The sequence below is a fragment of the Coenobita brevimanus genome, chromosome 30 (assembly GCF_032717465.1).
Source record: "Coenobita brevimanus isolate Jiangsu-jjx chromosome 30, ASM3271746v2, whole genome shotgun sequence".
NCBI lineage: Eukaryota > Metazoa > Arthropoda > Malacostraca > Decapoda > Coenobitidae > Coenobita > Coenobita brevimanus.
In genome coordinates this window covers 44,487,948-44,632,126 of record NC_136983.1, presented here as the reverse complement: position 1 = coordinate 44,632,126, position 144,179 = coordinate 44,487,948, and the positions used below count along the sequence as shown (strand labels likewise).

Genomic DNA, 144,179 nt, shown 5'->3' with positions numbered 1-144,179 from the left:
GTGTGACCGACTTTGCCTACGGATGCCTGGTGCACACCAATGTTGCCACACGCAACAAGCGCCAATCAGAATTATAGCGTGAGTTACAAGCTGAAACTTCCTTATATTCTTTGTTATGCAAGGAAGAAGGAACCAAAGGCCAGAAGCCTGTAAGACTGTTCCCTCCAAGAAAAAACAAAAAACAAAAACAAGATAACAGTGAGCCAAATTCAAGATCCCTTCATTTCGAGATGCCTGGACACACTGCCTTTGAAAGACTGGAGATCATAGGCAACAGGAAATAGAGAGAAACAGTTCCTGAGTTGACCTGTTGCATACATGGACTGAGAGTAACGGTTAACTCTGGCATTAGAGAGTTGGACAGAAAAAGGGTGAAAGTTTTTAGCTAGATGGGTGCTCCGCGCCTGCTGTAGGGGTGTAGGGATGCATGCAGACAGTTCAGAGGAGCAGTGACCATTGAAGTAGCGACAGAAAAGAGACAAAGATGCAACAGTGCGGCGAAGAGATAGAGGTTGAAGGGAGCCAGTAAGAGGAGGAGAGTTAATGAGACGAAAAGCCTTTGACTCCACCCTACTGAGAGGAGCTGTATGTGAAAAGCCTCCCCACACATGAGAGTTGTACACTACTATACACAAGGGCGAATAAAACCCGTGTATAAAGTCAACAACTGTGCAGGGGTAAAGAAGGTACGGAGTTGGTTTAGCACACCTAATCTCTTGGAAGCAGATCTGACAAGAGAAGTAATATGATCTTTTCAAGATACCATAAATCCTTATATACAGAGAAAGCAAACAACAAAACGAAAGTCACTTCAACCAAAGCAACAGTTGAAAATATAGTGGAAAATGGTAAGTTTGAATACCATCTGTGCTTAATATAGTTTTCCTCAACAGCTGTTCGGTTCGAACACGTTCCATACTTTGGTGTGGACACCTTTTCCCTAGTTTCTATTTTCTTTCTTTCTTTCTTTTTTCTGCAGGAACACAGATATATAAATCAGAATAAACATCCCAAGAGAGAGACAGAGTCATCAAATCACTGAGGTGGGGTGAGGAGGGGGTAGGGAGGGTACGGGTACCAGCCACACCCTTCACGCACCACGCCCTCCCCCACAAAAACCAGGAATGCGGGAATCTGGCGGGTTTTTACAAGACTCACCACGTCCTTCACGACCCCAGGGAGTGGATTCACGTGGAATCCCCCTCAGTCCGATGACGCAGTTCTCATTTTAACCCACTCATTCCCGGGACGTTGAGTCCGTGCTGGCAGTCAATGCTGATAAAGTCGGCGTTGACAGAGTCAACACTGATAGAGTCGGTGTTGACAAAGATGATAAAGTCGGAGTTGACAGAGTCGGCGCTGACAGTCAACAATGATAGGGTCGACGTTGACAAAGTCAACGTTTACAGAGTCGGCGTTGACAGCTTCAGCGCTGATAGAGTGTGAAGGCTTGACGCTTCCAGGAAGGGAGGAAGGGTGTAGAGTACGTCAATGGGAGGCGCTTAAACTATTCATGATAAAACCAAATGTCTAACCTAATAGAAGTAGTAGAGGGAAAATAAAGGCTGGAAGAAACAAGGCAATATCAGGAAGAGAGGTGGCACAGAAGAGGACAGTAAGGGAGAGAAAGACTGGAGACAAAAAGGCCCCTTATAGTCGCCTCTTATGACAAGCAGGGATACTGGGGAGGTGTTCTTGCCCCCCTCCTCCTCCCCATGGGAATTAAACTTTGGAAATGTCTCTCGCACTGACAGGCTTAATCAAGGCTATGGTCCGAATTCTCATCGGATAAGGAAGCTCCCTAACACCTCTTCCTTAGCGATTTATTTTAGGATATGGATGATTAATATCCGTGTGTACGTTATTTATGCAGAGTTTGATGACACTGGAAAGATTTATATAACACTGAATAAAACAGTAAGGTATAATAAACAAAATAAATGGCTCTGGAAGGGGTGCTAGGGAGCCTCCTTACCCTACGTGAATACCGGCCTAAGTCCTTGAATATGATGACTTTACTATTTTTTTCTACCTCTAAACGATTTCATTTAAATTAAATTAATCTCTTGGTTTTGGGTTGTATTCTAACTGGTTTGGAGATTTCGCAACATTTCTTCCTTAGCGATTTAGTCTGTACGGTAAAACGTATTAAATAAAATACAAAGGAGTGTTAACGCATATTAATCAGCTAAATTGCCTAGAAAGAGGTGCTAAGAGGCTTACTGCAGGGAGTTACACCGAAATTTCCTTAACCCATTCACTACGAGGATTTCCCTAACCCGTATAAATGAATAAATAAACATACCAATAAATAAACAAATAAATGAATGAACAAATAAGTAAATAAATCACCCCTTCAGTACGAGGTGTCTTATGCTTGTCAACTCGCCTGGCGGTAGTGAAAAGGTTAAGGAAGTTCCCTAACACCTTTTTCTATGCGATTTCTTTGGTTTACTACACCTTATTGTCATCTTATGTGTTATAATTTATATATCCTTCAAGTATCGTCATACTCTGCATAAATAATGTACAAAGGGATATTAACCAGCCATACAGAAAATTAAATCGCTAAGGAAGAGGTGCTAGGTAGCTTCCTTACTCGACGAGAATACTGGCCCTTGTCCCAGGCTCGTATACTCGTCAGGTAAAGATGTTCCCTATTACCTTTTCCTTAGCGATTTATTTTTGAGTATGGTTGGTTAACATCCTTTTGTACTGTTCGTTGTTTATGCATAGGAGGCCGATATTCGATGGCGCTACGTAAACAGAATAGCACAGTGGGGTGTAATAAGCAAAATAAATCGCTTAGGAGCAGGTGTTAGGGAGCTTCCTCAACCGACGAGAATACGGGCTCCAGTAACCAGAGCTCGTCTTCTTGGCGGTGAAGGAAGCTCCCTAATACCACTTCTTTACCTATTTATTTTGGGATACAGCAAGCTAATACCGTTTTGCACGTTATGCAGAACATGGATTTATTAGGATGGTGTTATAAGGAAAATAAATACCTTAAGAAGAGGTGTCAGGGAAGAGAGAGAGAGAGAGAGAGAGAGAGAGAGAGAGAGAGAGCACACCGGAATTAATAACAGGCTTGGCAACATTGCAATAAATACTGGACTCAATTACACTTCGATTAAATGAGCAAACTTAGCTACACTATACTCATTTTACTTAAACTTGGCCTAATATTGCTATCTCTCCTTTGATCCTCAGTTGCAGTAGCTGATAACACTTGAATATGATGCTAGTCACGAAGAGGTGTTGTGGAAAGGGTGTAGAGTAGTGGTAATGTCTTCATCTTTCACTGGACTTCATGAAATAAGGTGCAAAAGGACGAAAATCTTGACCAAGTTACAGCTAAAAAAAATAATAATAAATAACACAAGTGTAGTACGGTAACCTATAATAATCTTGGCATTTAGAGCATGGAATTATAAACATGACTTTTTTTTCTTTGCATGGAAGAAAGAACTAAAGGCCCGAAGTCTGCAAGACTTCCCTCCAAGAAAAACAAAATACCCTGAGAGCGCATACCTCTACCAATGCCACTGCTATTACAATGGATCCGGATCCGACCCAAATTTCATCAGTTCTTCCTTGGCTCGTGGCTCACCCTTTCACAAAATTTCAATGAAATTCACAGAGAACTTTTAGAGATATCGTGTGGACAAACAAACAAACACAGGAGAATACATAACCACATCCAACTTCGCTGGCGGAGGTCATCAACACAACAATAATTATTGCATTTGACAAGCCTGGAGTGAATAAGGATAAATTAAAAGGATTATAGCTGGTTTGTTTTTGCCTGACGAGGATCCTAACTCTTATCAGCTGATGGCTAAGTGTGGTCTGCTGGGGGGGCTGACTTGACTAGTACCGTAACCAATTTTTGTATAGGAGACTCGCTACTATCTTATAACCAGTGCTCACAGAATTTCACGCAACCACGACTTAATATTCAAGCTGTGGCAGTGGCCCAGTTCAGTAAGATGAAAACAAACTGGCTAGTATGCCGTCCATCAGATCCCCATCCACAGTGAAAGTCCAATTCAAGTTTCGTACTACGGTTAATGTTATAATTTGCGACAACTACTTATATTGAAAAAAAGTGTAAAATGGAACCTATACGGCGTCAAAAGGAAATTTCCCAAATCCATGGCTACTGGAAAAAGTAAATTGTCCCGCTGTGTGTCGTCCGGCTACCATACAAAGCATCGGTGAAACTCAAAACAAAGAACTCAAAATTCCAATAACAGACACACGTAGCAACTAGAGGCGTAGTAAATAAATAAATAAACGGGAATGAGTGTAGTTAAATTGCTATAAATGAGAATCAGAGGCATTCAGACAGCAGTCAAAGGCCAATGGATTGAGTTAAAAAGGTTAGTTTGCTTAGGCCTACGAAAAGATTGAATGAAAGGTGGTTTTTAGTCATTTACGGAAAAATAATTGCTCTCAGAGTTTGCACTTACCGTAAGATGATCAGGAGATATTGAAGAGTCCTTGGGTAATACTTAGTTTCTCAAACGATTCGGAAAAGCACAACACACACAAAAAAGTAGTAAACACAGTACCGTACCACCACCCCTTTTGAGCGGCGGCCATCTTCATTGTGGTAGGTCATCGACTTCCTCTTCATAGCTTGAACCTAGGTCAAGAGAATATTCTCTTGACCTAGGCTTGAACTGTATCATTCACGCGTAAATTTAGGTCAGTGGATGAATGGATGAGCAAGAATAAATTTTAAAAGCATGAGCACAAAACAATAAGCGTAGTCAGGTAATACTGGAAAAATACAAGGACATTCTCTATGCACTCGGTTGAGCAAAATTATACTTGCAGTCCTGGCATGAATAACAGTATAATAAATTAACCTTAAAAAAGATGTTAATAAGAGGGTATGGCCTTGTACCATTTTCTATGATACCTGTTTTCCCCAATGGTTTTCTATAATTGCAAAACATTACGCGATAACTTAGTAAGATTTCCGATTTCAACTACGCCTCTTTGTACACATGTACTGTTTACAGTCATAATGTAACAAGGTAAATTCTTGAATAGTGTACTTGAGTAAATTTTCAGGGAATCTACTTTCTAATAAGTACAGATGCTTATTATCACTTTTAGGGTTATACTGTTAATTCTCATAAATGCTAAAACAATATATATATATATATATATATATATATATATATATATATATATATATCTATATACATATATAGATATATATATAGATACACTGACCCCGTAAAAATACCTATAAATCAGGGGGGGAAATGTTTCAATATACTTTACAGCCTTGTTGCTAAAATGCCCGCCGTGCCCACCGCCGGACCTCCCACCTCACCACCACTCACACCGCCACCGGGCCGCCACCGCACCACCACCCCAGGAGGACACACCGGTGATTTTAGTGACCCCAGTCAAGAGGGTCATCAGGACATTACGGTCCTGGGTCCTTGTTCCCCGCAATTGTCCCAACCCCAGGTGATCAGGGGAAGTAGACTACATTGCGGGCGGAGCAAAGATCGCCTGAATAGGGGTGGGACTGAACCAGATTCAGTCCCAGGTAACACCGTATTGACGGCTTTGTTACACCCTCTAGGGCAGGAGGCCCAAGGGCAAGAGGCCCAAGGCTACGGCCTTATAAAGTGTGTGAAGGGGAAGGCGACCCCAGGCTCCGGCCTTAGTACACCTGAGAGAGAGAGAGTTGCCCCAGCGCATCACTCTCTTGCTATTCTCCCCTTCAGGAGCAACACCCCGTCGTCGGTCCTGAGCCGCGGCGCGAGGACGGCCCCGTACGTCCGGCAGTTGTTCCTGATCGGATAGATCAGCTTCCGGCTACGGCCAGAGTAAGGACCAGGGTAAAGAGCCCCTGCTACCGTACGTGTAGCCCTTCCCTATTACGGGAGCAACACCCCGTCATCGGTCCTGAGCCGCGGCGCAAGGACGGCCCCGTACGTCCTGCAGTTGTTTTCCCTACGGGTAGGCACTCGGCTCCGGCCGGGGCACGTACAGTCATGGGCAAAGAAACCTGGACACTCAGGGGCTGAGCTGATAGTTTCTTTTTCCTTTTCGATTTTTCCACTAAATCTTCGTCCATATGAACCGTACCCCCCCATCCCCTTCCTTCCCTCACCTCCTCTCCGTCCTAGCCATATGACCCGGGAAGGCTGGTCATTCCCAGGGGACACGTGGACACTTCTCACCTCTCTCTCTCTCTCTAACAACCCCTGCTATATATATATATATATATATATATATATAAATATATATATATATATATATATATATATATATATATATATATATATATATATATATATATGTGTGTGTGTGTGTGTGTGTGTGTGTGTGTGTGCAATTATTATCATGACTTTCATGACTATTGGCATGATCTGAATCAGAAAGCTAAGATGAGGAGAAACATAGTGGAGACTTTGGCGAAAATGGTGGCATCTCTCTCTCTCTCTCTCTCTCTCTCTCTCTCTCTCTCTCTCTCAAACTAAACACTTGCTTCCATCCTTTCTTCCCCTCCTTCCTCCCCCATCTACCATCTCTCTGTCTGTCTGTCTTATATATATATATATATATATATATATATATATATATATATATATATATATATATATATATATATATGTGTGTGTGTGTGTGTGTGTGTGTGTGTGTGTGTGTGTGTGTGTGTGTTTGTGCAATTATTATCATAACAAATGGCATGCTCTGAATTGGAAAGTAAAGATGAGGAGAATTGGCGAAAATTGTGGCAGAAGGGAGTAGGCAGCATGATGGTGAACGTTAATTGACCCGCAGGGAAATAATGACAGTTCCACATGCTGACGTCTCGAGAGGATTTCCTGCAGCTGTTTCCTCTAAATATGTTCCAGTGTTTTAATTTGTAATGCTTATATTACAGTAAAGGCATGCTTTGCACTGACATTATTATTCACTCCTACAGATTATTGAAAGAGAGAGGGACAAGTGGTCACTCCTCACTTCTCTCTCTCTCTCTCTCTCGTATGCAGATCCAAAATCAGGAGGAGATGCCTCGCATGGGCCAACCAGCCTACTGCAGTTGTTTTCTTTAAATATATTCCTAAGTTTTATTTTATAATACTTATATCACAATAATAATGGCATACTTTGCACTGACATTACTATTTACTCCTACGGAATCTTGAAAAAGAGAGAGAGAGAGAGAGAGAGAGAGCAGCTGCGTATACGAAGAATGAAGATGAGCTTCTCATGTGTGTGTGTAATTCACCGAGTCGGTCAGGATCACTAGATGGTCGTGATCGTCAGCTTTTACCCTCCCGGAAGGGAGCTGAGAGCTCATATAGTCCAATCTAAGGGCAAGGCTGTGACCTTCACACACGCACACACCCGTCCCCTTGCTCAAGGGGAACAGTAACCACCCACTTCGTCAGTGAAACTTTTCGCAACCTGAGCGAGGCGCGAACTCCCGTCCACCAGATGGCAAGCGAGAACGTTACCATTGCACCAGCGAGCGGTGTGTGTGTGTGTGTGTGTGTGTGTGTGTGTGTGTGTGTTTGTGTTAGCAGAGTAGCCGTAGGGAAGAGGGAGGGATGGGTTGTGATCGGAAAAATGTAGGGAGTTGCTTGTGTCAAGGATGCACACACACACACACACACACACACACACACACACACAGTTCAAGGTAGGCGGATTAGCAAACTGGCGTGTATGGGGGCAGGGAAGGGGGGATGGGGAGGGCAGCCTGGCAGGTGCTAATGAAGAGAGGGTAAACGGGATGGGGGGTGGGGAGATGGGGGAAAGGAGTCGTGAACGAAGAGTGACGGACAAGCCGGGGGAAAAGAGAAAATATGACATTTGCCTCGCCTCACCTGTCCAGGTTTCTCTGTCCATGACTGTACCAGGGTAGAGAAGCCCCTGAAGGTAGACTCAATCTGTATTGGAGAGAGTGTGGCCTCTGTGCCCCTCACTCCGGCTTGTCTCCTACTACGGGAGCAACACCACGCCGGCGGTCCCAAGCCGCGGCGAAAGGACGGCCCCGTCCGCCCTACAGGTGTTCCCCGTACGCCGGGCAAGTCCACGGCTACAGCCAGAGTACGTGACAGGGGAAGGCGACCCCAGGCTCCGGCCTCCAGACGTACTCGAGAGGACACGAGTAACGTGAGTCCTCCTCCAGCCTCTTTCCCTTGTGGGAGCCCTTCGTCACCACCCGGGAATATAGCCCCGGAGGAGACGCTAGAGTGTTGGCAAGGCCCGATATCGGGCTTACCGCCTACACCCGGGAGTTCCTTGTTCCTGTCCGAGCCCCGTAGGAGACGCTGCCGCAGCCCAGTCCTGACGGCGCTTCTCCCCCTTGGTGCCCGCAGTCCCAGGACGCCCAGGCCAGACTCTCCAGCTCCTGACGAAGGCGATCCGGGCTCCCTCACTCCCCGGAGTCAGAAACGGCAGGCCCGATTACTCTGGCTGTTTGGTCCCAGTCCCGAGGGCCACCTTTCAGGTCGAGGCCCCCAGACCAAAGGGCCTCCCTGCACCCCACCGGCGCGGCCCTAGTAAGAGGGCCGCCTCCCAGGTCGAGGCCCCCAGACGGGAGAGCCTCCCTGCACCCCACCTACGAGTGCGACCCAGAGTGACTATTACCCAGGAAACAGGAAAACAGTGATTCACCCTCCCTCTTTGTGTCAAGGACAATTGGGGAAAAAAAGAACAGTGCACAGTGACTCCGTAAGAAACAGAGTAGTCAATAGCGGCCTATCAGAACTCAGTGTTGACAGGGCAGAAAGTGAACTTTGTGTAATTATCCCAGTCCCCCCCATGTAAGAGAGTCAGGAAGTTTTCTGTGAACACCTGACGTAAGGACGCGCGGACCAGTAAAAGCGTAAGTGTGTCTCCGTGACAAGGTGACAGCGTCGAGTGTCGCTATCCGCACCCTACCTCATTTATAGTAATATTCCCCATACAGACTCCTAACCTTGTTTATTCCTTATGTGAACAATTCTATTTATATCCTGCCTCCAAGTGACGTATAAGCAATATTGTAGATAATTCACGATCTCCCTGTATGAACATTGTAGTGTGTATTCAGTATAACTTTATAGTGCTAAGTGTTAACTCTGTGTCTCTGTGTCCCTGTATCTCAAATATCACTCTACGTGTATTGTTACGGTTAGAATTAAGGTAATAGATGTGTTAAGGTATACTGCCTGGTTTTTATGTCCTGTTCCTTTGTTGGTGCTTTACTTCCGGTCTAGAAAGAGGACCCCGCTTCAGTAGCTAGTGTTTTTACGACGAGAAGTCGCCTTAAAAACACAGCATAACAGTTGCAAATAGCAAAATAATCGTAAATGGAGAATTCAAAAACTGGGAATCTTACCAAGTTATCCTTTAATGTTTTGAGAGCCGGAATAAACGTTGAACAGAAAACAGCAAATCAGCTAATTAAATGAATTTTGAACACTTACCAAGAGCCTCTCATTAACATCTTAATACGGTTGTTAATGTATTATACGCACTGTTATCTATGCCAGAAACAGCAACAATCCTGCAAGCATAATCATTTGCTCAATGAAGTGGCTAGAGAATTTCTTTTCTCATTTTTCCAGCACTTCCTGACTTATACAACGCTTATTATTTTTTTATGCTTTTAAAATTTATTCCTGCCCAATCACTTATCCACTGACCTAATTTACGCATGCATGATACAGTACTTGTTCAAAAGAACCGATGGAACTGCCTGCTAGGATGGCCGACGCTGGGAGTGGTTTGTGATGTCGGAACTTTTTATTTGGTGTGTGTTGCGATTTTCTGAACCTTTCGAGGAACGAAGAGTCGCCCAAGGACTCTCCAATATCACTTGCTTATCCTGTGGTAAGTGCAGACCTTGAAAGCAGCTATTTCTTCCTTAAATATAGCCACCTAACCAGCCTTTTAAATCCATTGGCATTCAGAGCTATTTAACTTCATTTATACGCGTTTTTATTTATTTACAACGGCTTTATAGTAGCTATCTGTGTCTGTTATTTAGCTGATTGTATTTTGGGCTTCACTGGCTTATGTATAGGGTGACGAGGCAGCTGGAAGTTCGCTTTGTACTTAGGGCGCATGCGTCAGCTGGTACACATGCCCATTGCCCAGTAGCATCGCTTGGGAAGCCATTGAAGATCAAGGTAACCGCTTATAATATTCAGAAATTTTCCCATTCATCAGTCATTGTATTTGTTAGGGAGATTGTTGGATGCTTTATCAACCATTAGGAAACAACCACGTGGAAGCAGGTAGGTGGAAATGGGTAAATGTGTCTCATTGCAAGTGATGTAATTTCAGTTCCAATGACGCCTAAGTCGAGTGAAGTAATTAGCAAAATTGCGTACTGTGACACATTTATGCGTCATACTTCTTTGTCAGAAAGCTGATCAGTTGTTATACCAGCCTTAAACAATGTATAACATTGAAGCCTGTGACGGCAAACATGTAAATTTGTGTGATTACAATTGGACATTATTTTGGTCTCTGAACTCACATTTTCCTTCAGTTCTGAGCTGTATCATTGACTACAATGGCTGCATGAGGCCTGTTGTATTAAAAGTGTACGGTTTTAATCAATTCAGTTTTCCTCAAGTGCTATCCAGAAGAAAGATGTATAAACATCTATTCCTAACTAATTTTTATCTGCTTAGTAATAAGGTGGGAAGAGGGGGTAGATACCAGCTCTATCACAGTCTGTTATTTAAGCAATTGACTAGCACACCTAACCTAATTAATCAACCAGCCTGACCTAACCCAGCCTAACCAAGCCTAATTTGGATTTTTTTTTTTTTTTTTTTTTTTTTTTTTTTTCATGATGGTGAAGATTTCAGGTGAAAGATTTATGTGTGTTTCTAATATTTGTCATGGCCATTTTTTCAGGAATTGCCTTTTTTGTCATTTTCACCACCCTCCCCATACACAATGAAAAACAAGCATTTTGCAACAAAATTAACCATAAAATATCAGTAAAAATCTTGAAAATATTTCATTATAACCCCTCCCCCCCCCAAAAAAAAAATGGGTAAATAACTGGGGGCTTTGCCCCCTCATAACTTTAACCATCCTGACCACCACTAAACTGAACCCTGAAAGCCACCAAAAACTGCACTAGCCACCGACCTCAGACACTTGTGTTGTCAGTTTCATTGAGGTCGTCTGCATTAACTGGACAGGGACAGCAGCCTGACGTGCACGTGGTTTGGTTCCGACTATGGTGGACAGAGTTTAGCAGGCTCAGTTATGAAGCGGCGAAATTCTTTCAAGAAGTATCAAGCCAGGAATTCCTGCAAATATTTTGCCAGGGTACCTGGCCATTTCACCCACTCTGTAATGACCCTCCACAATTGTTCAATTGTCTATTTGTGGATTTGCCTTGTAGGTAGGGGCCACGAAACTCAATTATGATTAACACGTGCTCATTTCCCTCCTCACTTAGTGTCCTGTAAGCCCCTAACAGTTATTATAAACTATTGCTTCAGGATGAATATTTCTTTCGTTCATTCATTCATTGCCAGATGCCATGTATCCCAAACAGGGTGGCCAAGGGCTTAGAGTTAATTGTTTTATAGGGAGGGGCACTAATCCTCCACCAACCCCACTTGACACATAGGATGGATATGTTTCTAAATAAGGTGGAATCGGTGTGGCCAGGTTGTGCTGCTTTCCCTCAGGGTCCATAAGGGGTACAATGAAGTGGTGACCTGACCCGCGCTGTGGCCAAATAGCCACATGCGATACACTGATTGTCCCACATTCCGTGTACAGCATACTAGCAGCTACCCTCTTCTTGTATTAAGAACATCAATGCGAGGCACAGATATTGGGACCCAGCAGGGTTAAGAACCATTCAGGCACCTCTCTTTTTAAGACACTTCTGGGATGCCACCCACCTTAGTTTGTTGTCTCCTCCAGGGTGTGAGTTGATCCTCACTCAGTAACTTTCTCTTCCTTATGCATTTCCAGTTCTTTTAGCTAGTGGCAGTTTTGTGACAACTTGACCATACTGTATATAGAAAATGACCACTTGCTTATTTTAGTATAACTACTGAACTTTGCTGTGCAGGAAGCCCAGTGTTTGCATCACAGATTGCATTTCAAGGAGGGTGGATGGCCAGCCTAGCAAAAAAAAAAAAAAAAAAAAAAAAAAAAAAATGCAATAAAAAGATGTTGTTTTGCAAAAATAAACAAGTAGAAAAAACTTTTTTTTTTTTTTTTTAAATAGGCTGTGTAAGTGCTTCTGATGACATGGAAATAAGTGACAAGGGCAGTGACAAAGCAGGTGAAGAGTATCTGTCTATCTGTCGCCAGACGCCATAATCCCGTAAGAGGTGGCCATTTGACTCTGAGTTATTTGTTTTACAGGGAGGGGCACTAACCCTCCACCAACCCACTTGTTGACACGTAGGGAGCACGTATGGTTTGGTTATATGGTTACCACCCAGCATTGTAAATGGTTTCTTGGCTTACAGGAAACCATTTGGCTTGTCACTCAATGTAAAGCCACCTGTAATGGAAAGAAAAGCAATAAGAAGTGACAGGAAAGATGGGAGAAATAGGAAGAGAGGAGGGCAGGCACAGAAAAAGAATGATAAAGGCTAAGGGAGAAGTAGGCAGGACTACATCAAGTGAGTGGATGATAGTTGCCACCACCTACCACTAAGGTGAAGACTTTAATGATAATTAGGATGAAATCTGCTACAGATGAGTGCGGAAGCTCAGAGTATTTGGAATTAAAGAGGCAAAGCTCAAGATATTCAGTTGTATCGGAGCTCTAGAATTGATTTTTTTTTTTTTTCTGCTTGTCAAAAGTTAATCAGCCAAACAAGTACTGCAAAAGCTCGATTAACTGGAATGCTTGGGGATTCATCCATTCTGGATATGGAATTTCCCGGAGAACCGAATGTTACACTTTAAAAATTTTCTGGAAGGTCAAACAAATGAAATAGGACCAGACTTGGGACTTTATTTCATAAAGTACATTATTCAGTATTAGATACAGTACAGGTACACTACAATGCACAAAGAAGACAGCAAGACAAATTGTACAGGACTGAACACGAACCAGCAAGCATTACCAAAGATTATTTAAAGAAAAATTTAGCATATGTTACAGGCCAAAATAATTTTGAAATCTTAGCTGCATACACTACTTTGTCCTGTGGTGTACAGAACTAATCAAGAATTATAGGGGATCATCAGGATCATGAGATGAGCATCCAGACAGTGGAAGGAACTGGGTCAGGAGCTGAAGAAATGGATGGAACTGGGTCAGGACCTGAAGAAGTGGAAGGAACAGGCTCAGGATGGCGGAGTGTGGGCAATTTGAATCGGTGACGACCGGTATCCGGAATATTTTCGACCCCATGCCGGAACAAATTTGCATTCTGGTTATACAGATGTGCCGATGTATCAGATGCCAGTTAATCGAGCTTTTACTGTATTTTAATTTATGTACCTTTTCTTGTCCTTGTTAATCTGGTGCTTATTATCCTGAAAACAAAATAAAGGTAAAATACTGAGATTGTTGTAGCTCCCTACTCTATCTTTGTTACATTATGAATAATAAAGATCTTGTTTACAATTGTTGTACTTACTGTAGAGGTGCTTTGTACAAAAATTGATACAGCTTGAGCCTTGGGTTGAAGCAGTATTATCAAATAATTACAGACATGAGAACAAGAATTAAGAAAGTAAAGAAATTTCACTGTGGTTATAAAGTTTAAGGCAGTCAGTTATCACGCCTGAAGGTCAGACTCGTCAGAGGTTCTAGTCCTGACTCCTAGCCCTGCTACCTCCTGTAATGTGGAGTAGGAAACTTGATTAATTTCTTGGCGACGTTGGGTCTGGTTAGTACTTGGATGGGTGACCACCTGGGAACACCAGATGCTGTTAGCATCCCTACGTGTCAAGTGGGGTTGGTGGAGGATTAGTGCCCCTCCCTGTAAAACAATTAACTCTAAGCCCTTGGCCACCCCGTTTGGGATACATGGCGTCTGGCAATGAATGAATGAATGAAAATTGTGGAATACATAAACACCTTGTCAACAGAGTTCAAACAGGTTACAGGGGAAATATTTATTGTATTTTTATTCTTTCCAGGTCCGTCAGAATGTTTGACTAATGTCTGACCCAAAAAATATGAACTTTTAGAATATAATCAAATATTCGTACCGGGAAATTAGGGGGAAAAAAACAAAAAATTATGAAAAACAAAAAAAACATGAACCAATTTTTTTTTTTTCTTCATCACTAGGCCAGCCTTCCAAGATGGCTCACAAACTGAAGGTTTTGCGTGGATGTATCCCTGATGAAGCTGCCTTAACACCTTCCTGTCTTTTGAGGGTAGGCTAGTCGGCCTTCAGGATGACTAAACCCTCTTTGGGCAGGGTTAGAGTACTATGGTGTTTGGAGGAATGCAAGCAGTCTTTCAAGGTCCATCACCAAGACTGGAAGGAATGGTGAGACAGTCCATGTGATGCTTTCAAGAAACAGCTTTAGAAAGTGGATGCATTGTGTACCAAGACTCTGTCCTCGGCACTCAGGAATATCTGGTCATTGTTTTGTTCTTCCCTCAAGTTTTCTGGGTCTTGTGCCCATGCTTGGGACTTTGTTGAGGATGAAGGGTCAGCCAGTACCTCTCTCCTCCACACTTTCCGCAAATGGGATGATGGTCAGTGGTTCACAGGATCAAGCAGACTGCACGTTTTGAGTGCAGATTCATTACCTCCATCTCATTACCATTTCATCAGCAATTGGAGGCATCATTTGCCCAGGATATTCATGTACCAGCTCCTCCTGGATTGGGTGACCCTTTAACTTGGCTGGGACTCTCCCATGCCCTGTCTGCACTGCCCATGGTTAAAGTCCTTGGGCTGTACAGTGTTGGGTACGAGTTCCTCTTTTAGGTACCTTTCTCAACTGATGGGGCATTGCTATAGCTGTACAACAGTCGCTGGGCTGCATCTTATATACCACCAATTGAACAGCCTCCTCCTCTTCCATTTCTGAAGCCTGGGAAGGACCCGGCATTGCCATCGTCCCGCTGTGGCATCCATCTTTTATCGTGTGCTGAGAAGTTTTTTGAGATGGTGTGCAGGAGGCTTATGTGGTGGCTTGAGATGTGTGGTCTTCATCTTGAGGAGTTAGGTGGCTTTCGGCCAGGATGTTGAACTATTGACTATTCCGGATGGAATTCCCATTCCATGATTTAGGAAAAAGTGGGTTCTTGTGGCTGCATTTATTGATACTGTGAATGCCTTTGATTCTCATTCAGCCATTCTGTACAGATTAGGCAAATTGGGGATGACTGGTAATGTCCTGCCCTGGGTGAGGAGCTTATTGGGGGAGGCAATAGAGAGGTGGCCTGCAGTCCTACCGGACCCATGTTTAAATCCCCGCTGGGGCAGGGTACAGTTTAAGGATTTGATTTTCATGAAAATCAGACTTTACTGATCTACCAGAAGGCCCGCTGACATGTAATAAAAATAGCCCCGTTAATACCAACACACCAGACGTGTATGAGACAGCCCTAGCATGTATTCAATATGGACAGTGGGTGGTAGCACTGAAGTGGTAACATGTAGAGGTGCATGGTATGTAGGAGGATTTCTGGGCCTTGGGAGGAGGCTGTGAAGTCTATGCCCAGAGTTGGACTCATTAAAAAAAAAAAAAAAATGAAAAAATTGCACTTTTGCAATTTCAGTGGATACTTCTCTATTGTTACCAGTGGCCGCCTGATGTGGTGTGCTACAGGGCTTCTTGTTGAACCCCCTGCCATTCTGTCTTGTTGTCTGATTCCGAAGTCCTCATATGTGAATGTGCTAGTACAGTTTATGCTGATTACATGACTCTTGTGTGCTCTGCTGACTCACACATCTGGCACAGACTTGTAACCAGGCTGTCGTTGATGACTTTCATGCCTGACGCTCCATCACAGTGCCAAAAAGAGTGCACTTATATGTTCTACTTATAAGATTGGACTTAACAGGCATCCCAGCAACTATAGTGAGAATGGAGCAGCTCCCTTTTCGGACTCGCCGTGTCTTTTTTGGACTGCATGTCAATGGCAGAGCCCTTACCTAGTCAGAACCCATGGGTTACCTTTGAACATCTTGTTGTCTTTGTCTTTTTTTCATCTATCCATCCATCCATTATCCAATCCTACGTTGCCCCATGAGGAGCATAGGAGCCCGGAGCTAGGCAAGTTGGTCCTGACATTTAAGATGAGAGTGACCAGCCTCACTCATCCATGAGTGGCATTATGTGAGCAATAAACCAAAACCATCCCTTGGATATAAACCTTCACCGGCTCAATCCGATTGAAGTGCTGTAATTACCCGCTAAACCAGCAGGCGCCAAAATTTGGTTATATGGTTACCACCCAGCGTAGTAAATGGTTTCCTACTGTACAGGAAACCATTTGGCTTGTCACTTAGTGTACAGTCACCCACAGGCAGAAGGAAGAGGAAAGACTGAAGAAAAGAAAGACAGAAGAGGGAGCGTAAAGGCACCCATAGACAGAAGGATTTTCTTAGTGCAGAGAAGGAACCAAAGACTAGAAACCCTTGAAGTAAGTTTCCAGAATGCATCCAAATGCCATTGTTAATAATTTTGACCCTGCAGTCCACTACATCACCCCTATAGCCACATTCCAATCACCAGAATGCTTCCCAACACAAATTTCACCCTGCACACCCATCACTTGTAGTTTTTTTTTTTTTTTTTCCCGGTATGAATGAAAGAACTTTTGGAAAATTAATGCTGTAGTTGATTTTCTTTGAACTTCAAGGCCAAAGTCTCCCTTTTTCCCCTTCAGTCCACTACATTACCCCAACAGCCACTCTTCAGGGTGTCACTAAAATGCTTCCCCATCTTTAGGTGGGAAAAATGAGATCAGGATGGTGATGATTTATTTATTTTTATTTTTTAAACCAACCTGACCCTGTGAGGTCAGGATGGTGATAATAGTGCTTCTTCTTGTTTTTTTCTTGTTTTCTGGACACAGTCACTTCCCATCTTTGGTTAGGAAAAAGCAGTTAAAAGATGATGATGATGAGGAGGAGGAGGGTAGTAGTTCTATCTTGTTTTTCTCTATTGCTCTCTGAATGCTGCCTCTCTCCATCTTTAGTTGTGAAAAAGCAGTTAAAATAGTGATGATGACGATGAATGTTTAATACTAAAACATCTACCTTAACCCACAGAGCAGACCAGCAGCAGCCTTGCTCCATCACCAAAAGGGATTGGTTCAGAAGATAATGAACCAGGTGATGTTGTCCCAGAAGGAATTGGTCCAGCAGATATACCAGCTTCTCATCCAGAATCCATTTTCTTAAGTTTATTATTCAGTAAGTTTACTTTTTTGTATAAATGTATATATTTTTAATATTTTTTTTCTGCCTCACCTAATTTTGAAGCAGGAAGGTATGGATGGTCTGAAGGAGGTCTGGATGATGGTGATGATGATGATGGTGGTGGTGGTGGTGATGGTTATGAAGATGATGGTGATTATTAACGTCCAATACCAGTACTTCAGCCTTAACTCACAGGGCAGACTAGAAGCAGTGTTGTCCTTTCACCAAAAGAGCTACCGGTAGTTGCAGAAGATAATGAATGAGAAGGAGTTGGTCCAGCAGATGTCCAATTTCTCATTCAGAATCCTCTTTGCTAAGTTATTATATAATTCAGTTAGTTGCCTTTTTATGTGTTTGTATATTTTTAGTATTTCACTGTTTTTTTCCTGGCTCTCTGGACCCAGTCTCACCTCACCTTGGGGTGGGAAGGGGTGTGTGGATTGTGGTGGTGGTGGTTCATCAGCACACAAACCTGGTGGACTACAAGGTGAAGTTAACCCACTCCTGCAGTCAACCATCCTCCTTTTAGGGGATATGGAGGGAATAGCGGGAGGTGAAAAGAGTAAGACAGGGTGGAAGTGAAGTTAGCAGGGGAGTGAAAGATAAAAATGGTAGATTAGTAGTGGAGAAGGGAGAAAAAGTGAGCAGATGGAGAGAACACTTTAAGGAATTGTTGAACATAGAGGATGGAAGCAATGTGAGTATAAGTGGCTGGGGAATGGCTGGGAGAAGGAGGGAGGTGAGAAGACAGGAAGAAATCAGTAGGATAGAAGTTGTGGAAGCAATGAAGAAAGTTAAATCGGGGAAAGCCCCAGGAATTGATGGAGTGTGTGGTGAAATGCTGAAGTATGGGGGAGAGATAGTAGTAGAATGGATGTGGAAAATATGCAGATTGGCCTGGGAGGAAGGTAGAGTCCCGGAGGATTGGAAGTCAGGTATAATTATTCCCTTGTACAAAGGAAAAGGGGAAAAAGAAGTGTGTGGTAATCATAGGGGCATCTGTCTTCTTAGTATAATAGGAAAAGTGTATGGTAGGATACTTATTGACAAAGTTAGAGAAAGAACAGAGGAATTAGTGGGAGAAGAACAGGGAGGCTTTAGGAAGGGAAGAGGTTGTGTAGATCAGATATTCATTCTTAGATCTTTAGTGGAAAAGTTTCTATAGAAGGGAAAGAAGTTGTATGCGGATTTCATGGATTTGGAGAAGGCATATGACAGGGTGGATAGACAAGGATTGTGGAAAGTATTGAGAATATGTGGAGTAGATGGGAAGTTGTTGAATGCTGTGAAGAATATGTATGATGGTGCTAAGGCTGCAGTGCATGTGGATGGTGAACTGAGTGAATTTTTCTCTTTGAAGGTTGGGTTGAAACAGGGATGTGTCATGTCTCCTTGGTTGTTCAGTCTGTACATGATAGGGTAATAAAAGAGGTACAAGGTAGGGCAGTGGATGTTGGGTGGCCCTGGTGAGAGAGGGTAGTGTTTGGAAACTCCCTGTACTGTTGTTTGCTGATGATACTGTGTTGTTGAGTGAAGACGAAGGAGAGCTGCAAGGCTTGGTGGATGAGTTTGGGAAAGTGTGTAAGAAACGGAATCTAAAGGTGAAAGTAGGGAAGAGTAAAGTGGTGGTCTTTGAGAGAGGTGAAGTCAGTGAATGTACAGCAAGGTTGGATGGTGAGGAATTGGAAAATGTGAGTACGTTTAAGTACTTGGGTAGTGTGATGAGTAAGGATGGAGGTTTGGAGGGTGAAGTGCTTGAAAGGGAAGAAAGGTTGCTGGTTCCTTGAAAGCAGTGATAAGAAAGGGAAGTGAGCATGGAAGTGAAAAAGTTACGACATGACAGTATTGTGATACCACCTCAAACGTATGGAAGTGAAGCTTGGACGTTGTTGGAAGGACACAAGTCAAGAGTGAGAGCAGTGGAAATGAGTTATTTAAGAGGAGCCTGTGGAGTCACATGGAGAGACAGGCTGACAAATGAGGATATAAAAGAGCGTTGTGGTGTGGATGTGGATGTGTTAGGAATACACTGAGGTGGTTTGGCCATGTGGAGAGGATGGAGGGTGAAAGACTGACAGAGAGAGTGTATGTGAGTGAGGTGGAGGGGGGAAGAGGGAGGGGGAGGCCGAGGATGAGATGGAGGGATGGGGTGGAGAGGTATATGAGAGAGGCGGGTGTGAGTTGGGAGTGGGGCAGTGAAATGGAGGGGGACAGGGCGACGTGGCGGCGATTTGTTTGTGGCCAGCCCGAACGGAATTGAGGCGTCTGGCAATAGATAGAAAGATAGAGGGATATTTATGATAGTGCTGCCACATGTAGGCTTCTCTCTCAAACACTTAATCTTTAGCAATTCATATCATCATGATCATGGCCTCATTTCCCACTTAAGGATGGGCTGAGGTGGGGTCCAGAGATCCAGGGTGAAAAGGAGGATGGGGGAGAAATGAGCCCGAAGTCTTCTAGATCATCATTATTGTCATTGTCATCATCCAGACTCGGCTGAATGGGCCACACATCCATTTACTTATCATTATTTGCCCCATCAGGAACATATGGGCCCAGGGCTAGGCTACTCACTCACAACATTTAAAACAAGAGTGACCAGCACCACTTATCCCTGAGTGGCATTATATGACTTGTAAACCTCACCCACCCCACAGAGATACATCTTGACAGGCTTATCCAGTTGAAGTGCCCTAACCCACTAGACCACCAGGCATCATTTGGTTATGTAGTTACCCACCAATGTGGTAAATGGTATCCTGAGTTACAAAAACTATTCATTTGTTGCTCAATGTAGTGTAATTTTAAGGCTACACTGTGTGAGTGGATGGTAAGTGCTCCTACCCTTACCTCTACACTTCAATAATTGACCATTAAAAAAATATATATAAATGAATGAATATATAAATGCAAAATTAAGGGCTTTCTCACACAGTACAGTAGTCTAGTGGTGGTAGTCATTGTAAACCCAGGCTCATTGGAATGTGAACCCAATGGACTGAAGTTGACCTTCTCTAGTAGTCACAATATTCCTTTTAGGGGGAAAGGGATAATTGAGGTACATTTGTATAACAAGACAGTTGAGTTGAAGGGTTATATCAGTGCCACCACATTCAGGCATCCCTCTCTAGTCCCCCCCCCCCAAAAGGAAATATAGGCTATGGTTAATACTATAGTTATGCTTGTGAGGTGAAGACATGATTCCAGAGGGCATTACTGAATGAGTGTGTGGCCCAGTTCACTTACCATGCTTTTGATGTCAATTGTTTTCATAAGAAGGAACTGGGCCATTCCTGTATCTTGGATACTTCCTGGTGGTTGCATGAAATTCAGAGTCCTAGCTGTGCTGTAGGAATGAGTTTCCTTGGCTATTATAGTTACTTTGTTCTCATCCTACCTCAACCATCTTTTTAGGTGAAAATAATGGTTGGGATGATGATAATGATTTTTTTCTTTGCAGGTTGATTGCAATGACATGTTGAAGTACCTGTAATAGACAAGACATAAGCCAGTAGGTCCCAGATGATGATGACGGTGGTGGTGATGGTGATGGGGAAACATTCACCTGCATTCCTGCACTGGTAGGTTGTGATGTGGGTAGCTTCAGAATCCAGGTTCATGCTGCCCCAAAATAGCTGCAGGACAGGATGGTTGGACTCCTCTGTCAGCAGTAGGCCAGGCAAGCTTGGATTCACCATCAGGCTGTCCCTCCTTCAAACACTGGTAGTCAAACCAGGAGCTAAGTGAAGTTTAGTTAAGGATGATGAGAAATGTTCAATTGTGATTTCCTTTTGAAGAACTGGTCCTTACGAGGAACAAAAAAGGCCAGATTATTATTGTTCGGGTTTGGATTCACCATCAGTCTGTCCTCTCTCCAAACACTTGCAAGTTGGGTTTGGTGAAGGACAGCATACAATTTGCTAGTGATGGTGGATACCTGTGGAGGAGGTGGTTACCTTTAAAAAAAAAAAAAAAAAAAAAAAAAAAAAAAAAAAATGCTCCAGGTATCCCTGAAGGGCTAAGGCATTGCCTCTGGGTAGAGGACTTTTGGATTGGAGCGTGTAGCATTTTATGACCGGATGCCCTTCCTGATGTCTACCAATGACCCTTGGGTGGATTCGATCCTCTGACTCTTCGGTCAAAGTGGAGCACTCTAACCCACAGAGCCACAGCTGCTACAAGGAAGTGGTACCTATGAGAAACAAAAAGGCCTGGCAAATCCAAACCCAAATACAGTAATACATGTGGGTTCGGATTTGCCTGTGTTCTTTCTCCAAACACGTGCAGCCATACCCAGACCTGAGTTAAGTTTGGCTGAGGACAGCAGAATAATCTTGAGTGCTAGTGCATTCCTGTGGCAGAGGCGAAGCTTTTGAGAAACAGAAGTTGGATTATTATTATTGCCACAGTATGATCTCCCAAATCCAATAATCCAGTTTTAATAACCCCTCCATTTTCCAGAATATTTTTTCGTGCAATAAGAATAGGTAATATCACTGGTCCATACCGTTAGTGAATATTTGAGACATATATTTTTATTATGTTCTGTACTTCTGTAAGAAGTAAAAAACAGTGGTTCTGTAGCTAGTTATTTATTATTGGCACATGCTTTTCTCATTATTCATTATTATGATGACTCATTCCAATATACAGCATTCCCTAACAGTGTTCCATTTTTCATAAAGCCTTTGGACCCAAGCATTTTGGATTTGAGAGGTTGTACTGTATTGTTATTATTGTTATTGCAATAGGTAGTAGGCTGTCACTGCAGCCGGTTAGAACAGTACTCCCGAGGAGGATGGTAAAGCTGGCGATAGGGAGAGCTAGAGCTTCCATTTCACCAGCCCTTAGGGCTAGGGGCATAGGAGGCTTCTTAACACCTCTTCCTAAGTGGTTTGTTTTGGACAGTACACCTTGACATCTGCATGTATGCTATGTACAGGCTAACTGTATTATATGATGGGTTATGTTCTTGGAAAATTCATAGTACTGTATATCAAACATGGGGATTTTATCAATTCTGTAAGTGAAATTGTTTATATATATATATATATATATATATATATATATATATATATACACACACACACACAATAGATGCTCATTTTAATGAACTAATTCAGCCAACCACCAATACGTTATCTTGAATTTTCTGCTAAATCAAGTTCCGTAACCAGGGCTCAATATAAAGAAAAGTTTTCTGGTATTTCAAGCTGTTTTCTGCCAAATTTTTTAAGACAGTCTAAACCCAGCAAACTATGCTAACTTTCAGTGCTACACACAGCAGTCTGAACCCATAATTAACATCGCCAGAAATGTATTACTGTGTACAGAATTTCTTTAATGTAATTATTCTCAGTTTAACGGAAATTTTCTGTTAAATAGGTCAAAAATACCGGAAAAAAATAATTCTGTTATCTCGGTCTTCCACTACATCGGAGTTCGGTAAATCGAGCATTTGCTGTATATACTGGTACCTGTGTGTGTATAAATATATATATATATATATATATATATATATACTGTATATATATATACACACACACACACACACAGTGTATGATAATTTTTTTCATATTAACATTGTACCAGTAGCATACAAGAGGGTATTTAGGTGTAATGTGCAGAAATAAGGCAGTAATGAATAGGTGTTAGGAAATCTAAAAGACCACATAGAATGCAACTACAAGCTCCTGACCATCCTCCTTTGTTGACCTTTTTCAGTGTCACTAACATAGAGAGTAGGCCAGCATACTCTGCCAAAGTTCTCTAGCTAGATACACTACCCTACATGCACTTTACACACCACACACACTGCACTAACAAGGGCATGCAGCCAGAAGATTTTGCCCTTGCTACCAGTAATTTTATTTTATTTTTATTTTATTTTTTAATGGAACTAGACCATCCCCAAAAGTTGAAAACTGGTGGTTGGATGGGAGGCCTTAGTTGTGAAGTAGGATTGAAGCTCCATGCTTACTCGTGGAATCAGCTCCCCACTGTGACTTCTACATCAACTGAGCTGAGAGTTTTTTTTTTTTTTTTTTTTTTTTTTTTTTCTCCATCAAATCAGTTACAGTAAGATAGCTTATGCTGGGTGGTGTAGTGGTTAGGGTGCGCTGGTCAGAGGGTTGGGCGAGCATAGGTTCTATCCCCAAGTAAGTGTAGGTTTTTTATCATGTAATGCCACCAAGGGAAGTAGGCTGGTCATCTACCCTTACTAAACTACCCTAGCCTAGCCACAGGACCCAACACCTTATTTTTTATGGTCATGGATAGACTTGTAAATTATTTGTATCCAAGAATTACAGTAGGAGTAGTAGTAGTATACCATTTTTAATTCACTTGGCCTAATATCTATCTTATCATGATTACTGAGCTGTAATAGATTAACACATGAGTATAAAGAGGCCATGAAGAAGTGCTGTAGAAAAGATGAAGAGCCATATTTTTTTTTCTTTCCACTGAACTCTATGTAAGTTTCAATAGGACAAAGATCTGGGCCAAGTAGAGGTGAAAAGCAAGAGTAGTAGTAATAGCAACCCTAGGCTCATTGGAATGTTAACTGAATGGACTGCTGACCAAAACAGGCCCTTCACAGTCCATTGGAATGTTAACTTAATGGACTGCTGACCAAAACAGGCACTTTGCAGTCCACCTTCCTTCTTTTGGGGGATAGGGAGGGGAAGGAGGGAAACCAGGCTATTGATCCACATGGTCATGTCAATGCCACCACATGAGGGCATCTCTCAACAGCATCACATTTACAGTAGAAATCCCCTTTAGGGCAGATGTGTTAAGGAGACCAATTAGAGATAGACAGACATTTGCAAAGTTACTAAACACATATCTCTGGTAGTATCTAAACAAGTAAAGATAAGACATTTGCAAAGTTACTAAACACAGAGCTAAGTGAGACACCAAACACTGCCCAAAGAACACATGATGGAGCACTGTGCAGCACATGGCACACTATTACACAAACACAACATAACACAAATAATGGAACCCTACACAGCACATGCCATACTAATACACAATCATAACACACAATGGAGCACTGCACAGCACATGCCACACTGACAAACACAGCATAATGCACACAATGAAGCACTGCACAGCACATGCCACACTAACACAAACACAGCATAATGCAGACAATGAAGCACTGCACAGCACATACCACACTAACACAAATACAACGTAATACATAAATGGAGCACTGCACAGCACATGCCACACTGACATACAGACACAACATAACACACAATGCAGCAGTGCACAGCATATGCCACACTGACAGACACAACATCAATGGTGTTGGGAATCTGTGGGACAACCCCATTGTGAACTGTTGCTTACCTGTGGTCAGTGGAACTGCTGGGACAAGTATCTACTACCACTGCTACTGCTATTACTACCTTTTTTATTATTATTATTATTATTATCATGTACATTGACTTCGTTTATGTAATTTCATTTATACAGTTATCCTAATGTGCACAAAGATGATTTTAGTTATATATCACGTATTTTCATGATGCAGTGTGCACAGATTTTATTATAATATAGGGTTTATTATTTTTTGTATGGAAATTGTGTAGATTATCAGTTTATATAGATATAGTTTATACAAGATGGATTTTAATAGATTTATATATTGTACAGTAGGGGGAGGTGGTGGCTGAATCGGTAGACAGGTGGTCTGCTGTCCCAGTGGGCATGGATTTGAATTCTGGCTGGGGCAGGGAACAGATTAAGTACTGTATTTGAATTTTATTTCAACAGACTGTAATGATCTATCATAAAACCCTCTGACAGGTAAAAACACCTGTGTTAGTATGAATACGTCAGTCTTGAATGAGACAGGTCTGGCATGTATTTGACATATATGGTGGGTGTTAGAGTGGTGACGTATGGAGATGTATGCCAAGTGGAAAGACTGGTGGGCCACAAGAAATATGCTCTTTAAGCCTATGCCCAGAATCATACTCATAAGAAAAAAAAAATGTAGCCCGTAAAGATCACTTCATTAGAAACACCTGATATTATCTGTTGTGTTGTGGGGATGGCTCAGTCTGCCAGTATGGGTGTGGATATAGTAATGGGAATAAGAAATTAAAAAATTATGCAAGTTACTGATACCCTTTAAGCTATCCCCACAGCACATCAGAGAGCAGCAGGCGGAGTGGAAATAGAGCTGTGTATAATGTCTTAATGGAAAGTAGCTACATGAAAGCACAGTGAACATGAAAATAAGCAGAACTTAGCCTGTCATCTCAGGATGGTTGGTATACCTGATTTTTTAATAGTGCAACTAATAAAAGTGTATGAGAAGGTAGGATGGTGTTGCATGAACTGTTTGTGATTGCAGTATGAAGCACAGAGAGAAAAAAAAGAAATGCTATGAAAAGGAAGGATAGAAGTGTTTATGTGATCGCAGTATGAAGCACACAGAAAAGAAAGTGAAAGGAAAGTGTTTATGTGATAGTAATATCAAGCACACAGAAAAAAAAAAGTTTAAAAAGGAAGGATAGAAGTGTTTGTGATCGTAATATGAGGCACACACACAAAAAAAAAAGTTTGCAAAGGAAGGATAGAAGTGTTTGTGATAGTAATATAAAGTACACACACACAAAAAAAAAAGGGTGAAAAGGAAGGATAGAAGTGTTTATGTGATAGTAATATGAAGCACATAAAAAAAAAAAAAAGTGAAAAGAAAGAAGTGTTTATGTGATAGCAATATGAAGCACATAGGAAAAAAAAAAATTTTTAAAAGGAAGGATACTTCCTAATAGTTTGGGGAGGAGTGAGAAATCTTCAAGGTGCTCAGAGAAATATTTTTATCTGAAAGCAGTGTGAAACACACAGAAAAAGAGCATGAGAAGGTTGGATATCTGTTATTTAGTGAAGAATGAAAAATATGGAAGTTGTTTCTTCAACTGCGTGTGTGATAGCAATATGAGGCACACACCAATTTGAGAAGGAAGGATGCTTTGTCCTTCAGGGGGGAGTGAGATTGTGGAAGGTATTCCATGATTTTTATTTTTTTTTTAATGGGGGAAAAAAAAAAAAAAAAAAAAAAAAAAAAAAAAAAACAGGAAATATGAAAAGGGCTCCATGAACTGTTTTGATGTGATAGCAATATGAAACACAGAAAAAATAGAATGAGAAGGAAGGATACTGAGCATTTGTGGAGGCGTGGGAAATATGGAGAGCAGAACACGATGCCACCAGGGAAGTATCATTAAACTTTGCTCATAACGACAGCTGCAGACATTAATATTGATACACAGTGTACTTAATGTGAAACTCTTGCAGTATACTGGGAAGGTTTTTGAGTTGCAAAAATAACAGTATTAGATACAGTAATTTCCTACTTCATTCATTCAGCATTCTACAGTTTGTCTCTATCATCTTCCTCTTTCAGGTGATAAGTTCATACCAGACTTTTTTTTTAAATAATTATTTAATATTACTTATCTTAATATAGTGATTAACAACAGTAATTACATCTACTACTGTACACTTAATCAAAAATCTTTAAGATACAGTGGTTCATCTTTGGATACAGTGGATCATTGTCTCTCTCTCTCTCTCTCTCTCAAGTGATTCCCAGACCTTTCTGTTCACCATTTAGTATTATTTGCATCTCATTGATCTTTTCCATAATACTGTATTCTGTCTCATATTTTCTTACCTCATTGTTTTGGATCCAATTTCCTACGTTTATTGTTCCATTTATTTATTTCAGCAGTCCCCCTGTTTTAACTCAGATTTTAATGAAACCAGACCATTAATATTTTTCAATGCAATATCGTCTCGTATTTTCCTACCTTGTTGATTTTCTTGGCTTGTAATTTTTTTTTTTTTCCCATTTGGTCATCCTTGTAGCCATTTTGAATATGCTGTTTTATCATCATTTCTCTCTCTCTCTCTCTCTCTCTCTCTCTCTCTCTCTCAGTTCAGATAGCTTGTCTTGATTGTCTTTTAGCCCCATGTTTTATTTTATTTATTTTTTTCTGTGTCAAATCCTCATAAACTTGCCATACAGTATCCAGTACTTTGTAACGTCTTTGATACGTGGTATGAGAAGTTTGTTACTCAATTTATTTCATTTGGCATATTATAACTGATGTAAAAACATAATTATATGACAAGGCAGAGGCAGCATTACAGTACAATATGCTCTCTTTTATCTGAAGTTGTGCCAGATAGTGAGAGATGAAGTAGTGAGAGGTATAGTATATATGTATTTATTTATTGTAGGTGGAGGGATGGGGTGGCGAGGCATATGTGAGAGAGAGAGAGAGAGAATGAGAGTTGGACATTGGACACCTCATGTCAGAGGACAGGGTGACGTGGAGGTGATTTGTTTGTAGCCCCTGTTTTTGGAACTAAGGCATTTAGTGATAGGTATGTAGACTAAAATAGAAAAATAATGAATACCTTTAGGTACATAGAGTGGAAATGAGTTACCTGAGCAGTATGTGGAGTCATATGGAGGGACAGACAAATGAGGAAATTTGGGAACATTTTGGGTGGGTAAAGTTATCTGGGTTGCATTAGGTTAAGTTTGGTTATTTTGATTCTCAACAGGTCTAGAGATTAACTTTTATTTAGTTAGGGGAGCATATGGGGTTATGTGGAGAGAGAGACAGATAAAGGAGAATGATGAGAATGTTGTGGTGTTGGTAATGTATGTTGTGGCATTGATGTGGAACACGTTGAGTTACATAGACAAGCAGACCAATGAGAAAGTGCAGTGTTGTGTTGATGTGGCAGCAGAGCATTTGGAGTTACTTGGAGAAACACACACAAATGAATAAGTTAAGAATGTGTTGTGGTGATGATGTGGATATGTGCTTGTATGTAAGTTGATGTAAGTGTATGTACAGTATGTTTGTTTTCATGCAGATGCTTGTGGAGAGGCAGACAAATGAGGTGAAGAGAGTGTTGATGTAGATATGTCTGTGCTTGTATTAAAGGTTTTTGTAAGTTTATGTATGTTTTCAAGTTGTGGTGAACAGAAACTGACAAATGAAGAAGTGAAGAGTGTTGCGGTGTTGATGTGAATGTGGATTTGCATGTAGGCTATGTAAGTGTATTTATGTAAGCTTTCATGTGGCATTACATGGAATGACAGTCATACAAATGAGAAGATTAAAGGAGTGATGTGGTGATGAAGTGGATATAGGGTTAGTGGAGAGAAGAGACTCACATTGTCACAGATCATATTATACATTCAATTTTTTTTTTTTCTTGGTCCTCTGAAAAAGTCATATGCTGCCCTAATAAGTGTAATATATGTATGTATATGTATATGTATATGCATGTGTGTATGTGTATTTCCAGCAGCAGTTTCGAAATTATCAGCTGGTTTTGACACTTGGTTTAGTGTCCAGTTCATAGGGGGGAAAAGCCGTACCATGGCCAACCTCAGTGTGTGTATGCATATATATCTCTTGGAAATGTTTGCATTTATGTATATTGCCAGGAGCGTATGAAGTAATTAGCAGTTTTTGACATTTGCTTCTGCTGCCAGTTCATGGGGAAGGGGGAGGGGGAGAAAGCATCATCTCTAAAATGATCATCCTCAGTCTGGGGATTCCGTACAAGGAAACTTGTATTTATTTTACAGTACCGGTATTTAATTTTACTTGTAGGTTAATGATAAAGCTAGACTTGATACAGGCAAAGGGTGAGGACAGCTTGTTGTTTTTATGGCCCCAAACTTAACCAAAACTCAGTTAACTGGAAGTTGAAATTGTCCCTCTCCTGCAGTCCAGCAGCCTCATTTTGGGGAACAGTGGTAGGTTAGGGACATGTGCATCCATGTGTATTGGTTCAGCCATATGAAGACTTCCCTATCCAGGGGAGAACAGGTACAGTGCAGTAGATACTGTCAGTGTATTTATTTGTAGATACTGGACTTAGAGATATTGCCATACTCTGTTCACTTTAAGTACTGTAGGCATAAAATTACAATCTCTCCATCTTGAATGTTGAGCCCTAAGATGAGATGAAAATGATGGTGCTAGTCATGAAGAAGTGCTATGGAAAGGACACAGAGCCATAGTGAATGAAAATATGTACCAGTTTGAATGAGTGGAAAAAAAAAAAAAAAAAAAATAGGTTAAAGTGAATGAAAAAATCTATCAGGTTTAAAGTGAATGAAGGAATGAATAACTCTGCCAACGTAAAGTGAATGGAGTACAGATTTCTTCGACTGTAGACATTGCACTTAGAGGCACTGCACAGTAGAGTATTGTGTAGTCTGTTTTCATTGGACGGAACTGGACTACTGCAGCGTAATGTATGGTGTCGAAGATGAGCCTCAGTAGGAATGAGTCTCCTTGGTTACTAGTCAGGTAAGACCAAATCCCATGCTTAACTGTTATATTATTTTGTCTCCCTGTTCTCACCCTTTGCCACCCCAGTGATAAAAACAACTTGCTTACTTGTAGTGGATGGTCCCAAGATGATGACGACGACGATGATGATGATGGTTTTGTGTGTGTATGTGTGAAAGTGTGTAATGAATGTGTGTTGGGGGGGGTGGATATAAAGTGGTTAAGTGTAGATGTTTGTAGATGTGAGCTGAAGTCAGGATTCCAGAGGCTTGAATGGTGAGTGAATCAGTGTGTGATACCCATTTGTTTGGACAGATTTTTTAATAGTTTCTCTCTCTCTCTCTCTCTCTCTCTCTCAAGGAAAAAAAAGAGGTCTAGATGATGATTGATTGTAGGGGAGAATAGGGACTGAGAGACTGACTATATGTGAGTGAGGATGGGATGGAGAGAATGAAGGTGGTGTGAGGTGGAGGGATGGCATACAGAATGACATGGAGGCAATCTTTTCATGGCCACCCACTGTTGGATTAAGGCATGCGGCTAAAGATAGATAAGTAGGTAGGTAAATAGATAGACACATAGAAAGACAAACAGGTGATATAAATGGATAGATTCCTAAGTAATGAAAATTTTGGACACTCGTATAGCAGTTTAAAGAGTAATACTGTAGTGTCAGTGTTTTGCCTTGGTGTATTATTTCTGTTAATATTTCTGTCCATTGTAAAGCGTAGTCTCCTCTGTCTCTCTCTCTCTCTCTCTCTCTCTCATTGATTTATATTATTTTTTGTTGTGGCCTGCTGTGGACTGCAGGCTTGAAGTTCCCTACTGCAGTCCCTCATCCTCCTTTTGGGGGATAGGGAGAGAGTAGGAGATGTTTGAGAAACCAGACAGTGGATCTGCCCTATCATAACAGTGCCACCACACAAAGGCTTATATAGTACCAGTTTATTTTAGATTTAATATTGATGTACAAGAGGGCATTAAGGGGCAAGAGGCAGAATAAATTGCCAACGAACATTAAGGCATCTCCCTGATACTTGATTTATGCCGTGAAAATCAAGAAAATGTTGAAAAGTACGAGATTCGGCTTCTCGATTTAATTACTGCTTTTATTATTATTATTATTATTTATTATTATTATTATTATTATTATTATTTCATCCTTTTCTGCCATTTCGAAATCTTTGTATAGCATCCTTCTTAACTTTTAGTGCCTGGTGGTAGATGGTGGCAATCATCATCCACACATTTTCTAAATCTTTGTATAGCATCCTTCTTAACTTTTAGTGCCTGGTGGTAGATGGTGGCAATCATCATCCACACATTTTCTGTCGTGCTGCCTGCTTCTTCCTTCACTTTTATCATGCTGCCTTCTTCTTCCTTCACCTTTATCATGCTGTTTTCTTCTTCCTTCACTTTTATCATGCTGCCTTCTTCTTCCTTCACCTTTATCATGCTGCCTGCTTCTTCCTTCACCTTTTATCATGCTGCCTGCTTCTTCCTTCACCTTTATCATGCTGCCTGCTACTTCCGTCACATTTATCATGCTGCCTTCTTCTTTCTTCACCTTTATCATGCTGCTTGCTTCCTCCTTCGTCTTTATCGTTCTAGTCTGTGTCTACCCTCCTCTTTTCCTATTTTCCCATCCAAACTGGTAGTTTTCATTACTGTATGCTTCTTTTCCCTTCAGGTGACTACACTGAGTGACAAGCCTAATGGCTTGAAATGCTCACAGTGTTCTGATAAGTTTTTTGAACTTCTTAACCCACATTACTGTTATTGTTTTAAAAATCATTGTTTGCCAGTTTTGCCAGAGGAATGTGTATTGGTATTAATGTCTGCTGTATATATATGGCTTACCCTGATAGGTGGTGGTGGTGATGCTGTAATTTGTAATCAGAACAGAAGCACAGATAGGGTGTATACGCTTGATTGCCCCCCTGTTATAGAACTCTGTGTCAAATCTAGAAAAACTGATGATTATGTTCTGTACTGTAGTTGAGATCTGTTTGTGGCCACTGCAGATAGATATATAGACAGGTAAATAGATAGATAGATATTTTATGATGTATGTACAATGTGTGTGCGTAGCATACAAGAATGAACAATGTAATGGTCCTAGATATAACTGCTTGTTGGCTCATGTAACAGCCAGCTAATTCATAGGACAGAAACTACTTTACCTTTGGGGAAGTGACCTGCCCCCACCCAGAGCATGTACAAAGAAGGAAGGCTTTTGGGCCCTCATTTTCTTTAAGTTGAGGAAGCTCCCTGACACCACTTCCTAAATGATTTCTTTGCTTATTACACCTTACTGACCACTTTGGTGTTACATAAGTCCTTCAAACATTGCCATACTGTGCATAAATTATTTACGGTACAAAAGTATATTATCCAGCTGTGCTTAAGAATAAATTGCTGACGAAGAGGTGTGAAGGAGATTCCTTATCTGACAGGTATATGAACCTTGAGATGTAGCCTAGGGTGAGATTTTAATAATGTACTTAAGGTTCCAATATTACTCTACACTGTGCACTTTAAGTAGGCATAATATTGCCATCTTGAATGCTGAGATGTAACAAAAATTGAATTTGGTGATGATGGCAAAGAAGTGTCATGGAAGGGATGTGGAGCCATAAGATTGTCCTTTTCTGCCACAAAGGACAAAAATCTCTTCCTAGTTAAAGTGAATTCCTAGTTAAAGTGAATGAGCTGTTGGCTTTATATGAGGCTTCTTAGTTCCTCCTTCTTAGTGATTTATTTTTCATATTACTGGGTTCCCCTGGGGAGGGGGGGAAAGAATACTTCCCCAGTATCCCTGCTTGTCGTAAGAGGCGACTAAAAGGGGCCTTTTTGTCTCTGGTCTTCGTCTCCACAATGTCTTCTTCTGCTGTCCTATCCTGCCTCTCTTCTTGATGTTTTCGTGTTTCTTCCGGCCTTTTTTACCCTCTACTCTTTCAGGTCCACATAGCCATATCACAGGTTGCAGTAAATTCATCATTTTTCCTTCCTTCCATATTACCAATACACCTCAACTTTGTCCTGTTTGGAATGTGTGATTTTAAAATCCACAATGTGTGTATATGGGACTCAAGAGGGATTGCTAGAGATTGAGCGGCATGGAGAGCCGCCATTAGGTGACCATGTCTATTGCATGGAAGAATATGGAGTCTTTATAATCATATAGGAGGAGGTTAAGGTGTAATGAATAAAATAAGTTGCCAAAGAGGAGTTGTTAGGAATCTTCAAAGTTAGTGAGGAGTACTGTACCCTAGAAACTGACCAGGAGGTATGTGTTGTGGGGATGGTTCATTCTGCTGGTGTGGGTGTGGCTGTGGGTGCAGGAAATGAAGCTGCACAAGAGACACTGGTAACACACAGTGAGCCGTCCCCGCAACACACAAGAAACCATCCAGCCAAGTGTACGAGGTTATAAATAGACCACCAAATGTTTTGCTAATGCAATAAACTCTCAGTTATCCGTTGTCGCAATATCCAGCCCAGTGCAGTATCTGGCGCTGCTGGCTTGGCTCGGTTAATGCAATATCCGGCGCCGAAACGGGACGTAACCTGTGGTTCTATGTCATACCCGGCATCGAAGTGTATCAGCCGGCTTGTAAATGGTAGCCAACTACCGCTGTATTACTGTATTTTATCATTATTGTATTTTGGATGGATAATTTTCATCTTTTACTCATGGAAAAGTGTTTAGGATAGAAAGTTGAGACAGACGGTAATGCAATATCCGTCTCAGTGCTGAATATTGAGCCATTGGGGGGGTACTATGCAATATCTGGTGTTTTGCACTATCTGGCGTAGGGCTTGACAGAATTACACCAGATAATTGTTTACTGTATCGTCCCCAGTTCAGTATATACGTATGAATAGCTTATGTGGTAATTATAGCCTGTTTTCATCTGATGGAACTGGGCAACCTGTGAACAATCCATAAGGTGTATTAATATATAAAGTCAGCTGATTTGTTGTGCATAATATTGAATGTCTTAGCTGGTAATTACTGTTGTGAGGAATATTTGTGCGTTAACCCCTCAAGGATTTTTTTATTATCATTATTATTATTATTTATTATTGTTTTCCGAGAGGTTTGTCATTAGTGAAGACTACATATATATATATATATATATATATATATATATATATATATATATTTTTCTCTCTCTCTCTCTCTCTCTCTCTCTTCCTGCTGCAACACTGTATTTTATTCAGTGAAGTAATGGGGACTTTATTGGAGGCTCTAACATCAGTTTTTATTTATTTTTATTTTTTTATTGCAACCAAATTATTGAGCTTGGGGGAATATTCTAGAAGTGAAGAAGGTAATGAAGGCTGTAGTTAACCCATCTAGGTGGTATGTGTTAGTAAGTTAGGTTTGTGTGTAGCAGGTGGAGAATGAGAGACTGACTAGGAGAATGTATGTCAGTGAGGTTATGGGGAGAGGGGAGGAGGTGACCAAGGATGAGGTGGAGAGTTGGGTTGGAGAGGATGGAGAATAAGACTGAATAGGAGAGTAAGGGAGAGGGGGAGACCAAGGATGAGATGGAAAGATGGAGTGAAGAGGTTGCAGGATGAGAAACTGACTAGGAGAGTGAGTAAGGGGAAGAGGAGTCATGTTCAGTGCTGTGAGGTGGAGCTAAGATTCTGGTGGTGTGAATGACCCTGGTTGCTGCCAGTCATATATTTTTATTCGTCTTAAAACAGTAGGAAGACGTTGATAGTGTACTAGTCGTTGTTTTAGCTTAACCCCAGTCCGTCTGGCCGAGCAGACCCATCAGCCACAGGTAAGCATCTGCTTCTGTGGGGCTGCCCTACAGGTACAGCATGGTACATGAGCCACGTAGGGATCCAGTGCCCCTTTAAGGTGGACACCACCTCACCAGGGTCAGACCAGGGTCCTTCTCATGGTAAGGTGTAGCTCATGGGTGGATGCTGCAGCTGCTCCACCCAGGAATCACAATGCCACCACATGCAGGCTCCTTATCAGTGTACACTAACTAATGTTCCTAGTAATGTTTATCAGTTGTGGGGTGGATTTAGGATACTCAGGCTGTGAATCATTATCCTCTCAGTGGGCATGCTGTTAACTTAGCCTATATGTTTTCATTAGATGGAACTGGGTGCTGTGTGTTGTTATGGCATTTTTATTATTTTTTTTGTATTGTGAGGTGGAGGTAGGATTGCATGGGCCTGAATGAGTCTTACTTCACAGGACATGCTGTTGATAAAGCCTGGATGTATTCATAACATAACTCAGCCACTCCCCTAATTTAACCCCTTAACCGCGGGTGTCATTCCAGAATGACATTGCAAAAACTGGACCAAACCACGGGTGTCATTCTGGAATGTTTGTGAATATTTTGAATACCACGCGTTTTTTCCACGCACCAATTGTTTCAAGGGAGAGTAGCTATTAACCCTTTAATCGCGGGCATTGTTTTGCCCCGACTGGCCTCTCCTGCGGGGGTTCTATCCAAAATGTAAACAAACTTTAAACCTTTATAACTCTGCACAGAATAAATCTAGAGTGAAAAATAAGGTACCATTAGAAAGTACTAACCTTCGGCTTTGCAATGATGTAGGTTTCATGATTTCGTTGACTATCACTGGATGGGAAGTGCCATTAGAAGTGAGCGATCTAAAATCACTATATTTCGCTCACACACCATTACCAAATGCCAACCTCATTTTGATAATAATACTATAAACATACATGAACACTGCACCTACGATAAACACCCACTCTGTGTTCACTGAGGCAGGTAAAAGGCACTGTAATTGCCCGTACTTCACTGCCACATCAACAGTGTTGTCACTCACACAGCTGGACAGATACTGATGCGTGTTTGGTCAGGGGTGGGGTGGGGAGCCTGGGGGGTGGGAGGTGGGGGCCCTGGGGATGGGAGGAGGGAGGTGGGGGTCAGCTGGAGTGAAAGAACTTAATAGCTACTCTCCCTTGAAACAATTGGCGCACGGAAAAAATGCGTGGTATTCAAAATATTCACAAACATTCGAGAATGACGCGCGGTTTGGTACAGTTTTAGCAATGTCATTCTGGGATGACACCCGCGGTTAAAGGGTTAAGTTCTTTCACTCCAGCCGACCCCCACCTCCCTCCTCCCACCCCCCGGGCCCTCACCTCCCACCCCCCAGGCTCCCCCCTCACCCCTGCCCAAACACGCATCAGTATCTGTCCAGCTTTGTGAGTGACAATGGCGCTGATGTGACAGTGAAGTGCAGGCAGTTACACTTTTACCTGCCTCAGTGAACACAGAGTGGGTGTTTATCGTATGTGCAGTGTTCATATATGTTTATAGTATTATTATCAGAGTGTGGTTGGCATTTGGTAATGGTGTGTGGGGCAAAAAATAGTGATTTTAGATCGCTCACTTCTAATGGCACTGCCTGTCCAGTGATAGTCAACGAAATCATGGAACCTACATCATTGCAAAGCTGAAGGTTAGTACTTTCTATTGGTACCTTATTTTTCGCTCTAGCTTTATTCTGTGCAGAGTTATAAAGGTTTAAAGTTTGTTTACATTTTGGCTGGAACCCCCGCGGGGGGGGGCCAGTCGGGTCAAAACAATGCCCGTGGTTAAAGGGTTAAATACAGCATCAAGGTTGAGAGAAATTTAGTACCGAGAGTCTTATGGGCAAGGTTGGACTGAATCTCCTTGGTTACTAGTCAAATCAACCCTCCAGTCAGACTGCACTTTCCTGGTACCAGAGTTGGAAAAATAAAAATACCATCAAAAAGTGAGAGCATACACATTCAGACTCCTTGGTTACTAGTCAAAGAGCCCTCAGATCAGACCCTCATCATTTGAGTTCAAAGAGGTCAGGGAGTTTTGCCAAGTTAGAGTAAATGAACTATAGTTTGCCATTAATAAGTGAAAATGACTTATATGTGCAGTCTCCTTGGTTACTAGTTGTAATGGCCAGGGTCTTCAAATCATTATGTAATGCTGTTGATAATTTTTTCTTCCATATTTTACTGTTTCTAAATCCTACCTCACCTTATCTCTCTGGTGGTGGTGGTGGTGGTGGTGGTGATGATGATGATGATGATGATGATGATGATCATGATCATGATCCTCTCTCACCCTATATCTTATGTGGAAATTAGGGTTGGGATGATTATTTATTTATTTATTTTTTTTAGGTGGTTTTGTGTGATTTTTTTTATAAGGGAAATGTGATGCCAGTAACTTAGAGAATGATGTAGAAACACCAATTAGATGATGATGATGATGATTGTGTGTGTGTTAGAGAGAGAACAGTAATAACAAATAGGGGGGATAAAAATACAGTAATTCAAAGGGAAAGCTGCATCCAGGTCATTATTCTTCCCTTAACCCTTCACTGCACATTGGTTCGCCCTTCAAAATTAGTACATAAATTTTCTCCTTGAACAATGTCAGGAGTTAAATATCTAATGTATTCTATTGATGTATTAGAACTGGGAATTCTTTTTTAATCCAGTGCAAATTATTCCCTGAAGTAGAAAGAATTGAGATTGCATTTTAGTCCTCGTACAAATAAAGTTGTTTGGAAATTAGAATATACTTGTTTAGAAATTAACTGGAAGAAAAGTAAGTCAATTATACCATTTTTGTTTCAGAATTTAAATTGAATGTTTAGTAAAAAATTTCACCTGGGGGGGGGGAATCAGGAAGTACTAGAAGAAAACTAAATCATTATATACCATGGCAGTGAAAGATTATTTTTTGTTTTTCCATAACCTAGCACTGTATTTTATCTTTCCATCCAGTTCAATCAAAAGTTGTTCAGAAGTTAATACCAAGTTCAGCCATTGCAGTATCAGGATTTTTATCATTATTATTATAATTATTGTCTTTAAACATATACCAGCACAGTATAACCGGTCCGAAGCGCCAAATTTTTCCAGTAAATGAAGAAATCTGTAGAAAGTTCACCCAAGAATTAATACCAAGTTGAGCCACTGATATATAAGATTTCCTGATTTTTTATATACTTCTTTAGCCCTGTCAACACCTGAATGAATATTTTTTCAGAATTTAACGAGAACCAAATGTACAGTGAGGGGTTGGGGGGGGGAGGGAAGAATGTACCTGGATGTGGTTGCATTAAAACACCTCATGAGATGTTTAGCAATATTAAGTAATGTTTAAGTAATGTTTGTACAGTCAAAACCATGTTATTACAACTGAGAGTGCAAATTTGTCAAAACCTCTAATTTCTTATATGTGATTAAGGGGACATGAGTTGGAGAGAGGGCAGCTGCATGAAGGACAAGTTGACATGGTGATACGTTGCTTGCCACTCATGGGATTAAAGCACCTGGTGATAGATAGATAGATAAATGGAACACCTGTAAATTTTAAATGTGATTAGCATGCATCCCACATTGCATGGCACAGTTAGTAATAATATAGAAAGATGGGCATGTTCTGGTGCTATCACATTATAGACTGTGTTAATTTATTGTTAGATTAAATTAGCTTGCATCCCACATCATGGCATGCAGTCAGCAGGGATGAGGGAAGGTCTGGTGTGTTCCATCATTTTGACATACTTTGGAAATTACTGTATAAATTACTGTATTTGCACTCTCAGTTAAAATATTTTGGCCATTAGTCCTTTGTATAAGTCAGGGATGTGTTGGAAAAAATAATAATAAAATAGTAGTAGTAAGTAATAATAATAATAATAATAATAATAATAATGATGCTAATGATGGCAGTGAATCATCTTTGAAACAGACATGCTTAAAGACTGAGTTAAAAAAGAAAATCATGCATTCTTTTAGTGCTCCTTCGGAAGTACGGGAGCCGTAGTTTTGGTTATACATTAAAATTTATGATATTTTTAATTTAAAGACATCATTTGATTATATACAAAAAGGTTATGGTATTTTGAAAGAGTCATATAGAAAGTTACGGTATTTTGGAAGAGTCGGTGGGAACATTTACGATATTATTGAGCATCCCTGACTTATACGAGGACTAACTAAATGTATGTTGTAAAGATGTGTATTGTGGACTAGTATTTAAATTCACAGGCACACTTACGATCAATTTCCTGCCGTAGCTGTGATAACTTGGCAGGCTGGACAACGGATGGAGAGAAGCGGATTCTACCCCGCACCTCTTAGTTACGAGAGGAGATAGATCGTAACCCTGTTTGTGAATCCCTCGTAAGATTTTAACCCTTAACTCCTTGCACCCCAAAGAGAATTAAAAATAAGTTGGAATAGGTTAAATCTATTGGATTAAATCTAGTAGGTTAAATCCAATAGATTACCACTCTGAGTCAGAAGATCGGATCGGTCAACCATCGGCTTTGAGACTTAACCCCTTCAGTGTGAGAGTGCCATCATACTAAAGGGGTTAAATAAATAAATAATAGACTAGATAACTCATTCCCTGAGGCCCAGTTGCCCATTCATATGTCTCACCTTCACTTATCTGACATGCTTAAAGTTCAAGTGAGAAAACTAATTTATAATGTGTAGGGAATGTTATTTATTTGTGGATAACTTACTTTATTTGCAGACAGATTTTCTACCCAAGACTTTCAGAATTATAGAAAATCATATAAATATACTGCAATGGAGCAATGTAGAATTGGATATTGGATGGATTTATAGAGAATCCATGTTATTGTCATATTACTGATGTCAAAATTCAGTCCTGTTTACCTATTATTTTGTGTGATTAATTTGGCTGTTCTGACTCAACACCCAAGCTAGAGAGATGGCAGATTTACACCAAGTTATAGTGATTAGAGTATAATTACATAGACAAGTAATCAAAAACCTCATATTTACACAGAGCAGTAAATCAGAAGCACATGTGATTATGTAGAGCAAGAAATCAGAATCGTTTACCTTAAAGCTTTTTTTGGTTTATTTGGCCTGGCTCCCAAAGTGAAGGGGTTAAGGGTTAAATCTTACGTAAACATTTCATGTGTTAGCCTTTGTATTATAAAAATTGCTGTTCTGAGTGCATGGTGAGTGAAACAGTAATAGAGGGTGTGATAAAGAATTTGGAGAGAGAGACCAAGGACAGAGTGTTTGAAAACAAATTTGGAGAGAGAGAGAGCGATCTTATATTAAAAAAAATATATATGTATATGTATCATCATCATCCTGATCTAATTGTAGTAGTAGCCACAGCTTCATCCTGACATGAACCTGATAGACTGGAGGCTGAAATTGTCATGCTGCAGTCCATGTCCTATCTCTTGGAGGACAGGGAGAAAATGGAGGGACAGAGAGAGAGGAGACTGGGAGAACTGTGGGAGAGAGAGGGAGCTAAGAGCAGAGAGAATTGAGGGACTTGTGCATAACTGGCAGGTCCACTGTTGGTGCTGCTGGATGAAGGCATCCCTCTATAGTACCCTAATTTTCACAGGCAAAGGGTAAGGTAGGGTTATGAATGAAGGGTTTTAAAAACATAATACAGTAAAAACTTTCAACAGTATTTCCAGTTAAATGGGCCACACATCATTTAAGCCCAAGGAATCCCCAGTTAGTAAAGCATGAATTTTGGAGAATTATTGACTTTAATAGTGAAATTGGCAACTCGGATACCCATACATAATTCTAGATATAATGACTGATTTTGACTTCACCCATGGTAACTGGGCAACACTGATAGTGTGTAACCTGCCCAAGTTGATTTCATCTTATTGTGCACTCTGCATCATTGGATGCATCATCATTAACATCATCACCATCCTTTTTCCACTTAAAGTTGGAGTGAGGTAGGATCCAGAAACAGGGCATAACAAGTGACTTACCAACAGCATGAAATGGGTCACACACACACACACACACACACACACACACACACACACACACACACACACGCACGCACGCACGCGCACGCACGCACGCACACGCACACGCACACACACACACACACACACACACACACACACACACACACACACACGTACCATTCAGGCCCATGGAATCCTTAATTGAAGTAAAATGGAGAAAGTATTAAAGTGGGAGGTCTGTCAGGATAATGCTTAGTGTAGTAGGCCACAAATGAAGTAGGAATGAGTCTCCTTGGTTACTAGTCATCTATGTAGTATTTAATGTTTAGTGCAATAGGTTATAAATGAGATGGGAATGAGTCTCCCTGGTTGCTAGTCTTCATCTGTGCAGTCTTGGTTGTGTGCAATTCAGTGAGCCTTGAGGTAGGAATGAGTCTCCTTGGTTACTAGCCAAATCAACCCTCCAGTATGACTACACTAGCTATTAACTTTATCCAAAAGGTGTTAGGAATGTCAGGTTAGGGCAGGCATGAGTCTCCATGGTTATTAGTCAAATCAGTCCTCCAGTCTAACTACACTTGTCCCTGAACTCTGCATAAAAGAGTAAGGGATCTTTGTTAGGTTAGAGTAAGGCATGAGTGTGGTTACTAGTCAAATCAACCCTCCATTTTGACACTTGGCCATTAACTGAGCTAGAGGGGTTAGGAATGTTTTAAGAATAAATGCTTTGTAGGCAGTTTTAATTACCATAGGAATAGCACCCAAGTCATAGTAGTTGTGACTCGGTTCATCTGAATGTGAACCCAGTGGACCACAGGCTTAACTCTACTGCAGCCCACCATCTTTTGGGGGAACAGGGATTTGAGGGTCGTTTATAACCAGGCAGTGAAGCTACCTACAGTTAGGTCAGTGCCACCACATGAAGGCATCCCTCTCCTACACCCGAAGTGTTAGTAACAATAAGATAGATACTGCTCAGAGGTGCCGTCTTGTGGTGGCACTCATGGGTGGACAACTCCCCTGTCTGGTTCCTCACTTACATTCCTTCCTATCCCCCCAAAAGAGAAGGTGGACTGCAGAAAGGGCCAAGTTCAGCCTGCAGTCCACTGGGTTCAATTTAAAAAATGCATCAGTTAGAGGTTAAACTTCTTATTGCTTCTACCTTGAGACAACATGGGAGAGAATGTACATGCTGGAGGGGTAACATACAGCTGTCATTATTCGTTCTTGCCACCTTTAAATGATGTTATTCAGCTTTGGAGGCTTTACAAACAGGAGAGGTTTCGTGTATCTTTTATTATTCATCCCTAAAACATTTAAATGATGTAATTCAACATGGGAGAGACCTAAAACATAGAGCCATCATCAAGTTGTTCAGTAGGAGAGATCTGTAAGCTGAATAAAAGGCAGCAGGAATATTATGATAAAAGACCTCACCATATTGAAGGGGTTAAATTTGCATGGTAGTGTGTCTCAATCTCAATAAGAGCTTAAGAATCAGAGTACAGTGAATTTTCAGTTATCTGGCATAATTCAGCCAACATCCATGCCGGATATTGCATAGTACCCCCCTCTCCATCGGCTCAGCATTCAGTGTCAAGCTGGATATTGTAACTCTCCATATTGACCCTTTATCCTAAAAACTTTCCCATGAGTAAACGATGATAACTAAGCATAAAATGCATTAGTAGTAATACAGTATATAGTGTACTACTGTATATACTCATGTTGATGGAAGGTAGAGTTGTACACCGGGCAGTACAGCACAGTGCACTTTTTCCCATGTGGTGTAGTTGCGAATGGCTCCCACAGAGATTAATCACAATAAAGCACGAGGGGATGAAGCATGAAGAGGCCATAAGCTTTCCAATAACAGCGAGCATGGCACATGTCACAGAGTAAGTCACAGCACTAGGGTTTTCGTTAGAGCAGAGCGCACAGACATGTCTTTATTACATGAGAGCCACAAGAGAGAAAGAGTGTGTGATGGTATGCTCGGCACCCCAGGTGAGCCATTACCGCAACCGATTCTGATTGGCTGGCATACTGTATGTTTCCCAGGTGCCAGTTGGTTACAGTATACGAGCCAGTTGATACGTCCCTATGCCGGATGTTGCGGAGAACTTCCAGTTACTTTCTGTTCCAGCACCAGATATCATATAATTTTGCCAGATATTGCTTTAGTAGAACCGAGCCAAAAGTGCCGGATATTGCATTGGTATAAGAGCGTATTTCATTTATTGTAAGAGTATCTCAAAGACTGCATTTCATGTATTGTGTATCTAAAAACTTGAATGAAACTGTAAGTTCAAGATCATGAAGTAAGCTCGTACGTTCACAGTTTTTATCGTTTTCATATATAATTTTCACAATGATTATTTCATTACATGACATTAACTAATACTTAATATGTAATTATTATTGGTCTACCATAATTTGGCAGATTTTCATCCTTTTGCAGTTTATTTCATGTATCTCAGTGGCAGAATAATGCTTCCATAGCTCCACATCCTTCACATAGCACTTCTTTGTGACTAGCACCATATTCTAATGTTAATCTGTAGGCCAAGTTAAAGTGGACAATGTAGTTTAATCATGTTGATTGAAGACAGTTACTTGCCTTCTCCAGTTCAAATTCACTAGAGATGAAATTGACAAATATTCCAACCTCCTCAGTTTGAGTAAGTTCTTGGAATGTATAATTACTCAATTGTGGCTTCCTTTGCTTGTGTATATTATATAGTTATATCATTTAGTTAGAGCTAATTAAAATTTTTTTTTAACATTTTTTTTGGCTTATACATTTCATTGTTTTATGTTTTACAGGTTTATTTTTATACCAGGGTGACATGTGAAGCTAAGTTAATCTAAGTCCTGCCTATAGATTAACTTCTGTAATTTCTGTATGTCGAGGATCTTAAGTACTGTACTTAGTATGGGCTCGTATCAGTGGCATTATTATTTATATACTAGTACTGTACTACTTGTCTTCATCTTTTTCTTTCAGAGCTATACTTTCATCTCATTCACTTCCTCTTCCTGTCACTGTTTCTCCCACTGTATATTCATCTTTGTGTCTCCCTGTCCTCTGTCACTACCTCTCCTCTCTGTTTCCTTCTCCTCCTCTTCTCTCTGTCCCTCTCCTCTTTCAGTGTTTCTCTCTCTCCCTCTCCTCTTTCAGTGTTTCTCTCTCTCCCTCTCCTCTTTCAGTGTTTCTCTCTCTCCCTCTCCTCTTTCAGTGTTTCTCTCTCTCCCTCTCCTCTTTCAGTGTTTCTCTCTCTCCCTCTCCTCTTTCAGTGTTTCTCTCTCTCCCTCTCCTCTTTCAGTGTTTCTCTCTCTCCCTCTCCTCTTTCAGTGTTTCTCTCCCTCTCCTCTCTCAGTGCTTCTGCCTTTCCCTCTCCTCTCTGTGCTTCTGCCTCTCCCTCTCCTCTCTCTGTGGCCCTCTCTCCCTCACCTCTCCTCTCTCTGTGGCCCTCTCTCCCTCTCCTCTCCTCTCTCTGTCTGTCTCTCCCTCTCTGTCTGTCTCTCCCTCTCCTCTCCTCTCTCTGTCTGTCTCTCCCTCTCCTCTCCTCTCTCTGTCTGTCTCTCTCCCTCTCCTTTCCTCTCTGTCTCTTTCTCCCTCTCCCTTTCTCTGTCTCTCTCTCTCCCTCTCCCTTTCTCTATGTCTCTCTCTCCCTCTCCTTTCTCTATGTATCTCTCTCCCTCTCCTTTCTCTATGTATCTCTCTCCCTCTCCTTTCTCTATGTATCTCTCTCCCTCTCCTTTCTCTATGTATCTCTCTCCTCTCTCTGTGCCTCTCCCTCCCCTCTCTATGCCTGTCTCTCCCTCTGCTTTGGGTGAAGTTAAAGCCTAAGTTCAGTCTATACTTTTATTACACAAATTCATGTGTACATGTACAATATGTGCTCACATACAATGGAAAGGATATACAGGTGTAAAGTATAATTATTTAATTACCTTTTTTGAAGTCCTTTTAATGTAGAATCTGTAATAAAACGAAAGAAACCTGTAAAGAAAGATATATTACTCAACCTGGAATAAAAGAGAAGATATATTAATAATAGAAAGAAGACTCATTCACACTGATGTGCAGGGGTGGAGTAACCTGGCCAGCTCCAGCTACACCTCCACCAGGGTGTCTAGCCCAATCACTCACCCCAGGCATCATGGTGAAGCCCGGTGAGTGAAGGGTGTGGCAGCAGCAGCCACCACACCCTCCACTCACCAAGTCCACCAGAGCACTGAGGGTGGTGGTGGCGGTAGGGTGCAGTGTGTGTGTGGGGTTAAGACCTAAGTCTCCACACACACTGCACCCCTACCAGCACCATCACCACCACCAGCCACTGATGGTGGTGGCGGTGCTGGTGGTGGGAGTGTGTTGTGTATGTATGCATGTATGTGTGTGGCAGAACTAAGTCTCCACACACATGCATACATACGGAACACACACACTCCCAGCACCAGCAACACCACCACCACCATCTTGGCTGGGGTGAGTGACTGAGTCAGATCACTCCTGATGGAGGAGCTTTGGGTGGGGGGGGAAACCCACTGGAGCTGGCCAGGTGGGGGAAGGGAAAGGTGGTAAAGCTGGGAGGAGGAGAGAGAAACAATGAGTTGGGGCCGAGATGGGGAAACAGATTGCCCCGCCGGCAGGCCAACCCCGTATAATCCCGTTAGGGATTGGGTAATCTGGCCCTATCTAAACCCCTGCCCACCCCTCCCCTCACCCCCTCCCAGCCCTTCCCCTTCCCCCACCACCCCTGCACATCATGGCTCATATTCTCACTGGTTAAGGAAACTCCCTACCACCTCAGCCTTGCTAGATTATTTGTACATATTGACACCTAAGTATGTCAAGGTATAATATGCAAAATAAATCATTTGGGTAGAGGTGTTAGTGAGCCCCTAAACCAATGAGAATACAAGTCACACTGACACACACACACACACACACACACACACACACACACACAGAAAGAGAGAAGACAGAGAGGAAGTCGATACCTGGGTAGCCGCTTCAGGATGCAGTGTCGGCCCACAGGTGGAGGGAAGGAGGGTGGCTAGGACAAAGGATAGGGAAAGACTGAAGGAAAGGATAGTCTGCAGCCACCTGGAAAGAAAAGAGAAACTATCAGTACCAAAGTTGCAAATGTGGAGGATGAATCTACAACTAGCAAAAATATCAGTCCTATATAGTTACCCCTTAAGTCTTAGTGTGTTGTTTTCTTTATATTCCTGAGATGGAGAGAGAGAGTGTGTGCGTGTTTTTGTTAGTTTGTTAGTTTGTGTGTGTGTGTGTGTGTGTGTAATTCACCGGGTCGGTCAGGATCACTTGATGGTCGTGATTGTCAGCTTTTACCCTCCCGGAAGGGGGCTGAGAGCTCATATAGTCCGATCTAAGGGCAAGGCTGTGACCTTCACACATGCACACACCCGTCCCCTTGCTCCAGGGGGACAGTAACCACCCACTTCGTCAGTGAAACTTTTCGCAACCTGAGCGAGGCGCGAACTCCCGTCCACCACTTGGCAAGCGGGAACGTTACCACTGCACCAGCGAGTGTGTGTGTGTGTGTGTGTGTGTGTGTGTGAACTATTGCTGGTATATTTTCATCTAAAGGAACTGTGGCACTCCTACAATCTTAGAAGTTGTGAAATAACAAGGAAAGTTATGCCCGTAATCTTGAAACTGAGGGCAGGGGTTACTCTGTCCACACCCTGCCTGAAGTGGAAGCTTACACCCTCAGCGTAATTGGTAATCTTGAAAGCATGACAACTTTATGTAACCTTGAATATTCAAACTCTCTCTCCTGTGCTTCATAAGACTTCCTAGTGACAGCAACAATAAAACAAAAAATAATCTTTGGTTGAAAAGTTAAAAATCAATCTATCTATCTATCTATTGCCAGACGCCTCAATCCTGTTCGTGGTGGCCACAAACAAATCACCTCCACGTCCCCCTGTCCACCATTTCACTGCCCCGCTCCCAACTCACACCCCCCTCTCTAATATACTTCTCCACCCCATCCCTCCATCTCATCCTCGGCCTCCCCCTCCCTCTTCCCCCCTCCACCTCACTCACATATACTCTCTTCGTCAGTCTTTCACCCTCCATCCTCTCCACATGGCCAAACCACCTCAGTGTGTTCCTCATAATGCTTCCTATCACATCCACATCCACACCACAATGCTCCTTCATATCCTCATTTGTCACCCTGTCTCTCCATGTGACTCCGCAGGCTCCTCTTAAATAACTCATTTCCACTGCTCTCACTCTCATGACTTGTGTCCTTCAAGCAACGTCCAAGCTTCACTTCCATACGTTAGAGTTGGTATCACAATACTGTCATGTAGTAACTTTTTCACTTCCATGCTCACTTCCCTGCTTCTTATCACTGCTTTCAAGGAACCAGCAACCTTTCTTCCCTGCTGTACCCTTTCAAGCACTTCACCCTCCAAACCTCCATCCTTACTCATCACACTACCCAAGTACTTAAACGTACTCACATTTTCCAATACCTCACCATCCAACCTCACTGTACATTCACTGACTTATTAAAAATAAATAAATAAATGAATAACAGAATGGCTCTTTTCTCTACACAAATGGCACAGTTTGAGTGAATGATTATACAGCCTACTCGTGGGATGCTACACTTCTGATGGAGCAGTGAAGAAGTGAATAATGAAAGAAATGCAGGAACAAAACGAATTACATAAAATAACACCTCAAGCTGAATAAGTTAATGGCCATCCCTTATACATGAGCAGCAGGACATGGATGATTATATAAAAAATATTAAACAACAAAAATGAAAACCAGATCTACTGTATAGTTAAAACAAGAATCCTACACTACCTAATGATTCTTATAGATCATGGATGCTCAACCACAGAAAGGCTAAACTATTACATATTTAAGTGCAGAAACAAGAATCCTTCACTGCCTCATGATCTAGTGCTAAAAAAAGAATCCTCCAGAACCTAATGATTCGTTAAAGCTAGTGCATGATTGACTTCTAAACAGGACCAAACTTTGTATCTGCCCTTCTGATTCTATATGACAGGGAAAACAATGAGCCACACATCCATTCACCCACCAACCAAGCCCCTGGAATCCTGACTTGTGACAGGAAAAACAATAAGCCACACATCCATTCACTGAACATTCAAGCCCCCAGAAACCTGACTCATGATAGGTCAAACACAATGAGCCACACACCCATTTACTCTCCATTCAAGCCCCTGGAATCCTAACTTGACATGATAAACCAAAAAACTTAATGACTAAACAGAAAAGGAGAATTGCTTACCTGTATATCCTTTGAACATTGTGTGAGCACATATCGTTTGCGTACTATAATTAATATATAAGAAATTGACAAGGCTAATTACTGTAGTCTTGAGAGCAAAAAATTATGATGCAAAAAGTGAATTAAACTCAAAATTAAATGCACAGTCAAAGATTAGGCTAACTCTTGGTTGTTCGTGCTGCGTTGTCGTGGAGGGAAGGACCTTGTACAGAGGATGGTGTAGATTCATTCTCTTGGTGATTATATGTTCCTTGTGTCTGCCTGTAAAGATAAAAAATAGTGTTAGAACTATATCATCATCATCATCATCATTATCATCATCACCACCACCTTCATCATCATCATCATCACCAAATCAACATCATCACCACCACCACCTTTCTCATATCATCATCATTATTACCACCACCATCACCACCACCTTCTTCATCATCATTATAATCACCACAACCATAATCACCATCACTACCACCACCACCACCACCACCTTCATCATCGTCATCCTTATCGGGTGTAATGTTAGAAATGCCTCATCCTCATCACCACCACTACCACCATCACCATTACCCCCACCACCACACCATCACCACCACCACCACCATCATTCTCATAGGTAAACACACAACACAGCTATTACAGAAAAATTGTTTATCAATTCCTACAACTGCAAAGAAAAACTCTACTTGCTTATACTGTATATTGCCAGACTTAAACTTTTAAATCCCAAGATAAGTGACAACAAAGTGCTTCCACAGACCCTATCCTCCGTCATCTGTCCGCCCTTTCTCCGGCTCACACCCCTCTCTCATATATCTCACCATCCCAAACTTCTACCTTATTCTTCATCTCCCCCTCCTCTTCTCCCCCTTCCCCTCTCTCACATAAACTCCTCTAGTCAGTTTCTCATTCTCCATCCTCTCCATCCCATCCCGTCATCCCATCCCTGGTCTCCCCCTCCCTCTCCCCCTTCCCAACACAATAAATGGTTTCCTGCACTGTCATGTGAAGGTATAACTACATCATGTGAGTGGATGGTAGGCACTCTCACTTACTATGCACATAGATAATACTATGCAGTTATTAAATTGAATCTTACCTTTAAACTGTCCATGTGAGGCTGATGTGAGCTAGTGACACTGTGGAACCAGCTCTCTCTCTATAAACGGTATCTTGTGTTTGGATTTTTCTTCTTTCTCTCCCACACTCTCCTGAAAGAAAAGAAAAAACAGCACTTAACATTTTACTCAGAGGTGACATTCCTATGCTAAATAATAAATAAGTAAATAAATAACACTGAAGCAAAACTGAAATAAATACCCCCCCATCTCTCTCCTTATGTCGATACCAAGAATCCATATTTTTCTCCATTTCTCTTACATTGCAGTGTAATAATCATCTATCTACTGTAAGGCAACTCAATCCTGTACGAGGTGGGCACAAATATACTGCTTCCATGTCGCCCTATCCTCTGCCATCTGCATACCCTTTCTCCAACTCACACACCCTACCCTTACACATCTCTCCACTCCATTCCTCAATATCCTCAGTCTTTATATGTGCCTTCCTCAGTCTCACTCCTCACCCTTCCTCTCTATTATCAATATTTCAAAACTTACTTCCCTTCCTAACTCTGCTTGTAAACTTCCCCATTCCAACAGGCAAGCAACACCCACCTAGTTACACATGCATACCTATAATTACTCTAACTTGGCCTAAAACTGCCAACTTTTCATCTTAATGCTGGCTTGTAACACTAAATAAACACTAGAATATGATGCTAGTCACAATGAAGTGTGATGGAAAGGATGTAGTACCACAGCAATCCTTTTCTGCCAGAGTTACATGAAATATGCTGCAAAATGATGAAAATCGGGGCCAGATTAAGTTGAAAAGGGTATAAATCTTAGCAGTGAGGCTGGAGAACCAATCTGACTACTGTATACTCTTTTTATGATACTCTAACTTGGCCAAAATATTACTGCATCATCTCTCCACCTTGAATGCTGAGTTGTAACAATAGAGTAGCACTAGAATATTGTGCTAGTCATGAAGAAGTGCTGTGGAAATAATGAACAGCTTTAGTAGTGGGTTTTTCTGCCACTGATCTATGTAAAATAAGCTGCAAAGGGACAGAAATCTGGGCCAAGTTGAAGTAAAAACAGTACAGTAATCAAGTAGATTCAGACCCACCTCAACTATGGCTCAACAATTTAATGTAGCTAATCTGACTAATAACCAAGAAGATTTAGTCTACCTCAAAACTAGGCTCATCATGTCTTATGTAACCAATTTTACTAGTAATGAAGGAGATTCAGTCGTGCTTCAGCTACGGCTCGTCAAATTTCATGTAACCAGTCTGACTACTCTGTTTTTTTAATCGAGGCGAAGATGCACTGGTGATGATTGGCTGAATGCAACGTTACTTCCTAATCTCTTTACTCGTTAGCATCATTAACTGACAACATATACCTGAGGGGGAAAGTTGGGTTAGGTAATGTTATTCGGACATGTTGCATGCAGCCGATCATCACCCACCTGTTAAGTGCATCTTTGCCTCAATAAAAAAAACTGAGTATAGTAACCTATCTATCTATTGCCAGATGCCATAATCCCATAAGGGGTGGCCACAAACAAATTGCCTCCACGTCGTCCTGTCCCCTGACATTTCACTGCCCTGCTCCAAGCTCACACTCCCCTCTCTCATATACCTCTCCACACCATCCCTCCATCTCATCCTTGGCCTCCCCCTCCATCTCACTCACATACACTCTCCTCATCAGTCTCTCACTCTCAATCCTCTCCACATGATTAAGTCCTACCTCACAGCACTCACTGAATTTTAAGTAACCAATATGACTAGTAACCAAGGAGATTCAATCCTACCTCACAACTTAACGCCTATTGGATTTTATGTACCGTAATCAATCTGACTAGTAACCAGGGAGATTCAATCCTATCTCACACCTGTGGCTTATTGAATTTTATGCAGCTAACCAATTTGAGTAGTAACCAAGGAGATATGGTCTACCTCAAAACTGGGCTCATCAAATTTTATGTAACCAATTTGACTAGTAACCAAGGAGATTCTAGTCTACCTGAAAACTAGGCTCATCAAATTATATGTAACCAATTTTACTAGTAACCAAGGAGATTTGGTCTACCTCAAAACTAGGCTCATCAAATTTTATGTAATCTGACTAGTAACCAAGGAGATTCAGTCCTACCTCCAACCAGGGCTCAGTGAATGTTATGCAACCTCAACACAGAATTGAAGCTGTGAGATTTGCCCAGTTCTGTCAAATAAAAACCTATTAGAATGCATCTACTCTGACCCCTTTTAGCTCAGTTAATGGTGATGTTGATTTGTCTAGTAACCAAGGAGACTCCCATTCCTATCTCATAACCAAGGCTTGCTGAATTTCAAACTTTCACAACTTAATATTCAAGCTGTGAGTGACCCAGTTCTGTCAGAGGAAAACACACTGACACTAATAGCAAGATTAATTTATACCTAGACTTGGCCAGAACAAGACATGTGGCTCTACACTGTACATAGCACTTCTTTGTGACTAGCATCATATTCTACTGTTAATCCATTGCTAAAACTCTGCATTCAAGATAAAGAGATGGCAATTTTAGGCCAAGTTAGAGTGAGACTGGTAGTTAATGGTCCAGTTCCTTTGGGTGAAAACTAAACGATACAACTACTTACTGTGATACTGATCCTATGAGGTGGAGAAATTCTGAGGTTTGTGGTTGTTCTGTTTCTGCTGCTATTTTTGCCGTTTCTGTCTGTCTAATCTCCTCCATGATCGTCCATATTTCATTTTGCCTCTTCTTGCACCTGGCAATCTTGAAAAATAATAAAACAGCATTTAGTATTTCCATCTCAAATGCCATCATCATCATCATCACCACCACCACTATAATCACCATCATCATCATCACTGTCACCATCCTCCTCATCATCCAGACCTCCTTTCCCATCTAAAGATGGGGTCCAGAGGGAAAGTGAGAGAGGAAAAAAAAAAAAAAAGGAAAAGAAAAAGAAACTAACAAAATGTCTGCAGAGTTATAATGGGCCACACATTCGTTCATTCACCATTCAAGCCCCTGAAATCCTGACTCCAACCACAGGAAAAAAAAAAAAAAAAAAAAAAAAAAAAAAAAAAAAAACAAACTGACATACATACAAAACCTGTCAACATAATGAACAAGCAAAACTGTTTCTAGTACTGTAATGGCCACAGCCCCTGGTTCATTTAAAATGTGAACCCAGTGGACTGCAGGGTGCCATTATCCTACAGCCCACCACCCTCTTTGTAAGGGATAGGGAGATGATGGACATTTGTATAACCAGGCAGTGAAGCCACCTGCTTCTATCTGTGCCACCACATGAAGGCATCCTTCCCCAGTGGGTGAGGGGTGGGCAGGAACCATTACAAAATATATACAGTATACAACACTTCGCCGATTATCCAGTGCCACATAACCAACAAACATCATTATCTGACACAAAAATCTGGCTGAAAGCAATGTCCATTTTTTTCGGCATTAACCAACAGTGCACTGCCAACCACATGAGAATAATCAACAAAATTTTTTACATCACGTCCTCCTTATTATCAACAGGGTTTATGTTCCTAGGATGCCATCAATACACAAATCTCATCAATACCAACTTTTCAATGGTCATCTTTACAGAATCATTATATAATTCTTACACAACCACTCATATGTCAAGGTGATTTTTAATGATTAGCTGCAAACGCATATCCTTTATACATAACATTCCATCATGGTGCTGTCTCATTTGCATGGAATACAGGTGGGTGCCGTTATACGAGCATCCGCTATAATCCGAAGATATGACAATGGGCAATTTAGATCCACATTCAGTGATGCCAGCAGGGTCAGTTAACCTAATCATATTTTTCCCTAAAGTTACACACTGCATTATACGAGTTTTGTGATACTTTTTTCTCATATATGAGTTTCCACTATCCAAGCAATTCTCCATTAACATATCCCATTCGTATAGGCCTATGGGGACCCGCCTGTACTTGTTCTGCTATAAGCACAAAGAATACTGCTTTTTACTGAAGATAAGATAGGTGCACAGATGGAATGAGCATAACTGAAAGCAGCTGACTACCTATGTATGTACAGTATCAAAGAAGGCAGGCCAGCACCACCTGGTGCATATTTATGTAAAGGGAGCTACAGATACTAAGAGTGATTTGTTATTTATGAAAAGTGAAGGTGAAATGTGTAGATGGCAATGGGTAAAGCCCAAAACAGATGACTGGCACATGGCAAGAAGACACTGCCATTGCCTGCCTTGGAAATAATTTAAAAATAATTCCTGACTGAAAAGAACAAAAAAAAGTTTTTATTTTTTTTCTGTTGGTGGAATCCTGTCAATAATGAGGGACTGAGTACTACAGTATGGTGGGTACAGTATAGAACTGTTATATACCAGTATTTTACTGTAAAATACTGAGCTGTTTATCAGGAAAACTCTATTAGGGGTTGTTCTTTCCAAGTTTGAATGAGTACACAGTATAATACAGTATATATACAGTTTTTGTTGGGGTTATGCCCCCCTGTAGTGGAATTGGGGGGGGGGGTTAATATGGCATTATCTGACAAATTATTTGACATAGGTATGGCTGTTTTATGACATAATTAGAGATTGCTGTATTCTGTTGATAAACTAGTCTCCTTCTACTCTAATTTGGGCAATAACTGCAATCATTCCATCATGAATGCTACTGGCTTATTCTGCCCCTGAGCTGCATTCTTTTCCTTTATAAGACACCTAACCTTCAAAATTTATAATAATCTCAAATTACTTCATGAAAGGCATACCATAAAAAAGGTAAATTTTAATTACTACTATCTAGCAGAAGCAAAAAAGTTTAAAATATTCATAGGGTGGTTTTGTAACCTAAAATCTAACATTGCCTGCTTCCTGCAGTCCATCATCTTCCTTTCAGGGGATAGGGAGGGAACTGAGGGACATTTATATCACCAGGCAGCTCCAGCACCCGTCCACATCAATGCCACTACGTGAAAGAGCCACATCCAGCACGAGCTTCCATTTAAGCAAGGATTTTGGATTCCTTAGTCCAGCCTCTCCTTACACCATCAGTCATTACCACTCTATCCCAAAGTTTTTGCATACTCTCACATATTTCAGTTAATCTTGCTAATATATCAAAAACTTATCAATACTCACTTTCAAGATCAATGGCTTCAGAGTCTAGAAAAACTCAAACAAATTTCGGAAAAATAACTTCCACCGTCTCCAGCTCGCCACCTTGACTCACGTGCGCGTTCAATATCAATTTTTTTTTTCTATTGGCTCTTAATAAAATGTGCTATATAAATATTGTTTATTTTTTATTGTTATAATAAAAGGATCAGTATGCTTTACTGCATTAAAAATTATTATTATTTTGGGTCGTTTTATCTTTGACTTTGTAAACCGGAGTTAAATAGTCGTTTGAGGATTCATCATTATATAAGCCGTATCTGCATTAATTTGTTTACAATGTTTTCGTATATAGAGTTAATATAAATACCTTTTTGGATTTATGGAGTCGATTTTTTTTTTAGGTCATATTCACTAGAATTTCAGAGAGAGAGAGTCTTTCCTTCTGTCCCTCCCTTCCTCCTTTACTCCCTCCCTTCTTCCTTCCTTCTTTACCCCCCCTTCCATCCTCCTCTACACACCTTCCCCTTACTTCTGTCTTTCCTTCCTTACTTCTCTTCATAGCCTTCCCTCATTTTCTTCCTTCCTTCACTTAATCACTCCTTCCCTTTCTTCCTTCACTCCCTCCCTCCCTCCTTCCTCCTCTTCATATCATTTCCTCATTTTCTTCCTACTTTCCTTAATTCATTCCCTCTCTCCTTTCTTCCATCACCCTCTCCTCCTTCCTTCCTCCTCTTCATACCCTTCCCTCATTTTCACATTTCTTTCATTCCTTTCCTCTATCCTTTCCTTCATTCCTTCACGCCCTCCCTCCTTCCTCCTCTTCATACCCTTCCCTCATTTTCATTCCTCTTTCACTTCCTTCTTCTATCCTTTCCTTCATTCCTTCACTCCCCCCTCTTTCCTGGTACCTTCCTTAACTCCCTCTTTTCCTCCCTTTTTTCACTCCCCCCTCCTTCCGTATGAACCCATAATCAATCGATTCTCACCTGGGAAAGATGCCTAGCCCCTTTCAGCTCAGACTAGTAACCAAGGAGACTCAACTCACCGTTGACTAGTAACCATGGAGACTCATCTCCCTTGACTTGTAACCAAGGTGACTCATTCCCATGTTGGACTACAAAAACCAAGGAGACTCATTCCCACCTATGACTGAGACATTCACTCATCCCTACCATTGATTAGCAACCAATGACTCATTCCTACCTTTGACTATATAGCAACTAAGGACTCATTCCCACCTTTGACTAGTAACCAGGGAGACTCATTCTTCCCTAAGTTTGAAAAGTAATTGAGGAAACTCATTCCCACCTTTTAGTGACCAAAGACTCTCCTGTTTCACTAGTAACCAAGGACTCATTCCCATCTCATAATTAAGATATCAATTTTCATACAGCCACGACTTAGAATTAAAATTCATTAGCCTAGTTCCATCAGATGAAAATAAAACAGCTACCCGTCATACTCCTATTTTTCCGTTATATAAGCATGTTTCGACTCCCTCTTTATCCCTTGAAAGGAAGATGGTGGACTGCAGGAAGAGGGCAACATCCTTTCCACAGCACTTCTTTGTGACTGTCATTGTATTCTAGTGTCTATTGCTACAAATCAGCATTCAGGATGACAATTTTAGACCAAGTTAGAGTGAAAAGAGTATATGAGATATTCAAGCTGCTGGAGAGGGATGCCTTCATGTGGTGGCATCAATTTAACCAAGCAACTACACTGCCCAGCCATACAAACTTCCCTGTTTCCTACCTATCTTTCAAATGGAAGATGGTGGTCTGAAGGAGGGAATTTTAGCTTGTAGTCCACTGGGTTCACATCAAGTATAATTACATAAAAAAGTACTGAGCATGCATTTTATTATACAAGACATTCATCATTTATGTAATTTTATATTTTTTGAAAAGAAAAATAATTGGTCCCCATAAAGAAAATTACTTATTAATTTCAAGATGCCCATATAAAAAAAATACCACCACCACCACAAATATCACCAGCACCACAATCATCACCACCATTATCTTCATTATATAATCACCTCTTTTGGGTGCAGCAGGGTTCAAAAAGCAAGGAAAAACAGTTTAGTTTTTGCCCCTCCTGACACAGAGACAGTTCTCCCTCGGTGCTAAGGAGTCCTTGTATGCAAGATGTGTTAGGAGTATAATGCTGTTAGAAGTTAGAAGTGTAATGCTTGAACAGTTGTCTCAAGAGTGTAATGTATGGTGGTGAGACTTGGGCTGTATTTATGGGCTCAAATGTACAAATTTTGTGAGAGGTTTGTAAACTACATACAAAAGTAAAGAGGTGGGAAAGGACTGACCTTGCTAGAGAGACTCTTGAGTGTGTGGAGGAGTTCTGTTATTTGGGGGACATGATATATGCTGAAGAGGTGGGGCTGGAGCTAGCCCTGTGGCTAGGGTAAGGAGTGGATGGAGGGAGCTTAAGCTGTTGCCTCGCCTGACATTGAGAGGGTTCTCCATGTTACAGAGTCCTTGTGTGCAAATTGTGTCCTTGATTGACAGGCCTGGGGGAGGCATTAGGATTGTGAATGAAGAGTTATAAAGTAGGGATGGGACTTGAACATATTAATGCTGTGAAAATGAAGGGGCAGATTGACATGGTTTGGGCATGTGGAGAGGACAGAGGATGACAAATGGGTGCAGAGGGTGAGGTGTGAACATTGACAGTAGAGTTACATGAGACAAACCGAAAAAGACCTGGGACGACACAATGTGACCTCAGGGATAAGGGAATGAATAAAGACATGCTGGAGGATGAGCAACACAGACAGCTACCGTCAGGTGACCAAGGCTGACACATGCAAGCAATTTGGACCCTTTATAACCAGAAACGATAGTTATGTTCTTTCAGAGACATGATGTCGCAGAATGTACAATGAGGCTGAATGGTGAGGATGTGAAAAGAAAGTAAGTACATTCAAATACAGTACTTAGGTAGTGCGATGAGCAAGGATGGAAAGTCTGGAGGAAGAAGTGCATAAAACGGTACAGTATCGAGTAAAAGTTGCTGGGTCCCTGAAGGCAGTGGTAAAGGACTGGGAAGTGAGCAGGGAAGTAGAAGGGTCACTCCACAACAGTGCAGAATTGTGATACCCACTCCAATGTTGGTGTTGTTGAGTAACCTTAGTCTGCCTGACTAAGCTGACTCAACAACAGCAGGGATGCAACAGTCCCTGCAAGGCCGTCCCACGCAGTGAACCGATGTTCCCTTGCAGCAGATAGTGCCTCATCCCAGTAAGGTATGGGTGGAGGTCTGGTTCCTAGATGGATGCCACATTTACATTTCTCCACTCAGTTGACAGGGGCACTATAGTAGGTTCCATATCACCTCATTATTTGGCTATATGGTTAACATGCTGCACTGTAAATTGCTTCCTGTATTACAGGAAATCATAAGGCTTGTCATTCAGTGTACAACTACCTAAAGTGGAAAGAAGAGTAATACAAGTGACAGGAAGAATGGGAGAAATGAGAAAACAGGAGGGCAGACAGAAGAGAAAAGTACAACGAAGGAATTATGGGCAACAATACATCAAGTGAGTGGATGATGGCCACCACCAACTACCACTGCCCACTTGATCTAATGTACAGAAGCAAAGTTTGAACCCTGTTCGATGGAGACGTCACAAAAGAGAGCAGTGGAAATGAGTTCTTTGAGGGGAGCAAGTGAAGCTGCATGGAGGATCAGACAGACAAATGAAAAAGTACGGGAACATTATGCTATTGATGTGGACGTGACTGAAAGCATTAAAAAAATACTTCGAGAAGGTTTGGTCATGTAGAGGATGAAGAATGAGAGACCGACTGGAAGAGTGCATGTGGGTAAGGTGGAAGGAGAGAGGGAGATCAAGGATGAGTTGGAAGATGGAGTGGAAAGATATATGAGAGTAAGGAGTTAACTTAAAGGTGGGCAGCCAAATGGCAGAGGACAGGGAGACATGGAGGCAATCTGTCTGTGGCCACACCCCTTAAGGGATTATGGCATCTATAGATAGATAAATAGATTATGTGGAAAAGAAAGCTTTTTCACTATCATCTAAAAAGTAAAATCATCATGTAGTATTAGCTGGAACAGAATGTTTTTTGTCATTAAAAAAAAAAAAAAAAAAAAAAAAAAAAAAAAAGTTTTTCACACAAAGAAAAATCAAACACTAGCTGGAAAATAATACTTTTTCATTCACCTAAAATACACCATCTACCACTGGTTAGAATAGAAATTTTTTTCACCTTCATCTAAAAACTAAAAAATCATCCAGTGCTGGTTGGAAAATGCCTTTTCACTCTTCTGAAAAAAAGATAAGTAAAAAAGTTGGAACAGAATGCTAAAGATGTTTCAACAATGACAGTTAATATACTGCATATGTTTAATATTTAGATTTAATAACTTTTTTTTGAAATTTCATAATTATACCTAGAAATTATGTTGTATAAAGTACAGTAATGATGCCATTCAATGGATCCTGGAAGAGTATTTTATGTTTTTAAAGATGTACCCTATAACAATCCATCAATCCATCCATCTCACACACACACACACACACACACAACCAATTACAAGAGAAAGGTCATGTGTTCAGTCCTACCTAAGGAACATCAACTGATGCCAGAAGGACATCTCACAAAATGCTTCATGCTTCTAGACGTCCTATAAATCAGTATGATATATATAGATAAAAGAGTAATTATTAAGACTGGCATCTCCAACGACATATAAATTCACATCACAGTACTACTAAATACTTTGTGGAAACCTGGGCAATCAAGAGGGAAGACATGCAAACATCTGAGTATACAGAGACGAGAATGGCCACAAAGATGTGTAGTGCTTCCATGAATGACAGATTCACAAATGGTCAAACTGTAAATGAAAATGAACAGCTGTGAGACTGGCTGGGATATAATGTCACAGGTGTTTTGGAGATAAAGAAAGAGCTGAAGAATGTGTACAACCAGGCAGCAGAGCCACATGGGCATATCAGTGTTGCCTCATTGCATCTCTCCACACCACAGCACTACAACCTGTGAACAAACCTTCAGACATTCAGTAACTCCTAACTTTTTAGTAAAACACCCTCTTCACAACATTAACTTTATTCACATATATCACAATAAAATTAAAAATGCACTAAACAAACAAATATACAAAACAGTGTACAGCCTGTCCTTGTTATAAGCCAGGGATGTTCTAAATCATCTCAGTTCTGTTCATACAAGTGGTACAATTGTATACATGAATACTGTTCCACTTCTTAGTAGAATAATTATCAACCCCTTGCATAATGCTCTCAAAAAGTCTGTTTAATTCCGAAGACCATACCACTAGGTTTCAAAATTCACTGTTCACTGTCCAGTTATTTATCATTATGAAGTGAACAGATATTTATGTTTACAGGTGTACTGTCCTTTAAATTGGGAGAAACTAGCAAATCAGCTTTTCAAGTAGCAATGAAACTTTACGGGGCAACTTTTCTGAAAATATGTGTACTTAACTTTTTTTTTTTTTTTTTTTTTTCACTACCTTTAGCTGATACAGTACTCGTATCAGGAGTGACTCAAAATGGAAGGGGTCAGATACAGCCTTCATTAAGCCCTTCACTGCTTAGATGCACTCTTAAGCTGAAAACAATCCTCCAGCAGCATCAAGAATAAAATAAAAACTGTCACTAGAATGGAATGGTTAGCCCCTTCAGCACAACACACTTTTCATTTTCATCATCAGAAGAGCCTTAGTCAGCGTGAGGAAGATCTCTCACAGTGAAAGCCTTAATGAACAATTTATCAAAACCCTCCAGTTTGAAAATTCCACCCCATGCTGAATAAATTTGACTGCAAGATAAGAATAATAAACTACATCAAAATTGTGATTAGTTACAAAATATATATACATTAAAAATAAGTGACTTATATCTAGGCCATACTGTACAATTTTAAAGCATAATTCAGTGAAGGTGCTGTGATATGTACAAAACTATGATTCACACTGAGGAATAAAACCCCTTATGTATTTACACATTTCCACCAATGGATACAGGTAATATATCCATAACAACCCTGAAAGTGTAGGGGCCCGGGGCTAGGCGATTTAGTTCACACATTTTGTTCCTTCATTCTGGTGGCATACTTTTTCTTAATATAATTCTCTTCAGGCTCCCCCCAGACGATTTTATTCAGCTTTGGGTAGATCTCTCATATTGAAGATGTTAATCAAGGCTACATGATTATCTAACCTATTCAGCTAGAAAAAAATCTCTCAAAATTATAAAATTATCTGGAGATGCAATAATACTGTATACTGTACTATAAGTTACGTGACTGGGTTAATGCAGGAATGACCCCTCCCTTCCCCTGAGTAGCATAATATAAGCAATAAACCCAATATATATGCCACCATTCCTTGGATTTAGACCTTCATGAGCCACATCACACTGGACTGCCTAAACCACTACCACATTAGGCATTTATTTCTTGGTTATATGGCTACCACCCAACGTATTATGTGGCTTTCTGGATTACATGGAACCAGCTGCCTTGTATGGAACCTACACTTCATATACGACTGACTGGAGGCTAGACATTTATCATCGTCATCTCTAACACTTTGCTCCCTCCAGGGAATTCAACAAGGCATGTCCAATACAGAACTTACTCCAGCAAGCTCGTTCTCACTGTATAACTTTCATTTTTTCAAACACTCCTCTTCCTCTTCTTTCAACAATTACTGGTCCACTCTCTTCTTCCATGCCACATAAGATTAACCTCTTCTAACACTGCCCCCAACCTCACTTCACAATCATAAGTCCCATTACCATATTTTCAGTTAACTCTTTCTCATGCCATGGTTTAATAATCCCTTCAATATGACGCTGAACAGCAGACCCTCACTATAGCAAACCCCAGCATAGTGGACATCAGATTCAATGGACATCATGAAGCCCACAGAACTTTCACTGGCTACATTGAATAACGTCCCTTGAATGGGGCGTAATACATGTTTTTCCTACCCTTTTTACTCTAACCTGGCCTGCAAATGCCCTCTCTCCATCGTGTCTGCTGAGCTGTAACAAGAGACGATAGTAATACTGTACCAGTCAAGAAGATGTGCTAGGACAAAGATGTGAAATAAGCTGCAAAAGGGTGAAATTATGGGCAGAGTTAGTGTAAAATGGGAATAGTTTACATTTCTAGTACTTGAACATGCTACTGTACTCATTTATTTTCAAACATGCACTTGAAACCCCACTTTGGATATAACGGACTACTGGCTTTAACAGACCTGGCTTTCCCCCAATTAGTCCTTTTTAGCATGGGTCTATTGCCCTTATAATTCTGCTTTTCTTACCACTTGATCTTTTTATTCAATTTCAGACAGACTTGTAGCAACAAAGATGTTAATACAATATACGTCTAACTCCTTCAATTCAAAAAGTCATTCTTGCAGCTGTATAACCTTGTCAGGAGACGGGAAAAAAAGGGTCATTATATTAAAGGACTAATCATGGCCCCTTACACCATCATCATTATTATCCTCTCCCTCCTCCTCATCATCATCATCCGTCATTCCCTGACCTATTCCCCACTATTAACGGCAATGGGTAGGATCAGAAATAAAAGTCAGAGAGCATTAAAGTTGTACAGCCATCAACAGTGCCTAGTGAAACATTCAAAGTGGCTTTAAAATTCTCAGCTCCACTTCCTGGGTACACCATCCACACAATTTTCATTCTGTACAAGTAAAAAAATTGTTACTGCACTATCTTACTGTGAAAAAAAATCAGATCTATGAAAAGAATGCCTTATTTACCAACAGTACACTACACCTCTCACCTACCCATCCATCCAGCACCCAGATCGGGAGTGTAGGGGCTTGTCTCTTCCCTGAGCAAAATAAAAAAAAATACTAGGCCATCTGAGAGTAGAGGTTTCTGTGGCAACACTCTCCAATTAACCCCTTCTCTCCAACAGGTCCCTAAACTGTGAAAAAATATATAAACTGAATATAAACTGAGCACCAGAGACCAGCAATGAGAAATAAAAGATGCTAAACAAAATCATACATACTCTAACTTTATCATCACCTAAATCATCATGTCAACCCACATTCCAATCTAATGATATGGTGAGGTTATTGTTGTTGTTGCTGCTGCTGCTGTTTTTTCTGCAAATTTGCTGAAGGGAAAAGGCTGCAAAAGGATAAAAGTATCTATCTGTCAACTGTCAGACACCTCAATCCTGTAAGGGGTGGCCACAAACAAATCACTTCGTCACCCTGTCCCCCACCATTTCACTGCCCTTCCCCCAGCTCACACACACCCTCTCTCCTATATCTCTCCACTCTATCCCTCCATTCTCATCTACCTAATTAAAATGAACAAACTATAATTTCTGCGATTCCTCCTCCTCATCATCATCCAGACCTCCTTTCCCACCCTAGAGTGAGGTGAGGCAGGGTCTAGAGAACCAGAAAAAACTGAAAGATTGAGATATTAACCAAAGCTTGTCCATCTGAGTGGGCCACAATCCCACTCACTTTCCATTCCAGCTCCTTTAATCCGGGCTCCACCTTTAGGCTGAATTCATTTCACTATAGGAGGGTCTCTACCATTTCTTCCTTCCTATTCTGTTTCCGCACAAGGCACACTTGAATCCTACCATATGTTATTTATTCAAACATTGTCAATGCTAAAATAATATAAATAATATGAAATAGAGTATTAATGTGTAAGGGGATGGGTCCATTATGATGTGTAAACCAGCTCTGCCGTCAGGCCCTGCTGCAGATGTCACTGATTGCACTGTGCAGTTGACCCTCGTGTGGTGTGGTGCAGTGAGGATCTGTCCCTTCTCCCCTTGGGGCTAAGATACGAATAAATGTGTGTGTGTGGATGAGTAAATTGGGAGTGTGTTGTCCTGTCTCGGTTATCCCTCTTTCTTGGGGGAAGCAGTCTGGGTATATGAAAAAAAAAAAAAAAAATACATAGGTAGTATCAAGCCATCCTCAGCTCACAACAATACAACCCTTTGTGTCTAGCTGTTATCATTCACCATTAACTTCCCAATCATACATCTCCCATCCCTTGCTAAGGTAATAACTGATGCCTAGATGAGCCATAATAATAAATTAAATAAATCAGTGTCTCCAAAGATGTCAATGATGGTGTCCATAATGATGTCTTTATGTCAAGCTGTTACCCTGTACCATCACTTCCTGATCTTAACTTGTTCCATCCTTGGCTGATGTACTAACTAATCCCTGTAGATGAATGAAAATACTAATGTGCCAATGATGTCAAAGCTTACGTCTCTGTGTCTGTGATGATACCTCTATGTCCGAATCTTACCATTTCCTGTTACTTCCACATCTTAATGGTGCCGTCCCTAGCTGATGTAATAACTAATCTCTGTGGGTCGTTCATAACAATAACGTCAGTAATGATGTCCTTGTGTCCGGGAGGAGGCTGGTCAGGGCCTCTCTTGGGCGTGGTATCCCCACTGGCTGGAACCGACCGAGACCTGTTCACCGTCTCCACGATGACCTCTGTCCCATCCACAACACGAGAGCTGTCAGGGCAATAATGTAAGGCCTTATCATTTACAGCACTTGCCTCCACCCCCATCTCCTCCTTCTCTCTCTCTAACTTGTTTTTCTCTCTCAGTGCCCCTTGCTCTCTCTCTCCCTCTCTCTCTCTTAATTTACATAGCCATCATTAACACTACTGGAAGAATTATGCTCACATACTAGTGGTTGTTGCATAAATATCAGTCAGTCTGTTGTACTGTATGTTAATAAATACTACTTCAATATGTGGATATAATTTCTTCCATCTGAACACATCATGGCACTCTGAAATCAATGCTATCATCATCATTATTATCTCTATTATCATGAACACCACAGCCCAACTCTCCACTAACACAGAAATGGGAGGTAAAGATTCAGAAATTGGAAAAGAATAGGTTAAACATAAAAGCTGTGATGAGAATACTATTTAAGATGACATTTGGAGGACACTTGGTACAAAATCCAGTTACAAAGAGATTCAAAGTCTTTTACATAAGGGGAACTCTTAGCCTCTCAGGGAAAAAGTGCACAACATGACACTGCATCAACCATCACCTTGAGTGCTGATAATGAGATCCAAAGACAATACAGTATATGTATAACAAATGAATGATGGCTACTGGAGCACACACGTACACATTTAACTGTACCCTACACCCATACATAAGACTTATGTAATTAGCAGATACATGATACAAGAGCGCATCCAGTCAGCCTAAAACATAAAACCTCTTAAAAATTCATTTAGCAAATGTAGTGGTGAGAAAACATCATGAAAGAAAAAAATTAAATACGTATTAGAAAAAAGGTCTCAGCTTGTCTCCTAGTTAATGCAGTATACTTAAAGCTTAAACTGTGACGCTGAAGTGAGCCATTAATTTGTGATGGACATTTATGGAATCCTTATGGCTACTTAGTACACTGAATAGCCATAAAGATTTAAGAAATGTCCTTCAAAAATCAGTATGAACAGTATAATACAAAATTACATGTTCATATATCAAACATGACATTACCTGTATGATACGGGACAATGCAAGTATGAATCATTAGCAGCATGACAGACAATATACGACAACTCAGGTTGAGAGAGGTCCCAGTAGCGAAGGCGAGCGTCTGTCCCGCCTGCCAACACATACACGCCCCTGTCACCCTGCCCCACATGCAGCCCACACACACTGTCATTGCATGTCTGGAGGTTAGGATAAGAAAAAAATTGCTATTTGTATCATCAGTGCTGTACATTTAAAGTTAGGAAAAAAACTGCAATAAATATCAACATCACTACATGCTTGTGAAGAGGACAGAAAATCATTAAATCAACATCTCTATCACACTGGCCCACATATACATCATAAAAACAGTCATTGCATGTCTATCAGTTAAAAGGGAGAAGCATTATAAACATCATCAACATCTCTGTATGTCTAGGAAAAGAGACATCCTGGTACACCTGTAACCCACAAATGCTGCTGTTGCTAGTCTATACATCAGGATGATGGAAAATGATCAAAATCATCATCAATGTTCCACACCAATTTCAAATCACACAAAGCTACGGCAAGACTTATTTTGGAAGATGGAATAAGAGGAAGGGAAGAAGAAAAATAAAACAAAAAGACAATCATCAATAATATTTTAACTCTGCCCACATACAAAAGCACTATATTGCACAAATGTCAGTCAGGAAAACAAAACTTGTTATCACTATCATCAACGTCTCAATATCACTGCATATCTACATATTAGGAAGATAAAATTGCTATCAGTATCTTCATCAACCCAATATACACTCATCATCCTTCCCTACTACACACGGGTAGATAGAGAAGTAGTGGTTAGCAACACAGAAAATTGCTACCTTTAACATCCCAGACTTATTCCCCTATAATCACTTAACCTCTTTGGACTGAGATTTTTTCCCCATCATCTGGCTAATCCCAGACAATTACATACAGCTCAAAGGAAGGGCTGGGTGAACAGATCAGGACTAATTCAGAGACCACACTACACTTAATGAAGATGGTGGTTCACAAACAAGTCTGTAAATTTCATATTTGCAGACTAAGATGTGACAAAATCAACAAAATAATCATCAACACTCCACACCTACAGATTAGCATAGAGATGTATGTATGTATGTATAAAAGGGGATTCAGAGAAGAGGGAACTGGAAAGAATGTGTTCCACTTTTAAAGCAATACACTCAACGAATTTTTAAAAGTCAGTAGGGATATGTGATAAGTAAACAGGAAATATACTATATAAGTGTTAAAGCCCTAACATATGCCTAACACGTGTGCAGATAATTCAGAGTAGATACTAACCTCGGTTCTTGATAATGGTGGTTTACTACTGGCCCAGAGTGTCATATGTCTGGACTGTGTCTCCATATCCCACATGGAGATTTCGTTGTTCCCATTCACAGCTGACACCACCCACGAACCCTGCTTGGGATGCATGCTCACACGACGCACACCAGCCGCTGTGTATATACATCACCATCATCACCACCTTCACCACTGCCACAATCATCATCACCACCACCATCATAATCATCCTGACCTTTTCATTAACTAAGGATGGGGTGAGTTTGGGTTGAGAGAGAGAGAGAGAGAGAGAGAGAGAGAGAGAGAGAGAGAGAGAGAGAGAGAGAGAGAGAGAGAGAGAGAGAGAGAGAGAGAGAGAGAATCCCCAGCATTTATCTATCTATAGCCAGATGCTTAAGAAGTATCATGAACAAATTGTCTCCACATCAGCCTGTCTCCCGCCATTAGGGAAAACTACCTTTCAGCTTCAGCAAGAAATTAACAACAGAATATGGTGTTAGTCACAAAAAATGCCAAGGAAAGGATGTTGACCTGAGCTGTACAATGATATTAACATGAAAAGAGGATGCTAGTCACAAAGAAGTGCTATGGCAAGAGGGCTTAAGTATTGTCTTATTCTGCAACTGAACTGCTGGAAATAGGTTCCATGAGGACAAAACTCTCTGCCAAGTTAAGATGAAAATATTACAGTATGGGCTTGACATTATCACTGGGATGTATAATAGTCGAGACACAGGCCAAACAAAATGATTTAAAATGACGCCTTATTGTCTGGTAGCAAAGTTCATCCATCTACCATAACTTGATGGATATTTTCATTTCTTTGCAGCTCATTTCCCAAAGTTCAGTTGCAGAATAAAACAATACTATGACTCTACATCCTTTCCACAGGACTTCTCTGTTACCAGCATCATATTCTACAGTTAATCTCTTGTTACAGCTCAATCGTATAATTAAAAAAAAAAATTATGGTTCTATATCCATTCCATTCACTGTGACATACAACATATTCTATTGTTAATCTTTCATTACAGCCCAGCACTCTTGGTGAAGAAACAGCAAGATGAGATCAAGTTGCAGTAGACAAATTTCACTATCATATTTTAGTGTTAATCTTTTGTAACAATTCAGCACTGAAGATGTACTGATGGTAAATTCAGGCCAAGTAAGAGTGCCAGAGTACAAAATACATTTTGCATTACCGGTACCATTTGGGTGTGTGATGGTGGAGATGGGCAGCAAGAATCGCAGGTCCCAACATACGTGATGCCCACTGCTACTGCCTGCTACCAGCCAACTCTGTGTCCCCTCCAGTGCATAGGATGTGATCACTCCTGTGCCATACAGGAAAAGGGTACATCATCATCATCATCAGAAATAAGAAGAGGTACAGTGGGGGCACTCACCATCCACTCACTCAATGTAGTGCTGCTTTGGGTGTCTGCCCTTTCCTCTCTTCCTTCCTTCCTCTTCTGTCTTTCTTTCCTTCATTCATTCCTCATCCTTCTGCCTATGGGTGATTTTGCACTTCCTCTTCTGTCTTTCTTTCCTTCATTCATTCCTCTTCCTTATGCCTATGGGTGACTCTACACTGAGTGACAAGCCAAATGGTTTCCTGTACACCAGGAAACCATTTACTATGCTGGGTGGTAACCATATAACCAAATTTTGGTGCCTGGTGGTTTAGTGCGTAATTGAGGCGCCCCAATCGGATGGAGCCTGTATAGGTTTATATCCAATGGGTGGCTGGGGTTTATTGTTCACATAATGCCACTCAGGGATGAGTGAGGCTGGTCACTCTCATCTTAAATGTCAGGACCAATTTGCCTAGCCCTGGGCTCTTACACTCCTCATGGGGCAACTAAGGATTGGATGATGGATGGATGGATGAACGAAGAAATGTACAAGAACTATCAACAGTGTCCAGTGAAATGAACCATTCATGTACTCTCAAATGGCAATAATCAGCAACACCCCCCAGTACCTCACTGTGGCAAAACATTGTTAGCCGCAAGGGACAGACCGGAGGGAGCAGCTGCTTGCCTACAGTTCATGGGTCTGCTTAGACAGACTGAGGTTACTCAACAACAACAAAAACTTCTTCCTCCATATATTAATTATGGTTTCAAAACCTTACACTAATGTAATACAGTATATGTCCAAACCAAACCACTTGCTGTTATTGTTGCCACCAACCCACACTCAACTGCATATGAACCCAGTGGACTGCAGGCTGAAGTTCACACTATTAAGTCCACCTTCCTCCTTTTAGGGAACACAACAGAGCTGAGAGATGTTTACAAAACCAGACTGTTCTGCATCATGGCATCTCCCTCAAGTGCCTTACACCTGTTAAACTGCTTACAATGCCTCAGACACGAATAGTGTTGCTCTGTGCAAACCAAATCACTTACAAACCTTTTCTAGGGCCATTGTCCAGCTTCCATGCTGTACCAGGAGCACGCAGGTCCCACCCAACTATTGAACCAAACACTGTGGCATACGTCAAAACACTCTGTGACCCTGATGAGAGAAAAATATAAGAAACTTTACTTATATTGATCTGGAAAAAAGACATATATTATCATCATCATAACCTTGTTTTTTCCTATCTCAGGATGGGGTATGGCAGGATCCAGAAACAATGAGAGAAAAATTTAAAATGTGCATGAACTATCAACAAAATACTGTACCCAGTGAATGGAGCACACAATCATTTACACATCAGTCAAGCCTCTTGTCCTGTGCAGTGAATTGATGTTCCCTTGTGGCTGACAGCACCTCACCACAGCAAGATACACGGAATAGTGTGAAGTTTAGTTCCTGGATGTACACTGAGGTTGCATCTCTCCATGCAGTTAACAGGGGCCCAAAGCTGACTCCATGTCACCCAAACATAACTTAAGATGAAACTTGTTTTCTTTTTTCAACTGAAAATAATCCCCAGACAAAATACAGAAACAGTTTTGTCACTTGCTGTACTTCCTATATTGGTTGCCAATAGCCATCAACATATACATATTTTTTTAAACTGCCGCCACCAGAGTTCAGACATCTGTTAGTACTGGGATTATGGCAGACTTTTAACCAATGAGATTTCTATTAACCTGTTCAGTTCTGTTACACATTTTATATTTTCATCTTACTATCTCTATATTATTTTATTCCCTTTGGTGGAAAGGGGATTGATGAAGGCTGCATCTAACCTTTTTGTAAGTCTCTTCTGAGCTGAATAAACTCATCTGAAAATACAGCCTGTAGTAAGAATTCATTAAAATATAGGTCATGGCTGAAGGGGCTAACCTGAACAACTTAGTCTAGCAGAGGCAAATATAACATCAAATAAACATCACTGCAGCAAGAGTTAATATAATCTGGAATACTCTTTGCCACATGTTTCCAGCATCAAATTATTACACATCATAAAATAATAATAAGGCAATAATTATGGGACTGACTTACCTGTGTCAAAATAGTTCATATCCACCACATACCCATCTTCATCAGTGTTAAGCTGTCTGCTATTTATCAAACTCATCTTATCTATCCTGCAAATAAAAGTAAAAAATACCATACGGACACGTAGGCTACTGTATAAATCTAGGTATTACAGTACCTGTGTTTATAAGGGATATTAATATACAGGATGAACAGCTCACTCTCACAGCTACAGTTATCAACCACCATTTTTTTTTAAGTATTTATTATTTTATTCTGCCTCTGCCATATACATTCTAATCTGATCATTTGTGTTTGATGTTTGGTGGCTGTGTGAGTCAGGACAAGTGTAGATATCGGCAATTTTACACATAAGGTTAGAAGGATTGATATAATTAGAGCATCCATTTTCTGGTTATCTGGTCAACACTCAATGTCATAAACTGTTTCCTGATTAATTTAGCCTTTAATGTCACAAGTAAGTCATATTAATTAATCATGGCTCAGCTTTCAAGTTAAGGGCATAATTCAGCTTTATTGTCAGAATAAATGGAACAGTGTCACAGACAGAGTGCAATACACAGAGTACTCACTTAACAACATGTATAGACCCGTTGCTTGAGGCTGATGCTAGACTTTGGTTGGTGAGACAGGACGCCAGTGATGTAATGGACCCTCCTTGCCGGCTATATGTTACTTTAGATCTGGAACGAAGAGACAATGCAGTAATTTTTCACAACATCCCCACCTTTCATCGAGTGTAATGCTGTATTATACTGGCATATTTTTGCTGTCTTCAGATGATTACATTCATCCAAGGAAGACTTCTGGTAGTGAAGAGATTACTGAAAGCCACAAAAAATGTCTAACCTATGAAGTTTCAAAAACCTCTCCTGAGCTGAATAAATTACTTGAAAACAGCAAAAATAATCTAAAATATGTCACCACACTGAAGGGCTGTGCAATGTACAAAAAAACTGTACCAGTAATGAAGCATTACATCTTTACTGCCCCATCTGACAAACAGGAGCCCAGGCTACTCACTCGGAACATGTAAGGAAATAATGACCAGTTTCAGTGGCATTATGTGAGCAGTGCACACCAGCAATTCCTGATATAAACCTTCAGTGCCAACTACAATGTGAGCACCTTACACCACCTGACCACCAGCCATCTTTTTGCTGGTTATATGGTTATCACTCAACAGTGCACGAAAAAGATTCCTTATGAATGATGAATGAATGAATCAGAGGCACTATTTCTCTACAGGTATTTGGCAGACCAAAACTGCAGTGTGAAACAGCATTCATTACATGAAAGTTCTGGTTCAGTACTTGTATTCACATATAAGTTACAAAGACTGGCATCAGGAAGAGAGTGTACAAGAAAGTTTTTCTATGTTGCAGTTATAATACAGAGTTGGCATTCATTATTACATAACCCCAGTTTGTCTGAGCAAGGAGAGCTGCCAATCCCAGGTAAGCAACTGCTTCTGTAGGGCCATCCTACCAATACAGTACAGTAAATACACTGTAAAGGGAACCAGCACCCCCTTGTGTAGGGTCTTCCTATGGCAAGATGCAGGGAAATATGAGGCGGTTTGGCTCTAGGGTACTTCCCTGGGAAAGGTAAATGGAAATAAAAGGTGTGGTTCCTGAGTGGATGCCACAGCTGCTTAGCTCCACCCAAGGCGGACAGCACTAACATGTGTAAGCTCCGTGTCAGCACCACAGTGTAGAATAACACAATTTCATGATTAGGCAAACCACCCAATTACTGACAGAAAACCTGAACTGATGATGTTTTTATTATACAATGATGATCTTAATGCAGACTTGTGGTACTTAACACTCTCAGGCTCCTATAACTCACTCTAATGGAATCAACTAATCTAGTGTCAGCTGGAACAGCATACTAGAGTTATTTTGACTATGGAAAGATTAATAGTGACAGAATTAACTGGGGGAAATAAATACCACATACATAAGAGTTACATGTGTGAAGTAACACAATTAACTAGAACCTGAAGCCAATGACCCACCTATTAATGGAGAACTTGCGCTCAATGCGGTAACAATCCCACACCTTGACGGTGCCATCAGTAGAGCAGCTGGCATAGATGGAAGAGTCACCAATGGGTATCAGTCTGATGACCACAGAAAGAATAAGTTAAAAATTTTTGTACATAACTTGTTTGTATATACAGCAACTGGGTGTTAAAAAATAAATAAATAAAAGATAAATTCAGAGGATGGATTGACATGGGATCCAGAAACAAGGAATGAGAAAGTATGAAACTGAGAGAACTATCAAGGGCATGCCTAACTACACAGTACGTGCATGCATGCACGTAAACACACACAACCATATATATATATATATATGTATACATACATACATGGCTGGGAGAAGGAGGGAGGTGAGAAGACAGGAAGAAATCAGTAGGATAGAAGTTGTGGAAGCAATGAAGAAAGTTAAATCGGGGAAAGCCCCAGGAATTGATGGAGTGTGTGGTGAAATGCTGAAGCATGGGGGAGAGATAGTAGTAGAATGGATGTGGAAGATGTGCAGATTGGCCTGGGAGGAATGTAGAGTCCTGGAGGATTGGAAGTCAGGTATAATTATTACCCTGTACAAAGGAAAAGGGGAAAAAGAAGTGTGTGGTAATCATACGGGCATTTGTCTTCTTAGTATACTAGGAAAAGTGTATGGTAGGATACTTATAGACAGAGTTAGAGAAAGAACAGAGAAATTAGTTGGAGAAGAACAGGGAGGCTTTAGGAAGGGAAGAGGTTGTGTAGATCAGATATTCATTCTTAGATCTTTAGTGGAAAAGTTTCTAGAGAAGGGAAAGAAGTTGTATGCGGCTTTCATGGATTTGGAGAAAGCATATGACAGGGTGGATAGACAAGGATTGTGGAAAGTGTTAAGAATATATGGAGTAGATGGGAAGTTGCTGAATGCTGTGAAGAGTATGTACGATGGTGCGAAGGCTACAGTGCGTGTGGATGGTGAACTAAGTGAATTTTTCTCTTTGAAAGTTGGTTTGAAACAGGGATGTGTCATGTCTTCATGGTTGTTCAATCTGTACATGGATGGGGTAATAAAAGAGGTACAAGGTAGGGTAGTGGATGTTGGAGTGGCCCTGGTAAGAGAGGATAGTGTTTGGAAACTCCCTGTACTGTTGTTTGCAGATGATACTGTGTTGTTGAGTGAAGACGAAGGGGAGCTGCAAGGCTTGGTGGATGAGTTTGAGAGTGTGTAAGAAACGGAACCTAAAGGTGAATGTAGGGAAGAGTAAAGTGATGGTCTTTGAGAGAGGTGAAGTTAGTGAATGTACAGCGAGGTTGGATGGTGAGGAATTGGAAAATGTGAGTACGTTTAAGTATTTGGGTAGTGTGATGAGTAAGGATGGAGGTTTGGAGGGTGAAGTGCTTGAAAGGGTACAGCAGGGAAGAAAGGTTGCTGGTTCTTTGAAAGCAGTGATAAGAAACAGGGAAGTGAGCATGGAAGTGAAAAAGTTACTACATGACAGTATTGTGATACCAACTCTAACGTACGGAAGTGAAGCTTGGACATTGTTGGAAGGACTCAAGTCAAGAGTGAGAGCAGTGGAAATGAGTTATTTAAGAGGAGCCTGTGGAGTCACGTGGAGAGACAGGCTGACGGATGAGGATATAAAGGAGCGTTGTGGTGTGGATGTGGATGTGATAGGAAGCGTTATGAGGAACACACTGAGGTGGTTTGGCCATGTGGAGAGGATGGAGGGTGAAAGACTGACAAAGAGAGTGTATGTGAGTGAGGTGGAGGGGGGAAGAGGGAGGGGGAGGCCGAGGATGAGATGGAGGGATGGGGTGGAGAGGTATATGAGAGAGGGGGGTGTGAGTTGGGAGCAGGGCAGTGAAATGACGGGGGACAGGGCGACTTGGAGGCGATTTGTTTGTGGCCACCCCAAACGGGATTGAGGCGTCTGGCAATAGATAGATAGATAGACATATATATATATATATATATATATATATATTATATATATACACGAGGTGCTACCCAAAAGTTCCAGTAATTTGAACAGAGGGAGCCAACCGTTTTCAGTTTTGCCTTTTGCTGCTAGGAGGAGTTAGCAGCACCCCGTGTCTGTCAGTGTTGTCCCAGCCGTGTCTGTGAGCAGATGTGTTGTTGAGCTATGCATATTATTGTAACATGGCGTGTAGGTGGTTTGGCGGTTTTGCAATGGCGGACCAATGGCGCAGCAATGTCAAGTTGATGTTGATCGTTTTCTTCGATATCCAAGGGATTGCTCACAAGGAATTCAACCCACCTGGTCAATCTGTCATCGGAAAGTTTTACTGTGATGCTTTGCAGTGTCTGAGAGAGAACATCCACCACAAATGTCCAGAATGGTTGAATAACAAGGACTGGGTCCTGCATCATGACAACACCCCCGCCTAAACATTAATTATTGTCCGGCAGTTCCTGGCTTCCACTAACACGGTAGTCATTCCCCACCCACCCTATTCGCCTGACTTTGCCCCCTGTACTCTTTCCTGTTTCCTAAGCTGAACTTACGACTGAAAGGGCGTCGATTTGACTCGACTGAGGAGATCCTGACAGAATTGCAGGAGGTACTCAAGACCATCATGCCTCAAGCCTTCCAGGGATGCACGGACTCGTGGAAAAACACTGGGACCACTGTACACATGCCCAAGGGGACTACTTCAAAGGCGACAGTGAGAGCTAGGAGATAAGGTAAATTATTTTCCTACAATATTCAGATTACTGGAACTTTTGGGTAGCACCACGTATATCTATCTATCCATCTATCTATATATATATATATAAAGAGAGATAGACAGAGATCCATCCATACATCATCCAATCCTACGTTGCCCCATGAGAAGCGTAGGAGCCCGGGGCTAGGCAAGTTGGTCCTAACATTTACGATGAGAGTGACCAGCCTCACTCATCCCTGAGTGGCATCATGTGAGCAATAAACCCCAACCACCCCTTGGATATAAACCTTCACCGGCTCAATCCGATGAGAGCTCCGTAATTACCCACTAAATCACTAGGCGCCAGAATTTGGTTATATGGTTACCACCCAGCGTCTCATGCAGTATGCATGAGACGTTTAGCCACAGTGCTCATCTCCTTAACTTATACCTCTGAGCCTGTGGTGGGTTATTCATCCAGTACCCTGGGATCCTAGGCCACTGCATGATTCACATTAACACAGTTACCTGCCAGCTCAAAGGGTTGATGGACACCTGAGTCCACAGCTGCCCGCACCAGAATTTAAGCCCTGACACTATCAGGCTGACAACTGTTAGCTGGATCATGAGATGGTTTTGCAATGTGCAGCAAATGAAGAGACTAACCAAAACAGTGTATGAGAGAAAGGAAGAGAAGACCAATGATGTGGAAGACAGACTGGAAAGGAATGTGTGCATAACCTGTTGACAGCGCCGCGATGTTCATGGAGGTGGGCAACCAGGTGTCCTCGAGGCCGCCAGCCTGGGGGAGGTAAGCGGGTATCCCAGGCTAACGTGTCAAGGGCACGCCGCTTCTTTACACACTCCAGGTGCTCCTCACGACGCACCTGCAGTAGGCTCTGCATCTCCTTTTTGCAGCTTGATATACATTCTGGATAATAATATGAAGCTTTTCAAAACAGCATCCGAAACATTCCCCGTAATAAACAAACACAACATAACAATATCAATCAACCTCTTCAAAACAACACCCAACCCATTCTTCAAAACAATATCCAGCTCACTCTTCAAAACAACACGAACCACTACTGAAACAATCCAAACTAAGAACTGTGGTGGACATGTATATAAACATAATGCTTTCATCCCCTCCCTATTTCCAATTAATAAATGGAAAAAAAAAAAGTACTAAGAAGTAGGAAACTGAAACAAATGAGACCCATCAACAGTCTGTTGGGCAATATGAGTCACACATAAAATCATTAACCTCCTCATCCTAAGCTTGTCACCCTTTTTTTACTCTTCTAATCTCCAGATGATTATATTCAGCTTTAGGGATAGACTTTGCAGGGAAGGGGTTCAAAACTGTCTCCTTTAAGCCATTCACAAGCACATTTCTACCTAGGCTGAATAAAAGTGAGTGGAAATGGAAGAATGGAACTTCAAATACATCATCATGCTGCAAGTGTTAACACCTTCAGTTTAGATTATCACTATCCTGATCTCTTTCACACTAAAGGATGAACTGAGGGAAGGTTCAGAAAGCAAGGTAAGAAAAATCATAAGGAAAGAGCTCATGATAAAAAACAACACTTACTTATAACACCTTTCGACTCCATATCTCCAGTGACAACTTTGGTGCTGGGTGCTGTGGATGGGCGGGAGGTTGTCTCAAGATCAGTGGGAGACACAGACCTGCCAACAACAGAGACTGTCATCACACTGAAAGAGTTAATGAATGATACTGTGTCAGACAAAAATTTCTTAGAGGTTCTGAACTAATGATGGAAAAGACCAACCTATTTCATATGCCACAATATCTTTTTCATTCCAGAGACATATCTGTGTTTTTGCTTTATTTTTGCTATCTCCAGACTTATTTCAGTTTAAATTTAACTTTTTGAACTGGAAAGGCCAGACATAGACTTTATTTAACCCTTCAATATGACAGCTCTTTTCAAAATTCAATAACATCACCTGGGGGATGAAAAAAAAAAAAAAAAAAAAAAAAAAAAAAAAAAATCACTGGATTTCATGCAGGACCCTTGCTAACTGCCGATGGTTGCGAGCCATTTGGTTCCTGAGGTTTCAGATTTATGAGCCAAATAAATATTTAGTAGCCAAACTGACTACAAGCCGAAATATTTTAGGAGCAATAAATATATTTATCTATATTTTTACATACTGTGATGATTAGAATCATATAATGAGGTTTTAAACATTCACAATGGTGACAAGGAAAGACTTAATAATCGATCACAACGTGGTTTTTTGTTCATTTAAGTGAGATTTACTTATTTTGTAGTTTACTGGGTTTTGAAGTGGATGTATTTCCTCCTCGCCAAAAGGCGACTTGCATGTAATATTTATTCGCTGAAGGGAAAAATTACTCGCATTTGTGAGCTGTGGCTCACCAAACAAGAGCCCTGTCGAGGGATACTGAGACACCATGAATGAACTACTAACTACAACAATTCAGCACTATCTAGGAGTGGATTAGCTTGAGACACTCTGTACGTTTATTCTACAAAAGCAGTTCACCTGTTGTCTGTGGCTCTGTTGATAGTGACAGGCTCCTCTGCTGTGCCAAACATCGCCTGCCACTCCTCATTCATTGTCGCACTCGGACTCTGTACCAAACCTCGCTGTGATCTGCAATAATATTCTGTAAGTTTTTTTTATAAGTCACCTTTTTGATGTTCTGTTTTAAATGCAACCCTTTCAATCTGATGATGAATTCAGCTTAGGAAAGACTTTAAACTGGATGATGAATGAATGAGTGAATGAATGCATAACCTTATAAATCCCTTTGCAACTACACAACTTTCCTTGGATGAATAAAACTGTCTGGTAGCATCATGAAAAATAAAAATGTACCTCATCTGATTGAACGGATTAACTCTCAGCTTCCCATTCTTGTGTTAACTGGAATAAAACATTAAAGATGACATTGGTTGATGATGATGATGATACTGGTGACATTATAAAGATTCAAGCCATAATGGCTCATTCTCAGTTTAATTAAATCATCAGGTGTTAACTGGAATAGAATACTGTAGTTACTTCAACCATGTAAGGGTTAATGGTAACAGTATTAAAATTCCAGCTCCCATGACTCCTTCTCAGCTGAATTAATCATCTGGCATTAGCTGGAACAGAATGCTACTGCATCTCGAACATGAACTGGGTTCATGTCATCAGCCTATCTATACAGTATCCATACTACATGCAGCACAATTTCAAATTCTTGAATCTGTATCAAATATACTATTTACAAGGAGTTTGTATGTACTGTGAGTCCTTGAAATACGAAAACTCGATGTACGAATTTCTGATGGTAAGAAAGCAAATGAATGTAGGAGAAATTCCACAATAAAAAAGTATCAGTCTCGATGGTACGAAAAGTGATACGAGAGGAAATATGAAAAATTCAAAACTGGCGTGCTGCACAGCACCGCGCTCACTTGCAGCGAGAAAACAAATTAACCCCTCTCTGGTAAACACATTTTCGCGCGCTTCTCAGTCAAGTCACGTCCGTCCTCTCCCCTCAGCTTTGCTGTATGTTACGCAGTTTTTCACTGTTCTTCCGCATTTTGTATTTTCGCCATGATTCCCATGCGCCCTGCATCATCTCCAACATCCGGGGAACCAGCTGCCAAGAAGAAACAGCACCATACTCTGACCATCAACAGCTTCAAAAACACCTGCACCAGTCGAGGAAGTACCAGAGGAGTAATAGGGTCCCACCATGTGACTCAGCACCAAATCAACGACATGACTCTCCAGCTGCAGCACAGGTCTAATTTGACTGTACAGTGTACTAATACTACAGTAACTAGTTGTATGTTTTATTTTTTTATGTCCGTACAACAGTATAGTACTGTATACGTGTACTGCATACTTCTAAACAGGAGGGGTAAAGTTTAAGTGGGGGTCCAATGGGGTCTTGGAACGCATCCCCCCCTTTATATTAAATGGGGAAAATCATTCCAATATACAAAATTTCGGATTACGAAAGTTTTTTTTTTGTCCCTATCCCTTTCTTATTTCGAGGTGTCACTGTATGCATGTATGTGACAAAACTACAAACTGTGAAACAATTTTCAAATAAAACTTTGCACACACAAACAATGGGGGTACAATACTCAACATACCAAGTTTGGCATAGGTTGATGCCATCCACGGGAATGTTTTGACCATTTCAACTTTACCATTATTCCTGCAATTTACAGGAAATCTGACAAGTTGCATGCACAAAGTTTCAAGAGCACAGCAGTTCTGCCACTATGCACCTGGCACGGTAAGCACTAGCAAGCAACAAGAGTGAAGGTACTTGTAGCGTACCAAGATGCAAAATGACTACTGGTGGCAGTATTATATGACTGACAAACTGATTCACTAAACAGATGGCATATCAGGCACTACCAGCAAATTGAACGCAGTTTCAGTACACCATTACTTTCAGTCTCCAACTGTTTGCACGGCAAGGTATCAACTTACAGGTACAGATTTGATATATCTATTGATCCATCTTCTGGTACAAGTTCAGCAAGATGTGTTGGCACAGTTTTCTTGAGGTCTTCCAGGTTGATCTGAGAGAGAGCACATCAGCATCAGGTTATAAAGCACAGAGAACATATCAACATCATATAAAGTACCAGCCAATCCTTTAATACCCTTTTTGGGTGCCCCTGAGAGCTTGAATAATGAGAATGTAATAGATAAAGAATATCATCATCAAAATACAACAGATAATATATCATCATATACTGTATATATCAGAGAATACACTGATATACCAGCATCAAATACAGCAAACAGAACTGCAGCACAAACATCAAGTACACCATAATAATTGTCATCTGTAACCTCCTGCCACTGTTTTACAAAGGGTGGACAGAACCTACAATACAGGTGTATATACCACAGCAAGTTTACCAGCCTCTGTAAGTCCAAGTAGGTAACTCTACTTACAACTCCATTGTGTGTGGGCTGGCGATGTGTGGCTCGTGTGGCTTCTGTGGCCTTCTTCTGCCGTTGGACCCGAGTGAGATGGTCCCGCATCAACACCAGGAGCTCCACATTCTCCTCCGTCAGGCCACCACCAGCCAGACGACGCAATAGCTGAAAAGCAGACCAGTAACTTGGCTTGTATAGGACGTTCTACAAGTTAAAAAGGGGGTCCATTCCTGAAGGCTTTGCTGAAGTTGAAATCTGTATGTCCAATCATTACCTTTTCATATGTGGATAATCAGTGAAAACATAAAGTACTGTACTGTACAGACCTTAATAATACAAATCATCAAACTGTGCCCACTAACAATAAATAAAAGTACAGTACACAATATAATAAAAACTAAAATACAGTAAGTGCTGAACACATGTGGACTTTTCCATAAAGTAAAATTCATAAAAGCTAAGATATCATCATCATCATCATCCAGACCTCCTTTCCCAACCTATGGCAGGGTGAGGAGTAGCACATCCAGACGGCCTAAATTTACCCAATCCAATGGGCCACACTTCTATTCACTCATCATTTAAGCCCCCAGAATCCTGGCTCTATCTATAACAGAAAGAGCATCTACATTTTCTGTAAACATCATCCAGCCAGTACCACATAGTGAGCCACTGTTATAAGTTAACTTTTTTGAATGCCGCATTCTTTTATTCTTTTAACCCCTTCAGTAAGTCGACATCATTTATATCCTATTCTTGTATCCCCATGCTATGATATTCAACAATGCAGAGACCTTTTACAGTGAGGGCATCAATGAAAGCTTTAGTTGACTTCCCTTGCTCAAAGTATCTCCTAAACCGCATAAAATCATCCACTGGTTAAAATAATCCACTGGTAACAAGAATTAAACACAGAACAGGTCCATGCACTGACGGGATTATGTCCACAACAAATTAAAGAAAACCGATCTACTAAAGGTTAATTCCTACCTAAGAAGTTCATCTGCTAATTTCCCTCAATTTGCTCTCAATCATCATGATCACCAGCAGCAGCATCCTGACCCTTTTCCTCAATTAAAAGAAGGTTTAGAACTATCAAAGGCATGCCAAATGAAACAGCCACCAATCATTAACACATCATTTCAGACTTTAAAATCCTTGCTCCACCTCAGAGTCACAAACATCCACTCATACTTGTATTTTCCCTCCCAGGCACCAGCAAGATCAAATAAAAATGAAATACAAAAATATTATAACGGTAGACTAAAGAAGTGGTTAATGTGTACTATGCAATATCTACTGCTAAGGAAGACACTCCAAGGAGCTTCTTACATCTTTTCTCTAATCAACATCATCATCATCATCTGGACCTCCTTTCCCACCCTATGGCAGGGTGAGGAGTAGCACCGTCCAGACTGCCAAAGTTTGCCCAGTTCAATAGGCCAAGCTTCCATTCACTCATCATTCAAGCTCCCAGAATCCTGACTCTATCTGATACGCCAAAAACTTTCACCATATTCTGTAGCTTCACATAAACGTATCCGATTGAGTCAATCCAAACGCGTTCATGTTAAAAGGGGTGCCAAATCCCTGATCATGCACTTCTCCTCACAAAATTCAATCAGCCAGCTCTATCTCTTGTCAGTTCCCTAGCCTCCCCAACTTCCAAATCTCTCTTCCTCACGCACTCATCCACCATATCTCTCCACCTTCTCCTTGGCCTACCTCGCCTCCTCCCTCCTTCTAATTCGCTAAGATATATCTTTTCCACCACTCTGTTGTTATCCATTCTCTCCACACGACCATACCATCTCAGGACACTCTCTTCGATTCTGGTGTCCACTGACTTCCTTACTCCACATTTTTCACGAATCACATTATTTCGTATCCCATCCACTCTCTGTACTCCACATACATTCCTCAGCAGTCCCATCTTCACTACTCTTACTCTTTGACTTTTCATTTTCAAGCCACGCCACAGTCTCACATTCATATGTTAAAGTTGGCACTAACACTCCTACATATAAGCCTCGTGCAGCTGCAACACTCAAGCCTCTGTTTCTCTACTGATGTTTTGTATTTTAATCATGCTACCATCCCTTAACTTTACTCAACTCAGTACCTCTGGTAGTTTGGGGACTAATTAAGTATTACTCTAATCCCCCCACTTTGAAAAGTTTCCAGGGGCACACAAGTGTCTAAAGATAGTAAGGACTGACTTAAAAAAGAAAAAAAAAAATGGAGGAAGTAACCCATTACTATACAATTTTTTTTTTTTTTTTTTTTTATACTGTACACTGCTTATGAATCTGCTTTGTCATGCAATATTCAACACAATGCCATCCAATGCTCTTATACGAAACCAATGATGACAATAATGTACGTCTGGCTTCTCCATACTGAATGCCTTCCACAACAAGGCATGCACATGACCTACACCTAATTCTCACACATACAGTACACCTACTGACTAAAGGAGCTTCCACACTCCATGAGAACACTGCTTCAACTTACATTCCTGGTGGGGTGGTCAAGGTGGGACAAGGTGGATGGCAGCTGATTGAGGGGGACTTGTTGCCTGTGGGCCTCCTGTAGCAGTGACAACACCTGACCCACATCACTGCTCTTCACCAGTGCATCATATACCTCTCGTGCAATGGGGGGACGCAAGCTGGAGAGAAGACACACCTGTAAGAATGAAAATTGTTATCATTACCATCATTCCAAACATATTTAGCACTTTAACCCTTCACTCTGACTATATATTTTTCAATTTATTCTTGTGCCCTCCAGATAAATTAATTTCAATTTAGGAAATACCTCTCTAAATGTTAGAGCTTCTCCTAAGCTGGGTTGCTGTTGTTCGTGTTGATCAACCCCAGTCTGCCTGGCCAAGCAGACCCATCAACAACAAGCAAATAACTGTCCCTGCAAGGGTGTCCCATGAAGTGAACCAATGTTACCTTGTGACTAACAATGCCTTGTCACAGTAAGGAATGGACCAAACTGTGGAGGTTTGGTTCCTGGATGGGTGCCACATTTGCCTCCCCATCCAGTTAACAGGCTGCAGTTCACTCAGTTATGTGATTATATGGTTACATGTTTACCACACAGAGCTGTAAGTAGTTACCTGGGTTAAAGGAAACCATTAGACTTGTCACTCAATATACAGCCACCTGAAGTGGAGAGAGAGAGAGAGAAAAAAAGTAATAACAAGTGACAGCAAAGAAAGGGAGAGGTATAATGGAGGCCAGACAAAAGATGGAATGAGAAGGGGGAAGGAAGATGCAGACAGCACATTATCAAGACAGTGGGTGATGAGTAAAATCATCTACAGACAGCAAAAATGAAATAAACAATACATAGGCTTGAAGGGGCTACTCCTCAGAACTAAGGCGACTCCCCACCTGGTGCTGGTCTGAGTAAGAAAGAAAATTATCTGAAGATCATCAGCATCCTCATCCTCACCTTGTCTTTTTTTTCCCACCTGCAAGTGGCACTGAGGCTGGGTGCAGAAAGCTGGGAAAGAATACAATAGTAGAACTAATCAAGAATATGCCCACTGAAATGGGCTAGCCTACACATGCATTCAATCATCACTGAAGTCCCTGGATTCCTGGCTCCTCTCAGGCCTATGTGTTCTAACTGAAATGTTCTAGTTTCAGATCTCAGCACATTTCCCACTGGCAAGAGAATCACCAGGTTTGCCAACATAAAATACATAAACTGTCCTCCAAGGTTTAAATTCTGTAAGATGGATAAAGTTAATTGTGAAACTTTGAAAGTCAATCCATCAACTATCAAATTACAACAGGTGTCAAAAACTTGTCCCATATGGCACCTTTTTTGTTAACTTAATTCAACTGTAATAAATAACAACAACTATTGTCAGTTTGTTTTAAACTGACAGAACTGAACCACTTTCATAATTTTAATAACACATATTGGCTGTCTGAAATTCATGGTGTTTTAATTATGAGATACAAAATGTCTCCTTGGTTACTAGTTGAACAGACCCTCCAATCAGACTATACTTGGTCATCAACTGATGAGAAAAAGGCTAGATATCTTCATCACGTGGAATAATAATAATAATAAAAAAAGGCATTATAGCCATAGTAATTTCTTGATCAGGCTCTAGCAGTAGCTTGATGAGGATGGGCTGGACTCTGGAGATGTAAACTGTAGTTTATAATATATTTACATATAGATTATGTGAAGCTACTGTACAGAAAGTGGTGAATGTTTTTGGCGTATCCGACAGAGCCAGGATTCCAGGGTCTTGAATGATGAGTGAATGGAAGCGGGGCCCATTGGACTGGGCAAATTTGGCCTGTATGGACATTGCTACCCCTCACCCTGCCCTAGGGTGGGAAATGAGGTCTGGATGATGATGATGATGATGATGGTGATGATATTTTTTAATAAGCAATTTCTGATTAATGTATTGCTTCCTCAAACAAAACCCTTGTGTAAAACTGGGAGCACCTGTAAGTGGATATAATTTTTCCATTTGAAAAATACAAGGTGCTGTAAAATGTATTGTGTTTACCTCTCGATCTAGCTGTAGGAGTGGCTTGATGAGGAAGGGCTGTACTCTGGATACAAGGGTTGTATGGACATCCACCAAACTCAGCAGTCCAGCCACCACACTGACCAGTCCTACCACTGCCTGTCAATCAACAACAATATCAACTCACGATGTACTGCTGGAACAATGTCAATAATCTCAGGCTCTTATGGCTTTATTCTCAGCTGAATAATACTGTCTGACATTAGATGCAATATGGCAATAATAATGTCTGACATTAGATGCAATATGGCAATAATAATGTCTGACATTAGATGCAATATGGCAATAAACTTATCCAAATCACAAGAGTTACTTCAGTTGCTCCTCTACTAACAACTTTATCAGAGACTAATTGTTGGTTTGGGGAGCGAGATCATGACTCAAAATTCACTAATACCTAAGGCGAAATATATAAACTCACAGATGAGCATTATGAACACTGGAAGAAACTGAAATATTGCTGCACCAAATGCTTGAAGTAAATCTGAACATAAATGTACCACTGCCATGTCTCTGCAAGTGTTGTACAATACGGTATACCTACAACATCAAGCAGCAGCTGTCACTGAAAAAATAACTCAATAAATTCTACTAAAAAAAAAGTTATCTCTGAAATTTGTGTGTTCAGTAGTAACTGTGATATCATTATTAGTGTTATCATTATCCATCCATCCATCCAATCTTAACTTGCACCATGAGGAGTGTAAGGGCCTATCATCAGCATAATCATTATCATTTTCTTCATAGCATTACTGCCATCATCATGACTATCAAGCCAGTTTGCATATGACTTTTAGTGAAAGATGACTAGCTGAATGTGTGATGAGAGAGAGAATCATAGCTATTAGAGAGAGAAGAGAGAAAAGCAGGTGAAGATGAGTAAAAAAGTGGCTGGTAAAGACAAGATAAGAGATAAGATGAGGGAGGTGTGAATGAGTATAAAATTATGAGTGAGAAAGTGTCCCAAGCATAAGAAAGCAATCTAACCTGTCGTATCCATAGGTTTGGGTGTACAAGCAGCGGGGCAGCATGTGCAGTGAGGTCACACTGGAGGTGGGTGGGGAAGAGGCCAAGCTCGGTGAGGGCAGTCATGGCTTCTATTGCAGCCACAACCACAGACTCCTCAGCATCATTCAGGCCCTGCAGTCAGAGGAAGTGCATAACCGAGATTCATAACTCAATATAGCTTCCTTCTTGTGACCTACATTTGTTTACATGGACTCACTGGCTTTCTTCAGATTGTGTGGTTAGTGGATACATATTTTAAGTTCTTGCTATATCTTGCCTTTCTTCATGCACTTGTTAATTATTAAATCCCCATCCACATTAAATAAACAAATCTTACTTATTATACCTCTATACCTGCTTATAGAAATGATTTGCCAGTTCCCCCAATTTACAGTACAGTACCAACTGCATGAAAAAATCTGTGATGTTATGGAATACATCCCTGAGTTAACATTAGAACTGCCTGTACATTTATCATGATCATCCTCATGATTCTCTCTCTCTCTCTCTCACACACATATACACACACACACACACACACACACATGCATCTTCCTCTCACCTGAAGTAATAGAGGTTTGAGAATATCGGCACAGTGGCAGCCGATATACGCAGCCACACCCACAATGCTTGTGAAGAAGGACAGGCGAAGGTGCCGGTCTTGTTTATCATTCAAGAACGTTATCATGTGAGACAGCAGCACATCATTGGCTGCAAAAAAATTATATATTAGTGAATATTCTGCATAAAAGCAAATAAAAAACATGAAATAATGAATGAATTGTAGAAGATGTGAGGTGTATGTTATTAATATTAACAATATCATCCCTTTGAACAGAATGACATTAATGAAAACAATTAAAGACAGTGATTACTCAGCCACCCATCATCCAATCCAGCACTGTCCCATCAGGAGCACAGATGCTGGGGGCTGGGCTACTTGGATCAAACATTTATGGTATCAGTGAAGAGTTGCTCACCCCTGGATGGCATTACGTGAGCATGAAATCCCAACCATCCCTCTGACATAAACCCTTACTGGTCATATCCAGTTGCAGTTTCTTAACGCACTAAACCACTAAGGATTAAATAAATAAATCATCATCTGGACCTCCTTTCCCACCCTAGGACAGGGTGATAAATAAATAAATAAACAAAGACTATGACCTCAGGGATATGGGACTGAATAGGGAGGCTGGCAGAGATCGAGCAGCATGGAAAGCCACCATTACATGACTTAGGCCAATGCATGCAACCATGTTGTGGCCTATATAAATTATATGATAAGAAAATGTGCCTTGGTATTAGTGCTGTAGCCTGTTCAATGGAAGAAGTATATCCACATGTGAAAATGCTTACTGACAAGACAACAGTTTTGACCCATTCTGACTGTTGTATCTTCCAAATAAACTTGTCCATACCAATTCGTCTTCTATAAAAAGAATCATCATCACTATGACCTTTCTTTCCATCTTCTAAATGGGATGAGGTCTGACCCAGAAAATAAAGTACACAATACTGGGAAAATTATCAATAATGTACCCATTTAAATGAACCACATACCTAAACGGGTACATCATTCAATCCTCAGGAATCTGGGTTCCACCCCACAGAATAAATCATATGCACATATCTTGAGGGGTACTTTTCTTTATAGATGAGCTCCAGATACATATAAGAACAAATAAAATAAATAAGTAAATAAATACCTATAAAAAGATGAAACAATGATTTGTGGCAGCCATAAGGTGTCTTTGCCATCACCATAATCCTCAAACCTTTTACCACAATTACAAACAAAATGGTACAAAACAATGCCATCTTTCTCATTTAATTTTTGAAAATGCCAAGTGATTTTATTTAACTTCAGACAAACCTCCACTTGTGCAGGAATCTGAAATTATCCCTTTGATTCCATTCATTCACTATCACTGGTCACTTATGACTGCAATAGATTTAAAAGTTTCTCATTCCCACTACTATTGTGACAACTGTAATCCAGAAATACACAAGGTGGCATTTTTGCATCATCAATAAACCCCCCACTTCCCACTAGTAAATGTGGTGGCTAGAATGCATGCGGTGATGCAGAGGGACACCTTCATGCAGTGACACTGATATAACAAAATGTCCATCCAATACCTCCCTTTCCCTGAATGATGGATGGTGGACTCCAGGTGATGGACAACTTTAGCCTTCAATCTACCTGGCTCATGTCCTGCTGAGCCTCTGGCCACAACAACAACAACAACATAAGAATTCATTAACAGGAAGAAGAAAAGATAACAGTGGAAAAATAATCAGCAGTGCCCTGTGAAATGAGTTGTGCATCCATTCACTCATCATTCATCCCAATCTTATTTGCAACTAATAAATCTCAGCATTACACCAAGTTTCACACACATGTAATGACTTACCTTTTTGTTTCCCAAAGAAGATGCACAGCTTGGTGACGGTTTTCTCCATCAGTGTCCTCTTCACCACATTGGACGGATCAGAGAACATAGTAGCAACTTTCTGTTGGATGGCCTCCTGAAGCGTGGTCAACTCAGCTTCATAATTATACGACAGCATCATGCCCTGCAGCTGACTGTACTCCAAGAACCTGATTAGGAATGACAGGAGGTAACAGCTGACTGTAACATGCACAGTAAGATTTTTTTTTTTTGCCACTAAACCCTTCTGTCTAATATACTTTCCATTTTACTTTTGTTAACTTCAGAAAATTCTATTCAGTTTAGGGAGAAAATCAAGCTGTGATGGGGGTTAATGGAGACTACAAAGAATAAACTGTTGGACTGAAGGAGTTTAGCTCCCAGTAAATATCTGAAAACTGTCTATGGAAGTTCTATCATTATGGCTTCATACTTGTAAGACAAGATCATTCCCTATAGCTGACTATACTCTAAAAACCTATACGGAAATGGTAGGTTGTAACAGCAGGTGGTAGTCATACGGTTGGGGAAATGATCTGTTGCTTGAAAGGATGCAAGTTCAACCTCAGGTTGAGGCAGGGAACAGTCTGACACTCTTAATTTTCTAAGAACAAATTTTACTGACTTTTCACAACTCCAATCACCATGTCATAAAAACACCCCCACTATTACCAACACACCAGTCTTCTATGAAACAGCCCTGGCATGTATTCCTTATGGATGATGGATAATGGTGCACAGTTGGTGATATGTGTAGGTGTCCGGCATGCAAGAGGACTGCACGGATTCATGGAACAGACTATTAAATTTATGCCTAAAGACCCTGGCACTTAATTAAGCTAGGCACAGATGCAGCAAAAGGATTATATGGTTAATTACTATCGGTATATAAGACACTGGTCTTGCAGATGTAGAAATAAATGGGGTGAAAAGCAGGCATACTACAGTACAGTACATGCATCGTTAAAATCTTGCTAATCTTCATACTAAACATTTAAACAATATTTCATAATTTTTATCATATTACACTCTATACCAGTTTCACACTTGAAAGGGATCAGTAACACAAAAAGGAAAACACACTAACACAGTTATCAACACTAATGCCTATATTTTGTTCAATTTAGCTTGGTCAAAAATTGCCATCTCCCCACAGTAAATGCTGAGCTAAACACTAAAACACAGCATTAGTCAAGATGATGTGCCATGAAGACGTGGCTGTACTGCCTTATTCTGCCACTGAACTATGAGATACAGGCTAAAACGGCAAAAATATGTGCCAAGATATGGTGAGAGAACAACAGTGATGCTGACCTTACACCAATTCACTCAACATTCAAGCTTTCACAATTCTTGACTCTCACATGGAAAGGCCATCTACAATGTGTTTTACTTACGTGAGTTACTCTTACAACATCCACAGGACAATCACTATGTATACCACACTAAGTTGAACATTTACAGCACAGCAGTTTCTGCTGTCTACTGTCAACCAACAGCCAGATACCTTTATCCTGATGGAGGTACTGTATTCACAGACAAAATGTCTCCAAATATGGAAGGTCTGTCTTTTGCCACCAGGCATCCCTCTCTACCCATTCCATACCACTTTCACCATACATCTCTCCACTGCTCTCTTCCACCTCATCTTTGATCTCCCTCTCCTCTCTCTTTTTCATCTCACTCATATAAAAACTCTTAACAAGTCTCATTCTCTGCTTGCTCCAAATGGCTAATGTACCATTATTTCTCAAAGAAACAACTTATCTGTGTGTTAAATGTTAAATGAACTTATCTCACCTGAGAGCTGTTTCTGCTATAGTTGCGATATTTTCTGCGTAAGCCTGTCGTACTATGACTGCTTCATCATGAGTAATCTGTTGACAGAGATTTCTGGTATAATGAATCCACCATTAACATAATCTAAACAAGCATATCTTTTACATTTTATAGGTATCCTTACATCCACCATATGATTTAACATGGGCTTTTTGAAATGGGGATAATATGTTCAATAACCCCTTCAACAAGAGAGGTCTCCCACACCATGAAAAGAACTGTCTTCCTACAGTTGAAAAAAAAAAAAAAAAAAAAAAAAAAAAAAGACAAAGAGGTTAAAGCACCAAATGCAGTACCAGTAAGTCCTAATTACTGTTTTGTTTTGTTAATTTCTTGGGGGGGGAGCACTATATTAATCCCTTCACTATGATGAGGTTTTCTGTTACATTCTTGCCATATCAAGAAAATTTTCCTCAGTTTTGAATCAACTTACCAAGCATAATTTAGATAAAACCTTCAGTAACTCTTTCAGTATTACAAGTCTCCTCTAAGTTAAACAGAACTGTCGCAAGGTAGCAAAACTAATCTATAAACATGTACCCATACTGAAGGGGTTAAAGTTGCAATGCTGCCTCTAACACTGCGTTTTCACTTTCACCCATACGACAGTACCAGCTCCATACTGCAGCACCAATTGTATGAAAAACTGGTGATACTAAAGTCTAGAATAAGTCCATGACTGATAATGACTGCCTGTAGTTTATCAAAGACTATGCAATACTGTACTCCTTATTTACCCTAACTTACTGGTAGCCTAAATCTGTCATCTCTCTCTCCATTGTGATTGCTGAGTTGTACCAACAGCCTAACACTAGTATATGATGCTGGCCACATTATGGCACTATGGAAAGGATGCAGAGTCAAAGTATTATCTTATTTTGCCAGTGAGTTACCTGTATGTGAAATGAGCTACAAAATAATGAAAATCTGGGCCAGTATAAGGAAGGGGGGAGGGGGGGGGAGTCAGTTATCCCTTGCTTGACATCAGCATCCTGTGAGAGGTGCCACTGACTTAAAGATCTCATCATTTCTGTCCAAGGCAATAGTCAGTACTGAACAATCATCCCATTAGGTAGGGTCTGAGTGGTTAGAGAAGTTGTCTTTTGTCCAAAATGATGCAAGTTTGAACCCAGGCTGAGGCAAGGAAGTCTCATGATTTGGAAGTTCATTAACGCAAATTTTACTGACCTTCCACAGAATACAGTCATGCAGCAGTATAAACAAAATTAAACATATACCATCACAGTGAAGGAATTAAAGCTCATCATCTCAGCTGGTATGGAGATTTTGCAACTACTTTTCCTTGGCAATTTACTCTGCACGTTACATCTCAATATCATCTTGTATGCAACTGATTGAAACTAATGTTAATAATAAAATATTATAAATAACAAGGGAAGTATTTTGGTGCAATGAGCAGGGCATTACTATGGATAATGTGTTACATCTCCAACGCCATTTGAAATAAGACACTGTGAGACGCACACCTCAGACTGAAGAAGTAAAAAAAAAAATTCAATGTTGAGAAATAGTTAGCTCTTACATTTCTTTTTTCAGAACAATTTCCAGCAGATGTGAGAAAGTAATCAGCTAGTTTTGGCACCTGGTTCAGCTTTAAGTCCAGAGAAAACATCAGCTGAGTCATGACCAACCACATTATGAGGATTCCTTGAAAGGGAGCATGGCATCATTCGCACTGACTGAGGTGACTGACTGATGACTTAAACAGTATTTCAAGCTGTGGGGGTGGCACTTTTGTCAGATAAAAACAAACCAACTATACTCACATCGGCCAAACCTGGCAGTATGTACTCTGGGAAGATGTTTGCATCTGAGCGTGGGACAGTGGACACTAAGCTGAGGCAGTGGGTCAGGGTGTGGATGGAACACACTCGCACACGCGGTTCCTTGTCATGAAGCAGGTGGAACTGAAAAATAAATTACCACCACCATCATCACCATTATTTGCCACCTAAGAACAGTATATAACCGTCCCATCAAGAAAATATAATGACTAATTTTTTTTTTTTCTACTTCCAGAATCTGTCCATTCTACTCATCATCACCATTATAACTGGCATCACTATGACTCCTCCCACCCCCCCTTTTTTTTCATCAAACTATGGGGTAAGTAGAATCCAGACAAGTAAGAACCCTTTAATCCCACCAATGACAGTGTGAGGTAGGATCCTGAAAACAAGGAAAGGGAATGTATGAAAGTGGAATTATCATTGAAGAGAGTGTATGTGAGTGAAGTGGAGGGGGGAAGAGGGAGGGGGAGGCCGAGGATGAGATGGAGGGATGGGGTGGAGAGGTATATGAGAGAGGGGGGTGTGAGCTGGGAGCAGGGGGACAGGACGACATGGAGGCGATTTGTTTGTGGCCACCCCAAACGAGATTGAGGCGGCTGGCAATAGATAGATAGATAGATAGAGTTGCACATAATTCAAACCCCCAGATTTTGGCTTCACCTCACAAGCTTTAAGCATCTGCACATATAAATCTGGCATTTTTTCAGACATGTTTTACGTACATCTCAATAGCTAGTCAATCCATCAACTATTAGGTTAAACGTGGAGTGCCACAACCCTGCCGTAAGCTCTTTGGTACATAATTCATCCTGTCAGTTTCCTAGCTTCATCAACTTCCATACCTTGCTTCTTCACATACTCATTTACCATATCCATCCACCATCTTCTCAGCCTTCCATGCATCCTCCCAGCTTCAGACTGTCTCACACATCCACTAATACTCACCACATAAGGCAGAATCCTGTCCAGAATGATTTCATCTGGGACATACTCGGAGACTTTCCCCAGCAATTCCAGAGCATCAAGTTTTGATGGTGTGAAATGTAGAGCCCTGGGAAAAAAAAAAAAAAAAAAGTGGGAGATCAACTGTAAATTGAAGGCACTGATGTGATGTGATGCATAGGGAAAGACTGAGAAAGTTTGGATTTGTGAAAAGAATGGTATACGAAAACTGAGTGAAAAGATCTATGAGAAAGTGGTAGGTAGGGCACCAAGTAGTAGGCCTAAGAAGATTTGGGATTAGGTCCTACAAAATAACATTAGGGTTAATGGAATGAAATGAGAAACTGCCAGAAATAACATAGCATTAAGAGATACCATTAGGTAAATAAGTCTAATACGTGCAAACATACGGCCTACAAAGACTTTCAACATTACTGAAACAAAATGAAACTGAAGTGAATGATGGAGAAAACACAGCACATTCATCATCATCATTAACATCACCATCATCATCTCTCCACTCCAAAAAATATGTTGAGTGAAAGGATAAAAATATAAATACAAACAGCATGCCCAGTGAAATGACCCACGTAATCATTTAACATTATCCACGGAGAAAGCACATCATCACCACCATCATTATGACATTTTTTCCCCACCCAAGGACAGGGTGAGGTAGGGTCCAGTAACAAGGAAACAGAAACCATGAATGAGGGAAAACTGTTGGCAACATGGCAAGTGAAGTAGGCCTGATGCTCATTCACACAATTTATAATTCACCCAACTAATTCACTCCCTTGGCCATCATCATCATCATCATCCAGACCTCTTTTCCCACCTAAGGATAGGGTGTGGTAGAGTCCAGAGGGCATGAAAAACCTAACAGGAGAACTAACAAAACTCTCATTCACTCGCCGTTCAAGCCCCCAAACAATGACGCCATCTAACAGGCACAAGCATCCACACTTGCATGCTTCATACTCTTCATTCCTAATAAATGTCTTACCTTAACGATGAAGTAATGAGAGAGGCAATAATGATCAGTGCCTCACATTTCTTCTCCGGTTTCTCTTCATCACTTTTCTCCATTTCATCTTCATCCTTCCCTTTCACAGAAGCCGCCGTCTCAGCTCCCAAGGCAACAAGAATATCTGTTAAGCTGCTTTTTATTCTGAAACACAAATGGGCATTACTGGTGCTTAAAACTCTTCATCCTGATGCTGATGCTTTACACTGTTTTATTCTTGCTTCCACCAGATGAATGTAACGAACTTAGGAGACACCTATGACGGACAAATGACTGTATTTAAATCCCTGAATTCCCACAACAAAGCTTTTAAGTTTATTGTTGCTGCTACCAGACAATACTGTGCAACTCAGGACAGGCCTCTCATACTGACAGGGTTTATTAAGGTTGTATCTCACTTGTCCAGTTTGAAAAAATATCCTCAGCTGGATAAAATAACCCAGAGGTGAGAAAAATAAATGAAAAAGACATTCCCAGACTCAGGGAGTGAACCTCTCCAGGCTGAAAAATTTCTCACAGTCTAAGTACTGTACAATCACTTGAGGGCAGCACAAAATAAAATAAATACTGTATCACCAGGCTGAAGGGTTGAACAGAGTGAAGATAAAACTTCAATAAACAACATAATGCCCATAAACACCTTAAAACTATCCAACCATCATCCAATCTTTTACTGCCCTCTCAGAAGTAAAGAGACCTGGGGTCAGCCTACTCATTCCAGACATTTAAGGTGTGTATTTAACTGAATTTTTAAGGCCAGAGTGGCTAGTTGCTTGCCCGTAAGTGGCATTGTGTGAGCAAAATGAACCCCAACCACCCTTCAGAATTGTATTCTTCATGGGACACATCTGGCTGTAGTGTAAAAAAAAAATATATATATATTTTTGTTGTTGCTGTTCCAGCCTCAACTGGATGTAAACCTTGTGAACTACAGATTAAATCCCTTTTCTTGCAGTCCACTATCCTCCTTTCAGGATATTGGGAGGGAGATGCACGACATTTGTATGACCAAACAGCAGAACCATCAAGTTTCATTGGTACCACAGTGTGATGGTGTCCTTCACTAGCACAATAAAGACAGTAAATCAAAGAAACAAGACATTAGAAATATAAAAACATAATGTACAGACTTACAGAGCTGTTATAAACAAGATTATACATTAATTACACAGACTGACGGTACAATAACCTCTTCAAATAATAAATCATACATCCTTAGATTTTTTGTTGTTGTTTTAAATAACAGAACGGAGGAAGGAAAAACAAATGGGGAAAAAAAAAAAAAAAAAAAATCCATACACCAGATTACTGGTGTCCTCTGTTCATAAAATATCTGTAACAGTTAGACTTGAACAGTTGTAGGTTGAAATTTGGAGGAAAACAACTCTGGGGAAGCGAGTTCCAGAGAGATGCAGTTCGGGGAATGAAAGAATTCTGATAGGCAGAAGTTCTGCAATATGGTTGAGTGACATTCCAGTCATGAGCGCTACCAGATGCCCGTGTAGCACGAGGGAAGGCATGGAGAGGTGGCACCATGGATGCAACTTCGTCTGAGCATTTGCCAAAAAAATATCTGTAAAATAATGCAAGGGAGGCAACATTCCTTCTTACTTGCAGGGGGAGGTAGTTTATATGTAATGGCAGGGTTGTTAATGATTCTAACAGCTTTATTCTGAATTTTGTCTAGTTGTCTCAATGCAACCTCTCCACAACCATTCCACAAGGGTGAGCAATATTCAAGCTGAGGGCGCACATGACTCTTATAAATTATAGCTAACTGTTCATCGGCGAAGAATTTATGGACTCTGTACAATAATCCAAGTTTCTTTGAGGCGGTTTTAGCAAGTGATCTGACATGAGAGGTCCAGCTGAGGGCACTGTTAAGTGAGACACCAAGAATTTCAATACTTTTAGAGATGGGAATATTAGTAGCACTGAAGGTAATGTACAAATCTGGCAATATCTGTCTATTAGTAAACTGTATATATTTAGTTTTACTAGCATTAAAAGAGACAAGGTTGTTTTGTCCCCATTCACTGATTGTAGCTAGATCTTGATTTATGGAGATGGCTGTACTGAGTTGAGAGGTAGAGATATTAGACTCTGTAAATGGATGTCTGAGTGTGAATGAACTATGTAGTGTTGAGTCATCTGCATATGAGTGAACGGAATTGTGAGTGACAGATAAGAGATCATTAATATGAACCAGAAATAGGGTTGGCACCAGAACTGATCCCTGCGGCACGCCGGCGTTAATTGAGTGGAAATTCGAATATACATCATCTACTTTTACTCTTATTTTCCTGTCACTAAGATAAGAAGAAATCAAAGGAACAAAAGACGTTAGTCCATAGCAAGGGAGTTTGGACAGCAGGGAACGGTGCCATACTCTGTCGAAAGCTTTAGAGATATCAAGAGCTACTGCATGAGTTTCTCCAAAAAGATCAATTGATTGATGGATGGTATGAGTTAAGAGATTGAGTATGTCAATGGTGGATCTTTCGTGGCGAAAACCGTATTGTCTATCACTAATTAAGTTGTTGGATTCAAGATGTTTAACAATGTGCTTATTAATTAAAGTTTCAAATACCTTACCAAGAGAAGATGTGACAGCTATTGGTCTGTAATTGGAGGGGTCAGACGAACTTCCTTTCTTCGGAACTGGGTGGATATTGGTTTCTTCCATGAATTTGGGAATAAAGAAGTACGTATGCATAGTCTGAATAATTTGGCTAGGACAGAGGCAAGTTCAGGGGAACACTTTTTCAAAACAATTGGCGGAATTCCATCTGGGCCTGGAGCTTTGTTGGTAGGTAAATTGTCTAGGATGGATTTTACGAATCTTGTCTGTATTTCAAGTGGGGCACAGTTATACAAATGCTCCTCAACACCCTCCATAATCTCATGAATCAAGGATGGTGGACTCAATAGTAACCTCAGCCAGCATACACCTGGGTTCACAACCAGATAAGCCTGAGGCCATAACAACAACAAAATCACGGCACACTCACTGTTTGATCTTGTCGTCGTGTGGCATAATGGGCGTGACGGCAAACTGCTTGAGGAATGGCCAAAGGAAGGTATAGAAGTGGTGGGGGAAGGTAAGGCCACGTTCCCTCTCCAGGTACTCTGCCACACTGTTGCGGCTCGATGGGTCACGCTGGATCATGTGTTCTACCAGGTCCTGGACATATGCAGAAGGCAATGGTAAGAACTATCTCATAATCCATATTTTGTTTTCGCTATCTTGAGATTATTTTTTCAGCTTAGGAGACTTTCTGACCTGAATGAGACTAGGGATAGTCTTCAAATACCCCTTCACTACTAGAAAGCCTTTGTATGATTATAACCACTGTTTGATGGTGGCAAGATTGAACTATAAAATTATGTCATCACAGTTCAGGGATTAATTTCTTCAATAAAATGGTATCTTTTTTCCACATCATAGGGCAGGTGAAGCAGGGTATTCCTCCAGGACTGAGGAGGAGGAGGATGTAGTTTTCAGGGAATGTGTTTTCTGATAACTGGAAATGCCTACAAAATTTATATTGTGTGCTGTGGTTGACCTCCACCAGGATCAGGTTTTAGATGGGGTAGGACCCCGAGGGCTGCCCACCATGAGGGTGAGACTCTTCTGTCTCCCACAGGAAAGAAGAATTGGTCCCCAGGGAAGGAATAGTTTCTTACCTAAGAACAACAAAATTTGCACAATGGCAGACCTCCACATAGATAAGGTTTCAGGAGAGGGTGGGATCCATAAAGGCCAACCCTCATGTTGGGGGCAGGTCCTGGGCAATGCCAGTGTGCATTTTTTTTTTTTTTTTTTTTTTTTTTTAACCTATTAACACAAAGTTTTACAGAATGGATAACTTCCACCCAAACCTGGTTTCAAATAGGATGGGGCCTCTGAGGGCTACTCCGACTATGGGGCAGCCTCTGAAGCCTCCTACTGTGGAATGGGGCAGCACAGTTTTGTTGAGCAAATTTATTCTATTTATACTGCTACTTTCAGAGAACTGTCTTCAGCATGTACTGAAAAGATAAAACAGTAAGACATCAGCTGCTTTCCTACACAAACCTTGACTCTTGGTTCGTCAATTTTGTCGAGGACTTTGGTTGGGTAGTAATCACCTGCACGGTAAGCAAGAAGTTGTGTCAGGTCAAAGGGGGCATGTCCCTCTGTAAACAACTCCGCCAGACAGCACCTGTAAACCACAGCCATGGATGAAATGGGAGTCTGAATAGTATGTTCTTGTCTTTGGCCACTTTTTAAATTTATTTATTTTTTTGCTATGAGCCTGTAAATCTAGTGGTGTTTTTTTGTTTGTTCTTCTTACTTCCTGGTGATTTTATCCAACATGGGGTAGACCACTAATACTGAAAAAAGTTTAATGAAAATAAATTAGCTGAGTTTAGCATCAGGTATAGCTTTCAATCCATCGAAAACAGTAGCTGCTACCATTATCAACCTGAGTATGACGATTTCTTAAGAGGAAGCATGGCATCATTTGATCTGATTTGATATCTAACTTCTCCACTTTAAAAGCATGAAGATAGTATGAATAAACCTAAAAATCATCTGATACAATGGGTTAATAATACGAAGACATGCAAAGTTTAACCCGTACAGCGTCGCGGTGGTATATATACCACCTGAGCTCCCAGTGACTAGAGTGTCGCGGTGGTATATATACCACCTCATATTCGCGCACTTGTAGTAAGTCTTTACATGTCGTGACAGTGTGAACGCGACCTTCTATGAACACCATTGTTTCATTCCACTGTCTCACTGTACAACCTGACCCCTCCAGGCCTCCCTTACCCCCTCCTTGGCCTACCTAGGCCATCACTCTGAGTTGAGCTTTTACGCTGTCAAGATGTCTCAAGCTCGTCGTTCCGGTCTCTCCCAAGAAGAAATAGACAAAGCTCTAGACGATACTGTATCATCTAAGATGAGTGAAAGTGTGGTATATGCTGATAGCGATGCATCATTAGTGGATAGTGATAGTGAGGATGAGTATTTACCTCATTATTATTTATCACAATAAGTACATTTTTTGAATAGTATACTGTACTTCAAGCGTTTTGGTTGTTTATGTAAGCATTGAATACGAAAATGTAAGCCTAGAATTGTCATAACTGCATTTTTATTTTCCCCCACCAAATATACGTAAAATCTCTGCAGTCTACGGGATGGGAATGAAAAGTAAGCATTCTTATATACGAAAAAAAAAAGTATTTCCTTGTGGATTTGTGTGACGATCTGTGAAACTCATGTTTTTTTTTTATTTTACCTATTTATTAGTATTCCTTTATCCAAATACCTTACTTTTCTGTTACAGTAACTTTTCTCTAATTTCTATACCTTTCATCTGCATTTTATGTTACATTTTTATGCCTACAATATATAATATATCAAGATATGTATATTTTGTGAATAGTTTAGGCTATTGTAAGTATTTTGGTATCTTAGACATGTGTAGTAAATGGATAAGGCTTACGAAAATCGTTGTTGACTAGCCACGACCGAATTACGTAAGGGCTGTAAAACTCTATGGGGGGAAAAAACGTAATTTTCGGCAATGCCCAACATGGGAAAAAAAAACAATCTTCAAGTTGAAAACGAACGTTTTCATGAATGAAACTCATGTTTTTTCAGCATTTCTGACCCATCTAGCCAATAAAATTTTTTTCCATAGTCCCGACGCTGGGCGTGTACATATAAGCCAAATCGGCCGACGCTGTACGGGTTAAGTCAGTGTTCATACCCCACTGAAAATATATCCATTGAAGGAGTAAGGCTGCCTCTGTCCTTCACCTCCAGCATCATATCTTGGGCATCTTTCTGGAGGGTCTTACTCTCCACAAACCTGAGGGAAAATTCATTACATTACAGTAAAAGTAGGTTCTCATTATAAGTCATCCTTTTTGAAAATCTGGAAGTTTTTCAGAGTGGTTGGGGGATGCATGAACCAAATTTTTGCACTGTGGCACCCAAGCAGATCTGGAGTAGGTCTTTGTACTGTCTCCTAATGTAGTGAATTTGGGCCACTGCCCTCAGACAACTTCTAGAAGTCTGGTGGTCTAGTGAGTTGAAGTGTTCCAGCCAAATGTGGTCCACTGGGGTCAAACCATGGGGTGGCTGGGGTTCAATGTTCACATATCATCATGATGCAGCATGCAACTGGTACTTCTTGCCTCTACTTTCTGGAGTGAGTAACCTTGGCCTGTACTCTTGTCTGTTAAGGAAGCTCCCAAACACCTCTTCCTAAGTGATTTATTTGACTTATTATAGCTTACTGTCCTCTCCTGTTTTATATAAATCCCTTTAATACCATCATACTAACCATAAATAACATACAAATGGATATCAACCAGCAATATTAAAAAATACATTGCTAAAGCAGCAGTGTTGCATGGCTTCCTTAACCGACAAGAACACCGCTCCTTGCCCCAGTTCTCTACACTCCTGGTGGGGTAATACTGGGCCAGATGATGAACCTATGGTTGATACACAAGAAGGCATTTCAGGATTGCAACTGGAAAACCCGTTAATAATTAAACATTAATAAGTTAACACTCAGGTTAGGCGGCGGCAGAATCGGTAGAGAGGCGGCCTGCAATCCTAATGGACCCAGGTCCGAATCCCAGCTGGGGCAGGGAACAGCTAAGGATTTGAATTGCTTAAAAAGCAGACTTTTTTGATCTACCAGATGACCCGCCGACATATCATAAAAGTATCCCCGCTAATACCAGTACACCAGTCCTGTATGAGACAGCCCTAGCATGTATTCAATAGGGATGGTGGATGTTAGTGCCGAAGTGGTTACATGTGGAGATGTAGGAGGACTACTGGACCCCAAGGAAGACTACTGGGACTTGGGAATAGGCCCTGAAGCCTTTGCCCAGTAAAAAAAAATAATAATAATAATTTAGCTACATGTCATTTCATTTACTGTTACAAAGATGTGGTTTGGTGTAATCCTCCTCCCTTTCATCCTTTCCGTTTCCTATTTCTGGCTCCTAACTCCCATGTATTAGGGGACAGTACAATGATGATCATGATGTTGATTATGATGATGATTATGATGATGATACAGAAAAAGGAATTGAACAAGAAGGGATGGTCAAGTCATTAGAGAAGTGAAGTGATGTCTGAAAGATGTAAATTTCATCCTAGGCTGGGGAGGGAACAGTCTGATTATTTGAATTTCATTAAGCCAGACTTTACTGATCTACCACAAGCTCTACTGACAAGTACAGTAATCCTGCATTTTTTGCGGATTTTTTGTCTACGGTTTTGCCCTCTCGCGGATTTTCTTAGCATTAATAAGTTCAACAAAAATATCCTTGAATATACAGAAAAAAAAAAAAAAATTGAAATTCCTGCAGCTTCCAATTGTAGCGCGGTAAACTCACGCCACCCTCTGTCCCTTTCCCGTGGCCCCTCTGCCAGTGTTACCATATCTAGCATAATTTTATTCTTTTAGCATAATTTTGATCAAATTTTTCGAGTCTGGAATATTTTTTTAGCATATCAGAAGTTTTAGAATCATTCTAGCATAATTTAGAATGGAATGGAATATTTTTAGAATAATTTTATAAAAGCTACAAATCAGAGAGAGAGAGAGAGAGAGAGAGAGAGAGAGAGAGAGGAATAAGGTAAGAAGATGTTTGAATAGTTGGTTACTTTCAGTTTGGGCTTGGTTGGGTTGGATTAGGTTAGGTTAGGTTAGGTTGGATTAGGTTAGGTTAGGTTTTAGGTTAGGTTCGGTTTGGTTCGGTTAGGTTAGGATAAGTTTGAGCTTTGTACTTTACCCATGAAACCTAGGTTTTTCCGATGGATTTTGGTATGATTCATTCGATTTTCAGCTTCATTTCAGTCGGAAATGACCATTTTCTGTGTTTCCCCCCCTCCCTATAACCCCCGATTCCCCAAAGATCCCTCATTATTTCAGGGGGATGGGGGGAGGTCATATCTCAAAATCTGGTTATTTCCGACGGAAATGATGCTCAAAATCGAACGAATCACATCAAAATCCATCAGAAAAACGTAAGTTTCGTGGAAAAAAGCAGTATGGGTAGATACCGATATTTATCCTCTTACTGTATGTAGGTTCATTTTAATATTTTCATAGTAAACAATACATAATTGATATGTTGCACGAATATGTATAGAATTTTATCATTTAGCTTCAAGTTAGCTTAATTCATTTTTTACTTGGAACAAATATGCTCAATCTAGCATAATTTTGTCATTGCCCTAGCATAATTTCATTGTTTGGATATGGCAACACTGCTCTCTGCCTCGCATTCTTCAGTCCACGCCTGACTGCCTTAAGTGGCTGTTGTGGTTGTAACCACACTATGATATGAGCCTCTTGCCTCCCACTTGCTTTCCACATGACCCCAGGACGTAAGCCAGCCTCACCAAAGGCTAATAATACAATTAGTAAGAACTCCAAAGTGACAAAACGATCAAGAAGTTATGACCTTAGCAGAGAAAATTGTGTTACTGGACAAGCTAAGAAACGACCGTGGGAGTGTTTGCTATCACCAGTTAATGCATCTTTTTATTTTGTAATGTTTTGTTAATAAATGTGTAGATAATTGTGTATTACAGTACGGTGTTTACGTTTTTCCTTCATAATGGAGTATGTGCTTTCAATCTTGTAAGAAGGTATTTCGGGATGAGTATGGAGGTTTCGGGACAATTCGCAGTCACAACAAACACAAAACAATTCGCCTTCATTAATGAAGATAGCTATGGGTGACGCTAGAATATAATTCAAAGGCGACTACAGCGAGGAAGAAACAAGTTAATTATTGACTAAAGGTGCAACTAATAAATAATATCCAGAACCTACGCTACTGAACATAGACTTTGCTGGATCCCCCTGAAATATAGTTATTAAAGTATTGATTAATTAATAAAAAGTATATTGATGAAAGTATTGATTAGTATATTTATAGAATGGCGGGGAATCGTCCAGGGTGCGAATTGTTCTGAAGGGGAATCGTCCATGTTTTGACGGGGAATTGTCTGACGGCGAATTGTCTCGCAATCAGTATGGACATGGACTGTGTGATGGGCAGCATGGTGGACACAAGTGCAAGTTTTCAATTGTTAATAGAGTATTCGCGGAATTGACTTTTCGCGGGGGTTACAAGAACGTAACTACCGCGAAATATGCGGGATTACTGTAATAAAAAGACATCACCTAACACCAACACCACACTAGTTATGAATAAAGATAGTCCAAGCATGATACAAGTGGTACGGTGGATATTAGTGCCTAAGTGGATACATGTGAAAGTGTGGGTACACTAGACAACTACTGAGCCTCATGAAAAACACAAATGAAGGGTGTGGGTGACTGAAGACAACAAAGATTATAATGAAGATGACAAAAATAATGATGACAACGATAATAAAATGACAACGATAATAAAAATTGACCATGATGACGATGGTACTTGACCTCTCGGGTGCAAGGTAGCATGTTCGGCGTCGAGACGTGTCAAAGAAGTAGGTGAAATCGGCTGGGTCATCCTCTGGCAGCAGTGTGGGCTTGATAGTTGCAAAATCTGCTAACAACAGCCAGTTCCATGATGACACCATCACATTCTCAAGCTTGATGTCCCCATGGCAGATCTGTGGTGACAACACCAAGTACCATACATCTATTCCTTGTTATAATAAACCTTTTCCAAAACTGTACTCTTACTTTGCTATTACACACACACACACACACACAAAATGAAAATGTTCCATCACAGTGTGAGCAGCTGATATGGTAGTCAGCCCCAGCTTAGAGTTAGAATTGAGAGGAACACAGTGTGATATTTTGGAAACCAACCTTGAGTTATAATATGGACTGACTGTTCTGTACTATACTGGTACTCTTTTTACTCTAACTTGGACTAAAACTGCTATCTCTCAATCTTCAATGCTGAGTTTTAAAAACAGATTAACACTAGATTATGATTCTAGTCTGATCATGAAGATGTGCTACGGAAAGAACGTAGAGCCACTGTCTTTTTATCACTGAGCCATGTGAAATAAGCAACAGAAGGACAAAAGTCTGGACCAAGTTATGGTGAGAGAACTATAGTACTCATCACTGAGAATCCCATAGAAAGCTGGGTGAAGTTACCTTTCACCTGCTGTCAACCATTATCCTCCATCTGGGAGACGGGGTGAGTTGATGGAAGTTTGTATTACAAGGCAGATCCTTCACTCATATATCAGTGCCACCACATGAAGGCATCCCTCTGCTGCACCCTGTTCTGTACTTGAAACTCTTGTTAGCAGTCAGGGATGTGTTCTACAATATCAAATCTTTTTCCATAAAACTGGTACTGTACTTCAAACTGGGAGGAAGCTGGCATATTAGCTTATAAATAAAATATGAACTACAAAAGGCAATATTCTGCAGTATATACATACTTCCAAAACACATAAGAAGGCAAATTACAGTATACAGATAACTAATATTCAACCCTTTTAATCCAGTGACATCCACCTCAGTTAATTCTTGCTTATCTACATGTGATTTTATTCAGCTTAAGGGAGACTTTCTGAACTACCAGTGTTAGATATATCCACCAATTTTCCTTTCAGAAATACAGTTCCTTCCTAAGCTGAACAAAGTCACCTGAAAGCAGCAAAAGTAAAACAGGAAATACTGGTACATCACCAGACTGAAGGGGTAAGCATAGTTAGCTGCAAGAGAAAAGCATTGTTTCATAATGTTACTCATTACTGAACTTGGTAACAGGAGATTCCAGTAGAGGATATTTACGTGGAATTCAAATTAAATGAGTGTTCTGAATACCTCCACACTTGCATAATAACAGCCAGACATTTGGAAAAATGTATTTGACCCAAAACATTACCTATCAGATGTGTGAGCAGTAGCAAGATCTAGTATCTTATTTCAGTGTCCTTACTGTATGCCAAACTTCTCAAATACAACAAAATTTCCACTTACAGACTACACGTGAAACATCATCAAAGGTCAGTTCACAGGAAGACTTTGTATGGTACAATGCACATTTTAAGTTCTAATTAGGCTTGTCTAATTGTTATAATCAAGTGCAACTTCAACATACCATATACTGAACCCTCTTTATGCACAGGCTCAGTATGCACAGATTCACAGTGCAAGGTGACTGCAAGCTCAACCAGCAACACCATATACATGGAAAAAGGATGCAGGGTGTGTGCTTCCAAGCCAGGTGTTAAACCCATTGTGCATCCCAGATGGGGGTTTTGCACATACCATATTTTATGGGATACAAGGAACACACCAATTTTGGCATGCATACTTAACAAACAAGAAAAAATTAATAAAACTAAAAATAAAAATAAAATACAGTGCTTGCTAGACGTACTGTTGTGAGCTGAAGGCCAGTTGTAAGTAAATGATGTCCAGCTTTTTACACCAACCATATAAACTAGTTTCTAAAGTAAGAATTTTATTATAATCTTTAATACTTCAAACTGAGATGCTTTGCATCCAGTGAACCAAACTGGAAAAAAAAAAAAAAAAAAAAAAAAAAAAAAAAGTTATTTACTGCAAAGACAATGAAACATCACAGAACTCCACCATCCCCCATGTTTGTATATACAAACAACTGGTGGTAGCATGAAAAGACAGGTCAACATCAGGTGCAAGAAGTTTACTGATTATTACAGCTGAACATTTTTTTGTAAGAAATCAGAGCTTTCTTTAAATATAAAAATATATTTTTAGCTGTTGTACAACTCTATTACTTTGAGGAACTGTCTGTCTTTTACTGCTGTCTGTCACACCACCACCAACCTCACAAATAAACATCTACTATACTTCACTGGATACTGATCACTTTAAAATAATAAGAAGGTTTGCAAGGGGGGTGCTTGGAGTTCCATTCATTATCAAAGTGCAGACAGAGAAAGCAGCACTGGAGACCCAAGAAATGCTATCACTGCCACAGCCAGTGGCATCAATACCACTTATTGCTTTAAGCCTCTCTTAAATATCATTGTCTTGTCTGTTTTACTCTAAAATATGGGCTACGTGCAGGGGAAGCATATCTGTAATCTAGTCTGCATTATGGAGGGTGTTTAGTAGGCAGGCTAGGGTCAGGCCAGAGATCTAGTTAACACACAGTATTAGAGTTATTACAATGGGTTAAAGGTGCTTCTATATGTAGGCTCCACATGCACAGAGGCCTAGGTTGACACCTTGCCCTGCATTTATGCAGAGGCCACTGTATATCTTACCCCCTGTTGGTGTGCCTGGTTGAGAGCACACAGCAGCTGAAATGCCAGCCACTTTTTCTCAATGGAAGTTAGGAAAGGCCTTGTAGAAATACGATCATATAAGTTGCTCTTCACATACTGTCTGATCATGAACCCAGCCTTCTCTGTTAGCTGTAAGACGGAGAGAGAAAAAAAGTTATAATCTGCTTTTAATAAAATACCTAACTAAAAAAATAAATAAATCAATCAATAAAAAAAGCCAACCCCATAATACTCTCCTCATGGTGTAAGATGCCAAAGTCAGGCTACTATAATTCAGGGCATTAAAAGGCATATGACCAACCAACTTCCTCTGATGGCACTGTATGATGAAATATCCTCCAGTCACCTATTAGCAATCAAACCTATGCATAGCCATTACTCTGACTGAGGAATCTACTTACTACATCACCAGACACCTTCAAAACATATCAAGTACAACCTGCTGTACAGTATCAGGAGATGTCTTTTCTATTCTGCTACCTCCAAATGGTTTTATTCAGTTTATGACTTCCGAACACAATGCATTACACAAGTCTTAAGTTGTTCAGTACCTAAAGATTAAATAATAAATTGAAAGGGACATGAATGCAATGAAGGGGATAATTTGATATCTTCAATGAACATCATTCCATCAGAAAATGAGATTCCATGAAACTCACCACACTCATCAAAAACTAACCAAGCCAAAATCAACACTACCTCAACCTATCTGATCTTAAGTGAAACTGTACAAACCATTGTAACCTATGCATTGTTAATCAAATTATAGGTGGCAGGTGGTGGTGACCATCATCCACTCACTTGCTGTCATACTGCCTACTTCTTCCTTCACCTTTACCATTGCTTTTCTGTGTCTGCCCTCCCCTCTTCCTATTTCTCCCATCTTTCCTGTCACTTTTATAAATCTTCTTTCCTTTTCAGGTGGCTTTACACTAAGTGACAAGCCCACTGGTTTCCTGTAAGCCAGGAAACCATTTACAATGCTGGGTGGTAAGCAGATAACCAACCCATACATGTTTCCTATGTGTCAACAAGTGGGTTGGCAGAGAGTTAGTACCCCTCCCCGTAAAAAACTAACTCAAAGACAAACAGCCACCCCTTATGGGATTATGGTGTCTGGCTATGGATATATGGATAGATCTTGAACTCTCCTAACTTTTCTAAACTTGTATCTCTCTCATCTACTTGTTTATTGTCCCATATGGAGTGTAGGGACCCAGGGCCGGGATTATCATTCCCAAAATTTAAAATGAGAATGACCAGCCACTCACTCAAGTGGAATTAAGTGTAAATAAATTCCAACCACTCATCTCACTAACCTTTATGAATCAGACACTGAACACAAGAACGACCAGTCACTCACCCTTAAATGGTAGGCAATAAACCCCTATCATCCTTTAACAGCCCAACACACATTAAGATGGCCAGACTGTCTGGCTGCCTGAATGTGGTCTGCATAGGTAGCCTCAACCATGGATGAGAGATCTAGCCTAAACAAGACACACACACCTCAATTCTGCTTGAACAAGCTGGTTTGTGCAGGTGACCAAACAGATCAACCTGAGTGTGTATGGGACTCTTTAAACTTAATAGGCTGTATCTGGCTGGACACCCTTAACCCAAGCATCACACGTACAATCATTATTACATACCTTTAAATAATGAAACTGGAGACAATTGGTAGCAGTCATTAATTTGGTGGATACATCCTCCACTCTCTTCTTGTAAAATGAGAGCTGCATTGATCCATTGTGAATAACAAACACCTTCACTACCACCAAGCCTTCCCATGTACGGCATTTGGCTACCTTTAAAAAACGTGTACTGCCTAGACTGTAAGGAGAGAGGGGAAAATTTTTAAAATCAGTAAATACTGTACCTATGGCTGTAAAATTATTCATATTTGGTTGCCTTTAAAAAGTGAGTGCTACCAAGAGTACAGAGAAGAGGATAATTATTAATCTTTTCATAGTGGTAGGTGGTGGCAACCATCACCTACTCACTGGATGTAGTGCTGCCTACTTCTGCCTTCACTTTTATCATTCTTTTTCTGTGTCTGCCCTCCTCTCTTCCCATTTCTCTCATCTATCCTGTCACTTTTAATTAATCTTCTTTCCTTTTCAGGTGGCTTTACACTGAGTGACATGCATAATGGTTTCCTGCAAGCCAGGAAACCATTTACAATGCTGGGTGGTAACCATATAACCAACCCATACCTGTTCTGTATGTGTCAACAAGTGGATTGGTGGAGGGTTAGTGCCCCTCCCTGTAAAACAACTACCAGTAACTCAAAGACAAATGGCCACCACTTACAGGATTATGGCATCTAGCTATAGATAGATAGATAAATTATCATGTTTGGGAAAATTGCATTATTCTAGTGCAGCTGATACCAGATGAATTTATTTAGATGTGATTGAGTATGGAAGCCTGAAAATGCTAATAATGACAATAAACCTTCTCACGATCAACACAGCTCTAATATTCTACTGGCCTGATTTTAAGAATATATTGTATTTACTGGAGGGGGCTTAAAACACTCAGCTGTAAATGGTTTCTTCCACTCACCAGTCACCTCGCTCCCCTGTCAACCCCCTTCTCCAGTTTGGAGGGCTGCCACTATCAAAACTGATACCCCCCCCCCACTGACCAATTTCAAACACTATTCTATTGCATGTGTGATCATTTCACAACTGTAGCATACATAACACGTTGCTGATACTGTTGTCGCCTTAGGCTCATCCACACATGAACCCAGTGAACTTCAGTCTGAAACTGGCCTTTTCTTGCAGTCCATCCTCCTTTAGGCGAAGAGGGAGGGAGCTGATGGACATTTACTATCACATGAAAGTGTCCTATTCCAGCACCATAACATGAGAGAATAACACACTATATGAAGAAATAAACTGGTATGGAAAAGGTGCACCCTACGCTGATGGGAATACAACACCAGACTCATACTATACAAGGAATGGTTACAAAACTGTTATTTGGACTCACTGGACATGTGATGGTTGTGAGTGTTGTCTGAGATCATACTGGACATAAAATGGTTGTGAAAAAGTTATGCGGACTCATGCTGGGGACAGAATAATTGTGGAAGTATGGTTTACCTAATCTCATAGTCTACTGAATACTGGATGGTTGTGAAAATGTTATATGGAAAGGTATTGGACATAAAATGGTTGTGAATATGTTATCAAGACTCTTACAGGGCTCAAGATGGCTGTGAATAAATTACTGTAGTTATCTGGATTCATAATGGACACTGGATGGTTGTTAAATGTTATCTGGATCCATACTTCACATACAGTAAGTGTGATGGATTACCGTACCTAGACGCATGCTGAACACAAGGTGCTTGTGAAAATGTTACCTAGAAACATATTAGACTTTGGATGTTTGCAAAAATAAAACTTACTTAGACTCATACAGAACACAACTTGAAGCCTTGGATGGTTGTCAAAATATGGCTTACCTAGATTCATACTGGACATCCTGCAGATCTGACAGATAGGTTTCAACAGGGAAGATTTGGGACGGAGCAATACCAGCCAGTTGGTTCCCCATTGTGTATCATTTCTGAAATACTGTGAAAGCAAGCAAGATTAATAATGTGTTGAAACAGGTTTGCAGTCTATGAGTCCTTTTCAAAGTGACTCAGGAGATTTCATAACACCTCTGCCTCGATGGCAAATTATTCTGTACCTTGTACAGTATTTCAACATCCTCTTGTATTTCACTGGTACAACCTTTGGCAAGTAAATACTGTATTACTGTACTATTAACATCGTCATGTGTCGTTTATACTGGCTCCAACAAGCTTTGGCCTTGGTCACCCAATGATGGCTCTCCATGCTGCTCAATCTCTGGCAGCCTTCCTACTTAGTCTCTAATCCTTGAGGATACACTTTATGACCTTTTTGGTCTGCCTCTGACAACCCTACCCCCAACATTCACACTTCTCACTTTCCACACCCAACTGTCATCTTCCATCCTCTTCATGTGCCAAAACCATTTCAATCTGACCCATCTCATCACAAAACCAATGACTAGTCTCATTCTTCCTCTCAACTCTTCAACAGTAAACCTAGCCCCCCCAGGCCTTACATTCAAGGATGCACTACACATCGAAACTAATCATAGTCATTTCTGTACATCTGACAAATAACATTTTACAAAGTGTTAATGTGAAACACCTGTATGCAACATTAAATTGCTATGGAAGTGGTGCTACAAAGTCTCCTACACCACTCAGAATATGGCCCTAACTGACAACATTATGTAGCCATAATTCCCAACTGACACAGAATATGCAGCAGCTCCCAAACAGCATAAACTAACTGAACATATAAAAACCAATTTCATCCCTTCAGTCTGGTGATGTCAAGGTGGGTGATGTATGTAACTGTAGTCTGTTCCTGCTATTATCAGACACCTTCATTCCATTTTTGTGAGGCTTCCTGTTGTGAAGGGGTACTCTCTGATTTGAAAGTTTCATCAAAGCCAAATTAAAGTCTGGAAATAGCAAGATAAAATTCAAAACATGTCAACAGACAGAAGGTGCTTGATATCCAATTGTTCCCCAATGTTTGCAGGAGCAAACTACTGGGCTGCAAAGCACTTGCTTCCACACTGACACATAAATCATTGGTTTTGAGCAAAGTGAAGAATGGTTCAGAAGCAGCTCTCATTTGAGCATGTGCTGAGTGGCCCGATAGGACCATGAAATGTTTGCTACCAGCAGTAAACATGAACACAGGTATTCAACATGTGTCACACACCCTCCACTAATATCCATGGAATGACATTTGACAAGGAATTCATCTTCACAGGCCATGTGAAAGATATCGAGGTAGTGCACCCCCAGACTCAATGCACTCTGGACAACTACAGGGTCAGACTTTGGGCAACAAAAAGATACGCTCTAGTTACTCAACGTTTGATACAAAAATCAGTGATGTCCTGTGCCTTTCCAGCATGGACTCTGAGCCTAATTAACACTCACTACAACAACTTGCAAACCATACAGAACAGTGCCCTATGCATCACCACTAACTGCACCAAAATTACTCCCACAGCTTGAAACAAAAATCCTCCTTGTCGGAGATTATCTTGATACAAGAACCACACAATTCCATGCAGCAGCCTGTAACAATAGCTACACAACACCCCTGTCATTACAAGATACAGAGACATGACTAGGAACATAAAGCAATCACCACACAAACATTATCAAGACCTTTACAACAATATCCAACCTCCAGACATTCCAACATTAGCAAATGAAGAAACACCCTGATGCTCACTTCTCATGAAGGATAATACAGTTTCTCAATCAGGACAGTGTACAGTATTACCCACAGACCCTCCTGACATCCACACTTCAGAGATGTCCTTAAATAGATCAGACTGACTTCATCTAGCCAGGTTTAGAGCAGGTCATCACCAATTCCTCCTCAGCTACCACCTTTGATTTAGGATGGGTGGAATCACTGATGACACGTGTCCAGCTTGTAGAAAAGGCTCATACAACAAAATACACATAGTTATGAAGCACTGCACAACCCATGCCACACTAAGAAGTGGATACAACATAAACAATTTAAAAAATTTAGGGCAACCCTATAATAGCAGCTGCTTACCTGCAGTCAATGGGTCTGCTTAATCAGATGGACCGCAAGAGGAATGATCTAAATTACCACACTATTAGGACTTGAACTTGAATGACTATAAATTCCATGAGAGTTATTGCTCAGTGAATCTACAGAAATACCTATTCTCTGAATTTTAAAACTTCACTGTACTTTTTGCACCAGAAGCACAGTACCGGTACTTCACAAATTGAAATCTCCTTGTTTCCTATTGGATGGGGAGGCCATGGATGAGATGGAGGGATGGGGTAGAGGGGTATATGAGAGAGGGAGGTGTGAGCTGGGAGCAGGGTACTGAAATGGTGGGGGACAGAGTGACATGGAGGCGATTTGTTTGTGGCCACCCCTTACGGGATTAAGGCATCTGGCAATAGACAGATAGACAGATTTTCTCTTCTCCCTTTTTTCTCTACTGACAATTGGTCTGCCCCATACTGACAGTTTCATCGTATTTTTTCCTTTACTGTTGATGGCTACTGATCATCTTACAACAGCTTCACTATATGCAATTAGTTTCTTCTGCCAACATCTGCACTGAAAGTAAAACTTGGCAAAACAGGAATGATGCTGGGTGCTGGTCTACACTGGTTGATACAGGTAATGGGGAGTTTCTAAGTTCAGCTTACTGGCAATCCTAGGTGGTTAAAATTATGAGGTATCTGAGGGCCAAAGGTTAGGCTTGGATGTAGTGATCCATTCAGTCTGTGGTATCATAAGAAAACATGCTGCCGCACGCATCTGATGCAGATATAAAGTGATAATAACCTTTTTCTTTATCAAGAACCTGTTTTTTTTTTTTTTTTTTTTTTTTTTTTTTAAATACTCTGACAACCTGGCCCTACATTACTTTGTGCCTGCTCTACAAATTCTCCCCCCCGCCCTTTTTTTAAAGGAATCTTCTTCATGGCAGTTCTTTCACTTATGTCCTTATAGGGCTGCTATTTTTACCGTGAAAAATTATGTCACCTAAGTATGATGATGTCTGAGAAATGCTCCTCCCCACCATTTTGGTATTCCATTTTTTTTCTCATGGGTTTTGCGTGTTTTGATAGGGGAAAAAAATAATCCCATATGGGGTGATCACAAACCAATTGCCTTCATGCTGCCCTGTCCCCTGCCGTTACACTGCCCTCCCTGCAACTTACATGCCTCCCCACCTCACTCACTGCACTCTCCTTGTGAGTCTCTCTCTCCATCCTCTCGCTCTTGATAATATGAATGTGTTCATGTAAAAAAAATTCCCCTGTTTCCAGGTACAGTATCAGTGTTGTCCCAGTAACTGCATTTTCCCATTTATCCTTCTCAGATATACTCTTCTCTGTGCATTATATCAAAGGTGTAGTAATAAGTACAAGAGACTCTCCTATCAATTTATCTGACTTCTATCTATCTATTGCCAGACACCTTAATCCCGTACGGGGTGGCCACAAACAAATCGCCTCCATGTCGCCCTGTACCCCGCCACTTCACTGCCCTGTTCCCAACGCACATCCCACTCTCTCATATACCACTCCACTCCATCCCTTCATCTCATCCTCAGCCTCCCCCTCCCTCTCCCCCCCTCCACCTCACTCACATACACTCTCCTCATCAGTCTCTCACCCTCCATCCTCTCCACATGGCCAAACCACCTCAGTGTGTTCCTCCTAACGCTTCCTATCACATCCACATCCACACCACAATGCTCCTTTATATCTTCATTTGTCAGCCTGTCTCTCCATGTGACTCCACAGGCTCCTCTTAAATAACTCATTTCCACTGCTCTCACTCTTGACTTGTGTCCTTCCAACAATGTCCAAGCTTCACTTCCATATGTCAGAGCTGGTATCACAATACTGTCATGTAGTAACTTTTTCACTTCCATGCTCACTTTCCTGTTTCTTCTCACTGCATTCAAGGAACCAGCAACCTTTCTTCCTTGTTGTACCCTTTCAAGCACTTCACCCTCCAAACCTCCATCCCTACTCATCACACTACCCAAGTACTTAAACATACTCACATTTTCCAATTCCTCACCATCCAACCTCACTGTACATTCACTGAGTTCACCTCTCTCAAAGACGATCACTTTACTCTTCCCTACATTCACCTTTAGATTCCGTTTCTTACACACTCGCCCAAACTCATCCACCGAGCCTTGCAGCTCCCCTTCTTCACTTAACAACACAGTATCATCTGCAAACAACAGTACAGGGAGTTCCCAAACACTACCCTCTCTCACTAGGGACACTCCAACATCCACTGCCCTACCTAGTACCTCTTTTGTTACCCCATTCATGTACAGACTGAACAGCCATGGAGACATGACACATCCCTGTTTCAACCCAACCATCAAAGAGAAAAACTCACTCAGATCACCATCCACACGCACTGCAGCCTTCGCACCATCATGCATACTCTTCACAGCATTCAACAACTTCCCATCTACTCCATATGTTCTTAATACTTTCCACAATCCTTGTCTATCCACCCTGTCATATGCTTTCTCCAAATCCATGAAGGCCGCATACAACTTCTTTCCCTTCTATAGAAACTTTTCCACTAAAGATCTAAGAATGAATATCTGATATACACAACCTCTTCCCTTCCTAAAGCCTCCCTGTTCTTCTCCTACTAATTCCTCTATTATTTCCCTAACTCTGTCAAAAAAGTATCCTACCATACACTTTTCCTATTACAGCAAGAAGACAAATGCCCCTATGATTACCACACACTTCTTTTTCCCCTTTTCCTTTGTACATGGGAATAATTATACCTGACTTCCAATCCTCTGGGACTCTACCTTCCTCCCAGGCCAATCTGCACATCTTCCACATCCATTCTACTACTATCTCTCCCCCATGCTTCAGCATTTCACCACACACTCCATCAATTCCTGGGGCTTTCCCCAATTTAACTTTGTTCATTGCTTCCACAACTTCTATCCTACTGATTTCTTCCTGTCTTCTCACCTCTCTCCTTCTCCCAGCCATTCCCCAGCCACTTATACTCACATTACCGGTACTTCCATTCTCTATGTTCAACAATTCCTTAAAGTGTTCTCTCCATCTGCTCACTTTTTCTCCCTTCTCCACTAGAAATCTATCATTTTTATCTTTCACTCCCTACTAACTTCCCTTCCACCCTGTCTTACTCTCTTCACCTCTTTCCAGAATATTTTCTTACAGTCCCTCCACTTTGCACTCAAATTCCTTCCAAATTCCCCATCCACTCTCTTCTTACTCCTCTCTTATTAATCTTTTCACCTCTCTCTTCCTTTCTACATATAACTCTCTCTTCCGCCTCTCAACTTCGTCCACGCCCCTATTTCTCATTCATTCATTGTATGCTTTCTTCTTTTGTGCCACAGCCTGTCTCACCTCATTCCACCATACCGTTCCTTGCACCCCCTTCCGTTTTCGCTTCACCCCACACACCACATCACATGCTGCACATATTTCTTCTGTGAATATCTTGCGCACATCTTCCTCGTCCCCCAACTGCTCCAATTCATATTTACCCAATCGTTTCTCCACTTCTCTCTTGTATTCTGCCTTTTTCTCATCCTCTTGTAACCTTTCCACTCTCCTTGCAACTACTCCTTCCTCCTGTCCTTCCCTTCTTCTTTCTCCATCTTACTTGGATCTTGATTCTGGCCACCACCAAGCAGTGGTCAGAAAGTCCACCCCCCCAACCTCTATAAGCTCTTGAATCCATTACACATCTTCGCATCCTTTCATCCACACACACATAATCAATCATTGCCTTCCTTTCATTCAGTTCACCACCCACCCTTCTCATCACTCGCCATGTATACCTGTGGATCATTTTGTCCCTGAAGAGGGTATTGGCTATCGCCAACCCCCTCCTGGCACAAATGTCCACTAACGCACTCCCATTCTCATCTATCTCAGCAGGCACATCCCACTCACCAACTATTCCATCTACCGTACCTTCACATTCCCTACTTTACCATTCGTATCACTGATCAAAAACACTCTCTCATTCCTTCCAAACTTTTCCATGCACACTTCCGCATTTGGTGGCGACCATCATCCACTCACTTTATGTAGTGCTGCCTACTTCTTCCTTAGCCTTTATCATTCTTTTTCTGTGCCTGTCTTCCTCTTTCTCCCATCTTTCCTGTCACTTCTTATTGCTTTTCTTTCCTTTACAGGTGGCTTTACATTGAGTGACAAGCCAAATGGTTTCCTGTAAGCCAGGAAACCATTTACAAAGCTGGGTGGTAACCATATAACCAAACTATACGTGCTCCCTACGTGTCAACAAGTGGGTTGGTGGAGGGTTAGTGCCCCTCCCCGTAAAACAAATAACTCAAAGTCAAATGGCCACCCTGTACGGGATTATGGCGTCTGGCAATAGATAGATAGATAGACTTCCGCTTTTGTCCAGAACTCTTCTCTCACTCTGCTTGCACAATCTTGCATTGGCGCATACACACACACAATCGCCCACATTGTACTCTGACTTACTGTTGCATAATCAGACTGAAATAGGCCTAAGTTAGGTCAAAATATGTCTTGGTTAGCCTAACTTTGGTTAGATTTGGTCTTAGCCTCTGTCATTACACAGAGGAAATGAAGCATGCAAGTAGAAATCATGCAAAAACATCTTACATTCACCTTACAAAATAACTTCAAAGCACGAGAAAAATACATGTACCGGTACACAAAAAGTCAACTGGCAAAGTTTCTACTGCAACTACCTGAAACTACCATGATAAAGATCTTGATTTTTAAGATCATTCATTCATTCAGTGCCAGACGCCATGTATCCCAGACAGGGTGGCCAAGGGCTTAGAGTTAATTGTTTTACAGGGAGGGGCACTAATCCTCCACCAACCCCACTTGACGTAGGGATGCCAACAGCATCTGGTGTTCCCAGGCGGTCACCCATCCAAGTACTAACCAGACCCAACGTTGCTTAAGAGTGTGCCAGTAAGCATGCAACTGGTGCTTATGTTCAATAATTTTGGCTAAAGTTGTAACATGCAAAGTTCCGCGACACAAACTGTACAGCAACAATACATCACTCTCAGCCAAGTGGCCTGTTGTTTTCAAAACCAAATCATGACTTATACACTGCTTATTTCTGGTAATAACAATGTTCAAGAGTACTCGATCACAAAGTCAAGCGACTGCACACAACGGGAAACCTGCCACTGGAACCAGCTGATACAGCAAATCATATTTGAATAAGCCTAGTAAGAACGGATTGATGGCCCTTTTACTAGTCTGCACTGTGCTGCATAACTGTCTTTCATAAAAGGTCAATGTATATAAGTACAAACCCAAACTATGCCAACAGCGTCATCAACCACTGTGACGCGATCAGCTGACTTTGTTGCGTTCACTATAACGCACGAACGAGTCCAGAAACTGTATAAAAACGCCCCTCACCCAATCACTGAAAATGAATTGAAAAAGTTTATTAGTGACTTTATTCTCGTAAAACTATATACAGCAGATATACGTATAACATGTGATGAGTAGTTTGAGTGCTTAAACTGAATGGGTATAGCTGTTTGCTGAATAGGTGTGGCAAGGCCCACCACCTTTTTGCTGGACTCTGTATTTATTGTTGTAATGGTTTACGGAGTACTTATACAACAAAAGAAGGCGGTGGGTCTTGCCATACACCTTCAGAAAACACTTCGTCACGCTAAGGCTCATTCATATTTACTTAAACTGAATTAAGTTCATTTTGAATAGGCTACTCGAGTCGAAGAACTTGCTCACACCACGCGTTCGTCAGCTAGCATATAATAATACTAGAGGATGATAAACCACACACACAAAACACTAATGACTAGTAATACTGTAATACGTAAGGCTGAAGTAACCAAAGAATGAGAATGGGAAAGAAGACTAAAGGAGCGACTAACTGCATTTCCCGGACCCTAAAAATGATTTTTTTTTGGTTTTTGTTTATACGCATCATTTAATAGGGATTAGTGAAGGAAGGCAGGTACAGCGACGAAAGGCGATTGCCTACACCTTCATGGATCTATCTGTCTATTGCCAGACGCTTTAATCCCGTAACAGGTGGCCGGCCACAAACAAATCGCTTCCATGTCGCCCTATCTCCCACCACTTCGCTGCCCTACCCCCAGTTCACACATACCCTCTCTCATATACCACTCCATCCCATCCTCGGCCTCCCCCTCCCTCTCACTTTCCTATTTCTTATCACTGCTTTCACAGAACCAGCAAATTTTCTTCCCTATTGTAACCTTTCAAGCACTTCATCTTCCAAACTTCCATCCTTTCTCATCACACTACCCAAGTACAGCACTTAAATGCATTCAGTTTTTATTTCATCACCCAACCTCACTGTACTGTACATTCACTAACTTCATTTCTTTCAATGATCATAACTTTATCCTTTCTTACATTCATCTTTAGATTCTGCATCATACACACTCTCTCAAACTCATTCACCAAGCCCTGCAGTTCCCCTTCATCTTCACTTAACAATACAGTATCATCTGCAAACAGAAAAAGAAGTTTCCAAATGCTGCCCTATCTCATTAGGGCTTCTACATCCACTGTCCTACCTTGTATCTCTTTTATAACCCCATCCAAATACAGACAGAACAACCATGGAGACATGACACATCCTTGTTTCAATCCCTCATGGATACATTGCTAAATTGACGACTGAAAAATTTGACGTATTTGTTAGTAATCACTACTTTTATTTAGTTATACTTTTTAGTGTCGTGTATAAGTATCATTTATATATCATGAGGAGTCAATGGGGCTCAAATGACAGCTTCAGTCTTACAGTACAACAGAAGTATAACCTGCACTGAGCCCCAGCTTAGTCACTGAGCTGGCTGCTGTACGATTGTGTGACATTACAAGTGACTCCATTTCTAGGCTAACCTGCGGGAAGATATGATAATGAGAATGGGGATGCACAATCCCTTTAAGAGGTTTACTTAACATAATGAGACTCAGCCACAGACTGTCTAACAGGTGTGGGAGCAAAACAAGGCCGAGGCACAGCAAAGAGACTTGGTAGAAGGTAGAGAAGAGGAAAGAGCAGAAGTCAGAAAAGACAAGTATGCGGGTACACGGTACATATACAGTACAACAAAAGGTGGCATAATCCGACCTCGCCAAAGGGACTTTTGGAAAAGGGAAATGGAGAGACAAAAGGGGAGAAGGCTCCGGGGAGAGGTGCAAAGATGAATATAGAGGGAAGATGGCCCACAGGAGAGGTGGAATGATGAGTATAGAGGGGAGAAGGCCCACAGGAGGGTTGCAAAGATGAATATTGAGGGGAGAAGGCCCAAAGGAGAGGTGCAAAGATGAATATAGAGGAGAGAAGGCCCAAAGGAGAGGTGCAAAAATGAACATAGAGGGAAGAAGGCCCAATGGAAAGGTGGAAAAATGAACAGGCTATAGATGGAAGAAGGCCCAAAAGAGGGCTGTCATATCCAATTCCATAAAGCTGTTCGTCAAAACCCAAACCACTATTACGGATTTACGGCACTTCAGGGAGCACCAGATGAGCCAGCTATGGCTTACTTCTCCAGTCATCTCACTAACCAGTGGGGTGGCACTGGTAAGAAATAATGATAAGAAAAGGAGATGGAAAGAGGGATGAAATAGCAGAAGTGATGGAGACCAGAAGGGAAGGAGAAGCAACCAAGGGCATTACTTAAGAATCAGATGAAGAGACACAAGTAGATTACCTTATGGGGGTCACAGGGAAGGTAGAAGCAGGAGATGGTTGAGGTGGTTGGGGACAATGGAGTGAGGAACATCAGATCCGGGGAAGCCATGCTGGTGAACCTCTCTCCAAGCCTCATACACAGATAGGCCCAATTGAGCTCACAACAGTGCAGCTTCACATCCAAACTGGTAAACTGGACACCCTTTATAGTAAGCTGAATGTGAAATGTGGCAATTGGAAAGCATCTTGTGGTGGAAGAGCAAGCATCCTGTCATGACCGATTTTAATACAGAGGGGAAAGGTCAGAGCAGCCATACAGAACCTTACAGGGAGACCAAAACACTAAGATTGTCACTGGTGTGTGGTAGGTAAATGCCCCTTAACAGAAGAATGAACACCAGCATTAATAACAAAAGCCGAGAAATACACGCATCAACCTTACCTGCCTTTCCCATCACAATAATTATCCACCCAGTCCAGCAATGTCCCACACCCAAATGCCCTCAGTAACAAAGACACCTGCTCCATTGCACATCAGAAAACATCGCACCAACTTGAAAGACGTCATATCCCTAGCCCCTCTGACCTCCACCCACAAACAGCATAATATAGCAGAGGCCTCCCCTCCACCTGGAGACACCAAGCACAGCAAACCCACCACAAAATGCCAATCAGTCACCCCTAACAAATGTTTTTCCCAAGCACAGAACACAGCCCTACAGTCATCCAAATCTTTTGCAAATCTGCTGTTAGTGGCCATCTTATAACAGTCCAGATCCTCAGATAGAAATAGTTAAGCACTTCTGGCCTTGTCTGCTGTCCCTCCTGTTGATACAATGATGGATAATCTAATACACTATAGTCCTGGGTGTGTCTGCATGTGTACCAAAAAGGATTTTGATGAAACTTGGAAGGATGGTTGTAACTGGGTCACAGATGGGACAGTTTCAATTTCAAGGCTCCTTGCATGCTTCCCTCAACAATCAGTCCTGTGGCTATCCTCTATCAATCATATTTCTCCCTCCTCTCACTATGCTGTATTTTCATTCTTTCTACCACCTGACACATTTACTGTATTTGGCTTTGTGAGGGCCTTTCATCTGGAGGAGCTTGAGAGATTACTTAACTTCTTCACTGCGAGAGGGTTACCCAAAGTTAACTAGTCATCTGGAGCCAGGATATCATAATTTCAATGACATACTTAGGATGAAGAGGTTACCTGCCTCATTGCTGTGATCTCAGGTTCATGTGGACATGCAGAAATTCAATTTCAGCACAGCACTCCCACTGATCTTTTGGTTATGGTTATGCTGAAGGATTGTCTGTGTTGTGAGAAACAAATGCATTAGGCAAGTACATGCGGTGTATTGTGAGGGGCACGTTTGAGTGGCAGCAGAGTGGTTTGTTTGTATTGTATGGAAGGCAATAAGTTCCCTGAGCTAGACCTTGAGAGATCATATAGCCCACCTAGGTGACGGGAGACCGCTACCGCTCACAGCGAGGCAGCTACCCAGGCAGGGTGGGAACTATCGACCCTATGGTCTAGAGCAGGGGTGGGGAACGTCCGGCCTCCTCGCCATATAAAGCCCACAAGACCATTTGATCAGGCCTGTGAGGCAATTCATAAATGCAATTTCATAAACTCATGAACAAATATATATAAATAATTATATATATATATATATATATATATATATATATATATATATATAATGTACTAGGCTATAGGCTACAGTTGATTTTAAGTTGATAAATTTGTATGGGAAGTGAATGATGTTAAAAATATTCTATCTATCTATCTATTACCAGACGCCTCAATCCCGTTCGGGGTGGCCACAAACAAATGGCCTCCACGTCGCCCTGTCCCCCGCCATTTCACTGCCCCGCTCCCAACTCACACCCCCCTCTCTCGTATACCTCTCCACCCCATCTCTCCATCTCATCCTCGGCCTCCCCCTCCCTCTTCCCCCCTCCACCTCACTCACCTCCACAATCTCTTTCTCAGACTTTCATCCTCCATCCTCTCCACATGGCCAAACCACCTCAGTGTATTCCTCCTAACGCTTCCTATCACATCCACATCCACACCACAACGCTCGTTTATATCCTCATTTGTCAGCCTGTCTCTCCATGTGACTCCACAGGCTCCTCTTAAATAACTCATTTCCACTGCTCTCACTCTTGACTTGTGTCCTTCCAGCAATGTCCAAGCTTCACTTCCATACGTTAGAGTTGGTATCACAATACTGTCATGTAGTAACTTTTTCACTTCCATGCTCACTTCCCTGTTTCTTATCATTGCTTTCAAGGAACCAGCAACCTTTCTTCCCTGCTGTACCCTTTCAAGCACTTCACCCTCCAAACCTCCATCCTTACTCATCACACTACCCAAGTACTTAAACATAATCACACTTTCCAATTCCTCACCATCCAACCTCACTGTACATTCACTGACTTCACCTCTCTCAAAGACGATCACTTTACTCTTCCCTACATTCACCTTTAGATTCTGTTTCTTACACACTCTCCCAAACTCATCCACCAAGCCTTGCAGCTCCCCTTCGTCTTCACTCAACAACACAGTATCATCTGCAAACAACAGTACAGGGAGTTTCCAAACACTACCCTCTCTCACCAGGGCCACTCCAACATCCACTACCCTACCTATTCTAATGGCTCTTAACAGGAGAAAGGTTCCCCACCCCTTGTCTAGAGCCAAGTGCGCTACCACTGAGCCACCTTGCCCTGATTGTAGTGCATGGATGGATCCAGGAATGTGTGTTGTCCCAGTTGCCTGGACACTATCCTTGTTTTTTGACACTAACATTAGTACTGTACTGTCATACAGTATTTTACAAACGAAGACATCTTTTGTTTTTCCCAAATATGAAACAAACCATTCTTGCCTGCATTGCTTATCTGAGAGAAATAGGGTACAGTACCTTGGAAAGTGATGTAGCAACACCTTCTGAATATTCCTAGATACTTCCCTCTATTGTGATGGGCAGCATTGGAGGAAGGGTTGAGTAAATTGTCTCAATCAGGATGATAAACTGCCGTTAGAAAAGAAAAATGTTTAATTCTTTTAAGAAAATAAAATCCATTATCATTTAACCTCTTCAATCTGAGGGCTCTCAGCTAGGCTGAAAAAAATATCTTAATATTGAAACTATTAGTCCTTTCTCCATTAAATAGTATGCACAATAGCAGACAATGAAATTCCTGCAATTACTAAATGAACACTTTTGAAACTTTGCCATAATATTTTGAAAAGATTGTTGGGCTCTGGGGATCACATTACAATACTATACTGCTTTTACTCTAATTTGGCCTAAATCTTTCAAGTCTCCATCTTCCATACAGAGTTATTATAATAAAGTAACAATAAACTATGATGCTAGTCACAAAAAAGTGTACTGAAAAGGATGGTGATTCACAGTACTGTAGAGTCTTTTTCTGCCGATGATGTAAATGGAATAAACAGCAAAGAAAAAAGAAATCTGGGCCAAGTTAGTGTAAAAAGGGAAGTTTTGAAAATTATAGTTATATTATTTACCATAATGCAGTACAACAATATATATATATATATAATTAGAATAACTGCTATGAAGTACTGCTTCTTTTAAAATAAAATAAACTGTGCTTTATTCCTCAATGTAAAACATGTCATACACCATCACAAGTAACTAAAAAACAATAAAAACATTTGATTTTCATAGGTAATGCTGTATTTGTTTCCTATTAATCCCTCCACTATAATGATCCATTTTTGTAGTTTATTCCTGCTTCTACCCGGTGATTTTACTCAGCTTACAAGAAACACCTTCAGGGATTAATAAAGGCAGTACAGTATATACCTAACTTCTCCAATTCAAAATGCTAATCCTAAGCTAGATAAAATAATCAGATGATATTAGGAATACACAAGAATTGCAACTTTTGGAATTTTCCTTCCAGGATACAGCACTTGGTAGACTAATGCTGCGTTTTGCTGATGTCTGTGAGCGTCGTGCCTTGAGATTAAATGTAGAAAGGAGTGAAGTGATGGTTACTTACAGAGAAGGTGACTCCCAGTGTGATGTTAGAGTGAATGGAGACTGGAATTGGTGAGAGTTCAAATACCTGGGTACAGTGATAGAAAAGAGAGGAAAATGTGCAGAAGTGGAATGCAGAGAGACACAAGGAAGGAAACTGGCTGGTGCAATGAAGGCCATGATAAGAAACAGTGGTTTGAGTGTTGCAGCTGCATGAGGCTTACATGGTGTTGGTGCCAACTTTAACAAATGGATGTAAGACTATGGTGTGGCATGAAAATGAAAAGTCAAAGGGTGAAAGCAGTGGAGATGGGACTGCTGAGGAATGTATATGGAGTACAAAGGGTGGATAGGATATGAAATAAAGTGTATGGTTGGTTAATATCCTTTTGCATGTTATGTATATAAAGTGAGGCAATATAAGAAGAATTTACATAACACAGAATAGGATGGCAAGGTGCAATTAAGCAAAATAAATTGCTAAGGAAAAGGGGTTTGAGTGCTTCCTTTCCTGCCAAGAATGTGGCCCAAGATGCTGGAGATTTTATAACACTTTTCCTTAGTGATGTATTCTATGCATTACACAAGTCTATTCTTACACAGTGCCTTATATATATATAAAAGATGGCAATATCAAAACAATATAAATACCATGCAAGAGACTGTTACTGTGTAATTCACAAAATAAATTGCTACAGAAGTGGTAATACAAAGCAGTCTGTGTCACAATACAGTCCAAGGCTTCTTGTGGCTGCTACTACAATGCTACTTCACTTCCTGCAAAACATCATTGTGATGTTGAATAAAATCACCTAGAGGCAGCATGAATTAAAGGAAAAATACTTATTATAGTGAAGGGGCAGAGAATCCATTAAAAATAATAATACATACCTGTATAGAGATACAAATGAACTCAATCACCACCTGTCACCTGTATTTCATTTGTGCTACTTCACAGCCATTTTATTCAGTTTAAAAAGAGATTTTCTGAATTGCAGGGATTACATATACAGCCTTTCTTGGCTGAACAAAATCACTGGAAAAAGCAAGAGTAAAACAAAACAATATCATAATGTAGGATTATTCAACAGAGAACAATATACAGTGGCTGGAGCTACTAGGCATTAAATTCATCATTATGGGGATTTTTTTTTTTTTCTCCCCATGTTATATCCAAACAATTTTTTCATCTTTATGAAGACCTTGCTGCTTGGAAGTTTAAATTTTACCCCCACATAGCCTTACAATAAAAGCAAATTTTCCTAAGATAAATAAAATCATTGCAACTAGAATAAAAAAAATTTAAAAGTCCTGAAAAAAGAACATAATAATATACCTGACGTAAAGAAACACAAATTTAGACTTCCTTAGCTCTAGGCAATCTCTTCAGCCTGTACCATGATGTACAGTACAGTATATTATTTTTCACTCACCTATCAGGTCAAAATTGTGTATTAACTGCTATTTTGAGGATTTAGTACAATAAAAGATTATTATGGCACTGAAAAAACAAAAGAGCTTATTTTTGTTGTGGTATTAAATGCACTGATAGATGCTTATAGTTATCAAAGTAGCATATATACCAGTAATTCTTTCTTGTTTTAGCACTTTCACTGCAAGGAGGAGTGCAGTATTCTGGATGCTCCCTATGGTTTTCCTCAGAGTTCTTCATAGCTTAAATGTAATTGAAGCAATTCTACCCCAATTATTGATAGCAATGTACTATATTTCTTTATAAGTCTGTGATCATGAAAAACTACAATATCAAAACAGCAATCAAGGAGTTTGACAGAAAACTTATAAGTGATGGTGTTTGCATGAGGGAATATGTGCAAGTATGGAAGGGTGTGAATTACGGCTGGGTGTAATTCTAATTTGGAATGGACTACAGAGTATGGACCTAAGTCTCCATTATAACCTCTGGGTAGAGTGCATCAGTTGAATCTTTTGGGAGTTGCATTTGGGTCGTTCCAGTGCTAGTAATGGTTAGCTTACTACCTCGACTGTTCAGCTGCTCTTGTAAAATCTTCAGTGATGTGTCCATAGTTGGACTGGGTGTAGAGACCTTCTCCTGTGTGTGAGAGCTGCTGTGTTTGGTCTTAATGCCCCTTTGAATGTTGGGTGTTGTGAGGTGCTGATAATTCACAGGCCATTGAGGTCTCTGGTATGGCAGCAAGTGGTGGAATACAGAGCCTGAAAAATGAAATCACAGTATATTAACCCACTGAGCTTGAGGGTGTCTTATTGTTTTTCCCCTCTCCAAATGATTTTATTCAACTTAAGATAGTTCCCCCCCCCCTCGGAGGGGTTCGATATAACCTCAGTAATCTCAGCATGAGACACCTTTTCTAAGCTGAGTAAAATCATCTTGTACCTGCAAGAATAGACTAAAAAGGATCACCTGGATGCAGAGGTTAAAAGCTATAATGTAGGTGGCATACAGTTTAATGGCTCCTCTTCCTTAGCGATTTATGCTGATTACACTGTATCATTCTTATGTATGGTACCTATACTGGTTTAATATCAGCAGCTTGCTTCAGCGACATGAATGAGGATACTGTTTTAATATCAACATAGTCTGTTTGTGGCATACAGGATGAGGTGATATGTGCAGAACAATTTACTAAGGAAGGGCATATATTTATATAATCTGAGAATATGAAGATGTAGTATTCAAAATTAACTGATAAAGAAATAGATGCAACGAGCCTCATAAGCTGACAAAAACACACTGTTCTCTCTTGTTCTACATCACAGATGTGTTCCAAAACATCACAGCATTTTCTGTACAACAAGTACACAGTATTGTAAACTGAAGCAACATGGTTAGATTCAGGGATGTTGCCCAGGTTGTCTCAGCAACATCACTAGCTTCTCTCACTGAAATTAGTGGGCAGTATTTTCCATCTATGGACTGTTTCTTTTACTAGCTATTATGTCTATTTATCCCACACAACTATAATACTGTATAGGGCATCCATGTCTGACAAACATTGGTCTGGAAAAATGGGTGACAAGTCCATATTGTTTTAGAAAGTGATAAGGACAAAAACTTTGAAATATTCCAGGACCCACCTTGGAGTAAACTGGTAAAGCTTAAAAGTAGCAATGGAACTTTAGTGGGCAATTTTTCCTTAATTTACTGAACACCAAGCAGTAAGTTATAAAAAAAAAATAAATAAATAAAAATAAAAGGGCAACTTATAACAAAGGCTGATCATAAGATATACTGGGAGAATGAGTGAAGGCTTTACAGGTACAGTGGGTTTTTATACTGTATATACTGTAAACTGCATGTAAAATCATCATCATTGTCATCATGATTTTTTCTCCCATCAAGGCTATTAGAATGGGACAAAGTAGGATCCAGAACACAAGAGAATGCATAAATGATGGAGAATCATTAACCACCTAAATCTTCAAAATCCTGGGGCCACTTTGAAGACCAAACTTTTTTTTTTTTTTTTTTTTTTTTTTTTTTTTTAACCGAAGCATTTTACATTACTAGTTTTGAGGGGTATCCTGGGAAATTTATGGCAAACTTCAGGATGGAGAAAGAGAGAGAGAGAGAGAGAATCAATATGGTCTCTCAGGCATAGAGAGCTAAAATCACTGATGACTCCAAGTGGAGACCATTTTTGTCCATATGGCCAGCAGCTGAGAATTAGACCCATGTTAATATAGCACATTCAAAATAAGTCTAAGAAAAACCTTCTAACATTACTCGTTCATTTCTGAGTAACCCAGTGTAAATATAACTTACTGTATGTCCGTATATAGGGTCCCTGAAAACTGTTTGCAGCCTGCAGCCTCCACAACTCCTGTTGAGGCAGCAATACCATTTCTTTCTTAGCTTGCATGACACCACCAGGGTTATTCTCGCCTTTCCTGTCCACTGAGGGAATGCAGCCATGCAGCTTTGCCAGCTCACAAAACACTGTCAGTAATTTATCCTCAGTGTCATTTTGCAGGTGAGTGGGGAAGGTAATTTTAATGCACGTTCTCTTCCTGGTGGTCTTGCGTTCTCGGGTTGAGCTGGGTACATCCTTTAAGCTAGGGGAGGAGTACCGTATCGGTATCTGTCTGACTTCCCTAAGGTTATATTTCTGGCTCTGCTGCTTGTTGTTTCTCTTAGACTGATCATCCATTAATATCTGCTTTCCCTCACTGGCTTTCCCTGGAACCTCAGAAGAATATAAATCAACCAAAGGCACAGAACAAGGCATCATATTGGTAGTGCTGATTTGAGGACATGCATTTTGAAATGCATCCTGTTCTCCAGACTGTGATCCTGAGATGGTGGTCTGAGGATATGTGTTTTCAAACATGTCCCCTTCCCTAGACTGAGGTCTAGAGGTAGTGGCATGAGGATATGTATTTTCATATGTAGTCCCTTCCCTGAACTGAGGCAATGGGATGGTTGAGTCTTGGACATCAGCACTCCTCTCAAGAGACAACTCTCTAGAACCAGAAGCTGGAGAAAGAGAATCTCCTTCACCATCAGAACTTTTATCCTTGGGCCGAGGAGTTGAAGTTTTTGGACCTGAATCAATTAAGTGAGTAGAAGCATTTGGTGTTGTAGCACGGGGGGGAGCACCTCCACTTGGGCATATCTTTTTGCCTGATTCAACTGTGGGTTTGCTCTGCAATCCTTGCTCACTGCACACTTTGATGGGCGATAAGTTTGGGACAGCGATAGTTCCTTTCAATAAAAGCATTTTGTCACTCGTGCAACTTTCTGGGATGGAAGTTTCAGCTGCTGTATCTTCCTCTGTACCAGTTTCCTTGCTTGTTGGGATGGTGTCCTTGCATTTGTCCACAGCCTTAACTTTGTCCCCTGGCACAACAAATACTGAGAGAGACTGGCTGTCAGACAGCCTCTCCTTCAACTGACGAAGTACCTCCCAGTTGGCCTCAGACATGGCTGGTTCTGTCATGTCCTTCAGTCTACCACACAACTGCAAGAACACAAATTGGTAGTGATTAAAAATGATAACTTTCTCAATACTGAAAGAACTGTACTACTGCATTTTATTTCAGTTAATGCCAATTACCAGTGCTGTATTGTACTCTACTCAGCCGATGTGGGTCATATAAAAGTCTGGGTTAATTCTGTCATTGTCAACTCCCTTACAGAAACAAGTAAATTCCAATTAACACCAAATAATTATCTTCTGCTGAAAGTGGTCACAGCATCCTGAGAGAGGTGAGTATCATGATTAACTCCTATGGCTGTGATAACGTTAGTGCAGTGGAATCTCCTACATCACGCAGTTCTAAACAGTGGATTCATAATATGTGGCAACATCATGCAACAGTTTGCAATATCAGTTGTTTACCAACCACCTCGCCGACTTGAGGCACCAGTGTAACATGCATTCTAAATCCTCATTTATAGATTTCACAGGTATGTTTATAATATGCCCAGTAGCTGTGGTAATCCAGGAATAATAAAAAGTAACCCGTGAACGACTCATTTCAATAGAAAATAGGGAAAGGCCGTGCTCATCTGATAAGGAATGAACGGATTAATTCATTGCTAGACAGTCGCGGCAATTTCACCTACTCTATATGATAACAAATTCACAATCTCAAGTTAAGTAACTTTGGTACATATGTAACACACATAGTTAACTGCTGAATCATGACTGTAAGAAGTGAGAGGGAAAAAAACAAAACTGGGATATTCAAGGAAGCTGGCAGGTCGTCATCGGCAGCGTTTACAAACAATCTCTCCAACTGGTCGCTTTGTTTACAAATCACCATTCTGACTGAAAGCATTACTGTATTATGCATGCTAAATCCTCATTTAGAGCTTTCTGAGGTAGGCCTAAGTTTATTCAAATGCCCAGTAGCTGTGGTAATCCAGGAATAAGAAGTAACTCATGAAAGACTTATTTCAATAGAATACATGGAAAGGCTGCGCCCGTTCGATAAAGAATTAAGCTCAACGAGTCGATGGCTCTTATGGATGACATGGAGTCAGCTGAGGGTGATGATGACACTGCTTCTGTTGCCTCCACACTGAACTCTGAGGGGTTCCTGAGGGAGGTTGATGAGGAGGAAGCGGCAGAGAGGTGGCAGCATGGGGCAGCACCACTCAGCTTGTGCTGAGAGGCTGTAGTCCACCTCCAGCCATGGAACTCCTCCTTCCTCCATTCAGGTCATGTCATCAGTCAGTGTCTGGTAAGAATCTTACAATACTGTTCATGTCCATTAAATATGCTTTACTCATTTCTTTTCCAGGTTGTTAGCATTCACTGGTGACCAGCTTGATGTGGGTTTGGGGGTAAAGGGGGCAACTTTTCCAAGATGACAGACTCATAAGTAATTTTGCCCATATCATTAATTACTACATTTCTATCTCGCAGAATTCTCAAATGGTGGCCTGTACCCAGTCTCGTAAGACTGCGATTTAGGAGATTCCACTGTACAGTACTGTATTCTGTTCTGACAACACTAAGCTTCTTGAATTAGCTGAGTGACTAAAGCTTATGTTAATATTGTCACTATTAACTCTCTCATGACCAGGACAACTATAGTTTTCTCTTCCAGCTAACGCCAAATTAGTCTATTCTGCTGAATCTGTCACAGGAACTTGGGTGTATACTTTCACAATTAACTCTCTCAAGATCAAGCAACTCTAGTACAGTACTAGTATTACCAGTATACTCCAGGTGCATTCTGCTTTCTTATAATGTGCTCTCATAATTCTTGATCATATACTGGTAAAAGGCAGAAGGCACTCGTTCAGGTCCTCAAAGTTAACGCAACATAGTTATATCCACTAAAACAAACCTCTACCTTAAATAAGTCCAAATACTGTATTGCCTAATTCGCCACAACCAAGTTACTGTAGTGCATGGCACCTGACTGTGACTGCTCAGCATGAGAGTGCAAAGCCCCTCAGAGTTCATCTTCAGGAATTCACACTCTTTCGGTTCTACCAATGGAACAGAAATACTCTGACAAACACACCGAATAACATCTACAATAATGCACTCTAACTGTCACCTGCGATGAGGAGGGGCATATTTCAATGGCTGGCTGTAGTTTTATTGTTTGTGGTTTTATATTGTGTATCTAATCATTCATCCCTACGTGTCAAGTGGGGTTGGTAGATGATTAGTGCCCCTCCCTGTAAAACAATTAACTCTATGCCCTTGGCCACTCTGTTTGGGATACATGGCGTCTGGCAATGAATGAAAAATGATCTAATCGTTCTGCATGAAGCTTAATGTGCTGGGGCTGTTCTTCTAATCTACAAATAATTTATTCTTGGTGTGAAACAGTGACAACTTTTGATGTTACACTGCCAGGACAAGGTATTGTAATAATCAGTAGCTCAACTTACACATATCTTACTCTCAATCTTTTCCCTCTGTCTTTCATCTTGACTTCATTCTTGTAGCCTATATGAGGCCCCTAATAACATAGTGTACCAAGCGCCACTGCAAGTGAAACCGAGTTAAGTATACCAGTATATAGCCCAAACCCTCTTTGATCTGGAAAGCAACCACGAGGTACAGAAAGCAACTGGCATTAGGGTCCAAATTCCCCTTCTGTAACATAGTCTCACTGCCTGCTTCACTTCAGTGCGTCGACAAGCCTTCATGCTGGTCACAGAATGTACCAAGTGCCTCCCAGCAATGTGTTGTCTGGTGTTACCAGATACTAGCATTTCTTTATGCTCACAGTCATGCATTATTTTTATAGCAATATTAACCCCTTAACCGCGGGGCGTCACTTTCGTGACATTTGGGAGCAAAGGATCATACCGCAGGGCGTCGCTTTTGTGATTCTGTGTTATTTTGAATTCACCCGAGCTTCCAAGTGGGGGCTTGTATCATCTATCAGTACTGCCAATGTCCAACACTAATCAGCACTCCTAATCTCATCTGTACTCCCATCCACTGTTGACAATTTAGCCATTTCTCCCCGTTCTTGACTCCCCTCTCTACCCCCCCTCCATTACCCTATCCTCTCGCCTGCCCGGCCGTGCTATGCTAAGTAAATCTTCCCTAGAATTTTTTACTGATTTCATCCATTGAAATAAGCCCTATGCCCTATTCTTATACCAAATAATATATACAAGAAAGAAATAAGGTAAGTGAGAGTGCCATACACCTGGAACTGGCTAATTATCACCTGACAACACCTCACGTGCACTCGTTCGCCAGTTTTCGCTGTTTATTTCCCCTTGAAATATGCCGTATAATCTATTTTCGTAATAAATATACATATAAGGAGGGAAGAGAGAAGCCTAAGTGATATTTACATTCACCTGGAACTACCTAATTTATAATGTATTATCTAGATTTCTTGCCAATCATTTTTCGCTGTTTATTTCCCCTTGAAATATGCCGTATAATCTATTTTCGTAATAAATATACATATAAGGAGGGAAGGGAGAAGCCTAAGTGATATTTACATTCACCTGGAACTACCTAATTTATAATGTATTATCTAGATTTCTTGCCAATCATTTCACTGCTATATATTAGCTGTGTCAAGAGGCTAAGGATGGCAGTAATGCATTTCCCTAGGTAGGCCACCACCCCGGCCCACCCTTATCAGTTCACTCTCATCTTCCAATGTGGAGGTATGTCTGTTCGCTCTTGCTAGCTTCAGGGACTTTTCACCCCCAAGCAAAGGGCCCTGTGACCTTTACCCCCTACTAAACCTCGTGTGGAGAGAGGTAAAGGGCTGACAATTGATAAAAGAGTGACTACGATCTTTCTATTGAGTAAAACAGTGCAAGTGGAACTGTAAATAATGTGTAAACAGCAAGTGAAAGTAATGAATGTACATATACGTGAACAGTGGAAAATAGTTTTATAAGTTACTTCAAGTGACACTGCATAACACAGTGTAAATAAAATAGAAATGTAAATAACATAAATAAAATAGAGAACGTAAATAGAAATGTAAATGAGTAGTATTATAAGAATACGAGTATATACCCTAGGAGTAATGAAAGTGAAAGTTTCACTCTAGCATGTCTGAATACTGTGAGTTATGAGAGTGAAGGTGAAAGTGACATTCACTCTCAATGCTAGTATACAGGACGAGAAAGTGAATGCTACGTATTTTACTGAAAGAAATTGAATCCCTACAGTGACAATAAACTAATACTACTGAAGGAAACTTATGGATAAAGATTGTAGATATATATAAGTGTTATATAGTAATAGAAATATAAAGTGTGAGGGGTTTTATGAATAGTAAATGACAGAGTACCAAGAGCGAACTAGCGCAAGTGCGACGGTCAGACAGACGCGCTCATAATTTTCATTGCTTTCACAGTGTTTTTTTTTTTGGAGTATGCATCCCAAACTACATGGAAATCATAGAGTAGTGTTTATAGTGTTAATATCTGGCTGTGGTAATCATATTACGGGTTGTCGGGAAGTGTAAAGTGGAGACTTCGTTACCCAACTTCAGAGGTCTCCACAAGTCCTACGGTAACCGACGAAGGCTCAACAAACATTCCAGGAGAAAGCTGAAGGTATGTGCCATAAGCATATATAATTTTAATATTTTAGGACTAATAACTGATTTTTGGCAAATATTTTTTGAGTCGTTCGGAGCCCGAATAACCCTGCGGCACACGCAAAACATTGGTAAACATGTCCGCGGTGTAGGAGTTAATTATTGTACCATTATTCTAACATAATGGAATATTTTAGCATAAACTTGCATGATTTTAAGGGTAAGTTAGCCATAATGTACAGAAAATGGGAAAGGCAGAGAGCTCAGCAAGACATTGGCAACTGTGATCTGGGAATTTGTCACCATGTGATGCAGTTTTTTGTTTACCAGCCGGCCTAGAACACTGCCTGGATTAACTTGCTATTTTCAGACCTATTTTAGTGTTTTTTCTCATTGTCTCAAGAACATGAGTGACTCTAATAGTGAGCAAAAAGCTGCTGGTCCTTCTCATAACAGAAAAAGAGTGAGGAGGCCAGAGATGTGGGCACAAAACATTAGTAAGAAGCTCAGGAACACTTCAAGCTATATATATATATATATATAAAAGCACTAAAAAATATTCACTAGTTCCAAAGTTATGGCATTTTGAAACTTATGCAACTTTAACTGCGTTTTTCTCCGTTTTCAACATGTGGCGTTCGGTAAACTATGTTATTAGGGGCCTCATATAGTCCAACTACTTTTCGCTTTTCTTCCATCAATCTTTCAACACCCACAATCCACCAAACTGTTCCTTCTTACTAGATGATACTCTTGCAACACCAGACGCAGCTTTAACATTTCTAACCAAACAATCTCTGTATGCAATCATCACTCTTGCAACACCATACGCAGCTTTAGCATTTCTAACCAAACAACCTCTGTATGCAATCATCATCTATTCAAACCTCATCTCCCACCTCATGATGGGGATGAGGTAGGGTCCAGAAAAAAAAACAGGAAGACAATTCAAAAGTGAAACATCACCAGCATGGCCAAAGAGATAGGTCAAACCCTCAATCACAAATCACTGAAGCCCCAGAATCTTGGTTCCACCTAACATACATAACCATCTGCACATACCTGGGTGTATTTTTTTGATAGATGCATTTCACATACACCTGCCATATACTGTCAGCTCACTGGTTATCAAGTAAAAAAAAAAAAAAAATGTCACTCCCTGTACATAATGCATCCACTCATTCACAAATTTTCTATTAATCTGTTCCCTGCTCATCTACCCAAACTCCTCTAACGTACTGCCTTCTACAAATAATCATCTGCCACTGCTTTTTTATTCAATTTTACCACTTCTCTGAGTCCTCCTGTCACACTTGATCTTCAATGTTCCAGGTACCAATTTCATCCTGCACTACTATCTAAAATACAAATTCAATCCCAATGGCCACAGACTGTACTAAATACAATGTCATCACAGTTTAGGAATAAGCATAATATTGTTGTACTAACCCTTTCAATCCAGTGAGTTAATAGTCTTGCAATCTTTGGACAATTTTAATAATATCATCTGTTTCCTTGTTCAATCCAATATCATACCACTATTTTACGGTGAAGTACAGTATATACTGTATTACTCTTGCTACACTGACAACTTTATTAAGCTTAGAGAAAGAAATCAGGCTGTGAAGGAGTTTATGAAGACTGTTTCTAACCCTGACACTATATATGGTTTCTCCAGAGCTTAAGATGGGGGAATATGGAAGGACTGAGGGACATCTGTGTGACCTGGCAGTGGAGTCATCTGGGGCCGTATTCTCCGCAGGTGACGAAGCTCCCTAACACCTCTTCCTCACCAATTTACTTTTAGATACAGCTAGCTAATGTCGTTTTGTATGTTATTTATGCAGAGTATATTAGAATGACTTAAGTAACACTGAAGAGGTCGGCAGACACCAAGGTGCAATTAGCATTTTATATAACATAGGAAGAGGTGTTAAGGAGCCTTGTTAACCATGAATAATATGGGCCCTGATCATATCAATGCCACCATGTGAAGGCATCCCTCTCCTGCACCAGTCCTTATTATAACAACTTTCCCACACAGTTTGTGCTGTAATGTAAAGTGAAGGAATTTGGTAAACCATCATCACAGGTAACAATGGCATTGTAACAGGTAGTTTCTGAGTAATTCAAAAAGGATTTAACTAATCTCCTAGAGAAATTTTACTAAAATTAGATAACACCTGTATTATTGAAAGATGAAGCTAATCTCTATAGTCCGAAAGGTCTCCCTAGAAAAATAAAACAGATTTTATATTGCTAGACTGAAAGGGTTAAGTCAATTTTGTAATTATTATTCATAAAGGACTTAGGGTTGTAAGTTTAAACCTCAAACTGAAAACTGAAATGCAAACTATCCATTTGTTTCTAATAATTCCTGATGTACACAACAAAGATGGAGCATATTTAGCCTTCCTGTATATATGCTTATGGCATCCTGTAGTCTGTACTGTGGGATGCAGGTTAACCATATCTAATAACCATGGGCATTCTCCAAATGATCATCAAAATTAAGGGTTTTCGATTCCACTTTGTGAATTAATGTTTAAGCTATGATCCTTAGCAGCAAAAATGTATGCAAAGAATATTTACAATGAGATCTTACAATATAAAAATGGGACATGCTTAACTCAAAGCTTGGAACAGTAAAGATGTCACCATAACACTCAATCCTAGCCTAACACAGTCCATAATATATAAGGGTAGACCACCAGCCCACTCACCTATGTGACATTACATAACAAAAAGCCTCCAGTCACCTCTTGTGGACTGAACCTATGCATGGCTATCACTCTGACTGGGGTACTCTAATCAGTAGATCACATGGCCACAAGACTGTATAAAATTGAATCATGTGGCATCAGCCTAAACACAGATCTCAGGTGCACCAAGAGTAAGGCAGGGCTATTATTATTACAGTATTATTATTTTTTAATGTAAGGAAGAAGGAATCAAAGGCCAGAAGCCCATAAGATTGTTCCCTCTTAGAAAAAAACAAAAACATGACAAGAGGGCCAAATTCAAGATCTGTTCGAGATGCCTGGACACACTGCATTTGAAAGACTTGGGGTCACAGACAGTAGGGATACAGATAAAGGAGGACAGTTCCAGAGCTCACCTGTTGCACACATGAAGGACTGGGAGTAACGGTTAACTCTTGAGTTAGAGAGTTGGGCAGAAAAGGGATAAGAGTTTGTTGCTAGACGGGTGCTATGCACCCTTCGTAGAGGTGGAGGGATGCAAGCAGATTCAGAGGGGCATTGACTGTTGAGGTAGCGATTGAAAAGCGATAAAAATGCAACAATGTGGTGAAAAGTCGAAGTTGAAGGGAGCCAGTAAGAGGAGGAGAGTTAATGAGATGAAATGAGAGTATCTTTGGGTTGCAACAGTTACCAAAAGTTTTTTCATATTCACTGTTTTCATGTGAACTCATAAGAATATTCCAAGATGCCATTTATTGCTACAGTACCTTTTGGCTTAGCATCAAGAAATACTGCTCTTTCAAACTGAGTCCACAATAACTCGAGAAGCATACTTCTCATCAGTGTACTGTATATTACCAAGTCTCTTCCTTGTCCTCCAATACCTTTATCTTTGGCCAGTTATTAGAAGTGGGTAATAATCATCTTCAGTGCCATCACCAGGTACGGTACCTACATTTTTCTCTTCTTTCTCACTGTCTCCGATTCTCATTTACTTTACTGGTATTTGATACGACATAGTGACAGGTGTTTTAACCCCCTGAATCTGTGCGGTGTTCTTTTTAGTTCACTCTTGCAACAATCAGACGATAATTTTTAACCAGGGAAAGACCTTTCATGATGACAGGGTTTACTAAGGCTATACCTGACCCATTCAGTTTGAGGGGGGGGGGGGAATCCTAAACTCAATGAAACTGAATGATGGCAAGAATAAAATGAAAAAGACATCTCTGGCCTATCTTCTTCAGGGATGCATTTTGCTTATTACATCTTAACTCCTTCAATCCACTGACATAATTTTCATATCACAACAGCAGACACTTTTCAAACTTACTTCATTCACCTCTTCAGTACTAGGGTGCTCTCTTAATCCGAATAAGTGAGTGAATGAATGAAATCCAAGTGCCACTAACAAAGACCATATTGCACTTCTATCTATCTATCTATCTACTGCCAGGCGCCTCAATCCCGTCTGGGGTGGCCACAAACAAATCGCCTCCAAGCAGCCCTGTCCCCCGCCATTTCACTGCCCTGCTACCAACCCACACCCCCCTCTCTCATATACCTCTCCACCCCATCCCTCCATCTCATCCTCGGCCTCCCCCTCCCTCTTCCCCCCTCAACCTCACTCACATACACTCTCTTCGTCAGTCTTTCACCCTCCATCCTCTCCACATGGCCAAACCACCTCAGTGTGTTCCTCATAACGCTTCCTATCACATCCACATCAACACCACAATGCTCCTTGATATCCTCATTCGTCAGCCTGTCTCTCCATGTGACTCCACAGGCTCCTCTTAAATAACTCATTTCCACTGCTCTCACTCTTGACTTGTGTCCTTCCAACAACGTCCAAGCTTCACTTCCGTACGTTAGAGTTGGTATCACAATACTGTCATGTAGTAACTTTTTCACTTCCATGCTCACTTCCCTGTTTCTTATCACTGCTTTCAAAGAACCAGCAACCTTTCTTCCCTGCTGTACCCTTTCAAGCACTTCACCCTCCAAACCTCCATCCTTACTCATCACACTATCCAAGTACTTAAACGTACTCACATTTTCCAATTCCTCACCATCCAACCTCGCTGTACATTCACTGACTTCACCTCTCTCAAAGACCATCACTTTACTCTTCCCTACATTCACCTTTAGATTCCGTTTCTTACACACTCTCCCAAACTCATCCACCAAGCCTTGCAGCTCCCCTTCGTCTTCACTCAACAACACAGTATCATCTGCAAACAACAGTACAGGGAGTTTCCAAACACTATCCTCTCTCACCAGGGCCACTCCAACATCCACTACCCTACCTTGTACCTCTTTTATTACCCCATCCATGTACAGATTGAACAACCATGGAGACATGACACATCCCTGTTTCAACCCAACTTTCAAAGAGAAAAACTCACTTAGTTCACCATCCACATGCACTGCAGCCTTCGCACCATCGTACATACTCTTCACAGCATTCAACAACGTCCCATCTACTCCATATATACTTGAACACTTTCCACAATCCTTGTCTATCCACCCTGTCATATGCTTTCTCCAAATCCATGAACGCCGCATACAACTTCTTTCCCTTCTCTAGAAACTTTTCCACTAAAGATCTAAGAATGAATATCTGATGTACACAACCTCTTCCCTTCCTAAAGCCTCCCTGTTCTTCTCCAACTAATTTCTCTGTTCTTTCTCTCTGTCAATAAGCATCCTACCATACACTTTTCCTATTATACAAAGAAGACAAATGCCCCTATAATTACCACACACTTCTTTTTCCCCTTTTCCTTTGTCTATCTATCTACAGTATCTATCTATTGCCAGACGCCTCAATCCCGTTTGGGGTGGCCACAAGCAAATCGCCTCCAAGTCGCCCTGTCCCCCGCCATTTCACTGCCCTGCTCCCAACTCACACCCCCCTCTCTCATATACCTCTCCACCCCATCCCTCCATCTCATCCTCAGCCTCCCACTCCCTCTTCCCCCCTCCACCACACTCACATACACTCTCTTCGTCAGTCTTTCACCCTCCATCCTCTCCACATGCCCAAACCACCTCAGTGTGTTCCTCATAACGCTTCCTATCACATCCACATCAACACCACAACGCTCCTTTATATCCTCATTCGTCTGCCTGTACAAGGGAATAATTATACCTGACTTCCAATCCTCCGGGACTCTACCTTCCTCCCACGCCAATCTGCACATCTTCCACATCCATTCTACTACTATCTCTCCCCCATGCTTCAGCATTTCACCACACACTCCATCAATTCCTAGGGCTTTCCCCAATTTAACTTTCTTCATTGATTCCACAACTTCTATCCTACTGATTTCTTCCTGTCTTCTCACCTCCCTCCTCCCAGCCATTCCCCAGCCACTTATACTCGCTTTACTTCCATCCTCTACGTTCAACAATTCCTTAAAGTGTTTTCTCCATCTGCTCACTTTTTCTCCCTTCTCCACTAGTAATCTACCATTTTTATCTTTCACTCCCCTGCTAACTTCACTTCAACCCTGTCTTACTCTTTTCACCTCTTTCCAGAACATTTTCTTACAGTCCCTCCACTTTACACTCAAATTCCTTCCAAATTCCTCATCCACTCTCTTCTTACTCTCTCTTACTAATCTTTTCATCTCTCTCTTTCTTTCTACATATAACTCTCTCTTCCGCCTCTCAATTTCTTCCACCTCCCTATTTCTCATCCATTCCTTGTATATTGCACTTAATCTGAATAAAATCATCTGGTGGCAGGAAGCATAAAATACCCAATACAAAAATACAGTATACTGTATATCATCATGTAGAAGAGGTTAACATCCTTCAATATACAGTAATACCGATGCAAAACACTATGTGTCAAGGTGCTGATGAGGAGCCAACACATGGTGGCCCTGTGTGCCCTGGGTGGAGAGAAGCAGCTGCAGTGTATGCCCAGAAGTTAAACCTCCTCATATTTTCTGGAATCTAACCATGGGAAAAGACCTTGGTCCAACCCTGGCATGGTGCTGTGTGCCCGTCCCAACATGATGCATGTACTGTACTGTACCTGCAGGGCAGCACCACAGAAGCAGTTAACTACCTGTGGTCAAAGGGCCTGCTCAGTTAGACACACCAGGGTTAGGCAACAACAAATATATGTCAATATGAAAAGGATTCAAGTAACACATGAGATTAGATATGGGTACAATGCTGTATACAAAAATAGGTCAATAAGGAAGAAATGTAATGACCGCATCCTGTAAGAACAGCTGGCAGTCCAAAGTATTAGAGTCAGCAGTCAGCTTAAAGGATATAGCTTTCACTGTCAGGTTAGTCCCCCCTTCCCCAAGGATGCCCAATTGGATTTTGAGGATGATATGATTACGTGAAAAGATGTCAATAAGATTTAAGACCCTGGCATTCCAAGGTTAAGTCTGACAGATGTCAAGGTTAGGTCCACAACCCCCAGGCATGCCAAGGTTAGATTCAAAGCATGCTAAGGTTTGATCTAAAGGATGTCAAGAGTAGGTCTGAAGGATGCCAAAGTTAAGTTTGACTGATGCCATGATTTGGTCTTAAGGATACCAAGAGTAGGTCAGAAGAATGATAAGGTTAGGTCATCAAAGTTACTGTAGGTCTGAAGAGGTGCAAAGGATGCTAAGTTGGATGCAAAGGATGCTTAAGCTGGATGCAGAGGATGCCAAGGTCAGGTCCAAAGGATGCCAAAGCTAGGTCTGAAGGATGTCGGTATTGGGTACGGTAAGCCACAAGAATTCTGACATGAGGTTAGAAGGATGCTGAGGTTAGGAAAGAAGTATGCATTTTATCATAATTACTCAAAATTGGGCATCTCCTAAAAAAAATACTGGAAATGAGAATTTAAACTTGTCAAAGAGATTGTCTTCTAGTCAGTAATTATCAACTCCAAATATAAAAGGTTTAATGATGGCTAAATCAAAATCCTCAAGCTTGAAAAGCCTTTTCAGCTGAATAGTAATTTCAAGACCTCAAGCACGAAAAAAAAAAAAAAAAAAAAAAAAAAATCAGGGTTGTTCACGGAGACAGGAGCCTTTGGTAAAACAAGCTTCTTAACCTGCCAGGCTCTGACCTGGGTAAGCTGATATTCTGAAACTTAAAAATAAATAAATCCTGAATAATATATATACAAAACTTAACTTCGTTATTTTACTTTGTGCTATCCACAGATGCAACTTCAGACTTTAAATCTGTGAGGTTAAAAATGGTCATCATTTTCATTACTATTGGTCCTTCCAAACTTCCACAAAACTTTGTGAAATATAAGAGATAAGAAAACATCATTGTGGTGAAAGGGTTAAATATCAGAGGGGTAGTATTCACAAACTTTTTTGAGCTGTTTCACACCAAGTCGTTTTGTACTCTTACCCTAAATGGCCTGCGAAAAAAAAAAAAAAAAAAATCGTCGCCATGGAGCCTATTGCCGTAAAATGTGGTTCAGGTAATTCATGAATATAAGTCCCTGGTTCGTACAGTAGCCCACAGTAATACAGTACAGTATGTCAGTCTACGATACCAGGGTGATGTCCTACTGAAGATACCCGCTATGAAGCCTGTGTTTAAAGGATCATCCTTGAATTCGGATGCAAACCACGTACAATTCTGCACGGATTCCACTGATACTACGGGAAACATGAATTAACTCACCTTGATCCGAAATAAATGATAATGAAGGGTGAAAGGCCCACCACCCTCCCGCGCTTTCACGTGGTGTCTCCCCGATGGGCACCTGCCGTTCTTTCGAATTTGATGAAATATTTCATATTTTGTTCATGATTATTAATCTGGCAATTATTTGTTATTCATCTGTCATAATACTCATTGTGTATGAAAGACCCATATTTACTTTTCCTTAACTACATGAACAATAATTTTAGAATTCACCAATAAGTAATGAATGGGCAGAAGAGATGGACAAATAAACATATTGACTGAGAGATAATAATGGCTACACCCCATCATAAGCGTAGGGTCTCAGGGCTAGGCGCACTTATCCAGACAATAAATCTTTTGACTGCAAATTATCAGCTTGGCATTTTATTTTGGCTGTTATCAGATTGTCTATCTATATTTAAGGAAACTCTAGAGCACTAAAAGTACAAAAAACATCATAATCAACAGTTTGGTATACAAAGATCACGCATTTTTCTGCCACCTTGCGACGATTTCATTCTATACATAGAAACTCCCCTCAAGCAAAATACCGACCTCAAAATGACCAGGGCAGGGATGTACAAAACTCTGTTAGAAGGCAGCCTTAAGGCTAGCCTTTTGTGAAGTATTTGAGGCCGCCCTACGGCTGCCTCTAAGGCCCATGCACAACGACCCCTGTAGATGCTAATCCTTGAGTAGTGTTTTGTGAGTAATGAACCCCAACCCTTCCTCGGAATTAAACTCTGTAACCTATGTGCCACATATACAGAACATGGAACGCCTTCCGAGGGTCATGTTGTGGAGTTGTACCTCAAAAATACATTTTCTCTGAAAACGCATTAAAAGAAAATGTCAGGCATCTACAACTTTATGGTACACTATTATACTTCTTGCCACAGTAAATGCATTACCGTTTTCTCAGGATTTTTGAAGTGCTATACACGTGATATTAAAATGGCTTGGGACAGGCTTACTCACTGGCCCTTACTGTAACTACATATTACATTTATAGTATGGAAAAAAAAAAAAAAACTAAAATAAAGCGCGCGCGCACACACACACATTGACAGTTTAATATATCACCCTCCACTCGGCAAAAGCGATCATGCAGTACTAAATTATAACTTCAGGATAGCATATGACATAGTAAACAGCAATGACAGTTACAAAATGAGCCTAAACTATAAAAAGGGAAATTATCAAGACCTAAAGAAGCATTTCTTAGAAGTTGATTGGGAAAATGAGATTAGAGGACAAGATTTAAATGCTGTATATAAAACTTTTTGTGAATTTTATGAAATAGGAGTCCAGAAGTACATCCCACAGCACCAAGAAGCAGATAAAAAAATACAGAAATGGTTCAATACAGAATGTAAAAAATCAAAAGAAAGAAGAGATTTGTTGTGGAATAGATACAGAAGACACAATAGTGAAAGGGCGTATAATAATTACAAACAGGCAAGAAACGACTATACAAGAATAAGGAGGGAAGCCCAAAAACAGTTCGAGGAGGATATAATAAATAAAAATAGTGATCAACCAAAGCTGTTTTACAGCTATATCAGAAGCAAAACCAAAGTAAAAGATATAATACAATCCACTACGGACGAGGGAATCACTTATACACAAGAGAAAGATACGAGGGGTGATTAGAAAGAAATGACAGTGAGTCCATAAACTTTTATTAGCATGAAGAACTATCAAACTATGACTCACATTCCTTCAAAGTACTCCCCTCCAACCTCTATGCAGCGTTTCATTCTCTTTCTCCACTTCATGAAGCAAATGTGGTACTCTGAAGACGGTATACTTCGGAGTTCTGAATTGACGGTCCGTACCAAGTCTTGGATGCCAAGAAATTGCTTCCCAGCGATGGCAGATTTAATTTTTGGAAACAACCAAAAGTCACAGGAAGCCAGGTCAGGGGAGTAGGGTGGGTGGGGGAGCAGAGTTATACCTTGTTGTTCCAGGTACTGCATAGTGAGGCGAGCTTTGTGGGGTGCAGCATTGTCGTGGTGCAGCAAAAGGCGAGACTGACGGCGGGTTGGTGAGGTGTTGGCCTTGTGTTCCAAGACTTGTGGAAGGACCTGGTCTGTGTAGTATTGGGCTGTGATAGTGGACTTTTCAGGCATCACATCCACGCATATTGGTCCTTGAGAATTGAAAAAGATGGTGAAAAGGCGCTTCCGCCTTCCTTCAAAATCTGAGGTCCAGGGTCTTCATCGCCCAACCACACCATGTTTGACTGCTTGTCACGGGTTGTGAAGAATGAAATCCAACACTCATCTCCAGTAGCAACATCTGAGAACCGTTTTGGACCATTTGGTTCAAATTCAGCAAGCCAGACACGACAAATCCTCACCCGTTCAGCCTTTTGCTCATCAGTCAACAAATGGGGTATCCATCGACAACACTTCTTCCTCAGGTGTAATTGTTCATGCACGATGTCATATGCACTCCCATAACTGATATCAAGCTCCAAGGCTAAGAATCTAAGAGTTACAGTTGGATCCTCGTCAATGATGGACCGTGCACGGACAGTTGTTGCTTCGGTCACGGATGTCCAGAGCGTTGTTCATCTTTCAATTCAGTTTTTCCTGCTGTGAAAGCACGAATCCAGCGGGAAACAGTTTCCAGGGAAGGAGTAGTGTCTGGATAAACTTGTAATAATTCCCCTCGAATCTCTGTTGCTTTCTTTCCCAGTTTCCACCTCGTAAAAATGTAGAACCTGCAGCCTTCTCTCGAGTAATCCATGTTTCTGGCCAGAGAGCAAAAACAAGAGTGAAGCATTCACTCACAACAATAAAACAAGAAAAGTCAGGCATACGGCGACAAGTTCAAACTCGTAAGGACAGGCAACTCTGCACTCTCCTTGCTCCCCTACCTCCCATCATTCAAGGCTTTCATGTTATAGCACGAACTGTCATTACTTTCTGATCACCCTTCGTATTTGTGAAGCACTAAATAAGAATTTCCAATTAAATTTTACAGAAGAAAAAAATTTTGAGAGGGACTATGTGGTACACGCATGTCCACACATACTACCAGATATACAAATAGCAGAAAAAGTAATACAGGAGGAGTTAAGTAGATTAGACAGAGGAAAAGCATGTGGTCCTGATGAAATTTCATGTTGGGTATTACGAGAATGTGCAAAGGAGTTAAGTAAACCATTATTTTTAATTTTCAAGAAATCCTTGAGTCAAGGGAAACTACCTGATATTTGGAAAAAAGCAAATATAGTCCCCTTATTCAAGAAAGGAAATAGACAAAATCCTCTCAACTACCGACCAGTATCACTGACCAGTGTTGTATGCAAGGTATTAGAAAAACTTATAAGAAAAGCTTGGGTAAATCATCTAGAAGAACACAGTATGATAACAGAAAGACAGTTTGGATACAGAAAAGGAAAATCATGTGTTACTAATCTGTTGAGCTACTATGACAGAGTAACAAACACATTACAGGAAAGGGAAGGATGGGTGGACAGTATCTATTTAGATTTCAAGAAAGCTTTTGACACAGTACCACACCAAAGACTTTTATGGAAACTGTACCATCATGGAGGAATTCGAGGCAAACTGTTTTGCTGGATGCAAGACTTTCTCATAAAAAGAGAAATGAGGACAGTACTAAGAGGAAACTACTCATCATGGAAAGAAGTGACTTGTGGAGTACCACAGGGTTCGGTGCTGGCACCAATCATGTTTTTAGTGTATATAAATGATATAAACAGTAACACTGGAAATGAGAGCTATCTGAATATGTTTGCAGATGATGCAAAAATACAAAGGAGAATTACTAGCACAGACCCTTCTAGGGAGCTCCAAGAAGAATTAAATAAACTTCATGAATGGAGTAGTACATGGCAAATGGAATTCAATGTGGACAAGTGTCATGTAATCAAGTTTGGTAAAAGTGGAAAAAGACCAGATTGGGATTATAAGTTAGGAAATAAA

General features: G+C 40.8%; 1 protein-coding gene across 1 annotated transcript; it reads right to left on the bottom strand.

Moving 5' to 3' along the window:
• Nucleotides 1-61,926: 61,926 nt before the first annotated feature.
• On the bottom strand, nucleotides 61,927-108,555 carry LOC145395186 (phosphoinositide 3-kinase regulatory subunit 4-like). Its single transcript, XM_080268875.1, has 30 exons — nucleotides 108,464-108,555; nucleotides 106,638-106,818; nucleotides 104,965-105,114; nucleotides 102,176-102,348; nucleotides 98,462-98,563; nucleotides 96,772-96,898; nucleotides 95,705-95,877; nucleotides 92,673-92,837; nucleotides 91,670-91,775; nucleotides 90,701-90,841; nucleotides 88,875-88,951; nucleotides 87,057-87,244; nucleotides 85,202-85,350; nucleotides 84,619-84,771; nucleotides 83,611-83,730; nucleotides 81,573-81,746; nucleotides 79,074-79,223; nucleotides 78,600-78,691; nucleotides 76,641-76,751; nucleotides 75,697-75,794; nucleotides 74,841-75,030; nucleotides 71,432-71,536; nucleotides 69,984-70,094; nucleotides 69,415-69,500; nucleotides 68,371-68,475; nucleotides 67,161-67,286; nucleotides 65,950-66,107; nucleotides 64,639-64,814; nucleotides 63,402-63,621; nucleotides 61,927-62,034 (listed from the first exon to the last, which is right to left on the bottom strand). The coding sequence occupies exons 1-29, from the start codon at nucleotides 108,553-108,555 to the stop codon at nucleotides 63,411-63,413; spliced, it is 3,990 nt and encodes a 1,329-aa protein (XP_080125001.1). The 3' UTR covers nucleotides 61,927-62,034; nucleotides 63,402-63,410.
• Between the last annotated feature and the right edge of the window lie 35,624 nt (nucleotides 108,556-144,179).

What these genes read in the sequence shown, in the direction of transcription:
- LOC145395186 (XM_080268875.1), bottom strand. Translation starts at nt 108,555, where the DNA reads ATGGGGAACCAACTGGCTGGTATTGCTCCGTCCCAAATCTTCCCTGTT. An exon ending in ACCAGGCACACCAACAGGGG is followed by an intron (nt 102,349 to 104,964) that starts GTAAGATATACA and finishes TTGTCACCACAG; the next exon opens with ATCTGCCATGGGGACATCAA. An exon ending in AACAGAGCCACAGACAACAG is followed by an intron (nt 75,795 to 76,640) that starts GTGAACTGCTTT and finishes TGTTGTTGGCAG; the next exon opens with GTCTGTGTCTCCCACTGATC.